At 44.0% G+C, this 144,179-nt stretch overlaps 1 protein-coding gene and 1 pseudogene across 1 annotated transcript; both read right to left on the bottom strand.

Annotated features, from left to right (window-relative positions):
* Window positions 39,426-127,560, bottom strand: LOC110433694 (annotated as a pseudogene).
* On the bottom strand, window positions 134,198-136,526 carry LOC110433693. Its single transcript, XM_021456206.1, has 2 exons — window positions 136,327-136,526; window positions 134,198-135,047 (listed from the first exon to the last, which is right to left on the bottom strand). Exons 1-2 carry the CDS (start codon window positions 136,524-136,526, stop codon window positions 134,198-134,200), a joined length of 1,050 nt encoding a protein of 349 aa, XP_021311881.1.

Below are 144,179 nucleotides of genomic sequence, written 5' to 3'. Positions count from 1 at the left end.
CGGTACCACCGGTCAAATCCCGGTACTACCGATAGTTCATTTTCTCGCAAAACTTAGGAGAAGGACTGGCACTGCCAGTACCACCGGCCTTGAGAGCCGGTACTACCGGCTCACCCTGGCAGAGAAGAAACTTCCTAGTTGTTCATGTGTGCAAGTGTGTCTCTCAAGCGCAAAAGCTAAGTTGACCTTAGCACCCTTATCCTCATCTTACCAACTCATTTTGCATCCCTCTTGATAGTGCGGCGTTTCCTATAACTCAAACAATAAATAAAACTAGGTAGCTTCTTGAGTTGAAACGTCGCTCAAATGATGAAATTTTGGGGGTGTTGTGATTCGCCAAATGTGTTTGTTTGATTCCATTAATGAACTAACACCTATAGATTATACTTGATAAACATGTTAGTTCCTAATTTGATTGTCATCAATTATCAAAACCCACGACGGGGGCGAATGAACTTCCAAACTCCGCCTTTTTGGTAATTGATGACAACCAATTTAGGCTTATAAAAGATTGAAAGAATTAGAGCTTTTGAATTCCAAAAAACAGGTTGGGCTCCCCCTTAATGTATGCATTGGATTTGGAATTTCAAATCTTGATTAATATCAAGATGACATACATTAAGATCAAGCTCCCCCTAAATTTTGCAGTTCGTGGGGTGCCTCAAAGAGTGTGTGTGTGTGTGTGTGTAACAAGAAATAAACCGCGATGCGTATGACAGGATATATCACAAAGAGTAAAAGAAGAATTTGAATGATTATGCAAGAACTAAAGGGCTCACCATAACCATTCAAAAACAACATTGCATCAGCAAAGGTCCAAATAAGCTAACACAAGCAAGATCTAATAAAGAAGTAAAAGTGTTTAGCTTACAATCAACCATTACACAAAAGTAGTTCTTGTTCACCACACATAGTTCACCACTTAGAAAGGATTATAAAAGGGACCAGCGACTAACTTATTACAGCAAAGGTAAGCCTAACACTCCCCCTTTGGCAGCAAGTGCCAAAAAGGGTAGGCTGCGAGAAGAGCTAGATAGACTACTCGTCATCATCATCAAAGTCGTCGTCGTCGTAGTCGATCAAGGTACGCAGCGGCCCCTTACCATGAGGATCAGAGGAAGTAGACTGCTCGTGAGGGGGTGCAGTAGAGGCAGAGGCCCTAGTGACATCATCCGTGGGACCAAAGATGTCCTGATAAGCAAAGCAGGCCTCGGTGTCCTCCATGGAGAAACCAGCAGGGATCCCACCACCATAGGATGGATCAAAAGCAGAGGGTGGGGGAGGATATTGCTGCTCCTCATCCTCATCAACAGAAGTCCTATGCATGTTGTCATATTCATCATAGGGGTCCTGGAACTCACGAAGAGGAGAGGACGGAGGAAGAGCTCCCTTCTCTTCAAGACGACGGAGACGCTGATCGGTCTTCTTCTAACAATAGCAAAAATAAGAGAAGAACCGCTCTAGCGCATGACGGGTAGGGCTGCGGCATCGACGACCGCTGTCCGGAGGAGGGACAGCTTCTTCTTGAGCATCATCAGCACCAGCAACAGGAACATCACCAGCGGGAGGAGCACAACCAGCAGGACTGAGAGGTGGAGCTTGAGGAGCACCCAAGTGCTTGGCACGAACCAGAGCATGAACACAAGGGTGCGAGAACTGCACTCCAGTAACTTGCTCAATGATATGAATCAGATAGGGAGCATAGGGCAAATACTTGTGAGGATCAATGGACACATCCACAATCTTATTCCACATGAAGTCGGAGACACCAAAGCGGCCACCATTAGCACCAAAGCGAGCCAAGATCTTGGGAGCATCAAGACGGAGGTGAATAGAATCTCCAAACTTGGGGTCAATGGTGTAACGAATCAAGTTGTTCAGCACATAAAAGAACGGCTACAACTGAGTGGTCTTGAAATCTAGATGAGCTCCAGGCTTGTACATTTCAGCAGCATCAAGATCAGCCTCAGAAATGCCCTCAGCGAAGATGTTAGACAGCCGGGGTGCATAACGATCCGCATGATCAAAACCAAGCAAGTGAGAGAAGGTGATGAAGTCAAGGCGATAATGAACACCTTGAGTCATCTAATGCAGCACCCTAGAAGCTTGATCCACCCACAAGGTTGCCCAAAACTAAAAGATGATTTCTTCATTCCAATTCTTCTCAAAGGTCATAAGGGGAAGGATGCGCCATTCTTCAAGCTTGTGAATTAAAGCAGTGACCTCAGGATGATTGAATTCTTGCAGGGACTTGAGGACCACATACTTGTGCTGAAAAAGTGGACCATTTTTGGTGACTTTGCTGACCTTGTAGAGGACGGACTCATAGAAGTCATTGTGAAACTGTGACCAAAAACGCTCCTCAACTCCATCAAACTTGATAAACTTGTATGGTTTCTCGCTGCGCTGATTTCTTAAGTCCGCAAGGCGCTTCTTGTAATCAATACCAAGCCGGGGTTGGGTGCCAGAGGGAATAGAGGGCCTCCGGACATGGGCATTAAACTGAGGATGCCATGAGAGAGTCCGACGAGAACCAACCTCACTGAGATGCAGGGGCGCTCGACGAAGGACATTGGGGTCCATGGCCCGTCCTTCCTCTTGCACAGGATCAGGAACGGCTTGACTGCGAACTCGGTCATGGTGAGAGGGAGGCGGACACGGAATAGTGTGGGTGTGAAGAGGAGCAGGAATGCCCTCATCACTGATGGAAGCACCAGTAGCACCCGGACCACGGGAATGAGTCCCACGGCCACGCACTGCCCGTTCCGCGGACCGACTTCCGGCATCACTGGATCTAGGGCGAGCACCACGGGGAGGGTTCTTGCGCTTCTCGGAATCCATGCTGCAACACCGCAAAGAGGGGCAGTAAAAGATATTGTAAGAATGCACTAGAATGCAGCAACGAATCGATCAAGGCGATGGGAGGAATTGCCTTGCTCACAGGGGCCGGTACCACCGGCGGCACCGATGAGTAAGGGAATCACCTCCAATTGACCGAATCGACCATGGGAAAGGTGCATAAGGCATTCTAGAAGCAAGAATACACTAAGGGAAGGAAATGAGTGCGAGGAAACAGCCTAAAATAAGGTACATTGCTAGATCGGGCGATTTCAACGAGTACCTTGCGTCACGGAGAAGACGGGCCGAATCCAAGCAACCCCAACGGTCTTGGAGTCAACCAAGACTCTCCACGCATCCCTCACGGCCGGGGCTAGGACCTCCTCGAAGATCGGGCGAAGAAAATGAAGAAGCCGAGAGATCGGGGCAAGAAAGTCGCTCCTGCCGCCGAGAGAAGAGAAGAGAAGAAGGGTCGGGTGGGTGGGAAGAGATAAGGCAGAGAAAATAACCGTGGGTGGCTTAAATACCATAGTAAAAATTAACTACCGGTACTACCGGCCGAAGAGCCGGTACCACCGGCGAGCCAGAGAGGGCAGGTAGAGGTTTTGTGGATTTTTGGCCTACCGGTGCTACCGGGCTTTGGCCGGTACCGCCGGCTGGAGCCGCTACCACCGGGGCAGGGTGTCGGTACCACCGGCAGGACAGGGAACAACGCAGAGAGACCAAGAGTGGAGAATTAGTGTGGAAAACATAGAACCAAATCAAACATGGCCAGATTTCATCAAATCATTACAAAACAATGGCCATGCTTGAGATGTGAAAAATAGATTTTGAAACAACACTCAATTTTTCATAAAGTTTTGACCTTTCTAATCAATCAAGTATGTGCAAGACATCAAGCCATGTTACGAGAATCAACAATATTTAGTTCACGCCTCAAAGGACAAAATCTTGACTCATCTAGAGGTTTAGTGAAGATATCGGCTAACTGAAATTCGGTTCTCACATGTTGCACAACGATATCTCCTTTGGATTGGTGGTCTCTCAGGAAGTGATGGCGAATGTCTATGTGCTTTGTTCTAGAGTGGTTTACAGGGTTATCAGCTAGATTGATTGCTCCCTCATTGTCACACATGATGGGAATCTTGCTTTGCTCACAACCAAAGTCTCTCAAGGTTTGCTTCATCCAAAGCAGTTGGGCACAGCAGGCGCCGGCCGCCACATACTCGGCTTCAGCGTGGAAAGGGCAATGGAATTGTGTTTCTTAGAACTCCATGACACCAAAGACCTACCAAGATGTACTCTTTCGCTCTACCCTGCAACCTGCACAGTCCGAATCAGAATAGCCAAGTAGAGTGAAAGTGGAGCCCTTTCGGTACCATAAGCCAAGATTATGAGTGAACACAAGATACGAAAAAATTCTCTTAACACCCATGAGATGGCATTCATTCGGATGAGCTTGAAATCTTGCACACATGCACACACTAAGCATAATATCAGGCCTAGATGCACAAAGGTAAATCAAAGATCCAATCATGGAGCGATATACCTTTTGATCGAAGGCCTTGCCGTCTCCATCAAGGTCAAGGTGTCCCGTTGTTGGCATTGGTGTCTTTATGGGTTTGGCCTTGTCCATGTCAGACTTCTTTAGCATGTCGGTGGTATACTTGGTTTGACTTATGAACGTGCCGTCCTTGAGTTGCTTGATTTGAAATCCAAGGAAGTAAGTCAACTCCCCATCATTGACATCTCAAACCTTTTGGTCATGGTCCTACTAAATTCCTCACTGAAGTCCGCATTACTACTACCAAATATTATGTCATCGACATATATTTGGCATATAAAAGTATCATTATTGACTTTGCGAGTAAATAAAGTGGGATTGGCTTTTCCAATCTCAAACCCTTGTTTGAGTAGGAAATCCTTGAGACAATCTGTTACACTCCTAGTGTTAGCTTGCATGTTAACCATGAGCATTGCATCAACATAAGCATCATCATGATCACTCATGAGCATCATACCATGATCACATGCCATTTGCTACATGTACTATGTGATTAAGTTGCTATATGACTTGCTATGGTTGATTGTAATGGGTGACTAAGGCATACAAGTGTACATTGTCTTCCAAAATACTTTAATCATGTTTAGAACATCATTTTGAACAAAGTTCATGTTGAAGGTTTTGGCCAAAAATGTCTCTAAGTCATGGTTAACCCTAGGTTGACCTAATTGTCCCCCTAGACCTTCTTTAAAAGATGTTTTATGAAAATAATATTAGAAACCTTGCATGTCTATGACACCTGAAACAAAGTTGTAGTAAATTTGATAAGCTACAAAAGTTATGTTAATGACTTTTTTTTTGAAAAAGCATAGAACACATCCAAAATTTACTCACAAGCCAAAACTCAGGGCTGATTTCACACGTAGCCGAATTTGGCTAAGTCTTGAATCAGCCACATTCGACATAGGGTGATTGGGAGCGTTGTAGTTTGAAATCCAGACCGATATAGACTGTGCTCGTGTAATCAAACTTGTAGAAGTTGAGAGTAAATCGCCGGTGAACTTTCGGTTTCAGACACGGTCGACGACGACTGAATCGCGCGATTCAGTTTCGTCAGTCGCCGGCCGGCCGACGCGTGGACGACCCGTGGCAGCCGTACGTTGACGGTGACCCCGCCTGTCAGCCCCGACGCCTTCACTTGGACGCCACGACGCCACCACGTGCCTCAGACGTGACATCCACTCCACCAGAGCCTCCCATTTCACTCCGCCATCGCCTCGGTGAGCTCCGTCGCGTCTCGGCGAGCTTTTCCGGCCGCTCCACCGCGCCTCCGGCCAAGCCAGCCCCGCAAAAGCTCCACCAAAGCTTCCTCTACCCCGGCGTCACCTCCTTGGCCACTATTGAGCACAGGTGAGGCGGCATTGCCGAGCTCCGAGCCGTTCTCCCTCGCCGGAGTTCCGCCCGAGCTCACCGGCGACGTGGCCAGGCCTCTCTGCTCCACCATTTCCCTCCATTCTTGTTCCTACCGCTTTCCCTTGGCTCACTGATGCTCGGCGTGAAGCTCTACTGCGTCGCCATTGCCTAGATCCACCGGCGTAACGCCGCGCAGCACCGCCGCTCTGCCATTCCCGACGGCGAGCACCCTAGGGTCCAGTAGAGCGCGGGTAAAGTAGGTCAACAGAGTCGCCTTGATGAGAGGAACACGTATATGCCCTTGGATCCAACCGAGACCTCGCCGTCGTCGAGTTTCGCCGGCGACGAGCGACTCCCCTGTCTCTGTCTCTCTGTCGCGTGGGTCCCGGGTGTCAGTCTCTCCCTCTCACATCCCTGGTCACTGTGTAGCAGATTCTTTGCTGTTTTTGTAAAATTCATATCTCGAGTTTTATAGATCCAAATGACATTGTTCCAATTTTGCTAAGTTCTGGTAGTAATCTAGTTTTCAATAAAAATATGAAACATGCCATGTTTTTGTGGAAATAAATAGATATAATTTAATCTTGGTTTATTATGAGGTAATTATATCTCGAGATCTGTTGATCTGTTGGCCATGCAAATTTAGGGTGTTGTTACTAATGATATGAATAGGCTCTGATAAATTTATCATGATTTTTGGATGCCTGATTGTGAAGTTATAAATATTTCTTGTTCAAATGGGAGTTTCTTGTGGTATTTTTAATAAATAAATTATGACTCGTTTGGTGGTGAAACTTGCTGAGTGTTGTACTCATGTGTAAACAAAGCTAGGAAAAATCTAAAATCTGTTGTTTGACACTTTTTGATATGGTTTCAAATTTATGCTTTTCATGCCTTTGTTAGCTTGTTATTTTTGTATCTCACAATCTGTATGTGCAAGTGCCATGAAAATATTATAGTTAACTTGTGTTAGCATAAGTAGCTAGCCGTAATTTTCTTAGAATTTTTGGAGCACTTGGGACGCATGTTCATTAAATCACCTTAATAACTGAATAAATGAAAAAGGTGATGGTAGCAATAAGTTTGGACCTTGCCATGATGTTTTCTAGTGTTTTTTAGACATGTTCTACCTGCTGGTGCAATTGGATTAACCCTTTGATACATTCTTGTTATGTGCAAAATATTATTTTTGCTATTTATGCCTTTCCTAGAGCAATTCTTTGTAGCTGATAGCAATTGCTTAAGAACTAATTGAAGATGAGGTTTTCTGGGAAACTTGTCTATAACAAACTTGTAGCTCACTTGCTTATCTACTTTGTGTCCAAATTTTATGACACTTGGTGGAGCTGTTTAAAAGTTATGAATGTTACAAGTAGCTGCTGCAAAGTGCTTGCTCTCTGGATTTTCCAGGACAGCCAGCCAACTTTGTATGTTTTAGCTTATTTCGGTTGGGAATCATTCTGGGACGTCTAAAAAGGAATTGTAGATAATTTGCTAAGCTTTCCAGAAAGTATTTACTTGCTTAGTTTGGCCAAATGATGCTTGAGTTATAGCTGAAACTTGTAACAAGTTGGTTTGTCTATGAAACCAGTGACTGAGTAGGAGTAGCTAGGATTGTTTAACTTGTCTAGTTAGCCTCTCTACTAGAGAAGAAGTATGCACTTACTTGTTATTACATGATTCACTTAAGCTTAGGAGTTATGCTCATGTTATACCTTGTTTACGCTCCTGTCGAGGGTATCAGCAAGGGGTATCCTAACTGATGTACATAACGAGATTACCCATACGCAGGTCGAGGCCCTCAATTTGACGCTCTATTCAGCCACACGTATAGTCATCGACGACCGCAGCCTCGAAGACGGAAAAGACGGAAAAGGCGCCAACTACCGTCGAATACGGAAACAGGCTCGAGCGAACCAGGAGGCGTCGAGCGCAAGGACGCCGCCCGCCGCCTGATGCGCGCACGGGAACCAGGGCATTTAATGCGCCTGTCGTGTTCTCACCTAACAAGCCAGTCACGGGAAGCGTGATAGGGAACAGGCACCCGTCCCGTCATTGTTTTTGTAGCCTTCCCCACCAAACAACCCAGAGCATGTCAGGACGCAGGAAGCAGGAATGTAACGTCTATTCAAGACCCCCTCGAGACATCCAAGGTCAACGCTCAGGATAGCAAGGCGCTACACGGCGTCCGACCCTCGACCCGACATGTTTCCTTCCTGGGGAAGGGTTGGGCGTCGAATAACAACACTGCAACCACTCCGACGTATCTGCCGCCATGACGTACAGGCGTGCAACTGACAAACCAGACCACGACGGCGCACAGAGCGGGATACAGGGGCACGCGTAATCATCATCAAGCTACCGAGATAGGACGGCTCGAGATCACGCCGGTACGGAGGCCTCGAGTAGGTCCGCGCGCCATACCTCTATCAACCCCTACTCTGACGCCTATACCTGTACCCTGGGCTTCTCCTTGGAACTATAAAAGGGGAAGACCGGGAGCGAACTCAGGCATCAATCATGCTAGACAACACTCGTACGCAGTAGAGCTTCCACACTCCATCTCATTCCATACCACGCTTGTATTCACCCCTGTACAAGCACTTAGGTGCAAAATAATACAAACTCCCCTCCCCCGCTGGACATAGGGCCTTCTCTTGCCCGAACCAGGATAAATCTTTGTGTCTCTTTGCATCAGCATCTGCAAAGGGGAGCACGCATACAAATTCACTCGTTGGTGTGACCCCCCATGGGGAAAACACCGACAGTTGGTGCGCTAGGTAGGGGCCCTGCGTGTTTTTTCATCGATTTCCCATGCTTTTCCAGATGGCCACTCTTTCTTCACCGATTCCGCGCTCCACGGTGATTTGGTTTGGGAGTCTCGAGTTCATGTCTACTAGCTCCGGCTATGACATGATCTTGCTCTCGATCAAAGGACCGGGAGGAGCCCGCATTGCGCCACCACGGTTGAGGGCCCCGAGGTGCCCTCGCCACCACGCCTCTCCGCCCAAGAAGAGGCGTGGACAGCGCCGCCATCGCCAATCCACCCCGCCACGACCGACAGTTCGTGCCAGGCGGGAGACGGCATAGGAGCCGACAGCCCCGCGCCGAATCCGTATGCATGGCGGCTCAACGCCACGTGGATCGCACGACGATGGGAGGTGACGCGCCCCGCGTGCTCTCCCCCACCACCAGGCTACTTTCACATGGGTTGTTCGCCCCAAGAAGAGCATTACCGTTTGGTCTGGACAACGTCACGGCGTCGCTCGCCAGGGCAATCTGCCCAAACGCCCAGACGTATATGGAAAGACCAATGGTCCTCCCACGCGACCCCGGAGCACAGCAACCGACGTCCAGGCTGCCGGATTTCTCCCAGGTACAAGGCCTCCGTCGCCTAGTCCTTGGGCGGTACACGATTACCTCGCTCAGGCAACGGCTGCTGGAGGAGGGACGTGGATGTTTCTACGCCGCAGAGCCAGACTCCGACTCCGAGACCGATAGCTACGACCCTACCAGGGAATGCTATCATATCGACGGGGCGGTAGAAACTACCAACGAGACGCAGGATGCTGTCGCTGGTGGTCGAGCCCCTGTAGCAAGAGAAGATCCCAGGACGCCTGGGAACGACGGACAGATCGACCCACCACCGCAAGAAGACAGAGCTGTGCAACTTGCGCAGCTGCGAGAGCTCAAGACAAAACTTGATGAGGATCGCGAGCGCCTCGTTCTGCTCGAGCAGATCCTTGAGTAGGACTTGCCTTACCCGCCTGGCGGAAGTGTCCGCAGAAGGGCTCGAGAGGTGCACTGACAGATCGTCGGAGACGCAGAGCCTGAGCAGCCCATCAACTGTTTCCCTCTAGCAGGGCAGAATGTTGTGGCGGCAACAATGCTGCTGCGGAACATGCCAGAGCCGTCGAACTCCCAAGTGCGGCGCATCCGAGATGAGGTGCAGACTCTGCTCCAGGTGGCGGCAGTTCAGCAGGCCGAAAGCTCGGCTTCTCGACGTTGAGGAGCGGCCACTGAAAAGCGCGATGAGCCAGCCCAAAACGAAAAGGAGGTGTCGGTCCATCAGCAGCCACCCCCTCGAGGGAAAAAGACCACGCTCGTCCTCCCCGTCGACAACCAACGTCGACACGACGCACGACGTGACAATGAGGAGAATCGTCGCCGTCGGTACGGGGACGCGGAAGAGCGCGGTTACAGTGCCCATCGCGGCAGGAGGTACGACAGCGATGAGGACCGGATGGCCCCAGAACCGTCAGGCCCACGGGTGTTCAGCAGGGCAATCCGTAGCACGCCGCTGCCCAGTCCGTTCCGACCCCCGACCAGCATCGCAAAGTACAACGGCGAAACCAAACCAGAGCTGTGGTTGGCAGACTTGAGGCTGGCCTGTCAGCTGGGAGGTGCTTGAGGAGACGATCGAGCCATCATCAGACAGCTACCGCTTTTCCTCTCCGACACCGCCCGCAGGTGGCTCGAGGAGCTCCCAGCCGACCAGATCCACGATTGGGTCGATTTGGTTAGGGTGTTTGAGGGCAACTTCAAAGGAACCTACACCAGACCCGGCAACTCATGGGACCTCAGCAAATGCAAACGTAGGTTGGGAGAAACCCTCCGAGAGTACCCTCGACGCTTCTCGAAGCAACGCACCGAGCTGCCACACATCCCCGACCACGACGGCATACTAGCCTTTGTCTGTGGTACCACCAGTCGAGACTTGGTGCGGGAGTTGGGCCGGAATCGCCCTCAAACCGTCAACGAGTTGATGGACGTGGTGGCAAACTGCGCTGCAGGGGAAGAAGCGGTCGGCGCCTTCTTCAGCTGTGAAGGAAGGAAAGGCAAGCAGCTCGCCGATGATGACGAGGGCCCCAGTCGAGGGCCCAAGAAGAACAAGAAGAAGAAAACACACCCGTTCCAGCGGGAGGATCTCGGTGACGATCTCGTCGCCGCCATGGAGCGCAAAAGGCCTCGAGGCCCTCTAGAGGCGGGCATCTTCGATAAGATGCTAAAGGAGCCGTGCCCTTACCATAAGAGAGGTGCCAACCACAAGCTCGAAGACAGTCGTATGCTGAAAAAGCATTTCGACGGTCTAGGGTTCAAGAAGGACGCCCGCGACGATCAAAAAAAAGAGAAGGATGGCGACAAAGGGGACGACAAAGACGACGACGGTTTCCCTGCCATCCACGACTGCTACATGATCTACGGAGGTCCCTCAACCCAGCTGACCGCAAGACAACGCAAGAGGGAACGCCGTGAGGTTTTCGCGGCAAGGATGGCAGTGCCCCAGTACCTCAGCTGGTCGAGCACTCCCATCACCTTCGACCGAGACGACCACCCTGACAAGGTAGTCGCCCCTGGCGTCTACCCGCTTGTCGTCGACCCCATCATCGTCAACGTCCGGCTCTCAAAGGTGTTGATGGACAGCGGCAGCAGCCTCAACATCATCTACCTCGAGACCCTCGACCTCCTCGGCATCAACAGGACGCAGCTCCAGCCGAGCGCCGGTGGATTCCACGGCGTCGTACTAGGGAAGAAGGCGTTACCGGTAGGTCGAATCGACCTACCAGTCAGCTTTGGCACTGCGGCCAATTTCAGAAAGGAGACCCTCACCTTTGAGGTGGTGGGGTTCCAAGGCACGTACCACGCCATCATCGGACGCCCAGGCTATGCCAAATTCATGGCAATTCCTAACTACACGTACCTGAAGCTGAAGATGCCCGGGCCAAAGGGCGTCATCACCGTCAGCTCCTCCTACGAGCACGCGTACGAATGCGACGTCGAATGTGTCGAGTATGGGGAGGTGCTCGAGAGTTCCACCGAGCTCGTTTCAAAGCTCGAGGCCTTGGCCGGTGAGGCCCCAGAGCCCAAGCGCCACGCGGGCAGCTTCGAGCCGGTGGAAGGAACCAAGAAGATCCCGGTCGACCCCAACAACTCCGACGACAAGGCGCTGACGATCAGCGCCGACCTCGACCCCAAATAGGAAGCTGTGCTCGTCGACTTTCTCCGTGCAAACGCCGACATGTTTGCATGGAGTCCCTCGGACATGCCTGGCATACCAAGGGAAGTCGCCGAGCACTCGTTGGAAATTCGAGCTGGTTCCAAGCCAGTGAAGCAATGGTTGCGCCGATTCGACGAGGAGAAACGCAAGACCATTGGCGAAGAGATCCAAAAGCTTTTGACGGTCGGATTCATCAAGGAGGTTCACCATCCTGACTGGTTAGCAAATCCTGTACTAGTTAAGAAAAGGAATGGGAAAATGAGGATGTGTGTCGATTATACCAGTTTAAATAAAGCATGTCCGAAAGTTCCTTTTCCATTAGCACGTATTGATCAAATTGTTGATTCTACCGCGGGATGTGAAACCCTTTCTTTCCTTGATGCATATTCTGGTTATCACCAAATTAAAATGAAAGAGTCCGACCAGCTCGCGACATCTTTCATCACGCCTTTTGGGATGTATTGCTATGTAACCATGCCATTTGGGCTTCGAAACGCGGGAACCACATATCAGCGCTGCATGCTCCACGTGTTTGGCAAACACATAGGGACGACTGTCGAGGCCTATGTCGACGACATCGTCGTCAAATCAAAGCGGTGGGGAGACCTGATCCAGGACCTCGAAATCGCTTTCAGCTGCTTACGCGCCAACCAGATCAAGCTCAACCCCGAGAAGTGCGTTTTCGGCGTGCCTCGAGGCATGCTCCTGGGTTACATCGTTTCCCAGCACGGCATCGAGGCCAACCCCAAGAAAGTCTCGGCCATTACAAGAATGGGGCCGATCCGAGACGTCAAGGGCGTGCAGAGAGTTACGGGATGCTTAGCGGTGCTGAGTCGTTTTATCTCAAGGCTGGGAGAAAAGGCGTTGCCACTGTATCGACTTCTGAAGAAAGTCGAGCGTTTCTCTTGGACTCCAGAGGCCGAAGAAGCACTCGATAACTTGAAGAAAACTCTGACCTCTGCACCAGTGCTAGTCCCACCACAACCCGCAGAACCTCTGCTTCTATACGTCGCATCGACAACCCAGGTCGTCAGTGCAGCAGTAGTGGTCGAGAGATAGGAGGAGGGACATGCGCTGCCAGTCCAAGGCCGGTCTATTTCATCAGCGAAGTACTCTTAGAGACCAAGGCGCGTTACCCACAGATCCAGAAGCTAATCTACGCCGTAATCCTCGCCCGACGCAAGCTGCAACACTACTTCCTCGGCCACCCTGTCACGGTGGTCTCGTCTTTCCCCTTGGGCGAGATCATCCAAAGTCGGGAGGCCACGGGAAGAATTGCCAAGTGGTCGGTTGAGCTCATGAGTGAGACTCCCACTTACGCGCCCCGCAAAGCTATCAAATCACAGGCCTTGGTGGATTTCGTCACAGAATGGACAGACTCCCAGCTCCCCCCAGCTCAGGTTCAGGCAGAGCTGTGGACGATGTACTTTAACGGGTCTCTCATGAAGATAGGAGCTGGGGCGGGCCTGCTATTCATCTCGCCCCTCGGCGTTCATATGAGGTACATCATCAGGATACATTTTGCCGCATCCAATAATGTTGCAGAGTACGAGGCCCTTGTCAATGGACTGATGATTGCCATCGAGCTTGAAGTTCGAGCCTCGACATTCGAGGCGACTCCCAGCTCATCATCGACCAAGTAATGAAAGCCTCGAATTGCCACGACCCAAAAATGGAGGCATACTGCAAGGAGGTCCGTCGACTCGAGGACAAGTTCCTCAGCCTCGAGCTCATCCACGTCGCCCGACGCTACAACGAGGTGGTCGACGAACTCGCCAAGATCGCATCGACTCGAGGCACGGTGCCGCCTGACGCATTCTCAAGAGACCTACACGAGCCATCCGTCGACTTGGGCTCGGGGGCTGGTGTCGAAATCGCTCCTACCCAGCAGACCGACACCGTCGAAGCGCTACTAATGGCAGCCAAGGTAATGGAAGTGGAACAGCGGCCCAGTCGACCGTTTGATTAGCGCACACCGTTCCTTGACTGCCTAATCCGCTGCGAGCTACCAGAGGACCGATCCGAGGCCCGCCGTATTGCTCGACGGGCCAAGTCATATGTAATCTATGGCGAGGAGAATGAGCTATATCGACGAAGCCCGACGGGGGTCTTGCAGCGTTGCATCACCGTGGAAGAAAGCTGAAAACTCCTCGAGGATCTACACTCGGGGGCTTGTGGCCACCATGCTGCTCCTCGGACCCTCGTAGGGAATGCCTTCCGACAAGGCTTCTACTGGCCAACGGCCGTAGCTGATGCCATCGAGCTCGTACGCTCATGCCATGGGTGCCAATTCTACGCCAAACAAACGCACCTGCCTGCCCACGCTCTCCAGATGATCCCTATCACATGGTCGTTTGCGGTATGGGGGCTCGACTTAGTAGGGCCTCTACAAAAGGCAAAAGGGGGGTACACCCACTTGCTGGTGGCCATCGACAAATTCTCCAAATGGATCGAGGCTCGACCCATCACCAACAACCGCTCCGAGCAGGCTGTCCTTTTCTTCACCAACATCATCCATCGGTTTGGGATTCCCAACGTCATCATCACCGACAACGACACTCAGTTCACCGGCAAAAAGTTCTTGGACTTCTGCGATCAGCATCACATCCGTGTGAACTGGTCTATAGTGGCCCACCCTCGAACTAATGGCTAGGTCGAGCGTGACCACGGCATGATTTTGCAAGGGCTCAAACCGAGGATCTACAATCGCCTGAAGAAATTCGGCAAGAAATGTGTCGAGGAGCTTTCCTCGGTCCTCTGGAGCTTAAGGACAACGCCAAGTAGGGCCACAAAATACACCCCGTTCTTCATGGTCTATGGCTCTGAGGCTGTGCTCCCAACGAACCTCGAGTATGGATCCCCTCGACTCAAGGCATACAACGAGCAATCAAATAAAGAGACTCGAGAAAACGCGGTCGACCAACTCGAGGAAGCACGAGACATGGCCCTCCTCAACTCTGCCAGACACCAGCAGAAACTTCGACGCTACCACGACAAGCAAGTGCACAAGAGGGACTTGAACATGGGTGACCTCGTCCTACGACGGTGGTAAAGCAATCAAGGACGCCACAAGCTGACTCCACCTTGGGAGGGCCCATACATAGTGGCCGAGGTCTTGAAGTCGGGGTCATACAATCTCGCGGACGAAAAGGGGGTGATCTTCACCAACGCGTGGAACATCGAACAGCTACGTCGATTCGACCCCTAGAATTTCAAAGCTTTATGTTCCCATGTACATTCTGTACCAAGGCCTTGTAAACAAATACATGAATAAATAAGGTCTTTCCCTCGAGCAATTTACTTTTTCACGAGTCAAAATTTCGACGATAGAAGGGAGTACCAACTATGACCCATCATAGTCAATACCCGCTCGGGGGCTAGCAAGGGGGTGACTCCCCCCCAAGTGTCGAAAAAAACCAAATAGCCCTTTCGTTCCTATCAGTAATCTCGTATGATCGAGTAGTAGAGGCACCTCGAGCCCCTTAAGGGCCGAGAGATGACGAGCCTGAGAACTCCTATGCCCCCGGGCTACGGAAACTCTACTCGCTTCCTCACCCTTGAGGCAATCGAGATCGCCTTAAACAAAAGATCAAACGAGGAATACAAACATAGGCGCAAGGGGAAATGAAGGAGCCTCGAGCGGAAAGATAGATAAACATTTTACAACCACTTAAAGACATTGTATTACTTAAAGACAAATTAACAGAGTACTATACAAGGGGCCCCAAGCACCCAAAGCAGGCTCACAGGCCTTAGTCCGCATCACAGTCCTCACCACCCTCGCCTGCGCCTGAGCTAGTCTCAGGGGGAAGTACCTCGGGCTCAAATAGCTTGGCCAGCTTCTCCCCAGGGACCTCTACTGTCACGGAACCGTCCAAATTATAAGAGCACAAGTACAAAAACAATCGCCGAAGTGATCAATTTATCATACTTGAGCCCATATAATTCCGGTAGTCCATCAAAATCACGAGGGATTTCAAACCAACCAACATACAAGCCAAGATCGTAGTGATTCAACATAACAAGTCACACGTTACATGCATTTCACGAGTAGTTCAAGTATATCGGAGTTCGATAAGATTATTACAACTCAAGTTTACAAATAGCGGAAGCAAAGTAATTTGAAACCAATATCACTTTTATTTCAAATACATGCCAGTACCATGGTCCATTCTAACAAAAGCATCATAGATGAGGTAAGTAGGAAGGATCATGCCCATGATCTTACTCCTTCCCTAAAGCAGGAGTCATCCAAATCTTGCAGTAGCTATGATACATCACAACCTGCAACAAGTGGGAATAAACCCTGAGTACGAGAATGTACTCAGCTAGACTTACCCGTCATAAACCAGAAATAAATGACACCAAGGAGTATGCAAGGCTGATATATAAGTGGAGCTTGTTGGACAACATTTTGCATAAAAAGCTTAAGTATAAAGAGTTAAACCTTTCTTATTTAGCATCCATTTAATTCTCATTAACCTATCAACTAGATTAGCACCTGTACTATAGCAATCACTTGATTAATATCAATCAATAATAACCATATCAGGTTTGTCAAGGCCATCATCATCATCATCATCATCATAGAACCAGTAAGTTATTTAGTGAATGCTACGTTTGCCGCTGCTCTGTCAAGTTCTCACTATCCGGGAGAGACGGCGATTCGAATCGATTCCTATCCAGCTGGAGGGGTATTCCTAGCACTCACCCAAGCATCCCCCGTCGGAGAGCCAACGGGTCACCTTTGGTACGACTCAGGAATCGCGGTTCCGATCAGCGCCGCACTCCTAGGGCTACCACTCTGCCAGGGAGGTCAGGAAATTTAACTCACCTGCCTTTGGACTTACGCCAATGGTCCCCCGCACACCGCACTTCCGCCGGTAGTGCGCACTTTATACTTGCCGGTCTTCCGACCTGAGTCATACTACTAGGCTTCGCGGTCGGAACGACTTATCCGGCCAACTAAGTGTTAGGCATGCGTTCAACATGACAAGAGGACGTACAACGATCGGTCCTTAATCGACACAGATGGGGATAGATCCACACCCAAGACCTCCATGTCTTGTTGCGTCACTATCATCATCCCGCCCGGTCTCCTTTCATATTATTAACACATGGTTCTTTTCCACGATAGCAAATATAGCCAACCGTGATCTGGAATCCACCTATATCCTGCACGTGACAGGAAATCACCTGGCTTCTACCGAGCTAAGCATGGCTAAGCATAGACGTGATCCTGACTAATTAGGATTCAGGTTATATATATACTGGACAAGGAAGGGTATATATATGCAGCAAGGGTTTCATCCAACTCCTATACTTAATGCAACAATACATATATAACATATATATACTCATTCACTTTCAAAAAGTAGGAGGCTTATAATGCTCCGGGGCTTGCCTGGAATGTGACACCGAGTCAGATTAGTTAGCTTGCTCCGTCTTGGTGACATCTAAGATCATAACACTTGCTTAATCATTCCATCTACGGGATGATCCACCATCACGTCCTTCACGTGGTTCATCTAGCGTACCTAGATGACATGCAAGATGCAAGTGCATGAACACATGTTTCATAGGATCACATAACACTAATTAACGCCACCAAGACATGAGTCACTTAAAACCACACACAATGTAAGTTAATCAAGCATTCATGCATTTTTAGCAATTCTGGACATACATGCAACAGTTGAGTAAATAAATCATAACCAGAGTTCTACAGACCCAAAATCCATGCAACAAGACATTATGGAAAGCTTATAAAATTATATACAATTCATATTTAATCATCTTAGCATGATTAGAAAGTTACCTAAGTCAAACATACATATTTACAGAATCTGGTCCAGGAATTCCAGAGAACAAGCATTTTGACAGATAAACTTTATACCCTTATAACTCACAAACCATTTATCCAAATGATATGAAACTCTAACACAAGCGAGATGAAAGAGTTATCTACAACTTTTGTATAGACAAGTTTCACAGCAAACATAATTTATACAATGGAATTAATTGCACAATCAGGACTGCGCATGTTGCCCCAAACAGTAGGGTACAATTATAGGCAGGAAAACTGATAGGAACTTCAAACAAGCATAACTGGAGTTGTAGCCCTCCAACAAACATGATTTTTAACTTCACAGAAAGCTTATAAAGTTACCTACAACTTTCTTATTCTCATATAATGATGATTTCATAGTTAACAAGATCAATTAACCCCATGAAGACATCTCTGTTCAAAGCATAGACAGGACATACCATGCCACATTAAACAGATATAACATCATTTTCACATGTCCACAAATTATGATTATGGACTCTCTAGAAATCTTACTAAATTATGAACAACTTTGTTATAAACATCAAGAGCACATTCCATCACTAAAAATATCACACATAGCAATATACCAAGCAAACAACTATAAAAGCAATCTATCATTTTTAGGACAGCCCACAACAGCTTCTTGTTTAAATCATAACTGGAGTTACATAACTCCAAAAGACATACAAGAAGACATTCTGGAAAGCTTAAGAAATTATCTACATTTGATATTTAGACATCAAAGCATGATTCTCAACTTAAGCTGGTCGAAATACTAGGATTACTGAATCGGGTCCTAACAGGACAGAGAGCAACCATTTCTGAAATTCAACTTTGCACAGACATAACTCACAAACCAAAAGGCCAAATACTACCAAAGTTTAACAGAAGCTAGATAAATGAATTATCTACAACTTTTCTATAAACAAGACTCCCAGAAAACATCATTTACGTATTGTAATCCAAATAGTTCCAAAAACTGTTTAGAAACAACAATTGCAAGCAATTAATTATTAACTTATGTTTCAAACATGCATTTGAGCAAAACCATTGTTACCAACAGTTTGCACATATCTAAAGAACACCAGAAAACATAGTGGTCATTACCAAATAAATTTATTTAATGCATTTCTTAATTTATTTGGATAATAAGGTGAATTAAAGAACATATAACAAAATTGCTCAATAACTTCCACCAAAATTACAGTAGCTTCTAAACACTATCCATAGCCCACTGTATAAATTTCACTGCATTTGAATAAAGATATCAACATCTATGAAAAAGACAAATTGCTATTGCAATTAACCATGTGAGAACAAGATAAATCTAAAACTCACATTTTCTTCGAACACATGACCATAATATATATCAACATGATACAACAATATCACAGAATGGTAGTGGAACAACATTTTCTATTTTTACATTTTAATTTATAATTATAAACTATTTATCAAGCCCTAAGAAAGTTAAATTAATAACTCATTTATACTGCACTCAAAAATCCTAAAACTTTTACCAGACATCAATCATCACATGAATACCAAGCCACAAAAGTTTCACTTCAATTGGAGCTCTACAGCAGCAGTTATACAAATAGACAAACTCAACTAGTATTAAAAACCTAGCTGCAAAAATCATTTTCCACAGCTAAAAATTTAACCTAAAACATGGCATATTATAGATCAACTGCAAAGAGAATTTCATAAGGATTCCAAAAAGTCTACATTTGCTAATTTACGATTTTTCTATGATTTTATATTGATTTTCAAAGTTCCAGCATTTCTCTAAAACAAATAGGTCCTCGAAGCACTATTCATCTGAGTCATGAGTTCTGCAGAAAACCCCCTGGATTCTGTCGAATTTGCCCTCGTGGTCCTTGGTCGCGAGGAAAACAGAGGACCTCGCCGGAGCTCCCTGTTCCGGCCGGCTGAGGCCTCGTCGGCGGCGATGGAGGGGTGGGGAAGCACCAGGAGGTCACCGCACACCCGCTGGTCGCCTTGGATGGCTGGGAGAGGGCCCGTGGCGGCTTGGCCATGTGCACACGTCGGCGACGGCGGCGGTGGCCGGTGATCGGCTGCTCCAGCGGTCTTCCACCTCGGCCGAGGGGCGCTGGATGTAGAGGAGGAAGAGGCGGATGCGGTGGTGATGCTGGCTGAGCGTGGGAGCGCTTGGATGAGAAGGAACAGCGGCGGCCATGGAGCTCCAGGAGCTCAGCCATGGCCATGGCCGACATGGTCCCGTCCCTGCGGTGGAGAGCGAAGGAAGGGGCGAGGAAGTGGATGGGGATGTTCGCCAGCGACCCAGCAGTCCAAAACACGACGAGGAGACGGCAGGGGCGCGTGGCATGGAGGTGGGACGTGCTGCCCTTGAATGACGACCACGTCGGCATTCTGTCGAATACGTGGCGCGCGCCGGAGTACACAGAGTGGGACGCGAATTTGGACCCTTTCTGCGCCGAATTTGGACATGGGCCGAAAACGAAGTTTGCCAAGCTCGGCCTGCTCTCCAACTTTGATTAAGAGTGCAAAGCCATTAGAGTTATAGATTAGTAGATAATTTAATGCCAACCTTTGAGTGTCAATGATTGATAGTGATTAGCAAAACTCGAAATTGATGACCAAAACGAAATCAAACTGGTGTCACCTTTTGGCATGTTCTAGCCCACAATATGTTCTCCAACTTTTATTTTGGTACCCAAGCAAGTTGTTTATAAGAATTAGGAGAACGCGGGATGCAAACATGACGAACTGAAATTCCAGACTTAGAAATCCGAAATGCTGGAATTTACAGCAGATTCGATCTTGTGACTATTATTTGACAGGCTTAGAAGATGATTCAGACTTGGGCACTTTAACAAAGTTTGTAGCATACAAACTATACTACAACTTTTATTAAAGGACCTTATACTGTTCCTGCCTGGTTAGTAAGATACAAGGCTCCCAACTAGGGTACCCGAACCTGAGCACCTTGAGCACAGCCAAATTTTCTGAGATCCAAAACAACACTGCATTGAATATTGTGAGCTTAATTTCACTAGGATAGGTACCAAACTGGCTCTTGATCTTTAAATAAAGTTTGTTCCACAGAAGCAAAACTACAACTTTTTTTTAAGGTCCAACCTCATAACTGGTACCGAAGTCAAACTTTCACTTTGGTCAAAGTATCAACTTGATAAAGCTCAAACTAGGATTTTAGAGCAAATAAAGCATTTTCTTGGCACAAGCTCAACATGAACCCTTCATGACTTTTGTTGTAGAGTTCATCTAGAGTCATTTGGTCAAGATTGCAAGGTTAGGTTAGTAACCTAAGGTTCCGTTCACTTGATAAGGTCATTCCAACAAGCATGTAACTTATCCTTTCATTTGACCTTTTGAATCCAAACTTCATAAAACTTTTTGAGTGATCAACCTAGGTAGAGATGGAGATGATACACATGAAAGAAGCACCATCAGCACCCACAAGCTTTATTATGCAGGATCATCAAGCATTCACTTGTCGCCACATCAAAGTATGTTTCATACTATCATGTATGGACAAATGATGCTTATGCTCATGAAATGTAAGTGCCAAAACGCAAGACAAACACCTGGGGTGTTACAGCCCTCCCCCCTTAAAAAGAATCTCGTCCCGAGATTCGGTGCGAAAGACTTTCAAGGGAAGAGAAACAATGTCATCCATTTCCGAACCTCAACGATAGCATTTGAACATCAGAGAAGCTAAGTTGGACCAAAAGTTTTCTGATACTTACTTTTCATAGTAAACTTTGGTCTGAAGATGAAGCATTGTTACTTTGGGAGGAATCCAAGAAAGCACTGTCCTGTGCACTTTGTGCTCAAAGTATGAAGGGTGGTTCAGAGCATAAGAAGCTACCTATATCATCAATATCTTTAGTGAAACTAATACAAACCATAAGAACCTTGCACCAAGTCACAAGCTTCTAAGGGTTTCTCATTATATTGGTTCCAGGCTCATTCACAACATTTGAAAAGTAGTCTTCTACCAAAATGGTTGGAGTACAACTTTCCAAGCATGCAGTTCTCTTTCTCTGATGACAAAATTGTACTTACCAACCTGGTTGAGGGAACGATGAATGTGATAGCTGACTTTGTGGGTTCAACACATTCCATGATCATTTACTTCAAGGGGATCCTCGTATGCAAACAACAAAAGTTATTTGGGTGGAATCAGGTGCAACTTCTTAGGTAACACATAGAAGGTATCCAAGACATGTAGGAATTGGATAACCACTACTGAAGAAGGATGATTGTGTGACCCAGAGGTCTCCAACAGTTGCAAGTATTCAACCAATTACCACTCAATTCTACATGAAGCTTGATAAAATTCAGATCCATGCGTCTTCTCACCTCTGACCAAAATTCAGCTCAAACAGGCAACATTTGCATAAGCAGAACATGTACATACTAAACTTGTTTGGTGCTGCAATGGCAGTGTTCTGGACTGGCAAGACATCTCTCAACTCCATGTTTAATTCACTTTCTCATAAAACATATCCCTTGTGGCTATCACTCCATCATTACTTTCCTTAAGATTAGCCTTGCTACTAGCAACCAATCAATTGCCTCTCAGCCCAATATTTTCCAAAGCTTCACTCTTAACCACAACAATTACGGCTGATGCTCAACAATTGGTAACCTCCAAAGCTAGGAGATAAGGATTCATGCCTCTTGGTTGACTTTAGCTGTCACCATGATGCATATAAAGATAAAGACATAGGAAAACTTGGTCATAAGCACAATGGTGATGATCGATGCTTGTTTAACAGATAACTTGTCCAACATTAAGTGTTGGGTGTCCTTTTGGTTCGATGAGGATGACTCATGGTGTTCACTTAATGCTCATCGTCATTGTAGGGATAGTGAAATACTGCCACTTGTCCACCATCTCTTACAGTCAGTTAGTTTTTATGTCAGTGACTTGTTCTTCAAAGGTTAACCTCTAGTTGACTTCAGAAGAATGGCCTATGAGGTCTGGTTGGATATAGGGAAATTTCGATATGATATGGTGAGATTTTCAAGGGAAAAGTCACAAGAAGACATTTCATTGGTATAGTTCCATAATGGATCACAACTAGAAACCTCGATACCAGCGCGTGCCGAGCAGCACATCCTTGTGTCGGCCGCCCACAAGAGGCTCTCGGTTTCGTCGCGGCACCGTTAGCTACTGCTCATGACACCATTATTGATCATATACTCAATGAAAATTTTCATGTGGCACAAAAGTTGGTTGTATGAACAAGCATTGTGCTTAGGAGGGATAGCAAAGCAAAGGTAGTCACAAGGTTGGGAGTCAACATGGAAGTGACCTGAAGATCCAAAACACAACACAGGAGAACATATCTTACTTGTCGAAGACAACTGATCATGGATCTTGCTTTAATTTCCACAAAATCATTGTGTTAACCAAGATAGTTACCAGATAAATGATTAACATGAGATCATGACTGATAATATTTAAGATTAGGGAGAATTGGAGGTTCAATAAACGAGATTCAAGAGACCAAGCTGATACTTAGATTAGGGCTTCATCAACACAGCAGCAACATGATCTGTCATGAAAAGATTATGAGGCTCATGCAACAACAGATAAGCATTGCACTAGATCCACTATAGGACAGGGAACCAAGTGGTCTGAGAGGATTCTTGGGGTAAGGTTTTCGCACATAGAAGGAAGACACCCAAGACATAAGCAAGCATGTGAGAACATAGATGAAATTATCTCCAGCAACCATTACTAAAAGCAAAGGTTGTAGATAGTAAACAGAACATGATGGGAATGTGTTGTTATCCTTTATTGAGTAGGTGCATACTCTTCTTAGGTCGAGAAGATAAATCTCACTAATGTCCAAAAAGGCCAGCCATCTCAAACATATGCATCATGTTGACAGATGGCACAGATTGACCAAAACATAAGCAAGCCATTGAGATAGATAAAAGGGTAACCCAGTTAAATGGGTAGCAAGCACAAGAGCTGAAGAATGTTCTTTAGAAAGATACTCACTAAGATGATTGCAGTTAGGATACAACATGAATATGGTGTACCCCACTAACTGTGAGCATACCTCCTTCTACATGCACGTGTGCATGTGGTTCAAGGATTTAGGGAATTATGACATTGATGCATAACCAATCCAGTAAGTTGCATGATTAAGAATGATTGGCATCATGATATGAGATTCATGATTTGACAAATAACCATTATGCAACCCAACATCTGGTTCTTAGGACAAGGATCATGATACGAGATTGTACCACAAAGTTGGTAGATATGATCATGTCTTTAGGAACAGGATGATTTTTTTTTAGTAGCAAAGTGTCCAAAAGAATTTGGGTAAAGCTCAAACCAGGACATATCATGGGCAAAAGTTGATATTCAAGAAAACCCAACGAGGTTTGGTTAGGTACAGATGCATAAGCTCATGTGTTCTAAGCAAGAAGGTGTACTTGAGGCAACTTATGAGATAAGCACAATGATAAGGCTTGATGACAACTCTTGGTCTCACCGAGGACAAGAGGTTAGACAACTTGTGCTGCAACCACACCTAGAAAGCAAGGCAACCACACATAAAAAGAACTACTGTGTAGGTAACAAAAAGGAAGAACCTAACACCAAGCATAGCTACTCAAGCAACATACAACAAGGCATTTTATCTAACTTTACACAAGCAAAGTGACATCATATTAATTCACAAGTTACTTATTGTTAGAACAAGGGTGACAAGAGCAAAGTTATGCATAGGGCAATCAATCATGATGATGCATGCTTCGTCCTATTCGTCCTCACAAAATTACCAGCCTAAGGTGGTAATCACGTTCTATATCGGTGGCATGATACGCACACTCTCGACATATAGCTAGTCGTTAGCTACAAACAATCTATGCATTCGTGGTTAGCGTACCTGCAGAAAATTTCATTTCAGCCCAACCCAACAATGATATAAGTGCATGAAATGAAATACTAGACTATAGGTTGAAAGCTAGATGCTTCCATATATATATATCCCAATATATATATTTCAGCATCAAACTACCCGAAATGAGATATGCCTATACATACATAGCGACATGTATATATGGCCGTACCACTAACCCACAATTAAGTACCTTCATATATACATGCGTGTAACATGTAAATATTCCAGTAACCAAAGCTAGCTCTCCCCTAGACCGACGGTTGGACGATCATGCTCTCACAACTCACACTTACCTGAGCGTAGGTGCGACGTTGCAAAATTTGAATCTATCAACATATATGGCTAATTCATATATGACGGCTACCTCTACCATTTGACCACAGGGTAGCATAGTGCGATCATCATACATACATACCTTGGCCTGGGCGTCGATGTAAATTGATCCATACATTACCACTCAAGTGAATGGCATCCATACAATAGCACGCCGTATGGACGACGAAATAAAAATTGCAGTATGTAAATCCCCCCATAGTTAGTACTTAACTAAGCCACCTAAAGGTCCTTAGTTGGGCATAGAGGAATGACCACTGGCATACTTAGATTAAAAGTTTAGATTGGAACACACCTATATATAGCTATATGTTGCCAAAACTGATTTTTTTTATAAAGAAAAGTTTTGTTTCAAATATGTTGACGGTCCTTAAGTATCAAATTTAATTATCAAATAAATAAAGAAAAGGATCCAAATGAAATAAAGATCTAGACTTAGGGTTTTATCTGACAGAATTCCACGAGTTTTGGTGTTTGTCTATTTCTGCAGGGGGTTATCAGGAAATATGGAAGAAAGGCCCACATGTCAGGATTACGTAAAGATATTAACGTGCTGCGCAATTATCTTACATCTAGAAGACTCCAGAAGCCACGAGACCGAAGCGGAGGCGAATCGGGGCCAGAGACAGGGCGCCCGCCCTGTCCAACTGGGCGCCCGCCCTGCCCCTAAGTCCAATCAGGACTCTGCTTTGCGGGAAGTCTCCACCGACCTAAAGGATGAATCTAAACCATACAATCTATGTCGGTTTGATCCAAGGGCCCATATTCACTTGAAGGGACTATAAAACCAGACCCCCTGGCCCCTGGAGGAGAGAGCCTCTCAACCCTAATTCATTGTTCAATCAAGGGAGAAGAAGCCTCTGATCAAGATTAGAGCCACCACATCAATTAGATATCTAGATTAGCATAGCTACATAGGATTAGAACTAGAAGGAGTCAATCTTCGATTGGTTTCCGGATCTGTCAGGAGGATTCTTGGTAATTCTCTAATTGTGCTTCTAATTGCTTTCTAATTATCTTTGTTCTTCAATATTATGAATATGACTTTGTTCTACTTCAATATATTGCTTATGACTTTGCTCTATTTGCTTATATTCAAGATTATATTGTTCTTAGTTTATCATAGTTATGTACTTTGCTTAGTTAGATACGATCTATATACATGCTTAGGATCGTATAGCGTTTATCCATCGGATCCATGGGTAAATGATAGATATTGTGTAGGCGTGGTGCTTATACCGTATTTATCTGCGATTGCACCCAATATGCCAGATCGTGGGGTAGTTCGTGATAGTGACAGCTTCATTGATTCTTATATAGTCCCCCTCTCGTGTATTGGGCTGGCAGAGCAACATTATTATAGGGGAGTGATTGCTATGTTTCTCATATTCCTTGCTAATATCACTATGCATGGGGGTAGTCTTGTCTCGCAATGATTGCTAAGTATGCTTGCACTAACTATGATATGCTAGACTATATAGTTAAGAATAACTTAGGGAATATTCTTGTAGTTCGTTCTAATACCATGCTAATGACTTTCTAGAGTATCTAATTGAGGTGCTTATCATATTTATTATGTGGCTAGATCAGATTAGTTATCCTTGTCACTATTATCATTTCATATATCTATTATGTGACACTTATCCCTGTATGAAGAGTTAGATATAATGTTCTCAATTATACATGCAATGATAGATGCTCAATCTCATATTCTATTCTGTAATCAATAGTGATGATTGACTAATCCCTTCCTAGTGGTAAAAATATAAATAACGATACCTGGAATACTTCCCAGTTAAAATGCTACATCGGTATTAATCTGTGCGCTTGCAGATCCCATTCATTATTTATTTAGAAGAGCAATTGCATATTTCAATACCGCGTCTCTCATGTCATGCTGGGGATGACAACTTAGCTTAAGTGGTATGAGGGATAGGTTTGGCATTTTTGGCACCGTTGCTAGATTTAGAACTTAGTCTACTTTTGATAATGATGTTAAGAATACCCAACAAGCATTTTTGGCGCCGTTGCCGGGGAAGGTTGATTACCAATCAGGAATGGAATAAAAGATTTTGAGTTATCATTCGCATCACTAATATGATTGAGCTTATCTATTCTCTCATATAGTTTTACCCCGATATTTTTCTATTTTATCTTATGCAGGGGAATGTATGAATAGAAGACATCTTCCAGGAAATTTTGTTGACAATCCTGAAGCATTATTCAAGAAGACGAGGGCCAAGCTAAAGAAATCATCAACACTTCATGAAGAAGCTTCATCCAATCAAGAAGATCACCGGAACTTGTTTTCAGAGTTCGAAGCCATGGCGAACAAATCGATCCGCGAGTTCTCAGCTCCCACTACGGACAACATCCGCACTGGACCTGCTGCAGAGATCGATGGCAACTTTGAGCTCAAGCCTGGACTTATCAACATGGTGCAATCCAACCAGTTCTGTGGGAAGGCACACGAAGATGCTAGTGCTCATTTACAACACTTCCTGGAGATTTGCAACACATTCACCATAGCAGGAGTTTCCAAAGACGCTATACTACTTCGCCTCTTCCCATTCTCACTGTTAGGAAGAGCGAAGCAGTGGTTCTACGCTACAAAGGAGAAGAATACTACGTGGGCACTCTGCTCAACAAACTTCCTGGCAAAGTTCTTTCCCATGGGCAAGACCAATGCTCTCCGTGGGAAGATTACAAGTTTTCAGCAACAAAATGATGAATCTGTTCCAGAAGCATGGGAGCGCTTTCAAGACTACATCCTAGAATGTCCCCATCATGGAATGGAGAGTTGGCTATTGATGCAGACATTCTATCATGGGCTCAGCAACAGTGCCCGAGAGACCATGGATGCTGCAGCTGGAGGAGCATTCTTATCACTTACTATACCACAAGCCACAGCTCTTGTGGAGAAGATGGCGTCCAATCAAAGCTGGAATGAAGAGAGGACCCAGACACGCAAGAGAGGTGGAGGTATGCATCAGCTGAAGGAGGTAGACATGCTGTCTGCAAAGCTAGACCTGCTCATGAAGAAGCTCGATGATAAAGCTGGAGACAAGAAAGAAGTTATGCACATCTACGACTCTCACATGACTCGTGAGGAGTGTGGAGACACTGGACACTCAGGCAACCACTGCCCTGAGATACTTGAGGATGTGAACTACATCAACAACAACAACAACTACTACAACCGTCCTCAACAAAATCAAGGTTGGAATCAACAGAGGCCTAACTACTCAGGTAATTATCAAGGTAATAATTCTTACAAGAATAATAATAATTTTCCACCTTTGAGAGAGTTAGTGTCTAATCAAGGAAAGCTAATGGATAACCTATCTAAGAAATTGGCATCTAATGATAAAATGCTAGAAAATATAAATAATAGAATGGATAATTTCTCTACTGCCATCAAGAATCAAATTAGCTTTAATAAAATGATTGAATCTCAGTTAAATCAGATAGCTGCTGCTGTTCCTACTACTAACCCCGGTATACCATCACAACTGGAAGGATTAGAATCTGCAAATCTTGTAGACGTGTTTGATGCAGGTAATTGGAGTAACCCCGCCAATGAATTTTCTACTGACCGTCTGCCGGTCAAGAGATGCGATCCAGGACGCCCCGTCATCCCGATCTCCATCGGCATGGTGGACTTCCCAGAAGCACTCTGCGACTTTGGCTCCAGTGTCAACATTATACCCAGGGTACTCTATGAGAAATTCTTTACATATCCTTTATTAGAGACAACCATGTGTTTGCAGTTTGCAGATCAGACGATAACTTTTCCAAAAAGAATAGTGAGGAACCTTTGTGTCCGAGTTGGTACCTTGTATGCACCAGCAGACTTCGTAGTGGTAGAGACCGGAAATGATGAGAGAGCACCTATCATCCTAGGGAGGCCATTTTTGAACACCACGGGAGCTATCATCTATGCCAGTGCTGCTAAGATCAGTTTCTATGTCAAAGCGAAGAAGGAAACATTTTTCTTCAAAAACAAGACTACACAAATTCCAAATCAATCCAGACGTCAATCAAGGAAGAGGACCAACAGGAGGAACAGGAACAAGCAAGTGTGGACCGAGTCAGCTCAGATGGTCACTGTAGTCCATGGAGGCCAAGATCACCAACTTAAGTCACCGTGCTTGACCAAGAAGGACGACCCAGGAATGCCAAGCATTTACTGCTCCATAAATGAATACAACTTCTACAAGACAATTTGTGACACCGGATCGGGCGTCAACATAATGGCCGCAGTCACCTATCGGCTCTTGTTCGGGACCATGCCACTAAGACCAACATACATTCAGCTCCAGATGGCAGATCAGACATTTCGAGAAGTTCAAGGAATAGTATCTGATGTCCCAGTCAAAATAGACGATCATTTTGTCTACACAGACTTTCAAGTTGTTGACATGGGAGAAGACGAGTATGATCCACCCATCATCCTTGGAAGACCGTTCCTCAGCACCGTTAAAGCCATTATCTACATTGGAACCGGAGAAGTCCATATGCACTTCCCCTCAGAGAAGGTACGCTGTTATTTTACTGACCCTAACTATATCATTGAAGAATCTAAGCAGGTAAGAAAACGACGCAACCGCAACCAGAGGAGGCAGATCATTAAGGACGGATGGGCAGACTATGAAGGAGAAGTTGTAAGGTCAGAAGACGTAGAGTTTAAACAGAATTATCCAGAGGAGATTGAAGCACCGAGTCAGGTGTGGAAAATGAAGATAACTATACAAGAAGAGGAGGTGCTGTCGGAAGTACCGACTACGCCACCCAACGAACCTCAGGACGATTAAGAAATTGGAGAGTCCCGTTCGGAGGACTTAAAAACACCGAACGCCTTGCCAAGAGGTAAACTTGGTAGTTACCCTTTCCCTTTCAGTTATTTTAAATAGTTTACTTAGTTAAACATGCTCATACTGTCTTAAAAAGAAAATAAAAATGTGAAAAATAGTAAGCCCCATGTGAATAGACGAGTGGCATAAAACCCATACATACATTCACTGTGGTGGCATAAAAATAAAATAAATATTTTTCTGCTTTATAAAATAAAAATATAAAAACAGGGAGTAATAATTATTAAGGAGTCTCAAGATGATAAAGGCTACATATTTATGCTAACACTTAATCAGTTCCACAAGCTTTGTTGTCTATTTGAGCTCCACAGAATTTAAGAATCAAGAAGACTAGCAGACGGAGGACATTCTAATCGCTGTCAGAATGCTGCTTTCAAATACACCTATGCCACCTGCTAGCTACATCAAGAGAAATTACGTTAAAATTCAGCTTGGGGGAGAGCACCCCCATTTATCTCGATAAGTATTTCTATCTATCTATCTTTATATTTATATTATTTTAGAATATTAATACACATAAGCTATGGGAAAACCAAATAAAGATTTTATGCTTATATATATATTACTTAGTGTGTTTAATTAATAAATAAAGTGGCTATGCTAATCTGTATCTAATAAAACTTAAGCATGGATATGATAAATAGTTGCTCTGCCTAATTTGCACATTTTAAGTTCTCTCTCAAGTTTAGACATAACTGTTATAATTTAAAGCTTGCCCTAGACCTAAACTTGTGGGATGAAAACTTGATCTGAAGTCTAAGTTGTTAACGGATACGATATAGGAAGGTTGAGCTGCTGTTTATCTGTTCCTAGAGATGCTAGAATTCTGGAGAATTTATCTTTGAAAATCTTTAAAATGTTGCATGATGAGTTCCTGTATGATGAGAGCTTAAATTCCTACCACAGCCATATATACATGCTTGCTAGACTTTGAGCCACACATTTACTATTTACTGCTTATGAGCATTGAGTATGGTCAAGCTGTGTAGACCCTTAGGAGCTTGTCATGTGGTTAAATCAAGATTTCACTTGCACGTTCACTCATATATGCTACTTCTACTCCGGAAGTACCATCCACATACATCCACTCATTTCCATCTCCAGAACCACCTAAAAATATTCTACTCCTAATCCGGGAGAGAATAACCAAAAATATTTCTGTTTTCCCCTTGTGAAATAAATGCTCAAGTTATCTTGTTACTACCACTTGCTATATTATCTCAAGAGATGAATGCTCTAAAAAAAAGAGAGAGAGAAGAATAATACGAGGAAATAAAAAGGAGCAAGTGCTCGGAACCTCGAAAGAAAAGAAAAAGTGAGACGAGAGGTAAAAATGGACAAGTGTCCGACAGTAGAATTAGGGGTGCAAGATACCCACCTGAGAGAAAAGAAAAAGAAGAGCATCTCATTCTCCTCATAAAGTTTCAAAAGCAAGGAAGGTATGTATCCCCTCAGAAGAGCAAAGTAGAATTAGACTTTCACCACCATTGTTTTCACCATTGTTTTCACCATTGTTATCACCATCATCACCATATACCATTCATTCGCCACACATGCACATCTTGGTTAAACTTATTGACTTGTTACTTTGGATCCATGGTTTGACTATGCAATACATGTCTTGTAAGTATGTATACTTTATCTCCCACCTATGAGCTCTAGATATTAAAGCCTTATTAGAGTAGGATGAGAGAGAAGGCAATGTTACTATGCCTCATACCACAAATACCACATATCTTGAGAGAAGGCATATACCATCAATGCCTTGGTAAGGATCCAAAAATACCACAAAAGAGAGACCTGAGAGAATCATACAAGGAATTCTGAGTTTTATTTGAAAATCTGCAAAAATCCTAGAGCTATAGCTGATCAAGAATAAGAGACATGGCACTTGGCTAGACTGTTCTATCTTTTAACCACTCAAGACAGAAGTGACAGTTACAAGTCCCATAGTGAAGGTAAAGTAAGTACGTTTTAAGTCTTGACAGTTTACTCTAACTCAAAGATGAGATCTTATTTAAGAGCATGTGTACCGTCAAATTTTTAAAGATATTGCAGCAACTTCTGATCCATAGCTGAGTCTATCCTTGCTCAGGGACGAGCAAGAGGTAAGCTTGGGGGAGTTTGTTGACGGTCCTTAAGTATCAAATTTAATTATCAAATAAATAAAGAAAAGGATCCAAATGAAATAAAGATCTAGACTTAGGGTTTTATCTGACAGAATTCCACGAGTTTTGGTGTTTGTCTATTTCTGCAGGGGGTTATCAGGAAATATGGAAGAAAGGCCCACATGTTAGGATTACGTAAAGATATTAACGTGCTGCGTAATTATCTTACATCTAGAAGACTCCAGAAGCCACGAGACCGAAGCGGAGGCGAATCGGGGCCAGAGACAGGGCGCCCGCCCTGTCCAACTGGGCGCCCGCCCTGCCCCTAAGTCCAATCAGGACTCTGCTTTGCGGGAAGTCTCCACCGACCTAAAGGATGAATCTAAACCATACAATCTATGTCGGTTTGATCCAAGGGCCCATATTCACTTGAAGGGACTATAAAACCAGACCCCCTGGCCCCTGGAGGAGAGAGCCTCTCAACCCTAATTCATTGTTCAATCAAGGGAGAAGAAGCCTCTGATCAAGATTAGAGCCACCACATCAATTAGATATCTAGATTAGCATAGCTACATAGGATTAGAACTAGAAGGAGTCAATCTTCGATTGGTTTCCGGATCTGTCAGGAGGATTCTTGGTAATTCTCTAATTGTGCTTCTAATTGCTTTCTAATTATCTTTGTTCTTCAATATTATGAATATGACTTTGTTCTACTTCAATATATTGCTTATGACTTTGCTCTATTTGCTTATATTCAAGATTATATTGTTCTTAGTTTATCATAGTTATGTACTTGGCTTAGTTAGATACGATCTATATACATGCTTAGGATCGTATAGCGTTTATCCATCGGATCCATGGGTAAATGATAGATATTGTGTAGGCGTGGTGCTTATACCGTATTTATCTGCGATTGTACCCAATATGCCAGATCGTGGGGTAGTTCGTGATAGTGACAGCTTCATTGATTCTTATATAGTCCCCCTCTCGTGTATTGGGCTGGCAGAGCAACATTATTACAGGGGAGTGATTGCTATGTTTCTCATATTCCTTGCTAATATCACTATGCATGGGCGTAGTCTTGTCTCGCAATGATTGCTAAGTATGTTTGCACTAACTATGATATGCTAGACTATATAGTTAAGAATAACTTAGGGAATATTCTTGTAGTTCGTTCTAATACCATGCTAATGACTTTCTAGAGTATCTAATTGAGGTGCTTATCATATTTATTATGTGGCTAGATCAGATTAGTTATCCTTGTCACTATTATCATTTCATATATCTATTATGTGACACTTATCCCTGTATGAAGAGTTAGATATAATGTTCTCAATTATACATGCAATGATAGATGCTCAATCTCATATTTTATTCTGTAATCAATAGTGATGATTGACTGATCCCTTCCCAGTGGTAAAAATATAAATAACGATACCTGGAATACTTCCCAGTTAAATTGCTACATCGGTATTAATCTGTGCGCTTGCAGATCCCATTCATTATTTATTTAGAAGAGCAATTGCATATTTCAATACCGCGTCTCTCATGTCATGCTGGGGATGACAACTTGGCTTAAGTGGTATGAGGGATAGGTTTGGCATTTTTGGCACCGTTGCTAGATTTAGAACTTAGTCTACTTTTGGTAATGATGTTAAGAATACCCAACAAAATACACATGTGACATGTTTACTGTTGAACCTTGCTCCGATGCTAGCTGTCACGGAACCGTCCAAATTATAAGAGCACAAGTACAAAAACAATCGCCGAAGTGATCAATTTATCATACTTGAGCCCATATAATTCCGGTAGTCCATCAAAATCACGAGGGATTTCAAACCAACCAACATACAAGCCAAGATCGTAGTGATTCAACATAACAAGTCACACGTTACATGCATTTCACGAGTAGTTCAAGTATATCGGAGTTCGATAAGATTATTACAACTCAAGTTTACAAATAGCGGAAGCAAAGTAATTTGAAACCAATATCACTTTTATTTCAAATACATGCCAGTACCATGGTCCATTCCAACAAAAGCATCATAGATGAGGTAAGTAGGAAGGATCATGCCCATGATCTTACTCCTTCCCTAAAGCAGGAGTCATCCAAATCTTGCAGTAGCTATGATACATCACAACCTGCAACAAGTGGGAATAAACCCTGAGTACGAGAATGTACTCAGCTAGACTTACCCGTCATAAACCAGAAATAAATGACACCAAGGAGTATGCAAGGCTGATATATAAGTGGAGCTTGTTGGACAACATTTTGCATAAAAAGCTTAAGTATAAAGAGTTAAACCTTTCTTATTTAGCATCCATTTAATTCTCATTAACCTATCAACTAGATTAGCACCTGTACTATAGCAATCACTTGATTAATATCAATCAATAATAACCATATCAGGTTTGTCAAGGCCATCATCATCATCATCATCATCATAGAACCAGTAAGTTATTTAGTGAATGCTACGTTTGCCGCTGCTCTGTCAAGTTCTCACTATCCGGGAGAGACGGCGATTCGAATCGATTCCTATCCAGCTGGAGGGGTATTCCTAGCACTCACCCAAGCATCCCCCGTCGGAGAGCCAACGGGTCACCTTTGGTACGACTCAGGAATCGCGGTTCCGATCAGCGCCGCACTCCCAGGGCTACCACTCTGCCAGGGAGGTCAGGAAATTTAACTCACCTGCCTTTGGACTTACGCCAATGGTCCCCCGCACACCGCACTTCCGCCGGTAGTGCGCACTTTATACTTGCCGGTCTTCCGACCTGAGTCATACTACTAGGCTTCGCGGTCGGAACGACTTATCCGGCCAACTAAGTGTTAGGCATGCGTTCAACATGACAAGAGGACGTACAACGATCGGTCCTTAATCGACACAGATGGGGATAGATCCACACCCAAGACCTCCATGTCTTGTTGCGTCACTATCATCATCCCGCCCGGTCTCCTTTCATATTATTAACACATGGTTCTTTTCCACGATAGCAAATATAGCCAACCGTGATCTGGAATCCACCTATATCCTGCACGTGACAGGAAATCACCTGGCTTCTACCGAGCTAAGCATGGCTAAGCATAGACGTGATCCTGACTAATTAGGATTCAGGTTATATATATACTGGACAAGGAAGGGTATATATATGCAGCAAGGGTTTCATCCAACTCCTATACTTAATGCAACAATACATATATAACATATATATACTCATTCACTTTCAAAAAGTAGGAGGCTTATAATGCTCCGGGGCTTGCCTGGAATGTGACACCGAGTCAGATTAGTTAGCTTGCTCCGTCTTGGTGACATCTAAGATCATAACACTTGCTTAATCATTCCATCTACGGGATGATCCACCATCACGTCCTTCACGTGGTTCATCTAGCGTACCTAGATGACATGCAAGATGCAAGTGCATGAACACATGTTTCATAGGATCACATAACACTAATTAACGCCACCAAGACATGAGTCACTTAAAACCACACACAATGTAAGTTAATCAAGCATTCATGCATTTTTAGCAATTCTGGACATACATGCAACAGTTGAGTAAATAAATCATAACCAGAGTTCTACAGACCCAAAATCCATGCAACAAGACATTATGGAAAGCTTATAAAATTATATACAATTCATATTTAATCATCTTAGCATGATTAGAAAGTTACCTAAGTCAAACATACATATTTACAGAATCTGGTCCAGGAATTCCAGAGAACAAGCATTTTGACAGATAAACTTTATACCCTTATAACTCACAAACCATTTATCCAAATGATATGAAACTCTAACACAAGCGAGATGAAAGAGTTATCTACAACTTTTGTATAGACAAGTTTCACAGCAAACATAATTTATACAATGGAATTAATTGCACAATCAGGACTGCGCATGTTGCCCCAAACAGTAGGGTACAATTATAGGCAGGAAAACTGATAGGAACTTCAAACAAGCATAACTGGAGTTGTAGCCCTCCAACAAACATGATTTTTAACTTCACAGAAAGCTTATAAAGTTACCTACAACTTTCTTATTCTCATATAAAGATGATTTCATAGTTAACAAGATCAATTAACCCCATGAAGACATCTCTGTTCAAAGCATAGACAGGACATACCATGCCACATTAAACAGATATAACATCATTTTCACATGTCCACAAATTATGATTATGGACTCTCTAGAAATCTTACTAAATTGTGAACAACTTTGTTATAAACATCAAGAGCACATTCTATCACTAAAAATATCACACATAGCAATATACCAAGCAAACAACTATAAAAGCAATCTATCATTTTTAGGACAGCCCACAACAGCTTCTTGTTTAAATCATAACAGGAGTTACATAACTCCAAAAGACATGAAAGAAGACATTCTGGAAAGCTTAAGAAATTATTTACATTTGATATTTAGACATCAAAGCATGATTCTCAACTTAAGCTGGCCGAAATATTAGGATTACTGAATCAGGTCCTAACAGGACAGAGAGCAACCATTTCTGAAATTCAACTTTGAACAGACATAACTCACAAACCACAAGGCCAAATACTACCAAATTTTAACAGAAGCTATATAAATGAATTATCTACAACTTTTCTATATACAAGACTCCCAGAAAACATCATTTACGTATTGTAATCCAAATAGTTGCAAAAACTGTTTAGAAACAACAATTGCAAGCAATTAATTATTAACTTATGTTTCAAACATGCATTTGAGCAAAACCATTGTTACCAACAGTTTGCACATATCTAAAGAACACCAGAAAACATAGTGGTCATTACCAAATAAATTTATTTAATGCATTTCTTAATTTATTTGGATAATAAGGTGAATTAAAGAACATATAACAAAAGTGCTCAATAACTTCCACCAACATTACAGTAGCTTCTAAACACTATCCATAGCCCACTGTATAAATTTCACTGCATTTGAATAAAGATATCAACATCTATGAAAATGACAAATTTCTATTGCAATTAACCATGTGAGAACAAGATAAATCTAAAACTCACATTTTCTTTAAACACATGACCATAATATATATCAACATGATACAACAATATCACATAATGGTAGTGGAACAACATTTTCTATTTTTACATTTTAATTTATAATTATAAACTATTTATCAAGCCCTAAGAAAGTTAAATTAATAACTCATTTATACTGCACTCAAAAATCCTAAAACTTTTACCAGACATCAATCATCACATGAATACCAAGCCACAAAAGGTTCACTTCAATTGGAGCTCTACAGCAGCAGTTATACAAATAAACAAACTCAACTAGTATTAAAAACCTAGCTGCAAAAATCATTTTCCACAGCTAAAACTTTAACCTAAAACATGGCATATTATAGATCAACTGCAAAAAGAATTTCATAAGGATTCCAAAAAGTCTACATTTGCTAATTTACGATTTTTCTATGATTTTATATTGATTTTCAAAGTTCCAGCATTTCTCCAAAACAAATAGGTCCTCGAAGCACTATTCATCTGAGTCATGAGTTCTACAGAAAACCCCCTGGATTTTGTCCAATTTGCCCCCGTGGTCCTTGGTCGCGAGGAAAACAGAGGACCTCGCCGGAGCTCCCTGTTCCGGCCGGCTGAGGCCTCGTCGGCGGCGATGGAGGGGTGGGGAAGCACCAGGAGGTCACCGCACACCCGCTGGTCGCCTTGGATGGCCGGGAGAGGGCCCGTGGCGGCTTGGCCACGTGCACACGTCGGCGACGGCGGCGGTGGCCGGTGATCGGCTGCTCCGGCGGTCTTCCACCTCGGCCGAGGGGCGCTGGTTATAGAGGAGGAAGAGGCGGAGGCGGTGGTGATGCTGGCTGAGCGTGGGAGCGCTTGGATGAGAAGGAACAGCGGCGGCCATGGAGCTCCAGGAGCTCAGCCATGGCCATGGCCGACATGCTCCCGTCCCTGCGGTGGAGAGCGAAGGAAGGGGCGAGGAAGTGGATGGGGATGTCCGCCAGCGACCCAGCAGTCCAAAACACGACGAGGAGACGGCAGGGGCGCGTGGCATGGAGGTGGGACGTGCTGCCCTTGCATGACGACCACGTCGGCATTCTGTCGAATACGTGGCGCGCGTCGGAGTACACAGAGTGGGACGTGAATTTGGACCCTTTCTGGGCCGAATTTGGACATGGGCCGAAAATGAAGTTTGCCAAGCTCGGCCTGCTCTCCAACTTTGATTAAGAGTGCAAAGCCATTAGAGTTATAGATTAGTAGATAATTTGATGCCAACCTTTGAGTGTCAATGAATTGATAGTGATTAGCAAAACTCGAAATTGATGACCAAAACAAAATCAAACTGGTGTCACCTTTTGGCATGTTCTAGCCCACAATATGTACTCCAACTTTTATTTTGGTACCCAAGCAAGTTGTTCATAAGAATTAGGAGAACGCGGGATGCCAACATGACGAACTGAAATTCCAGACTTAGAAATCCGAAATGCTGGAATTTACAGCAGATTCGATCTTGTGACTATTATTTGACAGGCTTCGAAGATGATTCGGACTTGGACACTTTAACAAAGTTTGTAGCATACAAACTATACTACATATTTTATTAAAGGACCTTATACTGTTCCTGCCTGGTTAGTAAGATACAAGGCTCCCAACTAGGGTACCCGAACCTGAGCACCTTGAGGACTTAGCCAAATTTTCTGAGATCCAAAACAACACTGCATTGAATCTTGTGAGCTTAATTTCACTAGGATAGGTACCAAACTGGCTCTTGACCTTTAAATAAAGTTTGTTCTACAGAAGCAAAACTACAACTTTTATTTAAGGTCCAACCTCATAACTGGTACTGAAGTCAAACTTTCACTTTGGTCAATGTATCAACTTGATAAAGCTCAAACTAGGATTTTAGAGCAAATAAAGCATTTTCTTGGCACAAGCTCAACATGAACCCTTCATGACTTTTGTTGTAGAGTCGATATAGAGTCATTTGGTCAAGATTGCAAGGTTAGGTTAGTAACCTAAGGTTCCGTTTACTTGATAAGGTCATTCCAACAAGCATGTAACTTATCCTTTCATTTGACCTTTTGAATCCAAACTTCATAAAACTTTTTGAGTAATCAACCTAGGTAGAGATGGAGATGATACACATGAAAGAAGCACCATCAGCACCCACAAGCTTTATTATGCAGGATCATCAAGCATTCACTTGTCGCCACATCAAAGTATGTTTCATACTATCATATATGGACAAATGATGCTTATGCTCATGAAATGTAAGTGCCAAAACGCAAGACAAACACCTGGGGTGTTACATCTACGTCGTCGATCAAGGCGTGGAGCCTCTCCTCGTTCTCCGCGTCAGTCTTGGAGATGTCGGTGACAAAACCATGAGACACCACCTCCATATCATAGGAAAAGCCTGAGCAGACAACTGCCATTGCCCGCTTTACCCCGATATGGAGAGCGTCCCGCACCCGATCCCTCAGCGTCGCGCCTAAATAGCACAGCTGATCGACCAGCGCGTCGCCTCGAGCTTCCTCCTTCGACTCGTCCATGGGCTCGACCTCCCAAGAGGTCGAGAGATCGCTTATCACCGTCCGCAGTCGACGGTTCAAAGCAACCACCCCGTCAAGCTGGGCCTTGGCGGTACGAGCCTCGACTTGGGCGGCCAAGAGCTCGTCTTTAAACCCTGAAAAGGCCAACGCAAAAAACTTTAGATAAAATGAAACACACCTCGAAAAGAAAACCCGATAGTAGAAACGTACCGCGGATGCTCTCCTCCAAAGCCGTGTTTTCGCCAACCATGTTAGTGTTGGCCCTCTCAACCTCCCTGTTGGAGCGTGCCTGCTCGGTGTTGGCGACACGTAGATCCTCGATCGCCTTGCCGGCCTGTGCGACGACTCCTTCCTTCTCTAGCAGCGCCCTCTTTAGATGATCGACGTCGTCAGAGAGGCTGCGGGATCGAGCCCGCTCCGCCTCGAGGTCTTCGAGGGCCTTCTTCTTTGCTTCCTCCGTGACGCTCCTGGCAATCCCGCAGTTCACACACTCCACCTTCATCCTCTGGAAGGATTCTCGGATGGAGTCCAGGTCAGTCTTGAGGAGACCCTTCTCCTTGTCCAGGTCAGCAATGGCGTTATTGTAGGACAGGGCCTCCTCCCAGGCTTTGGACATGTTGGGTATTTTAAACGCAAACAGAAAAATCCGCAAGCGCACGGATACCGATGTAGCTTTCACCCGGGAGTATTCCAGAGTATCGATTTTCCACAGAGAACGTGAGTGTACTAATTAAGAATCAAGATCGCCCAAGGATAACTATATAATTATTTTTGGTGGGAAGAGAGGAAGTTTCCTGAGAGTTCTCTATTTGATCTAAGAATCAAGAATTACTTTAAGATTATCTATATCGGGACATCAGAGCACTAACCACAGAAAGAGATGAGAAGGGGGCTAGGAAGGTCTGACTACGGTCCTACAAACACCGACCCGAACGTGGTGGAATACGTCGACCGTTAGGGCTGTCACTACCCTAAGGCTACCACAACAATCCGCAGGATTGGGTGCAATTCCAGGTAATTGCAAGCTAAACACCACGTCTAATCTATTAATTACTACTCTAGCGTTATAAAGACTAGAGCACTTGATGCAAGCGGGAATCCAATAAATAACTTGAATGTAAATAAAAGTAATTAAAGAACTCAGAAATTATGAATTGAAGAACCTGGAGAACGATGAAGGACGAAGCAGTTGCTGCAAAAGTATAATGTTGAGGAAGATCCGACAAATCCGGCTCCTCCTCCGCTCTCCTCTTCTCTCTCCCTATTTTCTAGATTACAACTAGAACTAACTAGAACTAGAACTAGAGGAACTAGAACTAGAACTAGATGAACTAGAACTAGATCTAGATGAACTAGAGGTAGAACTAGAAGAATTAGAGGGATCCTCTCTACTTGGATGAAGAATTGAAACCCTAGCTTTGATTCTGTAGAAGAGGTATGATCTCCAGGGGCCAGGGGGGTCTGGTTTTATAGTCCCTTCAAGTGAATCTGGGCCGTCGGATCAAACCGACATTGATCGTGTGGTTTTCCTTGAAGTATTAGGTCGGTGCAGCATGATCCCCGAACTTCACCCTGATTGGTCCAGGGGGGAGGGCGGGCGCCCAGTAAGGGAGGGCGGGCGCCCAGTGCCCGGCTCCGTTACATCTCCCGTTCGTTCCCGTGGGTTCTGGAGTCTTCTAGATGGTAGAAAATTGCGCGGCACGTTAATATCTCTATGTAAACCCGACGTGTGGGCCTTTCTTCCTTATTTCCTGATAACCCCCTGCAGAAATAGACAAACACCAAAACTCTTGGAATTCTGTCAGATAAAACCCTAAGTCTAGGTGTTGATTGTATTTGGATCCTTTTCTATGATTAGTTGATGGTTAAATGTGAGCATTAAGGACCGTCAGCAGGACGCGGCCTCCTCGACCGTCAGAGCCCGCTCCCTCAGCAGCACAGCCTCTTCCACAGCCTTCCTTGAGGCCTCTCAAGCCTCGGCCAGGGCAGCCTCCATCTCCTTCTTCTCCTCATCGAGCGCCAAGAGCTCTTTATAAGCCTTGAGGAGTTTCTCCTGTGACTCCAGGAGTTGGTCCTTGAGGATGGGGAGCTGCTCCCAGCTGCCTCTCGTGGCGTGGATGAAGCTCGACTTGATACGGGAGCTCTCTTTTAGGTCCTGCGAGCCGATAGTCGAGCAGTTAGCACAAAAAACCAAATGCTCTATAAGGATTAAGGGCTAAAAAACACTTACAAAGTAAGCCAGTGTGAGCCCGTTGTTAACCACATCAGACAGGAGCCCCACCGTGTGCTTCATCCGTAGGCGAAGCTCCTCGACGTGCTCCCACTTCTCCGCCTCCTTCCGGTCGTCCAAAAAGATGTTGGGTTTGGACGGGTCGGTGGAAGCCTGGATGCGGATCCGGTCAGCACACCAGTTCTCCATCTCCTGGTCGGCGCGCGCCTTGACGCCTCGGATGAGCTCCTCGATGGTTTCGAGAGAACCCCCGTGGCGCAGGAACAGGTCGACGAGAGAGGGGAACCGCCCGTCGTCATCCACCGTCTTCCACGTCCTAGTCTTGCTCCCACCACTGCCTTCCGACGTCCCGATCTCATCTTCCTCGGAGGGGACGCGCTCCTCCCACGATCGACGCCCCCGGAGGAACCCCAGCGCGATCCCGTCGATACCGTAGATCGTCCTCCTGATCTCAGAATCAGAGTCAGTGGGAGTGCGCATCATGCAGGCGAGCGCCACTACACCGTCCGCCCGCCCTGACTCTGCTGGGATCGCGGTAGGGACCCCCGGACGGAGCCACGCCGGGGTCGGAGGACCAAAAGCCGGCAGGCCCTCCTCCTGGTTTCCAGGCTCCTGCGGCGCTACCGGCTCCGGTTGGGGCGGATCAAGCGGCTCCGCAAGCTGCGGGCCACCCTGCTGCTGCTGCTCTTGGAGCTCCTGTCGACGTTCCTGCTCCTGCGGCCCCTGTCGACGTTCCTGCTCGTGCTCCTCCTCTTTCTTCCTCTGCTCCTCAATAGAGCGAAGCCTGGCGGGCCAGGGCGTCCTTCTCGCGGTGGGAGAGGCCTCGACCTCCTCATCCATAGGGCGGGCATCCCTCGAAGACCCGTCGCCGCCATACCCGTCACTTATAGTGATCGGATCCGCCTCAACCCCCGATCGGGGAGGCTCGGGGGCTCCCTCCTGCACTTGGAGCTGAGGCGCCTCGGCTTGTTTTGGTGACGACGGGGCAGACTCACCCACCATGGGACGAGGCGGGGCACTCTCGGTACCAGTCAGTGGTTGAGGGTCGGAGGAGCCTATAAAACGCAAAACAAAGGTCAGCCATTATGGCTGTCGACGTAAGAACAACACGAATCCCATAAACAAGCTACTAACCCGAGTCCTTGGAGGCCGCTCCCACCTTAAGCCTTTTTGCCATTGAAGGCTGGGCCTGCTCAAGCGTCCGCTTCAACCTGAGGATAGGGAAACAGGCATAAGGGAGACCGTTATACGAGAAAACGCAATGAAACAGGAGAATGAGAATCACAGCGTCGAAGAACTTACCCCACAGGGAAAACAGCTCGCCTGCCGGTACCTTGACCGGTGGGCCTTGAGCCACCCCACGTCAAGGCCCGAGGCCCCTCACGGGCAGGCGCAGGTCTTGGCCCAGCGTCTCCCGCCTGGCGAGCGCCGGGGCTAGCGCTCCTGCGGCCAGTCTCTCCCTTCTCGGAGGCCGCGGCGCGGCCACGGGTCAACGGCCCCGTCGCCTGGGGCTTAGCCTGGCCATCCGCCTTTGGTGCAGGGGGAGGTTGGGGCGTGGGGCGGCCCGACTTGGCGTGGGCGCGGGAGGGGTGTCAGCACGGGGGCGGTGAGATCCGCCTGGCCCCTCCTTTGGCGTTCCCGTCCGCGGGGTGTCGACGTCGCCTCGAGGCGGACCCTCGAGGATCCGGTCGAGGCAAGACTCCATCCCCTCGGAATCGTCGCTGTCGTCATCGCCGTCCCCGCCATCATCCTCACTGGGGGATTCTTCTTCAGGCTCCCCCCTCTGCCTGGACTTGGCTCGACGCGCCTCCAGCGATTGGCGGTCGAGAATGTTCTTTTTCTTCTCTTTCATCTCTGAGTCCTTGACGGACTTCAGTTTCTCAGCGGACTGGCGCCTCTTGTCACGGTCGACCTCATCCTCCTTTACTGGAGGCCTCGAGGACCCGACATCAATCTGTCCCTGCCAGAACAAAGGCAAGCTTAAAAAGGGATCGAAAGAAATCCAAAATCAAAGCCATATACAATAAAGGAACGTACCAAGTCGATCGAACCCGCATCGGGCCTCATGGGGAAGCCATTGACGTGCTCCGGCTTGAACTCATCGGCAACAGCCGCCCTAACCCGGGCCGCGACTTCATCGTCCGCCAGAGCCTCGTTGGACATTCGGCACGCCTCGAGGTCCCGGGACGAAGCGCCGGGTCTCATCTCATCCATCCTAAGCGACCGAGACATCAGCGGGTGAACTCTCCGATGATAGACGGTCGAGAGGACGAGAGCGGCAGATAGGCCCTCCAAGCGTAGCTTCTTCAGGGCGTCGAGGAGGGGATCGAGCCACGACTGGTGGACTTGGACGACGCCGTACGTCCAGTTCTCCGGGCACTCCGTGATCAGGCGGCCGGTGTAGGCAGGGAGAAGACCGTCGTCGTTCCGCAGATAGAACCACTGGGAGTCCCATCCGGCGTGGTTCGACGATAACCCCACCGGGATATACTCGTGTGGCCTCTCCGTCTTCCCCGTCTTCAGCACCAGGTTCAGGCACCCGGCCCGCACGGGCTTCCTCACTCCGGCGGCTCCAGCGGGGGCGTTGAAAAGCTCGCCCCTGTAGAGGTGGAGCCACAGCTCCCAGTGGGGCATCATCCCCAAATAACCCTCACACACCGCGGCAAAGATCGCCGCGACGGTGATGGCATTTGGGGAGAAGTACTGAAGCTCCACCCCATAATGGTGGCAGAGCGCCCGCATGAAGCGGCTCGGAGGAGCGCCCAGGCTGTGGCGGTGGAACTTGGCGAACGAAACCACGTAGCCCTTGGGCGGTTTGGGCTCCCTATGGTTCGCTGGCGGTGCGATCCACTCCGGCGACGACAGCGATGTGCGGTGGCGCAGGAGACCCTCCCTCTCAAGCTCCAGCAATCGGCGTTCCGTCATCGATGACGGGCGCCAGTCGTCGGCGGCGACGAGTCTCACAGGCATCTTGGACGGAAGGAGGGCGGATTCGCTACTGTTGGGGGGGGGGCGTGCGCGCGTGAGATGGCAAGAGAGCTAAGATGGCGAGAGGGCTAAGGCAAGAATGAAGACAGAAGGCGGAAGGGGGAACGGCGGCGATGCCACGGGATATTTATAGGCAGCAAACCCACCAACGGACAGATTCGATAAATGAGGTAACTCCACCCATAAATGCGCCGCCTAACGGTCTTTTTCCTCCTCACAGACAGGGCGCTCCGAATTCTATGCCGGTACAGTGTCGCAACGGCTCCTGCTTGAAAAACGCGCCCAACGGGCAGAAAGGCGAACCGCCACGGCCTCTTCCTTCCCTTGAAAGCCAAGGTACGCACCCACGAAAGCCACGAGAGGTCGCAGGGTGACCCACCGAAAGGGTTCGACAGCCGATCTCGAGCACCAGATTCAGGGATGCCCAGCGAGTGGTCGAAAATCGAGGCCCACCTCGAGAACTCGCTAGGGATGTCCGAGGTAGGATCGAGACAGTCGAGAGGAATCCCCCCGACGGGAGGCATCGAGCCACTAGACTCTATCGAACGAGACCAGCATCCCCGACCACGTCGACCCCGCTTTATGAGAACGCCTCCGGGCTACAGCTGACCCCCTCGAAAGGGGCACATGTTCTCACTTGGACTACCCGTTGGGAGCTCAATCTGGGGTGAATGACGCTCGCTCTATCGAGAGTACGTCGAAACCCCGCGCAAAACGTGCGAATCAGAACCTTCCACCACTGGTGTCGACAGCGTTTCTATGAATTAGGCAATATAACCCTCGAAGGAGTCAAAAACTCCTCCAAGGGCTCGGGGGCAACCCCCGCGGGGTCGCTCGCGCGCCCCCACGGAGAGCGAACTCAGGCATCAATCACGCTAGACAACACTCGTACGCAGTAGAGCTTCCACACTCCATCTCATTCCATACCACGCTTGTATTCGCCTCTGTACAAGCACTTAGGTGCAAAATAATACAAACTCACCTCCCCCACTGGACGTAGGGCCTTCTCTTGCCCGAACCAGGATAAATCTTTGTGTCTCTTTGCATCACCATCTGGAAAGGGGAGCACGCATACAAATTCACTCGTTGGTGTGACCCCCCGTCGGGAAAACACCGACAGCTCCTTTGGCTCTTCATCATGACATCATGCATCATATGTGCATTCTCTATATTTATCTCCGATCCTTGTCATGCATATATAGGTGTACCCAAAGGCATGACAGTTTTGGAGTTCGAGCTGCCGGAACCGGAAGAACAGCAAGGAGAGCTACCTCAAGGAGCTGAGGAGGAGGACTTGCCGGAGTGCCCTGACCACCGTCCCTCTACTTACGTTGAAGGCAAGCTCCGGAGCATTATAAGCCTCCTACTATTTTTGATATCATATCCAGCTATCAATTGACTATGTTGATGTATTGTTGCACTAAGTGTTAGGCGTTGATATGACACCCTTGCTGCATAATGACTACCTTGTCCACCTCATACCTCACCTAAGTAGGTCCAGGATCGAAATAATGCTTAGCCATGCTTAGCTCGGTAGAAGCCGGGTGATTTCCCGTCACCTGCGAGAGTTAGGTGGATGATGATCACGGTTGGCTATAGTTGCTATCGTGGAAACAACCATGTGCTAATATTGAACTTGAGACCGGGCGGGATGACGATAGTGCAGCAACATGGCATGGAGGTCTTGGGTGTGAATCTATCCTCGTCTGTGTCGATTAAGGACTAATTGCTATAACGTCCTCGTGTCATGTTGAACGCATGCCTAACACTTAGCTGGCCGGATAAGTCGTTCCAACCGCGAAGCCTACGAGTGCATCTCCGGCCGGATATCCCGTTCGGTTTAAGTGCGCACCCCGGTTGGTAGTAAGGATGTGCGGGGAGTCAATGGCGTAAGACCAAGGTGTCAGGTTAGAGTCCTGACCCTAGCAGATTGGCGGTCCCTAGGGTTGCGGCGCTGTACGGACCCGTGAATTGGTCCGAAGTTGTGCTAAAGGTGATCCGAGCTGCCCTCATGAAGTATGCTTGGGTGAGTGCTAGGAATACCCCTCCAGCTGGATAGGAATCGATTCGAATCGCCGTCTCTCCCGGATAGTGAGAACTTGACACGGGTAGTCGCACGTAGAACTCACTAAATAAACTTAATGGTTATGATGAGAATATTGATAGCTAAGTGATAATCCGGATATGGTTACTATTGTGATGCTTAAATACTCAAGTTTATGCTTAGAACAGGTGCTAACCTAGTGGATAGTTGTTAAGTAATAAACCTGCTGCTGAAATATTTTAAATGGGTTACCTACAACAAAGGCTTTTTGTGCAAAAAGGTGAGTCAAACCAGTCCACAAAGACCAGCCTTGCATACTCCTTGGAGTCACATATTTTTGGTTTAAGACGGGTAAGTCTAGCTGAGTACATTCTCGTACTCAGGGTTTTATTTACCCTTGTTGCAGATGATGTTGTTTATCACGGCTACTGTGCTAACTGTCATCATCTAGCTGCGGACGATGAATAGATCATGGGCACGATCACCTTCTCTATCTTCAGTTATGCTTTTGTTGGGTTTGACCATGGAACTGGCTTGTATTATAAACTGAGGGTGCGATGTTTTAAAACTACTTTGTTTCCGCTACTACTCTAGTTTGTAATAACCTCTTTTAAACTCTGATGTGATGTAAACTTATGTTCTATGATGAAATGTGTGTAATCTATGATGGCGATGCTTGATCATGTACGATCTTGGTTGTATGTTGGTTGAATCGAGGTCTTTTGAAATTTCGTCGGACTAACGGGTTTATATGGGTTCAAGTCCATTGGCTTGACTGCCTCCGTGGTTGCTAATTCACTTGAATTCTTATAAATTGGACGGTTCTGTTACATAATCATACCAAGCTCTAGGGGCTTGCATAAGCCCATAGAGTGCCTTGTCAAGCTTATTGACATGATCGGGATGATGTGGATCTTCAAAACATGGTGGTTGCTCCACATACACGGTTTCGGAGAGGGGGCCATTGAGGAATGCACTTTTCACGTCCATTTGAAACAACTTGAAATCATGGTGAGCAGCAAAGGCAAGTAATATGCGAATAGATTCAAGCATGGCTACAGGTGCATAAGTCTCCCCAAAATCCAAACCTTCGATTTGAGTGAAACCTTTGGCAACCAACCGAGCCTTGTTTCTAGTGACCATGCCATACTCATCTTCTTTGTTGCGGAAGACCCATTTGGTTCCTATCACGTTTTGCTTGGGTCTTTCCACCAAGGACCAGACTTCATTCCTAGTGAAGTTGTTCAACTCCTCTTGCATAGCCATCACCCAATCTGGATCCTTCAAGGCATCTTCCACCCTATTTGGCAACATAGAGGAGACAAAAGAGTAATGTTCATAAAAACCAACTAAACGAGAGCGTGTTGTTACCCCTCGTTGTATGTCTCCCAAAATGCTGTCAACAGGATGATACCGTTGAATAGAGTGATGAACTCTTAGGTGAGGCACTGTTGTTTTTGTTTGAATAGGACCATCGTCTTCATCTTCATGGTCTTGGTTGATTGGATAACCTAGATCTTGAACATTTTGATCTCCATCTTGGTTTGGTTCTTGTGCTTGAGGTGGATCTTATCGAACTTGTTCTCTTAATTCATGACCTCTTCTTGATGTGGAAGCATCATCATGGGCATTGGTTGACCCATGATGCAAGTTTGGGTCACGAGAAATTTGCATGTGTGCATCATCTTCTTCTTCTTCAACGAGTTTCACTTCACCTGTGGCAAGCTTTTTGATTACTTGGCGAGATGGCTCTTCTTTACCTAGAATTTCAGCATTGACTTGCTCCTTTTGAGAGCCGTCCATTTCATCAAAAGTCACGTGTACCGCTATTTCAATTTGACCGGTGGTCTCATTGAAAACACGATAGCCATGTTGATTAGTAGCATAACCAAGCAAGAACCCTTCATCAACTTTTGGTGCGAACTTAGAGCTTTTGGATCTTTTATTAAGTATGAAACACTTGCATCCAAAAACTCTAAAGTAATCCTCCTTAGGCTTTTTACCGGTTAGGAGCTCGTAGGCAGTTTTCTTCTTCAACTCGTGGAGGTATAACCGGTTGATGGCGTGACATGCCGTGTTAACGGCTTCCGCCCAATAGTCCTTTTCGGAAATCTTGTATTCATCCAACATTACTCTTGCGGCTTCAATGAGTGTTCGGTTCTTCCTTTCCACCACACCGTTTTGTTTTGGAGTATATGCAACCGAGAACTCATGCTTGATGCCTTCTTCATCAAGGTATGCTTCAATGTTGGTGTTTCTAAATTTGGTCCCGTTGTCGCTTCTCACTTTCTTGATCTTTAATTCAAACTCATTTTGAGCCCTTCTTGCAAACTTCTTGAAGATCCCTTAGGTCTCACTCTTGTCCTTCAAAAAGAATACCCAAGTGAAGCGAGAAAAGTGATCAACAGTTACAAAACCATATTTGTTACCACCAATGCTTATGTAAGCATTGGGTCCGAACAAGTCCATGTGAAGTAGCTCAAGTGGTCTTGATGTAGTCACAATGTTCTTCACGGGATGCTTGGCTCCAATTTGCTTTCCCGCTTGACATGCACTGCAAATTGTATCTTTCTCAAAAGAAACATTCGTTAGTCCAAGGACGTGTTCACCTCTTTGAAGATCGGCCAAGTTCCTCATCCCAACATGGGCTAGACGGTGATGCCACAGCCAGCCCATGCTAGATTTTGCCACTAAACAAGTCTCGGTCCCCACTCTACTAGCTGAGAAGTCAACTAGATATAGCTTGCCCTTTAGTTGACCCGTAAAAGCAATAGAGGAATCCATCCTTCTAGAGACTTCCACACCCTTATCCGTAAAGAGACAATTGTAACCCTTCTCACAAAGTTGTGAGACGGATAACAAATTGTATCCCAACGAATCCTCAAGCAAAACATTTGAAATGGAATTATCATTTGAAATTGCAATTTTACCTAAACCAAGAATATCTCCTTTACTATTATCACCAAAGACAATCCTATCACTTGTGATTTGATTTGGTTGAAAGGAGGTGAACATGTTCTTCTCTCCGGTCATGTGATTTCTGCATCCACTATCAAGCACCCAACTTGGTCCACCGGAGGTATAAACCTACAAGAGATGATTAAGCCTTTGTTTTTGGTGCTGAGTTGGAACCTAGAGGGTTAGACACATGAGATTTGGGCACCCAAACACTCCTCAAGATTTGTCTCTTCTTGAGGGCGCCCACATAATTCACAATAATCTTGCCATCCTTATCCCAACAACACATGTAATCACAAATGTGATTACGTGAGATAGGCGCTTGTTGCATGGACACTTCCCTTGCTTCTTCTTGATGCTCTTGTTGCTTCCAAGTGGGATATAGGAGTGGCAACATTGTTCACCTTGTCAATAAGGTCAACAAGAGGCACACTCTTGTTGAACTTCACACAAGCCACCCCATTTATCATGTTTCTCCCATTGGCCTTACCATTGTACCGATTATATCTGAGGCCATCCTTGATTATGGGGTGCCTTGATGCCTTGAACACATTTACCGGTTGCTTATCCTTGCACTTGCAACCAATCTTGACAATAGTGTTCAGTCTTTGAATTTCTTTGTCCTTCTTGGCTAACTCATCATGGTTAGTGACACATGCATTTATATCAACATTTATGCATCTTTCATAGCTTTTACTTGTAGAAGCCTTTGAATCCTTAGATGCGGTAGAGGTGCTAGACCAAAGCTTTACATAGTTTAGTTCAAGCTCATGATATTAGTTGTCAAGCTTGTGAGGCTCTCTTGAGCCAAACTATGATCAATCTTTAGGCTAGCCAAAGAGCCATTGAGTGAGGAATGTTCCTTAGTCAATCGCTCATTGGAGTCTTTGACTAGAGACAATTCTACACCCAATTTCTCAACCCTCTCCTTTTCCTTGAAGAGACATACTTCGAGCCCTCGGTTCTTCTCCCTTTCCTCTAGGAGCAATTCGCCTTGCGACTCGATGCATGACTCAAGCTTGTCATTAGCGTATATTAGCTTTAGAATTTTAGTTGCAGCAGTTTTACCATATTTCTTCATGAGATTATTAGCATAGTTTTCATCATCTTCATTATCACTATCATAATCGCTAGTGGTTTGAGGAGAGGAGTCAGTTTGTACCTTGTCTCCTTTTGCCATAAGGCATGTAGGAGAGTCATCATCGTCATCGGAGAGATTAGCAAAGAGCCTAGGCGATGAGTGGGTGTCGGAGATGAGTGTTGTGGATGAGGCTTTGTTGGTGAAGATCTTGGTTGAGGAAGATCTTTCTTGTACGGCGATGGCAGCCATACTCTTCTTCTCATTATAATCATCATCATCACTGTCACTGTCCGATTGCCATTCTTGCCCGAGGTGAGCTTCCCCTTTCTTCTTGTCCTTGTACTTCTTGTCACTTTGTTTGTTGTACCTTGACTTCTTTCCTTTGTTGGGACAATCAGCTGCAAGATGGCCGGTGTCACCACACTCATAGCAAAACCTCTTTCTATATGGCTTGTTTCCTCCATATCTCCTCATATTATCTTTCTTCATTCTTAGATAGTTCTTATAGTTTCCCACTAGCATGGCTTGTTCTTCATCAAGATCATCGTCATCTTTGTGCTTATGGTCACAACATCCTTTGATGCAATGACTTGACTCACTTCCATGTGAAGCTGTGAGTGCTATGTTCTTTCTTTGATTTAGGGCTTCTTTGGCTTCATCATCCAAGACTTCATGGTGCATCAACTTTGCTAGCATTTCTTGAGGAGTCATAGTGTGATAGTTGTCTTTCTCCATGATGACGGATGCAAGCATGTTGTTCCTTTGTCTATACACTCTACAAATCTTTCTTGCTGCAGAGTTATCATCCCACGTTTTTGCTCCAAGTGCTCCAATTTGATTGATCAATGACATGAATCTATTAAACATCGCTTTTGTTGTTTCTTCCTCAAGTATGCAAAAGGTCTCAATCTTGCTTTGTAAGAGCTCAATGTTTCCTACTCTTACACTTTTGTCTCCCTCAAATGACATTTTCAAGATGTCCCAAATTTGCTTAGCATTCACCATACCATTGACTTTGTTGTTGTCCGCTGGGGTAAGACATGCAAGATCAAGGTGGCAGCTGTTGCATTGAGATGAAAGTCTCTCTCATCTTTGGGAGTCCACTCATTTGGATCTTGCGGTGGATTCACACCAATGTCCACTACTTCCCAACATCTTGCGCCAATGAGGTGTAACTTCATTCTATGTGCCCAATCGGTGTACCTTATACCATCAAATGGAGGTGGCTTTCTAGGGTTGATCATTGGCAATGTTGGATTCTTGCTTGAGCTGCTATAATCAAACCCAGTTTTGTTGTAGGTCTTTGACACTTTGCTAGCATCTTCATTTCCACCTTCACTATCCGACTGGTGATTCTTTTTACTTGGGAATTCTTTTATCTTGTCTAGCTCTTCTTGCATCTTATTCATTTGCTCTTTCTACTGCAACTGCAAGGATACTGTGATCTGTGCTGTGATTTGCTCAACGATTTGTTGTTGAGTTGTAGGATCCATCTTGTCCAAGGTTGCTCCTCACACGGTGAAGTGTTTGTACGAGGAACCTTGCTCTGATACCAATTGAAAAGATCTAATTGGCCTAGAGAGGGGGTGAATAGGCGTATCTAAAAACCTGAAACAAAAAACTCAGGTTGCGGAAGTCAAATGCTTGTCGGTACCACCGACAGTTTGGGCCGGTACTACTGGTGTAAGACAGCCAGTACTACCGACGCAAACTGCTGGTACTACCGACTCCCTAGAACAGCTACGAAATCAGAGTGTAATGAGCTTAGATTTCAGATCTGAGTGTTACCCCACTTTCCTAGATGTAGGAGAGGATGTTGTTGAAGATTCCTTAGCTTGGTTCTTCTCCACAACGTAGATCGACCCTTGTTTACCTATCAAAGAGTGGAAAGAGAAAGAACACAAAGAACACAAGACAATGGGTAGTTGAAGCTACCGCCACAGCAAGACAAGGTATTTTCCCGAGGTTCGGCAATCTCCAGTGAGGAGTTCCTACGTCCCCGTTGTTGAGGCGACCACGAAGGTCTGACCCCTTATGTCTCCTCCTCAAGCAACCACAAAGGTTAGCTTGATGTTTTCACTAAGAATCAAGGGGTAATACAAACACTTCAGGGTGCCCACACAACTGAATCAACACGGGCTACCACGAAGAACGCCTAGCTAGCTAGGGTTCCAAGAACCCAAGAGTAACAAATGCAAACCAAACCGGCAAGACGAGGAACCAAGTGCTCAAGTCACATATCAAAGCTCCCAACTCTCTAATCTCCCTTCTCTAGCTCGAATCTCTCAAGAAATGAAGTCTAGGAGCTAGAGGGAGAGAAAGTGGGTGAGACAAAGCTTGGAGAATGTTTTCTCAGATGTGGAATAGCTAGAATGAGCAAACCAACGGTTAGAAAAGAGGAGAGAGCTATTTATACTAGAGTTTAGAACACCTGCTGGTACTACCGGTGCAACCACCGGTGTCCTCAGATGTAAACGAGAGAGGGCTGTGGAAAATGCGAGAAAAAGATTTACCGGTACTACCGGCCTTGAGCCGATTCCACCGGCCAGCGCCGGTACCACCGGCAGTTCAAATTCCGTATTCAGCAGTTCTACGAAAATTTGGCCTGTCGTTACTACTGGCGTTTCAACGGTACCACCGGCGGTAGCCGGTACCACCGGTCAAATCCCGGTACTACCGGTAGTTCATTTTCTCGCAAAACTTAGGAGAAGGACTGGCACTGCCGGTACCACCGGCCCTGAGAGCTGGTACTACCGGCTCACCCTGGCAGAGAAGAAACTTCCTAGTTGTTCGTGTGTGCAAGTGTGTCTCTCAAGCGCAAAAGCTAAGTTGACATGAGCACCCTTATCCTCATCTTACCAACACAATTTGCATCCCTCTTAATAGTGCGGCGTTTCCTATGACTCAAACAAGAAATAAAACTAGGTAGCTTCTTGAGTTGAAACGTCGCTCAAATGATGAAATTTTGGGGGTGTTGTGATTCACCAAATGTGTTTGTTTGATTCCATTAATGAACTAACACCTGTAGATTATACTTGATAAACATGTTAGTTCCTAATTTGATTGTCATCAATTATCAAAACCCACAACGGGGGCGAATGCACTTACAGTTGGCTTCGCTCCGAGCTAAGAAGTTTTGGTCGTTCCTCTGCTCTAGAAAAACAGCCGACTGCTCTTTAGTAATCTTGTATTTGGTTGTTGGATCCATCCCTATCTTTGCATACTTTACATTCATCTCCGACCTCCAATTTCGTAAACTAACCGCACACTGCTTCATTGTATATGCCTTCACTAAATCTTCTGGCACATTCCTAGGAAACTGGAACCTCGTCTTAATCTTATCCCAAATTTTTATCTTGCCATTATTCGACACATTGGACCAGTTCTTAATTGTGATATCAAGAAAGTCCATCGTATAGAAACTAATTGTGTTTCTGTATTTGGGTAGGACCTCCTCTGGAGCTAGGGGCTGTCTAGTAGTGCTCACATCTGTGATGGCATATGTGTCATCTGGAAATTGGTTCAACCATATCTCGCCTCGTTTCAAACATAGCCACTTCCTTTTCCTGGACTAACATGGCCTCTCAGGGCTTGTTGTTGAGATCGTCACTTCCGGTGTGTCTTCGTGTGCCACTTCCCCCTAAGACATCATCTCTCTACACTCAGACATTGCCTCCTGAGTATAGATATGTGAACCATGGGCGTGTTTATATGTAGAAACTATGAATAGAAATCATTTAATTACATAAAATCATGAATATATCTAATTTACCTCATCGGCTTCTGGATTGTAATCGGAGTCATGTGCCAATTCACGACAAGTCTTCCTCACTTCTAGAGGCTCCATGTCATCGCTAGCTTCTTGTTCGTATGACGATCCTGATGCTTCGCCTGTTTCTACTTGCTTCGTGACCTCTAGATCTTGTTCCATAGGGTGGGATGACCCTTCTACTTGCTCCGTTGGTTGGGACTGCAGTGCTTCGTCCTTGTGCGGAGAACTCATTGTAGAAATCTATGTAATTTGTGTATAAAATTAAATTTATGTATCCTGGAGTATATACACTAATATATCATAAACTAACATATAAACTAATTCATATACAAAGAGATTAAATTTACATACACTAATACACTAACATATATTATAAAGCATGCACTAACATATATTATAAAGCATACACTAACATATATAGTAAAGCATAAAATTAAATTTACATATTCAATTTACATACACTAATACACTAACATATATTATAAACCATACACTATCATATATTATAAAGCATACACTAACATGGAGGAAGACGGAGGAAGATGGCGGCGTGGGAATTTTGGGCATCCTGCCGGCATAAAAAATAATATTTATAGATTCAATCACATGCGCAAAATCGACATCTTACAAAAAAGATAGGCACAAATTAATTAAATACATGCATATATTATTTACATATAAAGGATTAAAGACATAATAATTAATTAAATTATGTTAGCATTATATATAAAGGATAAGCACAAATTAATACATCTATATATATTATTTATATATAATGGATTAAAGACATAATACATATTATTTTCGAAATAGACATACACATATTTCAATACATCATACATAAATAATAATATTTATTGATTTCCATATATACATAAAAAATATTTATAGATTCAATCACATGCGCAAAGTTGAGATCTTACAAAAAAGATAGGCACAAATTAATACATCCATATATATTATTTATATATAAAGGATTAAAGACATAATACGTATTATTTTTGAAATAGACATACACATATTTCAATACATCATACATAAATAATAATATTTATTGATTTCCATACATACATAAATAATATTTATAGATTCAATCACGTGCGCAAAGTTGAGATCTTACAAAAAAGATAGGCACAAATTAATACATCCATATATATTATTTATATATAAAGGATTAAAGACATAATACATATATAAATAATTGAATAATTGAATAAATATATTGTTAAATAATTGAATATATATGTGAATAATTAAATTATGTTAGCATTATAACTATTAAATACATAAATGAATAATTGAAGTTAAAAAAACTCAAATCTCTCTTCTCTCTCACTGGGCCCGGCTCTGAGCCGGCCCACGGTGGCTCTGCCAGGTTGGGCCCACGGTCGGGTCGTCCCCTACCTCGGCCGGCCCTCTCTCCCCCCACACTCGCCGCCGAATCCACACTCGCCGGTGCCGCACCCGCACCCACCACCAGCCGCTGCCACAGCCGCACCCGCCGTCGCAGCCGCACCCGCCTCACACCTGCCGCCGCCGCAGCTGCACCCACCGTCGTAGCCGCACCCGCCTCGCACCGCCGCCGGCCGCCTCTCTCCCCCATTCGCCTCTCTCCTCGGCCGGCCAGCTAGAGCAGAGGAGCTTACCACGTGGGAAGGCGTCGAAGGGCTCCGAGGCGTCGCGACGGCAGGCAGAGCTAGCGTGCGGCGGCGGCGGAAAATACCGACAGCCTGACGGCGCGTGTGTTTGAAAAACTAACCCGCCTTGTGACTTAGAAAAATTTCAATCTCTTCCAATGTTATGTACCACGGTCATTTCTACAGGCGGGTGGTATTGACCCCGCCATTTCTACAGGCGGTTGGCATTGACCACCGCATATAGAAATGCATTTTTACAGGCGGGTGGCTATGTGAACCGCCTATAGAAATGCATTTCTACAGGAGGTTTGCTAGAAGAACCGTCAGTAGAAAGGATTTTGAATTAGTTTTTAAATTATTTTTCAGAATTATTTTAAAAGCTTCAAACATTCATATCTTATCAAATACTGGTCCAAATATAGTGAAAAAAGATTATTGTGTTTCTATTAAGTAGATGTACATGTTAATAATATCAAATGCCATGTTTGAGATACTTTTATATGTAGCTCTATTGCAAATGATTTAAATTGAATATTGACCCCATATCTTGTTTAATCATAAATAATTATAGGAATACCAAAAAAATTTGAAACTAATTTACATGTTGTGAATTACATGTTGTGAAAAGTATATTCCTTGATCCACCACATAAAGGGGAGTAACCCAAGTGTTAGGGCATGGTTTGGTGCAAGTGCTCTTCTACCTCTGTGAAGCATGTATGTTATGCCTATCTCCAAATGACTTCAATTTTTTTGCAAGTACCTAGATCTAAATGATGGCCCCACACAAGATCTCTTGAATTTCTAGCTATGTAAGCTATTATTATATTTTTCTCCGCTCTAAATGAGATGAAAAATGGTGGATTACATCCGGATCCCACTAGGGGTTTTCATAAACATCGACAAAATTTTGATTCCTAGGGTAGATGAGACCTTGTGGAGAAGTTTGGCACCATTTGGAGTCGTTTCGGTGGTAGACTCAGTTCAATCGCTAATTACTTAGAGACGTTACGCGGAAAGTCAATTAAACGAGATAAAGTACCAAACCACGTCAGAAAAATCCCAAACTTGGTGGATTGAACACCCATGACACTAATAAGACTCAGAAAAAGTTTGAGGAATAAAGTACAAACATAGCATAAGGTACATATTTTATCATAAATGGATTACATGGCAAATGACAAATAAAATCTAGGTAGGTATTGTTCTTCCTTGTCCATCGTGACGCACTTAGTGCAACGAGCTCTGTGGAATGCTTCGCTCAAAGTTCCTTATCTTCACTGGATGGTCATCTACAAAGAGAGACATGTCACTAAACTGGTTAAATTCATCCAGGTCAGATACACCATCAACTCCTATGGCTTGTTGCTTTCTAGGGAAAACTACATGCTTTGGATGGTCAGTAATTTTCTTCTTATCATTAGGAGAGAGGACCTGCTCAGCAAAGAAGATCTATGCAGCATGGTTAGCCATTATCCATAGATCATCTTTGTAGCCTACCTTGCTTAGATCTAGAACTCTGACTCCATAGTTGTCCACTGTGACATGTTTGCCTTCAACCCATTGACACCGAAATACAAGGATCTGAAATGTACCATAGTCTAGTTCCCAAATGTCCTCAACGTAGCCAAAGTAAGTCGTTTCCTCACCAGTTTCAGAGTCTAAGGCATCGAACACCACTGTTTTGTGCCATGCTCTTTTGGTCCTTGCACTTGGTACAGAACGTGAAGCCACTAATGTCATAGGTTCGCGAAGTTGTGACGAGGCATGATGGCCCATATGTCAAGACCTTGATGGTGTGATCCTCGAGTGTTTCCCCATCTAGAATGTCCTGCTCCCTTAGTGTAACATCCCCGATGTTACGGTTACTAAAACTGGATCATGTCATCATGAGCATTGCATCGCATATTGATTAAGCAACACTTGATGCATCAAATTAAAACAAGTTTATTTTGATTGCTTGTGCTTAGGGAATTAAAGTGTGCTTGCAAGGTGTGTTAAAGCTAGTATGGTTGTGAAATCCCTAGGGTGGAAGGTTTCTGAGAAAATAGGGGGGAAACCCTGATTTTAGAACCCTAGATTTGCCCCCTTTTGCACAATTTAAAAACTAAACAAAATTTGAGGTTGAGTTCAGAAGCAAATTTGTAGATTTTGTCAAGATGTACAACTTTGGTATTTTGAGTTTTTGAAGTTTTAATACAAAATTCAAAGTAATTTTGAAAATACAGATTTCTAGAAAATGTCCCCCTTTCCAATTTGAATCCCCAATTCAAAAATATTTGGAGTCTTGAAAAGTGGCCAACATAAAAGTTGTAGAGCTAAAAAAGTTGAACAACTTTCATGTTGGGAATTTTTCAAGTTGTTTTGGAAAATCAAAAGTAATTTTGGAATTTCTAATCTGCCCCAATTCAAAATTGGAATTTTTCCCAATTTGAGATTTGAAATTCAAACTGTTTTGTCAAATTCACAATCTTCCACTTAGAATCAGTTTTGGACACCAAAAGATGTTTTGTAGGTTGTAAAATTCTGTACAACTTTTGTTTTAACCAAATTTTGACTTCAGTTCAAAGTTTGGACGAATTTTGCAAAACAACAAAATAATGGGATATGGCTTGCAGGGGGGATGCACTGCCGCCGGGGCAGAGCTGCTGCGTCCAGCGCCGCCACGCGCCTCGCCACACAGCTGCTTGCTTGCTGGGCGTCGCCCTGGCATCCTCATCCGCAGCAAGCACTGCGTCGTGAGGATAAAACCCCGAGCCGCCGTGGAAAAACTTCCTTTCCCTCTGAACTCCGACGCCGACGAGCTCACTACGCCCACCAAATTCGCCCTCCTCGCTCCCTTCCAAGCCACCAGAGAACCCCAGCAGCTCCGCCAAGAACTCAGCAACCGATTGCGCCTCCGAGCGCAAGCTCTAACCCGCTGTAGTCCTCCACTGAGCCATTCCCCACCGACTCCGGCCGAAACACCGCCACAAGTGCTTCACCGTGGCCAGCTCCTCTCCGAGCCCCTCCACCGCTGCTCCTTGCTCCGTTGAAGTCGTGGTGAGCCCCTCATGCTCATGTGCCCTTTGGTTTGCGTTCTATCCGCTTGTAGTGGCCGGTGTTCGGGCCGTTAGCCTCGCAGTCTGCCATGGACGCGGGCAAGGGGAGTAGGAGGGAGTAGGGGTGTCCTGTGTGTCCCAGGGGTTGCGCGAGAGGCCAAAGATGCTAGCCCACCCTACCGCGGAGGCCGAGAGCTCACCGGTGATGATGTTAGCCTACCGAATGGCACCGAAAGAACTGGCCGAATTGAAAACCCAACTACAAGAGTTGTTGCAGAAAGGTTTTATTCAGCCCAGTTCCTCTCCATGGGGTTGCCCAGCCTTATTTGTGAAAAAAAAAAGATCAAACGTTAAGGCTGTGTGTTGATTATCGTTCGTTGAATGAAGTGACGATTAAAAACAAGTACCCATTGCCCCGTATTGACTTGCTGTTTGACCAGTTAGCCGGGGCTAAAGTGTTCTCAAAGATTGATTTGAGATCAGGGTACCACCAAATCAAAATCAAGCCAGAAGATGTACCCAAGACGTCTTTTACAACCCGTTGTGGGCTGTATGAATACTTGGTGATGTCCTTTGGGTTGACCAATGCACTGGCCCATTTCATGTATTTAATGAACTCTGTCTTCATGCCAGAGCTGGACAAATTCGTGGTCGTCTTCATTGACGACATCTTGATCTATTCCAAAACCAAGAAAGAGCATGCTGAACATCTAAGGATTGTGCTGACCCGTCTCAGGGAGCATCAACTATATGCCAAGTTCAGCAAATGTGAGTTCTGGCTAGACAAAGTCCCTTTCCTGGGTCATGTATTATTAGCGGAGGGAGTCGCTGTAGACCCAGGTAAAGAAGAAGATGTTTTGAATTGGAAGCCCCCGACTACGGTACATGAGGTCCGTAGTTTTCTGGGTATGGCGGGATATTACCACCGCTTCATCCCAGACTTTTCAAGAGTCGCTAAGCCAATCACGACCTTGCTCAAGAATCAAACAAAATTTGTTTGGTCATCTGAATGTGAGCAAGCCTTCCAAACTCTGAAAAGGTTATTAACAACTGCACCTGTCTTAGCCCAGCCAGACATTGAAAACCACTTTGATGTGTATTGTGACACATCATGAATAGGGATAGGCTGTGTGCTAATGCAGGAGGGTCGAGTAATTGCATATGCTTCTAGGCAGATTAAACCACATGAAGAGAATTACCCGACCCATGATCTTGAACTAGCCGCCGTAGTACTTGCATTGAAGATCTGGCGCCATTATCTGTTGGGGAACACTTCTCACCTATACACAGATCACAAGAGCTTGAAGTACATCTTCACTCAAGCTGAACTTAATATGCGCCAGCGAAGGTGGCTAGAATTGATCAAAGATTACGACCTTGAGGTGCATTATCACCCTGGCAAAGTGAATATAGTAGCTAATGCCCTCAGTCATAAGGCTCATTGTAATTGCTTGACAGTGATGCCTAAGGATATAACTTTGTGCCAAGAGCTAGAGAACTTGGGGATAGAAATGATTTCCCAAGGAAGCCTTGCCAGTCTAAAGATTGATTTCAATCTTGAAGCTCAAATCATAGAGGCACAAAAAGAAGACAAAGGCAAGAAATATTTTAAAGAGAAAATTTCTAACAGAGCACCCATAGACTTTAAGGTGGATGATGCAGGAGTAATCTGGTTCAAAAACCGGTTAGTAGTTCCAAAGGTACCGGAGCTACGTCAGCAAATCCTGGATGAAGCTCATACTACCAGATATTCTATTCATCCGGGGAGCAATAAAATGTATCAGGACCTGAAGCAAAGGTTTTTGTGGATGAAAATGAAGATAGAAATAGCCCACTATGTGGCCTAATGCGACACATGCCGAAAGGTCAAAGCTATTCATCTCAAATCCGCTGGAGAGTTGCAACCCTTGCCTATTCCAGCATGGAAATGGGATGATATTAGTATGGATTTCATAGTGGGATTACCCAAGACGGCAAAAGGTTTTGATTCTATTTGGGTCATTGTGGACCGTCTCACCAAAACAGCACACTTCTTACCCGTAAAGACATCATATTATACTTCCACCTATACCAAAATGTATTTTGATCGTACACTGAGTCTGCATGGGGTGCCAAGGACCATAGTATCAGATAGAGGCACACAATTTGTCTCCCAGTTTTGGAAATGCTTACATGAATCTTTGGGCACCAAGCTTTTGTACAGTACCGCCTACCACCCTCAAACAGGTGGGCAAACTAAAAGGGTGAATCAAACCCTAGAAGATCTATTAAGATCTTGTGCCCTAAATTTTCCAGATAAGTGGGATGACTGCTTGCCTCTAGCAGAGTTTTCCTATAACAATAGCTACCAGGAAAGTATTAAGATGGCTCCCTTCGAGGCATTATATGGCCGTCGATGTTGGACACCACTACACTGGTCGGAACCTAGAGAAAGATGGTTCTTTGGAGTTGACTTAGTGAAGGAAACTGAGAACAAAGTTAGACAAATCCAAAATAACTTGAAGATTGTTCAGTCCCAACAGAAAAGCTATGCCGATAAAAGACGTCGACCCTTAAGATTCGCCAAAGGTGACCTTGTGTATCTGAAAGTATCCCCAATGAAAGGAGTAAATCGTTTCAGCATTAAAGGCAAGTTAGCACCTCATTACATTGGTCCATTTCCAACCATTGACCGGTGTGGACAGGTAGCTTACCGCCTTAAACTGCCCGAACGATTATCCGGGATACACAATGTATTTCATGTATCTCAACTGAAAAAGTGTCTTCGGGTACCAGACCAAGTTCAATATATCGAAGATGTGGAACTTGAACCGGATCTGACTTATGTGGAATATCCTATCCGAGTATTGGACCAAAGGGATAGAGTTACCCGAAGAACAACTACCAAATGGTACAAGCTGCAATGGAGCCAGCACTCTGAAGAAGAAGCCACGTGGGAATCTGAGGATTATCTAATGGAGAATTTTCCTGAGTTCCACGCTTCTCATCAAGACAACATCCGATAAAAAGGAAGTGTACTCTAGTGAAGGAAAAGGGTAGCCAAAGTTATGTACTTAATGTACAAATATGCTTAGAATGAATGAAGTATTCCTCCTAAACTCCTTGTCTGATGAGAAGGTTAAAAACGAAATAGTTTGACAAATTCCTTTTCCATTACGTACCCTAAGGCTTTAAATCTCGGGGACGAGTTTTCTTTAAGGGGGAAGGGCTGTAACATCCCCGATGTTACGGTTACTAAAACTGGATCATGTCATCATGAGCATTGCATCGCATATTGATTAGGCACCACTTGATGCATCAAATTAAGACAAGTTTATTTTGATTGCTTGTGCTTAGGGAATTAAAGTGTGCTTGCAAGGTGTGTCAAAGCTAGTATGGTTGTGAAATCCCTAGGGTGGAAGGTTTCCGAGAAAATAGGGGGGAAACCCTGATTTTAGAACCCTAGATTTGCCCCCTTTTGCACAATTTAAAAACTAAGCAAAATTTGAGGTTGAGTTCAAAAGCAAAGTTGTAGATCTTGTCAAGATGTACAACTTTTGTGTTTTGAGTTTTTGAAGTTTTAATACAAAATTCAAAGTAATTTTGAAAATACAGATTTCTAGAAAATGTCCCCCTTTCCAATTTGAATACCCAATTCAAAATCTATTTGGAGTCCTGAAAGTGGCCAACGTAAAAGTTGTAGAGCTCAAAACGTTGAACAACTTTCATGTTGGGAATTTTTCAAGTTGTTTTGGAAAATCAAAAATAATTTTTGGAATTTCTAATCTACCCCAATTCAAAATTGGAATTTTCCTAATTTGAGATTTGAAATTCAAACTGTTTTGTCAAATTCACCATTTTCCACTTAGAATCAGTTTTGGACACCAAAAGATGTTTTGTAGCTTGTAAAATTATGCACAACTTTTGTTTTAACCAAATTTTGACTTCAGTTCAAAGTTTGGACGAATTTTGCAAAACAACAAAATTATGGGATATGGCTTGCTACAGTGCTCGAGCAGGGGGTGCACTGCTGCCGGGGCAGAGCTGCTGCGTCCAGCGCCGCCACGCGCCTGGCCACGCAGCTGCTTGCTTGCTGGGCGTCGCCCTGGCGTCCTCATTCGCAGCAAGCATTGCGTCACGAGGATAAAACCCCGAGCCGCCGTGGAAAAACTTTCTTTCCCTCTGAACTCCGACGCCGACGAGCTCACTTCCAAGCCACTAGAGAACCCCAGCAGCTCCGCCAAGAACTCAGCATCCGATTGTGCCCCCAAGCGCAAGCTCTAACCCGCCGTAGTCCTCCACCGAGCCATTCCCCTCCGACTCCGGCCGAAACACCGCCACAAGTGCTTCACCGTGGCCAGCTCCTCTCCGAGCCCCTCCACCGCCGCTCCTTGATCCGTTGAAGTCATGGTGACCCCTCATGCTCATGCGCCCTTTGGTTGGCGTTCTATCCGCTTGCAGTGGCCAGTGTTCGCGCCGTTATCCTCGCTGTCCGCCATGGACGCGGGCAAGGGGAGTAGGAGGGAGTAGGGGGTGTCCTGTGTGTCCCAGGGATTGCGCGAGAGGCCGAAGATGCTAGCCCACCCTACCGCGGAGGCCGAGAGCTCACCGGCGATGAGCTTGAGCTCGCCGGAACCGCGACAGGAGGTGGAAGAAGCATCTGACGGACGGGGCCCGCCCGTCAGTGGCCGCGTGAGAAAGGCAGCGCCCACGCGTGACGCGGGAAGGCTCTCGGGCCAACTTGGGTCGGGCGTAAGTAAGCCGGCCGCGTAGCATAGTGTGCTTTTTCTTTTTCCTTTTTGTTTAAAAATGCTTGATATGTGAAATTGTGTAGAAAATTGTATAGTGATCCAGAAATGATGAAACTTTTTGTGTAGGTTCTATGAAATGTGTAGAATACAGAAAACATATTAGATTCAGTTTTCTGGTAGTTTGCATGTAGCTCAAAATTGCACCCTTTAATTAATAAATAGAACTTCCATGAATTTTAGTAATTTTTGGGTATATCCAAAAATCACCAAAAATTGTCAGAAGCCTCTGAATATTGTTCCCCAGCTTCACACAAAATTTGGTGGCATTTGGATAATGTTTGAATAAAATATCATTAAACCTTAATTAGTAATTAAATATTAATCCTAGAATAATTAAATGATAATTAGTTAAATTCTCAAAATTAGGATTTGAGTGATTTTGGGATTGTGTGATGACCTAAGGTCATTAACCTTAATGACCTTGGGCACTTAATTATTGTTTGGTATTAATACTTAATTACTGCCATTAATACTTAATTAAGAATTAATTAAGGTAAAAAGGATTTAATAGTCAGTTAATTAAGGATAATTAGGAATTGAGAAAAGTCTTAATTTACTAATGCAACCTCTTGGGTAAAAACAATAAGTTGATAAACAACTTTAATTACTCTTTAGCCTGTTTTGCACCGAGAAGGAGAGTTGTACTTAGCTCGGTCCTTCTTAAATTGTGTCATACGCATATCATGAGCATTCATCATTTTGCGTATAGTGCACGTGACCGAAGGAGCGACCGTTGAACCGAACCCTGAGGTCGGTGCTCCGTTCGAGGAAATAGAATCCGAGACTTGGGAAGTCTCCGAGGGTCCCTCACAGCTCTGCAACCAAGGCAAGCCACGGATGCATTAACCCCTCCTTGAATGTTTTAAATATTTTAACACTTATGAATTGAAAATGCTGCATGAGGTAGTTGAGAGTTGGGTTAACCTACTTGCGGCATTTACTACCTTGATATTTGTTATCTTGTCCTTGGCATCCATTTTATTTTAAAACTGTGTAGTGATGCTTAGCCCTGCTACTAGATAGGTTTTCAAAGAAGAAAGTTTGAAGGGTTGTTGTGGAATACACTTATGGTCAATGATGTTTCAACTTGAGACTGGTCGGTGGACTTGCTTTAAGAATGGAGTCTTAAAGTAGTGTCTCCAACTGTGTTGGTTAAGGACCGTTCCGTTGATGGCCTGCTGGGTTGAGAATTTATAATACTAGCCACTTGCCCTCGGTAAGCCCAGTCTTGTGATCCCTCGACGCGAACGGCTACTCGCGCACTGGGCGTGGAGTGATGGCGAGAGTAGCATGTACCCTCCTGGCAAATGGGCTGGATGGTGGGGTACTGTGCTCTCGGGTGCCGCGAACCCGGTCAAATTTGGGGAGAGCTAGATTTGGGTTGATATATGCAAGATTTGGTTCTACATATGTCGGGTGGTTAGGAACTCCAGCTGGATTGCTAAGCGGTTCGAATCGTCGTTGCTCCCCGATTGGGAGACTCAATCCACTGACCCTCATCCCACAGGTAGCGGTGGAATGAGCGTCCTGAGATGTCTCATGAGGGTCGGATCCCAATTCCTGGACTCAGAGTGACATGAAGCTATGGCCGTTGGATAGATAACACCTTGATTAAGGACTAGGAACTTACAGACTTGTCTATGGGAAGCAACTAGATAGACTGTCCTCGAACTCCTCGGCCTCTTGAGGAGAGGAATTTGTGGGTAAAACTTGAAAGTAAGGATGCACTATTAGTAAGCTTTTTGGCAAAATAATTTGGCTGCTTGCTCAGCCACTCCTTGTCTACCCCAAGCCTGCATTCCTAAGTTCTCCTCTTTTTCCGCCGGGTAAGTCTTGTTGAGTACTCCCGTACTCAGGGTTTTATAACCCCTGTTGCAGGTGAAGCTCAGGAGCCGACATGTTTCGGACCCTGCTGTGTGACTGTCGTCGAAGTTGACAACGAGGAAGAGTGAGCGTGATCCATGGGCATGGTCTGTAAATTTGTAATCTGTGTACTAAAGTTTAAGTTGCTCCGCTGGACCTGTCTTCTAATAACACTCTACTACTTGGAAGAACTACTTTTGTAAATTAAGTTATGTAATGCTTCCGCTGTTTTACTCTAAAATATTATTTTGGTCATATGTCGTCTATGATACTGCAATGTCTTCGCAACGAATGATCCTGGTTTTAAGGTGGCCACTCGCTATCCTGTAAGGGCGAGAAGAAGAAGTTCTCGTTAAGTGACCATCACGAGTGGTCAGGACGAGCTTGGGTGATACGCCACAGGTAGCGGTGGAATGAGCGTCCTGAGATGCTCATCGGACTTCTAGAGTGGGAGGATCCCCGGCATCACCGTCAGAGGTCCTTAGGACAATGCCAGGTGTCGGTGGACCCAAACACTTAGGAGGTTCTGCCACACTTAGCCATGAGGTGAACTGATTCCTATGTTCCTTCATTATCCATTCATCTGTGTGCCCATGATTATGTTTTTGAAGCTCTTCAATGTGTATATTGATCAAAGTCTCCATTATCGAGAGCTAATGCAGGACATTGTGCTGTGCTTTGAGGATTGAATTGTAATCTTTTGGGACGTATGATTTCTTTCCCATCCTACCTCTTCCATTCGGCCTACCCTTGTGTCATGATGGAGGCAAACCTATTGCAATATGGTCTTTTAGGACCCTATTGCATAATGGACCTCCGGACTCAATGGCCTCTTTGATTAAGTTCCCCTCTACCATAGACGTGTCTGGACGAGCACGAGTTGATAAATAGCCATTTAGTATTAACATGAAACACTCATACATCCACATCTCATGCAAATACATGGGACCCAATGCCTCTATTTGTGAAAACAAGTGCACCACAAGGTGAACCATCACATCGAAGAATGCTTGGGGGAAACACATCTCAAATAGTGACACTGTCTCCACTGCGAATTCCTTAAGAGACGCCAACTCATCTCGTTCAATCACCTTCTGTGAGATCCTGTTGTAGAAGTAGCACAACTGTGTAACTGCAACCTTTATCCACACCGGGTTTATAGCCCTAATGGCAATAGGGAGGAAAGTAGTTAGTATGACATGACAATCATGTGAGTTGTAGTTGGTGAGTGTAAGGTCTTTCATTGACACAATACTACGTATGCTAGAGCAGAATGCAGATGGGACTTTCAATTTCTTCAACCACACACACATCGCATGTTTCTCTTCATTGTTGAGGTTGTAGCTTGCTACCGGGAGGTCGTACTTCCCATTTTCTAGCCTAACAGGGTGAAGTTCTTTTTTATGCCTAACTATACCATGTCCAAGCGTGAATTTAATCCTTCCTTTGTCTTGCCCTTCATGTCCATCAAGGTGCCAATTATGCTTTCAAATACATTCTTCTAAACGTGCACACCATCGATCATGTGGCATACGTATAACTCTGGCCAGTATTCCAAATACTCGAAGAAAATCGACTTCTTCTTGAATGTAGCCCCTAGAGCTGGTTTGACATTCTTTCTTGGTTTTCCATCTTTTGTCTTCTTCCCAAAAACAAATTTGTGTTTGCTGACTATGCTGAAAACTCTTTTGCCTTTACTGTTACCTGATGGAGCAGTAGTCTGTAGTTAACTATTATTGTCAAAGTACTTATCTATCTTTTTCTGCCGGTACCTGTGTCCTTTTGATAAGAAACGCCTGTGCCTCATGTATACTATCTTCTTAGATGCAGTTAGGGACACATAAGCGGTGTCATCTATGCATGCCACACAACCTAGCTTTCCCTTGAACTGCCCTGATAATGTAAAGAGAGCTAATTGATCGTAACAAAGATAATTGCTCTCAGTGTGAATGATTCTTTGCGGTACTCGTCCAAGATTTGAACACCTATTTCCCATAGTATCTTCATGTCCTGCATTAAGGGCTCCAAGAAAACATCGATATCAACTCTAGGCTATGTAGGTCCAGAGATAAGGATGGTTAGTAAAAGGTACTTTTGCTTCTGCATCAACCATGGAGGGAGGTTGTAGATGGTGAGGATCACTGGCCATGTGTTGTGCTTACTGCTCGTCTCAGCAAATGGATTCATTCTGTCAGTACTCAGTGCGAACCTAACATTCCTTGGTTCATTAGCAAAGTCCTTGTGGTTTTCATTGAAATCTTCCCACTGCTGGCCATCAACTAGGTGCCGAAGCTTGCCATCGTCTTTGTGCTCATCAGAAGCATGCCAATTCATAAGTTGGGCATCATCTGGGTTAGCAAACAAACACCTCAATCGATCGACCACAGGAAGGTACCACATCACCAAAGCAGAAATCTTTTTCTGCACATAATAGTCTACTTCTTCCTTTTCTTTGCCGGTGGGTTTGGAACTACTCTTCTGGGTCTTTTGTTGGGTCGTCTTCCATTTTTTTTCCCTTAGGCACAGAGGCAACACACTCTTTCTCTATGTAGTCTTTATTTGTCTTGTACCTACTTGCACCACACTTGGGATAGCTGTCCAAGTCCCTATAATCATCACCTCGTTATAGGATACAATGATTTGTACAAGTGTGGATCTTCTCAACACCCATTGTGAGTGGGCTGATTAGCTTCTTTACATATTACATGTTAGCAGGCACTTTTTTATCCTTAGGAAGCATGTCTATGATAATGCTCAAGAACGCATCAAAGCCAGCATGAGAAAGATCATATCTAGCTTTGCACACCAACAACTTTAGCACAGACTACAGCGTCGTGAACTCTTTGGTGCAACCCTTGGACTCATCATACAAAGGCTCTTCTGCTACCTTCATTAGGGCCTCCATACATTTCACAAAGAACACTGATGGACCTTCCGCATGATGATGCAACATTGCCTCTAGAAATTCTGCATCTTCCGTAGCCATGTTAGTTTCGGTGCCATCTTCATTTCCTCTAGCAAAACCATGATCAGGAACATTTGGCACAACATGTTCAGTGGCTAGACCATCAGTATCAGGTTGTTGTGTCTCGTGTACGAACTCAAACCCGTAAACAATTCCAGTTGTATAAGGCGCAAAGCTACTCTCTCCATGCTTTGTCCAAATCAAGTAATCATTCATAAATCCTCGACGGACTAGATGATTAAGGATTTGTTGAATGTCATTAGATACAACAAGATTTCTACAATCCATGCATGGACAATGTATGTGCGTCTTTCTTGTTCTTGAAGTATGGTTTTGAGCAACATCAATAAACCTCTGGACCTCAGTTATGTATGATGGATCTGGTCTTGATAAATTATACATACAAAATGGCCTCTCCATCAGTACCCATAAAACACCATTCATGATCTAAATGCTCATGACTAAATGTAGGAAAAGTAAACATCATAAAGTAAATCTATGCAGGAAAGTAAATATGAGGATAACTACTGATGTAACCTCTCGGCGAAGGTTTGGAAATTTAGGTCCATCAAACTGGACCTTCAGACTCAATCAAGTATTTGAGGAGGCAGAGTCCTCCCTTGATTTCTCCTCTTTCGTATGTAAGTATTTGGTGAGTTGGGAGATAGCGATTCCTCTTCTTGTGAGTGAGTGCTTGGTGGTGTTGTTGTTGACGGTAGATAAGTACTCTTTTTAACCGTCAACATAGCATGAGAAAGGATTAAAATCAGAATATTATTTAGCTATAGGGGTTATCACTAACAGAATTCCATATGTTTTGGTGTTTATCTATTTCTACAGGGGATTATTGGGCTAAGAACAAAAGGAGGTCCACATGTTTGATTTACATAGAGAAAACACAAGAAAAGTCAACTCAGGAATACTCCAGAAGACTCGAGAAGACTCCACCTAAAAAGGTAGGGCCAACCTGCCATAGGCAGGGGGGCGCCACAACCTATACACACTACTAACTTTTAACCCTATTGCAACAATGTTTTGGTGCAACGGCAAGGTTTTGGTTACAAAAGGAGGTGGTCTCGCAACCATCATTAGTTTTGGTTGCGACAGATAGCAATATTGCAACCAAAATTATCTCATGGCAAAAAGTGTTAAGATCATCGCGATAGGAAATTGTTATCGCAATGAAATGTCGAATGGTTGCAAGATGTTATCCCTATTGCCATGAAGTGATTGGTGTTGCAGCGAGTTAAATTGGCATTGCAATAGTAGACTCATATTGCAACGATTTTAATTGGTGGTTGCAAGATTAGGCTGATATTGCCACGGTTGGCTTGGCGTTGCGGATATTTATATGGGCGTTGCAATACTAAAATGATGTTGTAACACTTCAATTGTTGGTTGCAAGAATTGTATACTGTTGTCACGATTTAAATTACGTTGCAGAGTGGTTGATACTATTGCCACAATTTAAATTGCGTTGCGGAGTGTTTTATTGGCGTTGCATTGCCTATAAATTTTATCATACAAGGTTAAAGTAAAAAAACAAAAATACGCTATTTATAGGATTTGAACTCAAGACCTCAAAGACAACACTAACATGCTCTAACCAGTAGAGTCTCTTTGTATTTTTATTATTTGTATGCAGATGATGCAATATTAACAAAATACATATGTATAATATAAACAGATCTAATTAATTAATTAATTAAGTCAGCAGCATCGTACCCGGCCCTGTTGTACACACATAGCCAGGCGCCGTGCAAAGCCATCGCCCCTCTAGACGCCGTCGCCTCTCCCTGCACTCGTGTACGGCATCGTCGCCCCTTGTGCACGTTGCGCTTGATCTCCATCATATGCTTCGCGCGGCCAGCCATTGAATCAGGTGCGTGCCCCTGTCTTCCTCATTCCCGATGTCGTGAACGGTGAACCTGTGCAGCGCTGCAGCGGCCATGGCGTTGGTGTGCCCTAGCTTGATTCGCCCCCTGTCCTGCAGATAATAGGCGCCCTACAAAATGGTGGCCAGGCTGGTGCACTAGTTTCACAGACGTCCTTCATCGAAGCAATAGCGTTAGGATCAGCAGCCATCATCGTCAAGCACGACATCGATCATCAAGTAGTATATCTATATATGCATGCTTTATGCGTTAGGATCAACAGCCATCTATATATATATATATATATATTCTAGTTCAACAAATATTAATTCTAGTGTCATGATTGTCCCACCAATTATCCTGTTGCAGGAAATTTGATCTATTAAATTTGTACTATTGAATTAATGGCGGCACACGATGATGATCGGCGGTGGATGTTGTTGCCTCGGACTTCCTATGAGTGGCATGCAGGTCTCGACAAATTTATTGATTCTATTTTTGACGGCACCTATGCGTCAGAAACTGCACCGTTTCCATGTTCATAGTGTCGCAACATCGTGTACAAAACAAAAAGTCAGGTTCATATGGATTTGGTAACTAAAGGGTTTGATGCTGATTTTGTCAAAGAGAAATGTACTATCGTTGAAACTAGTTGGGATGATGATAGGGATGTAGTAGGCACAGGCAAAGATGCATCATGTGCCAACAATCTGTTATCATCATTAATTAGGTGTGCGACCAGTGGGGATAGCAATGAAGAGCCAAATGAGAGTGCAAAGAAATTTTTTGATTTGTTAAAAGATGCACAGCAAGAGTTGTGGTCTGGTTGCTCCAAACTGACCAAGATATCATTCATGGTCAGACTGTTTCAGCTCAAGTGCATGAGAGGATGTAGTAACGGGAACGCTAAGCAAACACTACGCTTAATCACAGATGCACTGAACGCAGGACACTGTTTCCCAGATACTATCAAGAAAGCACAGAAGACTATTCTCGACCTTGGCCTCTCATATGTAAAGATTGATGCTTGTGTGAATGACTGTGTGTCATTTCATGGACCATTGGCTGATAGCAACACATGTCCAATATGTGAGGAGAGTAGGTGGAAGAATGATGATGGAAATATTATTGATGAGGATGGCGAGTATAGCGAAAGTGGTGGATCGAAGAAGCGCACACCTTGCAAAGTTCTAAGGTATTTTCCACTTATTTCTAGATTGCAAAGATTATATATGTCAGAGGAAACATCATCATTGATGCGGTGGTACAAGGAGGAATTGGTGAATGATGGGAAAATGTGGCACCCGGCAGACTCTTTGGCAGGGAAACACGTTGATGAAAGGTATAACAAATTTGCTTTTGGTCCACGTAATGTTAGATTGGGACTTGCATCGGATGGCTTCAATCCATTTGGTATGTTCAATGTTAATTACAATTGCTGGCCTGTGATATTGATTCCTTATAACCTGCCACCTTGGTTGTGTTTGAAACAACCCTAATGGATGATGTCGATGTTGATACCTGGACCTAGATCTCCTAGACAGAACATTGATGTATATTTGCAACCTCTGATTGATTAGCTATACTAGTTGTGGGTTAAAGGAGTCTTAACATGGGATGAGAAGGAGAAGAAGAATTTTAATCTACATGCACTTCTGCTATGGACAATTAATGATTTCCCTACATATGCGATGTTATCTGGTTGGAGCACAAAAGGAAAGTTCGCTTGTCCTTATTGTCATAGGGATACTAATTACTTGTGGTTAAAATATGGTTCAAAACATTGCTACATGGGACATCATCGTTTTTTGCCAAAGAACCACAAGTGGCAAAGGAACAAGAGAAGCTTCAATAACCAGGCTAAAACCAGGGATGCTCCTATGCAGCTCACTAGTGAGTAGGTGCTGCAGGACTTTGAGAGTTTCGAGCAAGTGAAGTTTGGGAAGGATACAAAGAAAAGAAAGCAACGGGACGAAGAAAATAGGTGGCATAACTGGAGAAAGAAGAGTGTTTTCTTTCAGCTCCCTTACTGGAAATCATTACTTGTGCGACATAATTTAGATGTCATGCATATTGAGAAGAACATTTGTGAGAGCTTATTGGGGACTTTGTGGAGTTACAAGGAAAAGATAAGGACAGTGAGAAGGCTCGACTTGGTATGCAATATTTGGGTATAAGAAAAGATCAACATCCAGTGCTAGAAAAGGGTAAGTACACTTTACCACCAACATTATACTCCCTAAGTAAGTATGACAAGGAAATTTTGTGCAAATTTTTACATGAAGTCAAGTTTCCTGATGGTTATGCTGCAAATATTAGAAGATGTGTGGACGTTAGTGGTTGCAAGCTTTCTGGACATAAATCTCATGACCTCCATGTAATCCTGCAAAAACTTTTGGCCCTAGTGGTGTGAAACATATTGCCTAAAGATGTGGTCATCCCATTGATCGAGCTAAGTAGGTTCTTTAACTCACTATGTTCAAAGGAGTTGGAGGTTTTAGAAATTGAAAAACTAAGCAGTTCGATTAGGGAGAACCTTTGTCGGCTAGAGATGATTTTTCCACCGGCTCTATTTGATATTATGAAGCACTTACTAGTTCATCTTGCTGATGAAGGTAGACTTGGAGGCCCGGTTTGTTATAGATGAATGTATCCAGTTGAGAGGTTCCTTCATACTCTTAAAGGCTTTGTGAGGAACAAAGCTCGCCCTGAAGGTTCAATTGCAGAGGGGTATATATCAGAGGAGTGCCTCACATTTTGCTCTCGCTTATTTGAACATATTAGTACAAAGCTTAATCATGTAGAGCGTCATGAAAACGCCGCTGGTAGTGAACCACCATCTGGGCTATGTATATTTGGGAGCATTGACTACAGTAGGAAAGGAAGTAGTATCGAGATTCTTTCTGATATTGACATGCACACGATGAGATTTTACATATTAACCAACTATGATGAGGTCACTCCATGGGTGAAGTAAGATATATTTGAAATTTTATTTTTTCAGAGGGATCATGAATATTTTCAGTATTTATATTAGCATGAGAAAGGATTAAAATCAGAATATTATTTAGCTATAAGGGTAGATAAGTTTTGGTATTTATCTATTTCTATAGGTTGTTATCGGAATAAGAACAAAAGGAGGTCCACATGTTAGATTTACATAAAGAGAACATGTGAAAAGTCAACTTAGGAATACTCCAGAAGACTCTGGTAGACACTACCCGAAAGGTGGGGCCCACCTGCCATAGGGTTGGGGCGGGCGCCCCACAGTGTCTGGGGCGGCCGCCCTGGGGCAGAAGCCAATCAGCTTCAACCTCGCGATCCTGCCTCCACCGACTTTGAGGATTAATCTTAAGCGCACGTTTAAGTTGGTTTGATCCAAGGGCTGTGGTGATTCATAGGGGGCTATAAATAAAGACCCTGACCCCCCTGGAGGAGGAGTTCATTATTCACTGAGAAGATCAAGAGAAGAAGAATTAGATAGAGAGGGGTCCCTCGAATGGATCTGTCTCTATAGGATTCTTAGCCACCATCTCAATGAGATCTCTATAGTTCTTTAGCATAGCTACATAGGATTGGATGTAGAAGGAGTTTATTCTATTTGCTATATTTATATTAGTTCTTGGTAAACTCTTATTCTCTTTGTTATATTTATATTAGTTCTTGCTACTATGAATATGACTTTGATATATTTGATTATATCGGAATTGACTTTATTCTATTTTCTTGTCTTCTTAGTTATATTGTTCTTAGTCTATTTTTATTATATGCTTAGTTTAGTTAGATTAGAATTATGTTTATGCATAGGATCGTATAGCGCTTACTCATTAGGCCGATGGGTAAGTGATAGATATTGTGTAGGAGAGGTGCCTAGACCGTATTTATCTATGATAACCCCTTATAGTCCGGAGCTTGAGGTAGATCGCAGGAGTGACAGTCCTGTTGAGTCCTTTGTGTTCCTTCTCCTAATTATAAGGATTGTAGAGTGTTGATATTTGGTAACGCAATCAGGAATTAATCCGCAAGCGCACAGATATCGGTGAGCACTTCACCCGGGATGTTATCCAGAGTATCGTATTTATATTTTTACCACTAGGAGAAAGCGTGCATCTGACTAACCAGGTATATTACTACTAACCTTTAGGCTACAAATAATGTGATTTGATGTGAGCGATGTATACAGAAGACTACAACCGCACTCTCATTCTAACCTTGGTAAGGATGATCTACTGTTCTGTTGGGGAGGCTCACGGAATCTAGACACCACAGAGGATGTTCGACCTGCACCTATAAACCCTATCGATCCTGCTAACGGGATTATGGGCTACAAAGGTAACTCAGAAATGTCACGTTCCTCGCTGCTACCACGGTCCGGCTAGACAGGGGATATCTATGAGTATCCTAGCCCAAACACCATGTTTACGCTAGAGATGATTACTCTAAACTCTATGTGAAGAGATCAAAATAAACTCATAAACCAAAGAACAATAAAACAAAGAACTTACTAGAACTTAGAAGTCGAAATACTAAAAAATCCTAGGAGCAAGCATCGGGTTAGGAGACTTGATCCCGCAGGTACAACCTCGTACTAGACACCGACAGGTCGGCTTCCTCCGATCTACACCTTCACTCTATCTCTCTCAATCTAGTAGAACTAGTTCTACTCTCACATTGGAAGCTAAGCCCTATGAGGTGGGAACCCTAAGGAACCTATCCCTCTCAAAATCCTCTCTGGAAAATATGCTAATGAATAATGGGATGCTATTTCTCCAGGGGCTAGGTGCCTTGCTTATATAGCCCTCTCAAGTGAATCTGGGCCGTCAGATTAAACCGACATTGATTCAATGGTTCTCCTTGATCCTCAAAGGCGGTGGAGCATTATCCGCGTGATTCACCGTGATTAGCCACCACAGGTGGGTGGGCGCCTAGGAAGATAGGGCGGGCGCCCTGCCTATGGGCCCGCTCGGCCTCCCGTTCGTTCGTGTGGCTTCTAGAATCTTCTAGACCGAGGAAAATTGGCGCACAAATTAATATCTCTATGTAAACCCGACGTGTGGGCCTTTCTTCCATATTTCCTGATAACCCCCTGCAGAAATAGATAAACAGCAAAACTCGTGGAATTCTATCAGATCAAACCCTAATTCTAGGTGTTGTTTGTATATTGGTCCTTTCCCTTATTTATTTCATAGTTAAAATTGATACTTAAGAGCCGTCAGCAAACACCCCCATACTTCGGCTTTTACTCGTCCTCGAGCAAAGGATGGTTTAGAAAAAATATCTGGAGTTAAAACATTGTAAAGCATTCTCTTCATACCTGCAGGGTGTTGTAAAAATCCACTGTGTACCGTAGTCAGGGAAATATATGGTTAACAGTAGAGGTCCTTTCTTCTCAATCCTGTTACCTGGAGTTTTTGTATATTTTTGAAAAGAAATTTAGCATACCTTTATCCTCATAGGATCTCTTAGGTCGCTCATTTATCTTTTATATATCTCACTGAGGCTGTTTTAATTTGCATAAATTCTCAAGCATTCTTACCGTGCATTTATTGCCTAATCAAAACAGGATCCGAGGAGAGGAATGCCATACTCTTAGATCAAAGACTTTGGAAATTAAAAACTTGTCAACTCTTACTGGCATATTGCTTATTAGAGGGACCATGGGCTATCAATTTCTTCTCTCTCTTTTTTTCACGTGGATACCGAGGTACCCCTAATTCTACTGCTGGACACTTGTCCATTTTTTCTGCGAGGTTGTCGAGAACTTGCTCCTTTTTATTTCCTCAAAATATTCATATTTTTGCATAGCCCATGCCTCTAACAGAATAATACTTCGGAAGAGTGAATCTTTCTGAATAAATGTCTTGATCTTAGGAGCATGATAAATCTCTCAACAAGGGTCTAACTCGTTTTGAACAAACTCAATACAAAGCAGATAGCTTTTATAATTATCATTAATATTTTCAGGTTTAGCAGGCATATAAAACACTGAGGATGGTAGCTAGAATTTTTGAAGATTTTGAAATAAATTCTCTAAGCAACAACGATATCAAGAATAAGGTACTCATACTCTACCATCTCACATTCCACAGTGACTTAAGTAACACAAGGTTTTTAAATTATTTTTAATAATTGCAAGATTTCAGGAAATATCATAGAGTGAGATTGATCATGATTAAAAATATTTTAATCTTGTTAATTTATCATGTCGGAGGCAATATTATGCATGAACCAAGATATATGTAAAGTGTGCAGAGTATATACCTGAATCGTGGAGTGGTGTAGTCGAAGTGCGTTTGGCATGTCGGGGGATCTCCCCCATACTTGTTTTCTGCTTACTTGCATAAAAATAAAGTATAGACACACAAGACATAATAATAATAATAATCTTTATTAATCTTGAGGTATTTATTACACTGACTAATGACGAACTGAAGCTAATAATAGATCTAAGCCGAATTTAAAGATGAATAATTAAGATATACTGCCTCAAGAACTAATCTAGATAACTTAGTGGCGCTCTAACTCCTTAATATTCTTATTGGCACTAGCAAGATCATGCTTAAGACTTAGTATAACGGTGTTCTGGTTAGAGAGCTGCCTATTGATAGAGTTAACCAAGGACTGGAGCTCTATGATGACCTTGTCTAGCCTATGAACGTCCTCATCTACATCTGCAATAGTCTTGCGACGGTTAGGAGGTGTCTCAAGAACGTTGAGGGCGTGCTTCGGGGCTGCCTTTGGGGGGATGAAACATACTTTGGCTGCTCTACCCCCCTCGAAGTAAGGCCACTCCTCCTCCGTAGTGTAGCGGATGCTGCTGATCTCGCTACTCCGGTTGGTCTTGACTCCGACGACCCGCTCATTGGGCCTAGGTGGCAGGATCCTCATGCCGGCTGGCACCTTGACGGTAGCCTCGTTCTTGGCTAACGGTCCCTTGAGAAGTAGGGGTGTTGACGGTCCTTAAGTACTAAATTTAACCATCAACTAAACATGGAAAAGGATCAATATGCACCAAACATATAGAATTAGGGTTTTAACTGACAGAATTCCACGAGCTTTGGTGTTTATCTATTTCTACAGGGGGTTATTAGAAAATATGGAGAGAAGGCCCACATGTCATGTTTACAATGAGATAATTACGTGCGCCTGCCCTGGCCTCGGTGCCAATCATAATCAACTTCACGGATTATGCTCCACCGACCTAAAGGATCAAGGAAAACCGTGCGATCAATGTCGATTTGATACTACGACCCAAATTCACTTGAAAGGAGTATATAATCAAGGCCTCTCCACCCCATGGGGAGAGAGGAGAAATCATTATCAGAGGTAGCCATCAAAGTTAGGGTTTAGAACTTCTCTCCCTTAGAGAATTAGAATTAGCTACTCCCTAATCCTTCAAGTTTAGAGGATTGATTAGATAGAATTAGAGAAGTAGGGCACTACGCTCTAGATTCGGATCTTTGTTAATAAAGATTGGTATTATTTCATATCTTTCTCTACTACTTTGTTCTAATTGCATTATGTCTCTATTTATTATGCTCTTAGTTTGCTCTAGTTCTATATTTGATATAGTTATGATTGATAATGAGTTTATGTATAAGTTTGCAAAGCGCTTAGTTCTTGACACGTGGGAGTTAAGTGGTAGATCACATGTGGGCGTGGTGCTTACATGTTATTTACCTGCAAATGTATCCTATTGGCCGGGTTGTGTGGTAGTTCGCGATATTGACAGCTTCGTTGATTCTTATATAGTCCACCCTCCGTTGATAGGATAGGCAGAATTTGTATTGCGGAGTAAGTCTTGCGATGCTCTGGTTTACTTTAGCAATCTTCCTTATACACGAATGAAGAGTCTTTTATGCTAAATATGATCTTGTAGATAACTAGAGTAGATTGTGACTTAGTAGATAGTAGATAACTTAGAATCCATTCTCTAGCTAATCCGACGTCACCTTACATATATGAGGAGTAGTCTATTTTCTAATCGCTGTGTTATTTACCCATAAGCTTATATTTCGTTATCATTATTATTATGGCTTACCCCCTGCTGAAGTAAGTGACTGTGTGACGAGTTCCTCATTAGTAATCATGTTCTTCCAAGTTTATCTCTAGTCTATGCCTTGATAGATTTAATCCTTATCTTAATTTCACCCCTGTTCTCTTAAGCAAAATTATAAATAACGATACCTGGAATACTTACATGGTGAAATGCTACAATGAGGTATTTTATCTGTGCACTTGTAGATAGAATAGATTATTTTCTAGAGAGCCTCCATATTTATAAATACCTTTGTACACTCTGGCACCATGCTGGGGATGACAACCTAGTATCTAAGTGGTGTTAGTAAGTGTCAACAAGCATTTCTGGCGCTGTTGCTGGGGAGACGGTAAGGAAAGTGAGGAAATCAGTCAAGGTTATTCATATAAAATATTAGACTAGACCATAGAGAAATAATTGCATGAAACAGCTACTAAGTGAGAAATCATAACAAGGCACCTCTGCTTTGGCAGGTTCACCCTATTGTTTTTCTATGTTTGTATTTTTATACAGGATATATCAGGATTGACTTTGGTACATTCAACTCTTCATCATCAGAACAAAGCAATCAAGCAAGAAAGAAGAAGCTAGCTACCAATTGCTGAAGCTATGGCACAGAAGACCCTACGAGAATTCTCTGCTCCAAGCCTTGAGAACATTCCAACTGGTCCAAGATTTGCAGTAGAAGAAGGAGCACCCGAGTTTGAGCTCAAGTCAAGCCTCATCAATTTGATACAAGCTACACAATTCAGTGGAAAGGCACATGAAGATGCTAGTGCACACTTGCAGAATTTCTTAGAGATTGGAAGCACAATCCACATCAACGGAGTCGACAAAGACGTCATACTGCTTCACCTTTTTCCATTCTCACTAGAAGGAAAAGCGAGGAAATGGTTTTACACTCATCAAGATAACATCAACAACTTGACGAACTTGTCAGATGCCTTTCTATCAAAGTTTTTCCCTATAGGCAAAACAACTGCCTTAAGAGGAAATATTGTCAATTTCCAACAGGAGAAGACATAATCCATACCAGAAGCATGGGAGCGTTTTCAAGGATATATATCAGATTGTCCTCACCATGGAATGGCCAAATGGTTACTTTCTACCTTGGATTAACCAGAAGGCTCATGAGTGCCTAGATGCATCTGCTAAGGGATCATTCTTGGATCTTACAATTGGAAAAGCAGAGATACTTTTGGATAAGATTGCAGAAAACCAAAGCTGGTTCCAAGATAAAGCTCAACAATGTCATCAAACTGAAGAAATGTCAGAAGGAGTAAATGCATTATCAACCAAGATGGAAAATTTGCTCCATTGGATTGACCAGAGGGCCAAGTACAATGAAGATCAAAGGGCCATTGAGACAGCAAACAAATATCAACCTACCTCGAGTCAACCCAATAGCAAAGGTATGAATTCAGGTAATACTGTCAAGCAACTTTCATTAAAAGAGATAATTGCTCAACAAACAAAAACTAATGATGTAGCTAAACAAAGGCTAGACACAAATGAATCATCTCTAAAAGATATACAGAAAAAAATGGATTTTCTATTAACTGCCTTTGACGAGCAAAACATTCTTAATAAAAGGGTAGAGCTTAAATTAGTAAAGCTAGCTGCTGCACTGCCTGTTGCCACTAACATTAAGCAGGTAAAGAACATAACTACTAGAGGAGGCAAAACCACCAGGGATCCCCCATACCCAAAAGAAAAATAAAGAACATCAGCACCAGTTCAACCAGCAGTGATAGAAGAAGAAATCCCAGTTGAAGCAGAAGATCTGCTACAACCACCAAGAACTGTAGTAATGAGGAAAGATTTTTACAACACCAACTATTTGCCATTTCCTAGAAGAAACAGAGGACTGCAGTCGGATGAGCAGTTTGGTAAGTTTGTAGAGGTCATTCAGAAATTATATGTCAACATACCTCTACTTGATGCCATACAGGTACCCACATATGCAAAGTACATCAGAGATATTCTTAACAAGAAGAGACCACTACCCACCACTGAGGTTATCAAGCTGACAAAAGAATGTAGTGCGGCCATCCTCAATAAACCACCAAGGAAGAAAAAGGATCCAGGATGCCCCACTATTGTTTGCTCGATCGAAAACCAACACTTCAACAATGCACTTTGTGATCTCGGAGCAAGTGTCAGTGTGATGCCAGCATCAGTCTATGAGAAGCTTGAGCACACGACCCTAGAACCAACATCAATTTGCCTACAACTAGCAGATCAATCAGTTCGACACCCATTGGGCATCGCCGAAAACATTCCAGTCAAGATAAGAGACTTCCTTGTGCCAGTAGACTTCGTGGTACTGGACATGAGTCCCGACTCAAAAGTGTCCATTATCCTTGGAAGGCCATTTCTGAGCACTACCAATGCCCACATTGATGTCGGGAAGGGAGAAATCAAGTTCAACATAAACGGAAAAGAAGAACACTTCACATTCAAGCCTAGACCAGAGAGAGACTCTACAGTGAAGGAAGTTCATGAAGAATTACCACTGGAGACACCATCTTCAGAGGAAGGTAATTCACAAGATTAAAAGATTTGATGGTCCAGCTTGGGGGACCTAAAAATCCCAAACCCTCGCCGGGATGTCAATCGGTATTTATCCATATTGTTTAAATTATTGCATAATTAATTCTTGCATTAGTCATATTTATTCATAGCATTATTATAATAATAAAAAGCCCCATATAAATAATATTTATGGTGTGTAACAACCCATATTTATTAATTATTGTAGAGGCACAAAAACATTTTTCCATTATCATTTTAATAAGTTTCAATTCTCATAGATTTTCTTGCATTATATTTAATTATAGCAACCTTCTAGAAGCATGACCCACACTCCTGGGTCCCACATGTCATACACCACACCTCACACACATCCCATCACATTATTTGATCCACCAACATAACTCCACTCATCAGCACTTTTCCACCGACCAACCACCACCCATGAACTATTATTCTGTGTAAGAGCCAAGCAAAGGAGGGAATGGAGAATAGGCAGCCAGGATGGCCACCAAAGGTGGGCGCCCGCCCACCTATAGAGGGCGCCCGCCCACCTATAGAGGGCACCCAGCCTCCCCCCTTTCCTCCTATAAATTGCCACTTCCTGCCTCCAACTTCTTCACACAAGCATTCCAGAAAACCATGCAAGTTTCACTTTCCAGAGAAGGAGCACTTGTAGTGAAGTAAGAAGAGAGTAGAGAGGAAGAAAAAGAGTGGAAGAGAGGTTTGTAGTCTCTGAGTGAGAGAGTAAGGTTCACCTAGTAAGTAGTGATCCCGCTGTCCAGAGCGAAAGTAAAAGTTGTTTACGGGGAGGTGCTGCCAAAATAAAAACTTGTCTTGAACGACTAACCCCTGGACTACTGACATTTCGGACAGTTGACAACTAACGTTTTCTCTCACATTTTCCACTAGTTGTGTGTGTCAACTTTTGTCTACAGGATGTTCAAGAAGGTGAAGAACGCAGGGAAGGCCCTCAAGAACATAGGTACAAGGAGTTCATTCCGACACTCCTCAGAGATGAGCGTCGACCCGACACCCTTGCAAGCTCCATCATCTTCATCTGATCAGCAAGTCAAGGTCCTTCTCAAGCTAGGAGACCTTGGACTGAAGACCCGCAGGGAAAAGGAAGTTTACCAGCAGCTAAAGAACAAAGATTTCATTCACACCCCCACTCTTGATCCTATCTTGCTACAAGAAACAGGTATGGATACTAAATTCAATTTGATATTCTAGATGGTGGGATGGACAAATTTTTGGAACATAACTGAGCTGGGTTCCCATCTTCTCACCCTTGAATTTCTTTGCACTTTACAATATTATGAGGGGGGAATCGCATTTCGGATGTTCAAACAGGACATTATGTTGTCTTGGAGAGAATTGAGCGACCATCTTGGTTTCTCTTCAAGATGCATCTTGAACATTGATTCCGACTTACCCAATTTTGAGAGACACCAGTTCTGGAGAGAGATATCTAGAGATGAGTTTTATAGCCAAGCCCGAACCAGTGACATGGAACACTCCACTCTTAGGATGTTCCACAAATAGCTTGGGTACAATCTTTTCCATCGTGATGATATTAGAAAAGTAAGAGTAGGAGATTTACAACTTCTATATGCTGCTATAAATAAAGTACCCACTTCACCTGTTACACTTTTGGTTTCTCATTGGCTTAGTATACCTAGTCTTCAGGGACCTGTAGGATGTATTTCACTTATCACTCGTCTAGCCTCTAGTCTTCATTTGCTAGAAAACTCGTCATTGGAATTCATAGATGAGTTACAAATTTATCATGGCTATGACACATTTAGGCATGCTCGGATGTTGAAAAAAGAGGGGAACATAATGTATATGTTATACGATAATAAAGGCAAGATTCGGTTACCTAACCCAAACATTGGCCTCTATGTTGTTCAAAATTATTTGATTGAGATTGCAGTGACACCGGTGAACCAGAGAGCTCCACAATGAGTGGCATCTGAAAGGATGACCACCCATCAAGGACGCACCTGGTATGGAGCTGATCTCGAACCGGAACAAGCAGCGCACCTGCATTATTGTGACTACAACCCCTGAGTCCTTCGGGACCCATGGGTTCGACATGCTCAACCACAAGAGCCAACACAGGAGACATGGCCGGAGAGTCAAGGTCACCAGTGGACAAACCCGCCTTTCCATACCGGTAGGTACTCCACTGATCCATATGGAGCTTCAGGGTCCAGACCTCCACCCCAATTCGATGCAGCACGGTACTCCGACGCCTCTTATGCTTTCACGAACGACTACTACCAAGAGGCCGGCGCCTTCTTCATCCGTACCGACAACACCCTCCTCGACATCCAGAATACGCAAGCGGAACATGGATGTTGGTGCAAAACCTGATCTGCAAACACAAAGGGCTAATACCCGATTCGAACGTTAAGGCGTGCCAGCCGATTTGACCTTACTATCGGCAAAGGTGATAACTCGAATACTTTAGTCCTGACAACAGCGATGCGCCCGGATGTCACGGCTAAGAGGTACTCACGCGGAACTCGAGAACATGCCGAGCTTAAGTCGACGAATTCCTAAGAACTCGTAATAAAAGTAAAAAGTATGACGAAGTCGTCGAAAAGTAGATGCTGGAATATGAGTAAAAACGTGTGTTTGATTGATTGATAGATGTCTCATTACAAGGTCCTAGGGTCTATATTTATACCCTGCTCAAAGAGCTACAGCCAGACACGATTAGAATTCGAATTCCAAATTACACGGAATCCGTATACAAAACGATTTAAATAATTAAGGAAATAACAAAACTATCCCCCGTGACAAACTGAAACTCTGCTACAAACCATCGGCGGCTCCCGAACTCTCCCTTCGTATCATCGGCAGACTCCCTTGCCATAGTCATCGGCAGACTTCATCATCATAGCAATCAGCACAGACACATCACCGCCTGTAGACTTAGTCACGTTCAACCTCTCCTTCATCGGCAACCATCCTCATCGGCAACTCATCCTGTAAACAAAACACTGCCGTCTTATTCTGCCGGCCTGGACACGTGCCCAAAAACGGTGTCAACAATGGACGACTCCTGGAACAACAATAAAAATGGAACCAAGACCACGCCACTGTAGTACAAGAACTGAGACAAGACACCACGACAATGAACGACAACATCACCACCATGATGCGATTCTAGAATATCGGGTAAGACCGACAACCACATCCAGCTCGGGAGAGTTCCTCCCCGTTTTATCAAGTAAGTTTTTATTTTGCACTTCTTATTTATTCTTTCTGTTTTAGTGTTTTATTTATCTTAAAGAGAAAAACTTAGAAAACCCAATAAATATTTTCTCGCCTTAATTTACTACATTTTATAAACATGAAAACAAAATAAAAAGAGTGTGTAGATAAGTGTGCTTTATTTTTCCTGCTAAGTGTTAATCTCTAGAAAAATAAAAGACCAAAAAGATGCACGATGGAAATGATGAACAATTGCTTTGTTTGCTTACTTTCAAGTACCTAGCTTTTTTATTAGAGTTCTTCCAGGAATTACTAAAACTGAAATTACTATCTATGGGAAGCATAAAACTAAAGTCTAGGTAAGAGAAAGGCATGATACAAAGTTGGAGCTACTGTTTATCTTGTTCCTATTACACTAAGTTCTGGAGATTTGTCTTGAAAACTTACAAATCACATGATGGGTTCCTAGCATAACAAAATTCCTACCACAGCCATACTTGCTATAACATCTTTTACTATATTTACATTGAGTTTGATCGAGCTGTGTAGACCCTTAGGAGCTTTTCATGTGGTTGAATTAAGATATTCACTTGCACACATCCACTACACCATCCACCACCATTCATTAAAATTGCTAAAAGTATTATCACTCACTGTCCCAAATGTTATTATTCTCTCTCTCCAAAAAGATTCAATGCAGAAGAGGCATGGGTTATGCAAAAATATGCGAGGAAATAAAAAGGGGCAAGTGCCCGGAATCTCGAAAAAGAAAGAAAAAGAGTGAGACGAGAGGTAAAAGTGGACAAGTGTCCGGAGTAGAATTAGGGGTACAAAGATGCCCACTTGAGCGGAAAAAATGGACAAGTGTCCGACAGTAGAATTAGGGGTGTCTACTACCCACCTGAAAAAAAGAAAAAAAAGAAAAGAGAGATAGCCCATGATCTCCCAGAGCAAAGATCATAGAAGAGGAGAGATAGCAATATGAGGAGCAATGAGAAGTAAGTTTTATCATCACTTATACATTTTGACCATCACTACCATTTACTCTACCACACATGCACATTTAATTATATGCTGAGTTCCTTTGGATCCATGGCTCGATTAGACAATATATGTATGAGCTATTTTCCACTCCTATGAGCTCCACTTAAATATTCCATTAGCTATAGGTAAGTGACATTTTTGGTAAGGATCCACAAATACGACATATAGAGAGACTTGAGAGAATTATTGCTGGGAACTTTGAGTTTTATTTTGAAAACTTATGCAAAACTCCGGAACAAAGGTGAAGTATATACAGGAGGAATAGTGCTTGACTTAATTATTTTGTCTTTCGATTACTTAAGACTCAAGTGCAGGTACCAAGCTTCATGACACTTCACTCTAATCTGGAAGAATTTTATATGAAAGCATGTGTGCCTGTCAGGAAAGAAAACGTCGAAGCAACTCCTGATCCATCTGAGTTTATCTATTTGCTCAGAGACGAGCAAAGGGTAAGCTTGGGGGAGTTTGTTGACGGTCCTTATTTACTAAATTTAACCATCAACTAAACATGGAAAAGGATCAATATGCACCAAACATCTAGAATTAGGGTTTTAACTGACAGAATTCCACGAGCTTTGGTGTTTATCTATTTCTACAGGGGGTTATTAGAAAATATGGAGAGAAGGCCCACATGTCATGTTTACAACGAGATAATTATGTGCCGCGCAATTTTCCTTAATCTAGAAGAGTCCAGAAGCCACGGGAACGAACAGGAGACCGGACGGGCTCGGGGGCAGGGCGCCCGCCCTCCCCCCTTGGGCGCCCGCCCTGGCCTCGGGGCCAATCACAATCAACTTTGCGGATTATGCTCCACCGACCTAAAGGATCAAGGAAAACCGTGCGATCAATGTCGGTTTGATCCGACGGCCCAAATTCACTTGAAAGGACTATATAATCAAGGCCTCTCCACCCTAGGGGGAGAGGGGAGAAATCATTATCATAGGTAGCCATCAAAGTTAGGGTTTAGAACTTCTCTCCCACAGAGAATTAGAATTAGCTACTCCCTAATCCTTAAAGTTTAGAGGATTGATTAGATAGAATTGGAGAAGTAGAGCACTACGCTCTGGACTCGGATCTTCGTTAATAGAGATTGGTATTATTTCATATCTTTCTCTACTACATTGTTCTAATTGCATAATGTCTCTATTTATTATCCTCTTAGTTTGCTCTAGTTCTATATTTGATATAGTTATGATTGATAATGAGTTTATGTATAAGTTTGCAAAGCGCTTAGCTCTTGACACGTGGGAGTTAAGTGGTAGATAACATGTGGGCGTGGTGCTTAGATGTTATTTACCTGCAAATGTATCATATTGGCTGGGTTGTGTGGTAGTTCGCGATAGTGACAGCTTCGTTGATTCTTATATAGTCCACCCTCTGTTGATAGGACAGGCAGAATTTGTATTGCGGAGTAAGTCTTGTGATGCTCTCATTTACTTTAGCAATGTTCCTTATACATGAATGAAGAGTCCTTTATACTATATATGATCTTGTAGATAACTAGAGTAGATTGTGACTTAGTAGATAGTAGATAACTTAGAATCCATTCTCTAGGTAATCCGACGTCACCTTACATATATGAGGAATAGTCTATTTTCTAATCGTTGTGTTATTTACCCATAAGCTTATATTTCATTATTATTATTATTATGGCTTACCCCCTGCTGAAGTAAGTGACTGTGTGACGAGTTCCTCATTAGTAATCATGTTCTTACAAGTTTATCTCTAGTCTATGCCTTGCTAGATTTAATCCTTATCTTAATTTCACCCCTGTTCTCTTAAGCAAAATTATAAATAACGATACCTAGAATACTTAACTGGTGAAATGCTACAATGAGGTATTTTATCTGTGCGCTTGCGGATAGAATAGATTATTTTCTTGAGAGCCTCCATATTTATAAATACCTTTGTACACTCTAGCACCATGCTGGGGATGACAACCTAGTATCTAAGTGGTGTTAGTAACTGTCAATAAGGGGCTACGGTGGTGCGGTGAGAACTGGTTGAGCATGGTAGGATTGGGTGGAGCTGTGCTGCCGTGATGGCATGGCTGCTAGCTGTTGCTTTGTGTTGGCCGAGACGAGAGCGTAGGCGTCGGGGTCTTCCTTGGGCTTTTTGTTGAGGTCGAAGGGGACGACTTCCCAATCATCGTGGAACTCGTCGGCCATTGGAGCAGCGAGGGACTAAGCAAGCTCTAATTGAAGAAGGAGAGAAGGCTTGAATGAATTGGTGTTGAAAACTGACGTCAGGGGTCTGTTTATATAGGAGTCAAAAAGTGCCTCTAGGTTTTGCTCGGGCTACTCCCACCGCGATGCGTGCGAAACAATCCATCCGCGTGATTATTTAGTTTACCATAAATGGGTTTATTGCGAAGGAGGAAACCGGGACTGAGGGGAGACAGGGGCTGGGCGCCCGCCCTCATCATCAGGGCGCCTGCCCTGTGCCTGGATCCATTGTGGGCCCTCCTCCTCGAGCATGCTTCTAGATGCAAAATTTATTTGAAAAATATATATGTGGTCGAAAAATGTCAGATTAAAAAGGTCGGGCTCTAATTCTCCATAGGAAGGTAAAAATGGATCACGTCTATTTCTTCTAATTCTTTATTGGGCTCAAAAAATAATTTAAGACGTTGACCATTTACCTTGAATAACGTACCTTCGTTATTTTGAAGTGTGATAGCTCCATGAGATGATGAATTAATTACCTTGAATGGTCCTTCCCATATACACCGGAGTTTTCCATGCCCGAAAAGCCTCACCCTAGAATTAAAAAGTAATACCTTATCTCCGGGTGCAAACTCCTTCTTGATCCTCTTGTCATGCCACCTTTTGACTCTTTCTTTGTAGATCTTCGAATTGTGATATGCTTTCTCTCGCCATTCTTCCAATTCTGATAGTTGCATTCTTCTATGATCTCCAGCGACATCTAGGTCCATATTCCATCTACTTATGGCCCAGTGTGCTTTGAATTCTAGTTCAACAGGTAGGTGGCAAGTCTTCCCGTACACCAATTGGTATGGGGACATTCCAATTGGGGTCTTGTGTGATGTCCGGTATGCCCAAAGTGCATCGGGTAACTTGTCCTTCCAAGCCCTTCCCATCTCATTGACTGTTTTCTGAAGAATATTCTTGATTTGCTTGTTGGAAGTCTCTGCTTGGCCACTTGTCTGAGGATGGTAGGGAGTAGCGACGTTGTGACGGATTCCATGTTTCGATAGATAGTGCTTGAAGCGTTTGTCGATGAAGTTTGCTCCTCCATCACTTATCACTACTCTGTGGACTCCAAACCTAGGAAATATAACTTCTTCAAACATCCTCTTTGAACTGATGTTGTCGGCATGTTTGCAAGGTAGTGCCTCCACCCACTAGGAGACGTAGTCAACTGCCACCAAGATGAACCCACACTTCTTTGATGGGGGAAATGGACCCATGTAATCTATTCCCCAAACATCAAAGAGCTCAATTTGAAGGTTGTTGGTGAGTGGCATGGCATCTCTTGTGTTTATGTTTCCGTGCCTTTGACATGGCCCACATCTTCTGATATATTGCTTCATGTCTTCGTACATTGTAGGCCAGTAGAATCCACACTGCCAGATCTTTGAATGTGTACGGAATGCTCCATAATGACCTCCATATGGTGATGAATCACATCTATCAATGATCTTCCATCCTTCCTTGGTGGTCACACATCTCCTGAGTAAGCCATCAGAGCATACTCGGAAGAGGTATGGCTCATCCCATATATGTGAACGACTTTCTTGAATAAGCTTCTTCTTGTTCGCTCCTGGTCGTACATGCCCTGAAACCATAAAATTAACAATATCTACATACCAGGGGTCAGACCTGTTAATCCCATAGAGCATGTCGTCCCGGAGTGAATCATTGATGGGGGGTTCCTGTGGGTTCTTATAATACATTCTAGACAAGTGATCAACAACAGAATTTTCTACTCCCTTTTTATCTTTTATTTCCAAGTCAAATTCTTGAAGTAATAAGATCCATCTAATTAGGTGAGGCTTAGCATCTTTTTTAGTGAGCAGATATTTTAGCGCAGCATGATCAGTGTAAACAATTATTTTAGCTCCAACTAAATAAGATCTAAATTTATCAATGGCAAAGACAACAGCCAGAAGCTCTTTTTTAGTGGTTGCATAATTAAGTTGAGCTCCTGTCAAAGTTTTATTGGCATAAGCAATTGCATGATGCTTCTTATTTTTAGTTTGTTCCAAAACTGCCCCCACAACATAATCACTAGCATCACACATAATTTCAAAAGGCAACGACCAATCAGCGGGTTGAATGATTGGTGCAGAGATGAGTGCATTCTTTAATAGATTGAAAGATGTTAGGCATGCATCATCAAATTCGAAAGGAGCATCCTTGGCTAGCAAAAGAGTAAGGTGTCTAGCAATAAATGAAAAATCTATTATGAATCTGTGATAAAAACCAGCATGGCCAAGAAAGCTTCGAATTCCTTTTATATTCACAGGTGGAGGTAGTTGTTCAATTACTTCAATTTTAGCTTTGTCTACCTCAATTCCTCTTTCAGACACTAGGTGTCCCAGCACTATTCCTTCCCTAACCATAAAATGACATTTTTCCTAATTAAGGACTAAGTGCTTTTCTTCACATCTTTGCAAAACCTTGTCTAAGTTTTCAAGACAACTATCGAAAGTTTTTCCATATACAGAGAAATCATCAATGAAAACTTCCATAATCTCTTCAATCATATCAGAAAATATAGACATCATGCATCTTTGAAAAGAAGCTGGTGCATTACATAACCCAAAAGACATTCTACGGTAAGCATAAGTTCCGTGTGGGCATGTAAAAGTGGTTTAGCTTTGATCATCGGGATGGATCAGGATCTTGTGATACCCTTAATATCCATCTAAGAAACTGAAGAACGAATAGTTTGCTAATCGCTCTAGCATCACATATATGAAAGGTAAAGGAAAATGATCCTTTTCGTGGCTTTGTTTAGTTTTCTATAGTCTATGCACATCCGCCACCCTGTGATGGTGCATTACGGAATTAGCTCGTTCTTTTCATTCGTAACGACAGTCATGCCTCCCTTTTTAGGCACAACTTGAACTGGGCTCACCCACTCACTGTGCGGCATAGGATATATAATCCCTGCATGCAGCAACTTTATAACTTCCTTTTTAACTACCTCTCTCATCGTGTTGTTAAGTCTACGTTGGGGCTCTCGAGAAGGTGAAACAGAAGGACTTGTCGGAATATGATGGGTACAAATCATAGCACTGATTCCTGTAAGATATTGGAGTGAGTAGCCAAAAACTGAGTGATGTTTCTCAAGAATGGTCATCAATCGCAGAGTTTGCTCCTGAGTGAGTTTGTCACTAATGATCACAGAAAACTCTGGATTATTGTTTAGGAAAGCATAGATAAGACCGGGTGGTAAAGTTTTAAGCTCTATGGGAGGTCTAGGTGTTTCTACAAACTCGTCTAATGGTTCAGATTCAAAAGGTTCGGCCTCTTCTTCTATGAAGAAAGGAGCTTCTTCTTCTAAATCTGGTTCATCTAAAAGCTCTAGAGATGCAGCCTTTATCTCTTCCATAGGATCAGGCAAAAGATATGACTCGGTCTTATTATTTATGGAGTGAGAAATCGTTATTGGAAATTTAAAATCTTTTCCAAAAGAAATGTGTAGCTTTCCAGTTTGACCTTCATGAAGGAGTCTTCTAAAAGGTTGTCCTATCAACAGGTCGTAGTCCCATGTATTAAAGATATAAAAGTTCAAATGAACCATGGAGCCTTCTACCATAAAGGGTAGGACATTAATAATTCCAAGATTGGGGACTAATCTCCCGAAGATTCCTTTATGACCTTTGTTGTGGGGGTTAAGACCAAATTTTTAAATAATTTAAGTGCAAAAGATTCAGACATGATGTTGATCCCCACAACAGGATTATAGAGAGCATCAAATTAATCAGAATCATAAGCATAGCGTATAGTGTGTCCTAACGGATCACATCAGAGGAAAGCTCTGACTCCTCCAACCATTCGCTACTCATGACTGAGATAAGCTCTCTCAATTGATGTTCATTTGGCAAACAAATGCTAAAATGGCCGTTTTGGGTTCTGTCTTTAGAATGGTAGTTTGAAATGTTCCCAAAATCAGCAAAAAGATCGGATTATATATCCAGCATGAAACCAGGTGGTGGAATTTCTTCCTTTGTAGCTCAGAACTTGGGATAGCTATAGTAGACGGAGAATTTGGCAGAGTGTCTACTTCGGCTTCGTGGGTTTCATCATGGAGGGTATTATCCATCTCAGTTTCTAGGATTCTATCTAGGATTGCTCTAGCGTCATCAGTAGGGATGTGAAATAAAGAACCTCTAGACATTGTATGTAGCATTTGTTTATGATCTTTCTGAAGACCTCAAAAAAGTGAAATAAAAGAACAGGGTCTTCAAGATTAAGGTTTGGACCAGATTCTAAAAGATCAAAAAAATGTTTCCAGGTTTTTCCCAAAGTTTCATTATCTTTTTGTTTAAAAGATTGGACTTCGAGTCTAAGGTCGCGGATATGGTCGAGGGAATAAAAATCTAGACAAAAGTTGGCTCGTAAGACTCCCCATTCACCTCATTGTTGACTTACCTTCTAACTATACCAATGTCTAGCTTCTCCCCTTAAAGAAAAAGGAAAAAGCTTCCAACGTAAAATATTATCAGAAATGCCTTCAATGCGAAGGCAATCACATGTTTGCTCAAAATCTCTAATATGAAGGTAAGGGTTTTCGTCTTCCTTTCCTAAAAAGATAGGTTTTGAATCATGGCAATCAACCTGGAACTTAACCTATACTGGGATGTTTGGATTGGCTGTGATGACTCCCATGGTAAAAGGTCAGTTTCCGAAGGTGTCGCAAATTGATAGATCGATTTAGAATCTTGGTTTTCCATAAGGTAAGAGGAAGAAAAATAAAGAATATGAAAAGATAAGAAAAGATAAAAGTATGAATACAAACTAGTAGTAAGACTTAAGGTTATCTCAGCAAACCGTCTTTCTCCCCGGCAATGGCACCAGAAATGCTTGTTGATATTTGGTAACGCAATCAGGAATTAATCTGCAAGCGCACGGATATCGGTGAGCACTTGACCAGGGATGCTATCCAGAGTATCGTATTTATATTTTTACCACTAGGAGAAAGCGTGCATCTGACTAACCAGGTCTATTACTACTAACCTTTAGGGTACAAACAATGTGATTCAATGTGAGCGATGTATAGAGAAGACTACAACTGCACTCTCGTTCTAACCTTTGTAAGGATGATCTACTGTTCTATTGGGGAGGCTCGCAGAATCTAGACACCACAGAGGATGTTTGACCCGCACTTATAAAACCTATCGATCCTGCTAACGGGATTATGGGCCACAAAGGTAAGTCAGAAATGTCACGTTCCTCGCTACTACCACGGTCCGGCTAGACAAGGGATATCTATGAGTATCCTAGCCCAAACACCACGTTTACGCTAGAGATGATTACTCTAAACTCTACGTGAAGAGATCAAAGTAAACTCATAAACCAAAGAACAATAAAACAAAGAACTTACTAGAATTTAGAAGTCGAAATACTGAAGAATCCTAGGAGCAAGCCTTGGGTTAGGAGACTTGATCCCGCAGGTAGAACCTTGGAGTAGACACTGATAGGCCGGGCTTCCTCCGATCTACACCTCTACTCTATCTCTCTCAATCTAGTAGAACTAGTTCTACTCTCACATTGGATGCTAAGCCCTATGAGGTGGGAACCCTAAGGAACCTCTCTCTCTCTCTGAATTCTCTCTGGAAAATATGCTAATGAATATTGGGATTCTATTTCTCCAGGGACCAGGGGCCTTGCTTATATAGCCCTCTCAAGTGAATCGGGCCGTCAGAAACAACCGACATTGATTGAACGGTTCTCCTTGATCCTGAAAGGCGGTGGAGCATAATCCGAGTAATTCACCGTGATTGGCGACCATAGGTGGGTGGCGCCCAGGAGGATAGGTCGGGCGCCCTACCTGTGGGCCCGCTCGGCCTCCCGTTCGTTCGTGTGGCTTCTAGAATCTTCTAGACCAAGGAAAATTGGCGCACAAGTTAATATCTCTATATAAACCCGACGTGTGGGTGTTGACACTTACTAACACCACTTGGATACTAGGTTGTCATCCCCAGCATGGTGCCAGAGTGTACAAAGGTATTTATGAATATGGAGGCTCTCTAGAAAATAATCTATTCTATCCGCAAGCACACAGATAAAATACCTCATTGTAGCATTTCACCAGGAAAAATATTCTAGGTATCGTTATTTATATTTTGCTTAAGAGAACGGCGAAAGTGAAAACAGGGGTAAAATCTATCAAGGCATAGACTAGAGATAAACTTGTAAGAACATGATTACTAGTGAGGAACTCGTCACACAGTCACTTGCTCTGGCAGGGGGTAAGCCATAATAATAAAGATAATGAAATATAAGCTCATGGGTAAATAACACAGCGATTAGAAATATACTACTCCATATAAATGTAAGGTGACGTCGGATTAGCTAGAGAATGGATTCTGAGTATCTGTAATACCCGATTTTAAGGACAAAACCAGATTTGCACCATATGTGAGTTTTAGAAAACAAATCTCACATATAGCTACAAATAAGGGCTAATATCAAAAGACAATGCATAAATTATATAACGTACTTAGTATAAAAGAAATAACCTTTGATAGCAAACAGCGGATAGACAACTCCAAACATCGGGTATGAACTCCTCTCCACAGGATCAAACTTACTGGTTGATCACAAGCCTAAAGCATCTCCTGAAGTGTGGGGCAAATTGCAAAAGTGAGCACATATCATACTCAACAAGTATAACCAGAGGTTCATGAGGCTCAAATAGCTGACACTGGTTTGACTGCATTTAGCTTTTATTTGTAGAGAGCATATTTAGTCATTGGATAGCAAATATCAAGGTAGCATATTAAATCCCATAACCACATGATCAGTGTATACAAGAATTATCAATAACACATATAAACAACATAAAAAACCATCATTTATCATCATTAATCATGTTCATCGGTGTCCGTCTATTCCGTCAGTTTTCCAGGCCGCCCGTATCCGTGGGCATGGCTAGTATACCAGATTTAACACTCTGCGGAGGTTGTACATCTTTAGCCATGAGTCATGATTTACCCTTTCGCCCGAGGCCCGTCGACCTCTTAGCTCACTTCCAAAGAAAGCCGGCAGGGTTCACTATGAAGTCTTTCAAAGGTTCGTCTAACAAGTTAGGGCCACATGGTTTCCTTCGCGCGCAGATATAGAGCCCCCCTTCCGATGGCACAATGACTCGCAGCCTATACACATACAGACAGAGGCCACACTATACCCAAAACGGTTCAGCCCCTCCGCCCTTTTGGGTAACCTCTAACAAGCTAGAAAAGCTTACTCATACTTGACTAAAGCCAGAGCCATGTAGCCCTCATGGTTGTATGAGTTGTCCCAGCTTTTGCCAAGGGATAAGTCCTTATGGAGGGTCAAGATCAATCCAGCAAAAGCCAGAGTTCTTTCCACCCTTTATGTTCAAGTTGCTAGAAAGCTTATTTTATTGTTTATTGTATATCCAAACATTCATGTTACATGATCATGGATTGTATTCAAGCACTAGCAAGAACTACCAAATGCATATCCAAAATAGGTAACAAGGAATCTAGAATAACAATCATCTATGATTTTGCTAAGGTCATCAAGGTGGACACATTCATATGATCAATATTGTATTAATTATGTATAGGTAAGAAGGATAGTCCCAAGTTATACTTTCCTTTATCAAAGCTCTCCTGAGCCTGTTGGTCTTCAAAGGCTTGGTCTTGCTCACCAACGTACGGCTCACCGTCTAATCCCAATCATCAATCAACAACACGCAACCAATGTAGACAATCATACACAAAACAAACAAGCTATAATTAGAACAATACACCAAACAGTGGTAAAACAAATATAAAAGTTTATCAAAATATTCTACGTAGCGCTACGATCACACAAACGTAAAGTTCACGAAAATTGGAGCTAAAACGAAAGAGTTATTAATTTTCTAGGATTTTATATAGAAAAGTAATTAATTAAATAATATTATGAAAATAAAAAGTTTCAAACTGAGTGAACAATATTACTTAGATGTAGAGCTCATGATTACGAAACCAACGCAATTTGAATGGGTCAATTCGGAGTTCAAATGAATATTTTATAGCCAAAACAATTTCAGTGGCATTCTAGTAAATACTGGAATACATATTTTCTTTCAAACCGATAAGAGCACGCTTTCAAAATTCAAAAGCGCGAATAAGAGAATACGTCTTGGACCGCGGGTTCTATTTTAAATAAGTGTAGGGACTCTTCAACAAAATCTCCACGTGAAGGGGTACGGTTGGATCTATACCTTTGTATCGTGATTGAATGGCTCAGATTAAAACGCAGATGATAGAGAGAGAGAGAGAGCGGGGGATTTCCAGCCGGCTACAGGGCAACGGCGGTGGCGCCATTGCCGGAGCGCTTGAAACCTCGCCGGAGTTGGAGGTTCCCACGATTTAATACACAAATCGATAAAATAAAAACATGGGGAGAACGAGGAGCTCAAGGGGATCTCACGTAGGGGGATTTTAAGGTCGCGGAAAGCTCGCGGACGGCCCGACAGCGAGAACCGCGGCGATGAAACTCCTGTTCCACTTCGGCGGTGACTGGAACTCCGAAGAGGCCGGTAGAAAACAAGGGAAAGGGCTCTGCAGCTTCGGCACCACATTGCGAAGGTCGGCTCGTGGTTGCGGGCGAGAATTGGGCATCCCAGAGCGAAAACCACGGCGGCGGCTATTGAAACACCTCGGCGAGATCCGAGACACGGTAGACAAGGGGCTAGGGCTCAAGTGAAGGCACGAAGATGGGAAAACGAAGGCGTGAAGAGATCCTATGGCTTTATAGGGGCTCGATTGACGTGCCGAGAAGGAAATCCCGAAAAATCGTGATCTGGCGGCGTTGGCCTGAGTCCTGCTCAAACACGTCTCAAGGTAGAAGAAGGAAAGGAGCTGGTGACGCTGACGTGTGGGCCTAGGGTGGTAGTGAGAGAAAAGAGGGCCGGCTGCTGGGCCGGTTGCGCGTGCGCTGGGCCAAGCTGAGTGGGCCGAAAGGAGAGGGAAGGGAGGGGCCAGGCCTTTGGGCCAAAGACGGAGATGGGGAAGGTTTTTTTCCATTTTCTGTTGTTTGTTTTCTTTTTATTTCCTTTTTTTCAATGTCTTTTCAAAGCAGTTTCAAATCAATTCTAAAATATTTTTTTTACTTTGCTCAAAATCACACAATATAATGAAAATAAATGCTCCAAAATGAATGCACAAACAAGTTGCTAAATCCTATAATAAATTTTAATTTACTGAAAAAATATTATTTCTCTATATTCTATGAACACAAAAATACAAAATTAAATCATTTCACCTATTTCAAAAACGAGTACATTTTAGGATGTTACAAATCTACCGCCTTAAAATGAATCTCGTCCTCGAGATTCGGAAGAGGCACGGATTCTGAAAGAGAAACAGGAACAAGATATTGACAACTTCACAACTGGTATTCCAAAGGCATTCTCAAATTTTCCATAGAGTGTCTATTATTCTTAATTGTTCAAGGTCCATCTTGACTACTAACTTTTGACTTACAACTCCGAGACATGGTAGCATAGCATGGATTTGCCTCCTCGGGTAGTAGTGGACCACCTTGATACTCAATTCTTTTCCCAGATGGTATGGTTAAGAAAATTTTCCACTAGATAGCATAGATCACTCCTTTGTGTGCACATAACCATCCACTGCCAAGAACCAAAGGAATATCGAGTGACTCTAGCACAATGAGGTTTACAGTGAAGTTTTTCTTGCTTATGACAAGACTGATATTTGAGCAAACCTGACCTGCCTGTATTTCTCCCATTGGGGTTTGAACTAACAAAGGCTTCCTCGTCGTGGATTCTGATTTGATTCAATGTCAACTTGCTCTTCTGTATTATTATTTTGGATAATCACTCAGCTTTGTCAAACTTATAACATCTTTCCTTAAAGACAAGATGATCATACTCTTCCCACCTATCCATGAGAGGCGTCATGTTGGGCTCCTGATCCATGGGACACTACACTCCCTGTCATCGAGTGACCAACGTGAGTAACACAGCATCGGATAGTTGATCATAACCATAGAATATCTCGGGACGACAATTATCACATTAAGATAGTTTAAAAATGCATCATCCGTGATATCAAGATGCTACCCCCCTTAAAATGAGATTGATTGGGGGACAGGGACTGGTTCTCCTATCCTTTTTTTTGGATGCTACACATCATAGTCTTTTATATTCGTTGTACCGATTCTCTTGATCCAAGGTTAGTTTCATCACTCAATTCCAATTATCGGTACCTTTATCACAGTTAAGTTGCTTCACTCTCATATTGTATATATAACTTCGTCAACTTTGGTGTCATCTGATCCTCACAACATAACTCTCAATCCAGGGGTATCAGCAATGACATATATCTCCATTAGTATTCTCTCAATGGGATGATATTTTGAATCAAAACCAAATTTATCGAGCACTTGTGATCCTTACATATGATCCAACATTAGCCAATCCTTCTCCTTGTAACTCCTTTAACTAGGCTACCCCCCTTATGAAAAGTCAATTAGGGGCACAAGAAAGGTAGCTTGCTTGTCTTCCAGACAAGTTAACTAACATTAAGAACTTCTGACATCCCGAGACAGTTATGTGTAAGAGAGGAACAAATATCCTGAAACCTTCTCACGATATGAAAAACGCCAGCGTAGTTAAATAGACATAACTCTTATTCTGTGAATCCAATAGAGTTGTAGCTTGTACCGTTAGAAAGCTTATGAAATCCACCACAACTTTCCTGTAGAAGACCTCCTTAGATTCTGTCTTTAAGCTTAGGTGAAACAACCAAACTTAATATCCATCCTGAAAATGTCTCAGCAAAGGTGCAGTAGCTTCCAGAAGATATATCTTGAGCTACTTAACTCATCTGGCGATGACCCTTACATTTTTGAAAAGCTTAGGACATCCTCTACAACCTTTGTATAACACATTTTCCCATATTCTGTATTTAACTTGGCTAAAAAAAAGAAATACTAGGACTGTCCAGATTTTGAAATAGAACAGAAACATCCAAGTGTAAATGTCATATCTCGGGTTCTACTTATCCAAATGAGTTCCAGCTTATACTGTTGGAAAGATTAGAAAATATTCTATAACTTTTCTATAGAACACTTTTCCAAATTCTATAGTTATATTTGTCTCAAACAGCAAGTTCCCGAAACTGGTCCAGATTCTGGACAGCACATCTGTATCATCTTGTGATTTTTGTAACATCCAAACCATAATAGCTATGAGGGTGATTCTTGCGGTCAGAGAAAGATCTTGAAGTCTAGTTGTTCCCAGAAATATTTGGTAAACTTTTCACGATCAGATCTTGAGATACACCAGAACTATCACAGACTGCCCCAGAATTCAGCAAGGGACAGATACAAGAGATATCCAAACCCAACTACTTATTTAATTAATCCTTATGCCTTAGGCCTATGAACTAATGAAATTGTGAGGAATTCCCACAAGATCATTGCACTCATTACAAAGATCCAAATCAAGCATAGTCATAATGACAAACCAACAAGGCATTAAAGTTTCATACTTCAAACATTGACTCAACTTGCGATACTATCGTTCTCTTCCTGTTAAGGGTAAAGATCGTAAAACTTATATTTCAAAGACGCTGGAAGGTGGTAAGAAAAGGTTCTAAAAGCATACCAAATCAAGGAGTGAAGGTGAGAACAAGTACTTTTAAAACAAGCAACAAGGTTGAGACAAATAGCAAGGATAGGGATATAGTATGGATGAAAATACCAAGGTTTATAGAGCAAGGATTTTATGACAATTCCAAAACCTTAAGACGACCAGTTTCTAACTAGGCTTGCGTCCTACAGTCAGCATTGCTTTGATACCACTTTGTAATACTCGATTTTAAGGATAAAACCAGATATGCACCATATGTGAGTTTTAGAAAACAAATATCACATATAGCTACAAATAAGGGGTAATATCAAAAGACAATGCATAAATTATATAACGTGCTTAGTATAAAAGAAATAACCTTTGATAGCAAACAGCAGATAGACAACTCCAAACACCGGGTATTAACTCCTCTCCACAGGATCAAACTGACTGGTTGATCATAAGCCTAAAGCATCTCCTGAAGTGTGGGGGAAATTGCAAGAGTTAGCACATATCGTACTCAACAAGTATAACCAGGGGTTCATGAGGCTCAAATAGCTGACACTGGTTTGACTGCATTTAGCTTTTATATATAGATAGCATATTTAGTCATTGGATAGCAAATATCAAGGTAGCATATTAAATCCCATAACCACATGATTAGTGTATACAAGAATTATGAATAACACATATAAACAACATAATAAACCATCATTTATCATCATTAATCATGTTCATCGGTGTCCATCTATTCCGTCAGTTTTCTGGGCGGCCCGTATACATGGGCACGGCTAGTATACCAGATTTAACACTCTGCAGAGGTTGTACATCTTTAACCATGAGTCATGATTTACCCTTTCGCCCGAGGCCCGTCGACCTCTTAGCTCACTTCCAAGGAAAACCGGCAGGGTTCACTATGAAGTCTTTCAAATGTTCGTCTAACAAGTTAGGGCCTCAAGGTTTCCTTCGCGCGCAGATATAGAGCCCCCCTTCCGATGGCACAATGACTCGCAGCCTATACACATACAGACAGAGGCCATACTATACCCAAAACGGTTCAGCCCCTCCACCCTTTCGGGTAACCTCTAACAAGCTAGAAAAGCTTACTCATACTTGACTAAAGCCTGAGCCATATAGCCCTCGTGGTTGTACGAGTTGTCCCAGCTTTTGCCAAGGGATAGGTCCTTATGGAGGGTCAAGATCAATCTAGCAAAAGCCAGAGTTCTTTCCACCCTTTTATGTTCAAGTTGCTAGAAAGCATATTTTATTGTTTATTGTATATCCAAATATTCATGTTACATGATCATGGATTGTATTCAAGCACTAGCAAGAACTACCAAATGCATATCCAAAATAGGTAACAAGGAATCCAGGATAACAATCATCTATGATTTTGCTAAGGTCATCAAGGTGGACACATGCATATGATCAATATTGTATTAATTGTGTATAGGTAACAAGGATAGTCCCAAGTTATACTTGCCTTGATCAAAGCTCTCCTGAGCCTGCTGGTCTTCAAAGGCTTGGTCTTGCTCACCAACGTACGGCTCACCGTCTAATCCCAATCATCAATCAACAACACGCAATCCAATGTAGACAATCATACACGAAACAAACAATCTATAATTAGAACAATACACCAAACAGTGGTAAAACAAATATAAAAGTTTATCAAAATATTCTACGCAGCGCTACGATCACACAAACGTAAAGTTCACGAAAATCGGAGCTAAAACGGAAGAGTTATGAATTTTCTAGGATTTTATATAGAAAAGTAATTAATTAAATAATATTATGAAAATAAAAAGTTTCAAACTGAGTGAACAATATTACTAAGGTGTAGAGCTCGTGATTATGAAACCAACACAATTTTAATGGGTCAATTCGGAGTTCAAATGAATATTTTATAGCCAAAACAATTTCAGTGGCATTCTAGTAAATACTGGAATACGTATTTTCTTTCAAACCGATAAGAGTACGCTTTCAAAATTGAAAAGCGTGAATCAGAGAATACGTCTTGGACCGCAGGTTCTATTTTAAAGAAGTGCAGGGACTCTTTAACAAAATCTCCAGGTGAAGGGGTACGGTTGGATCTAGACCTTTGGATCGTAATTGAATTGCTCAGATTAAAACGCAGATGAAAGAGAGAGAGAGAGGGGGGATTTCCGGCAGGCTACAGGGCAACGACAGTGGCGCCATTGCCGGAGCACTTGAAACCTCGCCGGAGTTGGCGGTTCCCACGATTTAATACACAAATCGATAAAATAAAAACATGGGGAGAACGAGGAGCTGATGGGGATCTCACGTAGGGGGATTTTAGGGTCGGGGAAAGCTCGCGGACAGCCCGACAGCGAGAATCGCGGCGATGAAACTCCTGTTCCACTTCGGCGGTGACTGGAACTTCGAAGAGGCCGGTAGAAAACAAGGGAAAGGGCTTTGCAGCTTTGGCACCACGTTGCGAAGGTCGGCACATGGTTGCGGGCCAGAATTGGGCATCCCAGAGCGAAAACCACGGCGGCGGCTATTGAAGCACCTCGGCGAGATCCGAGATGTGGTAGACAAGGGGCTAGGGCTCAAGTGAAGGCACGAGTATGGGAAAACGAGGGCGTGAAGAGATCCTGGGGCTTTATAGGGGCTCAATTGACGTGCCGAGAAGGAAATCCCGGAAAATCGTGATCTGGCGACGTTGGCCTGAGTCCTGCTCAAACACGTCTCAAGATAGAAGAAGAAGGAAAGGAGCTGGTGACGTTGACGTGCGGGCCTAGGGTGGCAGTGAGAGAAAAGAGGGGAAGGGAAAGATGCGGGCCGGCTGCTGGGCCGGTTGCGCGCGCGCTGGGCCAAGCTGAGTGGGCCGAAAGGAGAGGGAAGGGAGGGACCAGGCCTATGGGCCAAAGACGGAGATGGGGAAGGTTTTTTTTCCTTTTTCTGTTGTTTGTTTTCTTTTTATTTCCTTTGTTCAAAGTCTTTTCAAAGCAGTTTCAAATCAATTCTAAAATATTTTTTTTACTTTGCTCAAAATCACACAATATAATGAAAATAAATGCTCCAAAATGAATGCACAAACAAGTTGCTAAATCCTATAATAAATTTTAATTTACTGAAAAAATATTATTTCTCTATATTCTATGAACACAAAAATACAAAATTAAATCATTTCACCTATTTCAAAAAGGAGTACATTTTTGGGTGTTACGGTATCTACTATCTACTAAATCACAATCTACTCTAGTTTCTACAAGATCATATATAGCACAAAAGACTCTTTATTCATGTATAAGGAACATTGCTAAAGTAAATAAGAACATCGCAAGACTTACTCCGCAATACAAATTCTGCCTGTCCTATCAACGGAGGGTGGACTATATAAGAATCAACGAAGCTGTCACTATCGTGAACTACCACACGACCCGGCCAATAGGATACATTTGCAGGTAAAAAATATCTAAGCACCACGCTCACATATGGTCTACCACTTAACTCCCTCGAGTCAAGAGCTAAGCGCTTTGCAAACTTATACATAAACTCATTATCAATCATAACTATATCAAATATAGAACTAGAGCAAACTAGAACATAATAAATAGAGACATAATGCAATTAGAATAAAGTAGTAGAGAAAAATATGAAATAATACCAATCTTTATTGATGAAGATCCGAATCCAGAGCGCTAGGCTCTACTTCTCTAATTCTATCTAATCAATCCTATAGAACTTGAAAGAACTGGGAGTAGCTAGTTCTAATTCTCTATGGAAGAGAAGTTCTAAAACCCTAACTTTGATGGCTTCCTCTGATAATGATTTCTCCTCTCCCCCTGGGGTGGAGAGGCCTTGCTTATATAGCCCCCTTAGATGAATTTGGGCCGTCGGATCAAATCGACATAAATCGCACGGTTATTCTTGAAGATTAAAGGCGGTGGAGCACGATCTAGGAGACGGAGCCTGATTGGCTACTGCAGGTGGGTGGGCGCCCAAGAGGGTTGGGCAGGTGCCCTGCCCCCTGACCCGTTCGGCCTCCCGTTCGTTCTCGTGGCTTCTGGACTTTCTAGATTAAGGAAAATTGAGCGGCACGTAATTATCTCGTTGTAAACTTGACATGTGGGCCTTCTCTCCATATTTTCTGATAACCTCCTGCAGAAATAGACAAACACCAAAGCTCGTGGAATTTTGTCAGATAAAACCCTAATTCTAGGTGTTTGGTGCATATTGACCCTTTTCCATGTTTAGTTGATGGTTAAATTTAGTACTTAAGGACCGTCAACAAACTCCCCCAAGCTACCCTTTGCTCGTCCCAGAGCAAACAGCTAAACTCAGATGGATCAGGAGTTGTTTAGATGTTTTCTTTCCTGACAGGCACACATGCTTTCACATAAAATTCTCCCAGATTAGAGTGAAGTGTCATGGAGCTTAGTACCTGCACTTAAGTCTTAAGTAATTGAAATACAAAATAATTAAGTCAAGCACTATTCCTCCTGTCTATACTTCACCTTTGTTCTGGAGTTTTGCATACGTTTTCAAAAATAAAGCTCTGAGTTCCCAGCTATGATACTCTCAAATCTCTCCATATATGGTATTTGTGGATCCTTACCAAAAATGTCACTTACCTATAACTAAGGGAATGTTTACGTGGAGCTCATAGGTGTGAAAAACATATCATACATATGTTGTCTAATCAAGCCATGGATCCAAAGGAACTCAGCATATAATTAAATCAAGATGTGCATGTGTGGTGGAGGGAATGATAGTAATGGTGAAAATATAAGTAATGATAAAACTTACTTCTCATTGCTCCTCATATTGCTATCTCTCCTCCTCTTTGATCTTTGCTTTGGGAGAACATGGGCTATCTTTTTCTTTTCTCTAATTTTTTTCAGGTGGGTAGTAAATACCCCTAACTCTACTGTTGGACACTGGTCCATTTTTCCGCTCAAGTGGGCATCTTTGTACCCCTAATTCTACTCCGGACACTTGTCCATTTTTACCTCTTGTCTCACTCTTTTTCTTTCTTTTTCGAGGTTCCGGGCACTTGCCCCTTTTTATTTCCTCGCATATTTTTGCATAACCCATGCCTCTTCTACATTGAATCTTTTTGGAGAGAGACAATAACAACACTTGGGACAATGAGTGATAATATTTTTAGCAATTTTAATAAATGGTGGTGGATGGTGTAGTAGATGTGTGCAAGTGAATATCTTAATTTAATCACATGAAAAGCTCTAAGGGTCTACACAGCTCGATCAAACTCAATGTGAATATAAGTAGCAAAAGATGTAGAAACTATAACAAGTATGGCTGTGGTAGGAATTTTTCATGCTAGGAACTCATCATGTGATTTGCAAGTTTTCAAAATAAATCTCCAGAACTTAGTGTAGTAGGAACAAGATAAATAGTAGCTCAAACTTTATATCATGTCCTTCTCTTACCTAGACTTTGGTTTTAGGTTCATGCTTCCAATAGGTAATAAATTTTAGTTTTAGTAATTCTTGGAGAACTCTAATTTGAAAGGTAGGTACTTGCAAGTAAGCAAACAGAGCAACTGGTCATCATTTCCATCATGCATCTTTTTAGTCTTTTTATTTTTCTAGAGATTAACACTTAGCAGATAAATAAAGCACACTTATCTACACACTCCTTTTGTTTTATTTTCATGTTTATAGAATGCAGTAAATTAAAGCAAGAAAATATTTATTGGGTTTTCTAAGTTTATTTTTTTTGAAATAAAACACTAAAACAGAACAGAATAAATAAGAGGAGCAAATAAAAACTTACTTGATAAATCGGGGAGGAACTCCCCCAAGCTGGATGTTGTTGTGTTGATCCTATTAAATGTTCCAGAATCGTATCATGGTGGTGATGTTGTCGTTCATCGTCGTGGTGTCTTGCCTCAGTTCTTGTACTGCAGCGGCATGGTCCTAGTTCCACTTTTGTTGTTGTTCCAGGGGTCGTCTTTGCTCTACTTGCGTATTCTGGATGTTGAGGAGGGTGTTGTCAGTACGGGTGAAGAAGACGCCGGCCTCTTGGTAGTAGTCGTTCGTGAAAACATAAAAGGCGTCGGAGTACCGTCTTGCATCAAATTGGGGCTGGGGCCTAGATCCTAAAGCTCCACATGGATCAGTGGAATACCTGCCCGTATGGAAAGGCGGGTTTGTCCACTGGTGATCTTGACCCTTCGGCCATGTCTCCTGTGTTGGCTCCTGCGGCTGAGCATGTCGAACCCATGGGTCCCGAAGGACTCGGGGGTTGTAGTCACAGTAATGCAGGTGCGCTGCTTCTTCTGGCCCGGGATCAGCTCCATACCAGGTGCATTCTTGATGGGTGGTCATCCTTTCAGATGCCACTCGCTATGGAGATCTCTGATTTACCGGTGTCACTGCAATCTCAATCAAATAATTTTGAACGACATAGAGGCCAAGGTTCGGGTTAGGTAACCGAATCTTGCCTTTATTATCATATAACATATATTTTGTTTTCCCCTCTTTTTTCAGCATCCGAGATTGCCTAAATGTGTCATAGCCATGATAAATTCGTAACTCGTCAATGAATTCCAATGACGAGTTTTCTAGCAAGTTAAGACTAGAAGCTAAACGAGTGATGAGTGAAGTACAACCGACAAGTCCCTGAAGACTAGGTATACTAAGCCAATGAGAAACCAAAAGAGTAACATGTGAAGTGGGTATTTTATTTATAGCAGCATATAGAAGTTGTAAATCTCCTACTCTTGCTTTTCTAATATCATCGCGATGGAAAAGATTGTACCCGAGCCATTTGTGGAACATCCTAAGAGTGGGTGTTCCATGTCGCTGGTTCGGGCTTGACTATAAAACTCATCCCAAGATATTTCTCTCTTGAACTGGTGTCTCTCAAAATTAGGCAAATCGGAGTCAATGTCCAAGATGAATCTTGAAGAGAAACCGAGATGGTTGCTCAATTCTCTCCAAGACAACATAATGCCCTGTTTGAACATCCGAAAAGCGATTCCCCCCTCATAATATTGCAAAGTGCAAAGAAATTCAAGGGTGAGAAGACGGGAACCCAGCTCAGTTATGTCCCAAAATTTGTCCATCCCACCATCTGGAAAACCAAGTCAAATTCAATATCCATACCTGTTTCTTGTAGTAGGATAGGATCAAGAGTGGGGGTGTGAATGAAATCCTTGTCCTTTAGCTGATGGAAAACTTCCTTCTCCCTGCGGGTCTTTAATCCAATGTCTCATATCTTGAGGAGGACCTTGACTTGTGTACCTGACAAAGATGACGGAGCTTGCGGGGGCGTCGGGTCGAAGCTCATCTCTGACTGGTGTGAGGAGTGTCGGGATGAACTCCTTGTACCTATACTTTTGAGGGTCTTGCCTACGTTCTTTACCTTCTTGAACATCCTGTAGACAATGGTTGACACAAACACAACTAGTGGAAAATGTTAAAGGTCAGCTGTCCGAAATATCAGTTGTCTAGGAGTTAGTTGTCCGGAACAAGTTTTAATTTTGGCGGCACTTCCCCCCATACAACTTTTAATTTTGCTTTGGACAACAGGGTCACTACTTAATAATGAACCTTGCTCTCTTGCTCAAAAACTACCAACCTCTCTTCCACTCTTCTCTTCCCCTCTACTCTCCTTCTCACTTCACTACTAGAGCTTCTCTTCTAGAAACCGAAAACTGAAGAGTGCGTGGGTTTTCTGGAATGCTTGTGTGATGGAGATGGAGGTAGGAGGTTGCAATTTATAGGAGGAAGGGGGGACAGGGTGGGCGCCCTCTGCAGGTGGGTGGGCACACACTTCTAATGGCTATCCTGGCTACCCTTTCTCTATTCCCTCCTTTGCTTAGTCTTTACGCCAAAAATTGATTCATGGGTGGTGGTTGGACGGTGGAAGTTGTCTGGTGAGTGGAGATATGTTGGTGGAACAAATAATGTGATGGGATGTGTGTGAGGTGTGGTGTATGACATGTGGGACCCAAGGAGTGTGGGTCATGCTTCTAGAAGGTAAATATAATTTAATACAAAAAAAACTATGAAAATTTGAAACTTATTGAAAATGAACATGGAAAATTATTTTTGTGCCTCCACAATAATTAATAAATGTGGGTTGTCACACACCATAAATATTATTTATATGGGGCTTTTGATTATTATAATAATGCTATGAATAAATATGACTAATGCACGAATTAATTGTGCAAGAATTTAAACGATGTGGATAAATACCGATTTACCTCCCGGCGAGGATTTGGGATTTTTAGGTCCACCAAGCTGGACCTCCAACTCTTTTAATCTTCTAAATTACCTTCCTCCGGAGATGGTGTCTCTAGTGTTTCTTCTTCAAGAACTTCCTTCACTGAGAGTCTCTCTCTGGTCTGGGCTTGAATGTGAAGTGTTCTTCTTGTCCGTTTATGTTGAACTTGATTTGTCCCTTCCCGATATCAATGTGGGCATTGACAGTGCTCAAAAATGGTCTTCCAAGGATGATGGACACTTTTGAGTCGGGACTCATGTCCAGTACCACGAAGTCTACTGGCACAATGAAATCTCTGATCTTGACTGGAATGTTTTCAGCGATGCCAATCGGGTGTCAAACTGATTGATCTGCTAGTTGCAGGCACATCGATGTTGGTTATAGGGTCGTATGCTCAAGCTTCTCACAGACTGATGCTGGCATCACACTGACACTTGCTCCGAGATCACAAAGTGCATTGTTGAAGTGTTGGTTTCCGATCGAGCAATCAGTGGTGGGACGTCCTAGATCCTTCTTCTTCCTTGGTGGTTTGTTGAGGATGTCCGCACTACATTCTTCTGTCACTTGATAACCTCAGTGGTGGGTAGTGGTCTCTTCTTGTTAAGAATATCTCTGATGTACTTTGCATATGTGGGTACCTGAATGGCATCAACTAGAGGTATGTTGACATATAATTTCTGAATGACCTCTACAAACTTACCAAACTGCTCATCCGACTGCAGTCCTCTATTTCTTCTGGGAAATGGCAAATAGTTGGTGTCGTAAAAATCTTTCCTCATTTCTGCAGTACTTGGTGGTTGTAGCAGATCTTCTGCTTCAACTAGGCTTTCTTCTTCTATCACTACTAGTTGCACTGGAGTTGATGTTCTCTGTTTCTCTTTTGGGTATGGGGGATCCCTGGTGGCTTTGCCTCCTCTAGCAGTTATGTTCTTTACCTGTTCAATGTTAGTGGCAACAGGCAATGCAACAGCTAGCTTTATTAATTTAAGCTCTACTCTTTTATTAAGAGTGTTTTGCTCATCAAAGGCGGTTAATAGAAAATCCATTTTATTGTGTATATCTTTTAGAGATGATTCATTTGTATCTAGCCTTTGTTTAACTTCATCATTAGTTTTAGTTTGTTGAGTAATTATCTCTTTTAATGAAAGTTGCTTGAAAGTGTTACCTGAATTCATACCTTTGCTATCGGGTTGACTTGAAGTGGGTTGATATTTATATGTTGTCTCAATGGCCCTTTGATCAATCCAATGGAGCAAAATTTCCATCTTGGTTGATAGTGCATTTACCTCTTCGGGTATTTCTTCAATTTGATGACAATGCTGAGCTTTATCTTAGAACTAGCTTTGGTTTTCTGCTATCTTGTCCAAAAGTATCTCTGCTTTTTCAATTGTAAGCTCCAAAAATGATCCTTTAGCAGATGCATCTAGGTACTCATGAGCCTTCTGGGTTAATCCATGGTAGAAGGTCTGCATGAGTAACCATTTGGCCATTCCATGATGAGGACAATCTGATATGTATCCTTGAAAACGCTCCCATGCTTCTGAAATAGTTTTTGTCTTCTGCTGTTAGAAACTGACAATATTTCCTCTTAAGGCAGCTGTTTTGCCTATAGAGAAAAACTTTGATAGAAAGGCATCTGACAAGTTCGTCCAGTTGTTAATGTTATCTTGATGGGTGTAGAACCACTTCCTTGCTTTCCCTTCTAGTGAGAATGGAAAGAGGCGAAGCAGTATGACGTCTTTGTCGACTCCGTTGATGCGGATTGTGCTTCCAATCTTTAAGAAATTCTGCAAGTGTGCACTAGCATCTTCATGTGCCTTTCCTCTGAATTGTATAGCTTGCACCAAATTGATGAGGCTTGACTTGAGCTCAAACTCGGGTGCTCCTTCTTCTACTTCAAATCTTAGACCAGTTGGAACGTTCTTAAGACTTGGAGTAGAAAATTCTTGCAAAGTCTTTTGTGCCATAGCTTCTGCAATTGGTAATTAGTTTCTTCTTTCTTTCTTGATTGCTTTGGTTCTGGTGATGAAGAGTTGAATGTACCAAAGTCAATCCTGATATACCCTGTATACAAATATAGACATAGAAAAACAATAGGGTGAACATGCCAAAGCAGAGGTGCCTTGTTATGATTTCTCACTTAGTAGCTATTTTATGCAATTATTTCTCCGTAGTCTACTCTAATATTTTTATGTGAATAACCTTGCCTGACTTCCTGACTTTCCTTACCGTTCTCCGGCAACGGCGCCAAAAATGCTTGTTGACACTTAGTCACACCACTTGGATACTAGGTTGTCATCCCTAGCATGGTGCCAGAGTGTACAAAGGTATTTATGAATATGGAGGCTCTCTAGAAAATAATCTATTCTATCCGCAAGCGCACAGATAAAATACATCATTGTAGCATTTCACCAGAAATAGTATTCCGGTATCGTTATTTTTATTTTGCTTAAGAGAACGGCGAAAGTGAAAACAAGGGTAAAATCTATCAAGGCATAGACTAGAGATAAACTTGCAAGAACATGATTACAAATGAGGAACTCATCACACAGTCACTTGCTCTAGCAGGGTGTAAGCCATAATAATAAAGATAATGAAATATAAGCTCATGGGTAAATAACACAGCGATTAGAAATAGACTACTCCATATAAATGTAAGGTGACGTCGGATTAGCTAGAGAATGGATTCTGAGTATCTACTATCTACTAAGTCACAATCTACACTAGTTATCTACAAGATCATATATAGCACAAAAGACTCTTTATTCATGTATAAGGAACATTGCTAAAGTAAATCAGAACATTGCAAGACTTACTCCGCAATACAAATTCTGCCTGTCCTATCAACGGAGGGTGGACTATGTAACACCCTAGGTGTTAAGCATGCACTTAGTCGTATCTCTTAATTCATAAGCATTCTCATCAAGCATGGCATAAGCATCACATCTCATGAGCACAATAATAATTCAAGTATGATTTTATGTGTTTTATTTTTATGTGAGTTAAATAGGTTAAAAATATTATGCTTGCTTCTAAATTTCTTGAAGTGCCCAAATTAGATTGAAATATGTGTTAGAAGAATTAAGAGTAATTTTGTGAAACTTTTGGAGCTATAGGAATTGAGAAATGGAATTTATACAAAAATCCCTAAAATGAATTTATTTAAAAACCAAGAACTAGTTTTAATCTGTGATTCAAATTCTATTTGGAATTTGACTTCACCTATTAAAGCAAAGTTGTAGGGAGTTTTATGAGGAGCAATTCTTCTTTTCACTCCAGCCTCCAAAAAAGATTTGTAAAAGCTTCAAAAGTCTTATTCAAACTTTTTGGAGAAAAGAAATTCAAAAAAAAGAAAAGGGGACAGGCGCTGCTGGGCCGACCCGCCTCCCTTTCGGCCCAGCCAGACAGCGCGGCCTGCTTCCCCTCCCCTCTCTCTCCTGCGCGCGGCACCCGCCTCGCTCCACCCGGCGCCGACCACGTGGCGGCCGTACGTCGGCGTCGTGGACGTGCCGCGGCCGATCGGCTTACCCCGGTCGGGACGGCACCCCGCGCCCCGACGTGCCATTCTGTCCCCCGCTCCTCTCTCTCTTCTTCCTCCCCGTGCGAGCAGCAGCAGCGGCCGCGGCGGCGCTCCGCCGCGCGCCATTGGCGCCGAAGCCCAGCTCCCAACTCTGGTCACCCACGCTCGATTAAACCCACCCCTAGCTCCGCCTCGACGAGCGCAATCTCGTGCGCACGCACTCGGCCGTCCGCGTCACGGTATTAGGTGAGATTTCACCGCCGCAACATGGTCGGAGCTCCGGCGAGGTCTCGGTCCACGCGAATCTTCCCTTTCCGACCCCCTTTCTATTCGTTTGTTTGCGCGTTGTGGTCGCCGTGCTCCCGCGAAACCTAAGCACCCCTCCGTTCGCGCTCTATTGGCCAGAGACGGCCGGACGCTGGTGAGCAGCGCCACCGAGCTCCTCCATACGCCATAGCTGTCGCTAGGGACCTCCTCCGTCGATGAGATCTAGCTCAACATGTTCGCCTCGAAGAGACGAAGCCGTAGGTGCCCTCCGCGCCACCGGAGACCTCACCGTCGGCGAGAGCCGGCCGGCCGAAGTCGGCCGGAGTGCTGCATGGCTGACCCGTGGGGACACAACCCCTAGGTCCCGCCTGTCAGCGCTTCTGCGGGTGTGGATCTGGGTAGATCTATCATTTTCCGTTGGTTTTCTTAAATAAAGGTTTTCCAGAAATTGATTTAAATGATGAAAAATCCATATCTTGAGATGCATGGCTCCAAAATTGATGAAATAAATTTTGATGTGTTCTATATTCTCAGATCTATAGTTTGGTGTGGTTGCATGTCATGTTTGAACAACGTTTCTGTACAAATATATTTGATCCATATTTTTGCTGAATTTGGAAAATACATAGTAATTAAAATATAGCTCAGAAAAATATGAAACTTGTTTTGTTGGCTATGCATGGGTGATTAGGCTCTGGGAAAAATATGGTACACATTATTTGCTGTATGAATTATTTTATGATGATTTAAATGCTTGCATGGCAGTGGTTTATGATTTTTAATAAATAATTGGTCATGCAATTAATCTGGAAATTTTTGTGGGTGTTTCTTATGATAATAAGTAAATTATAAAAATATGAAATCTTCTGTTTGACACTTACACAACAGTAGGATAATTATACTTAATTATATGGGTTAATCTTGTGATTTTTGTAGCTCAAAATAAATGTCCAAATTTTATGAGTATACTTTATGATTGATTAGTGGTCTTCTGTAATTTTTGCGGAATTTACTGATGAACATAAATGTATGCTACTTTTGTAGACCTAAAAGTGAATAAATAAATTATAAATTGTTATACATAGATTAAATGTAGAAAAAGGATGTTTGGTGTATCTTTGAAGCATCTTGTTAGCTTACTGGTTAACCATGAAGGTAACTTGTAGAGTAAAGTGCAATAGATGCTTAGTTGGATTGCTTGTTCTTGGATGATGTTGACTACCTTGTAAGAGTGACCACTTATATCATCTATGCATCATGACATGATCATCTGGTATCCACTTGCATAAGCATTTTCATCTCGGGCATCTCGCACTCCACTCATGAGCACACATGCATCATACAGGCTCGCAGGAGAAAGAGATGGGACCCGAGGAGCAAGAGGAGACCCAAGAGCAGGAACCTCTGGGAGGACCGGAGCCCGGAGAAGAGCTGCAAGAGTGCCCGGATCACAAGGCGAGCACGTTTGAGAAAGGCAAGCCCCAGAGCATTCTAAGTCTCCCTATTCTCGCTAACATAGATAATATATTATGCTTGTTCTACTATGTGCATTTAAGTGATAGGAATTGCTTGATACCGTTGATGCATAAGTACTCCTTGATATCACCACTTGTTTATCTGCCTTGTCCTATGTAGATAGGTACGGAGTCCGTGCTTAGTTTGCTTAGTCCGGTAGAAGTCGGGTGATTTCCTGTCACCTGCGAGATATAGGTGGATACCTGCTTGATTAAGCGGTGATTGCTTTGGGAAAGAATAACCATGTGTGGAAGGGAAATTGAGGCCGGGCAGGGTCTTATGGTGGGCTGACCGTAGTGCCCCTGCCTGTGTCGATTAAGGACCGATCGTTGACGGCCCTCTTGTCATGTTGAACGCATGCCCCACACTTAGCTGGAAGGATAAGTCGTTCCGACCGTGAAGCCGGAACACTATCCGGGCCGGGAGTCGAGCCGCCATGCGCTGTATTGGTGATGGTTGAGGAGAACGACGAGAGCGCGACGCGCAACCTTGGTATACCTTGGATACCTCGGTCGTCGGAACCGTCCTCGGGTACTAGCGGTGCCTGCCGAACCCGCGAATTGGTCCTGGATAGTGTAACACGGTGATCTGTAGCTCACTTGATCAGTGAGTGTGGTTTGTGTGGGGAATACCTCACCAGCTGGTTAGAAATCGATTCGAATCGCCATCGCTCCTGGATAGTGAGCACTTGACATGAGCCCTGTCCTCGTAGTAAGGACTATGAAACACTTGGGTTATAATGATAAATGATTTATGAATGCTATGATGAGGTACCATCATATTACTACATTTGTTTGTAATAGTGCAGGTGCAAACCTAGATAATAGGTAATGATACTTTGAACTTGAGCTAATTAAAAGAAGAAAGGTTTTCTTTAGGATATGTTTAGTGGAATAGTGCTTTTATGCAAAAGTCTCAGCTACCCCACTATATAGCCTTCATGATCCTTGAAGGGTCTTTATTTTTGGTTTAAGACGGGTAAGTCTAGCTGAGTATATTCTCGTACTCAGGGTTCTACTCCCATGTTGTTTTGCAGATGGTCAAATGTACTATGGTTATTGCATTCTCTGCTTGTACCCAGCCATGGGTGATGACTAGATCAAGGGCGATGGTCACTCTACCTCCTCTTTTGCTTTTGTGGGAATGACTGAACTATGGCACTGTATCAGACTAAGTATGTGTGTGTTATTTTCGAACTATGAAACTTCCGCTACTTGAGAACTTGGTTTGTAATAATTTTAAGAACTCCAATGTATTTTATGAATGTCGTAAACTGGATGTAAGTGTGAATGGTGACCGCTAAACTTATTACGATCTTGGCTGTATGTACGATATGTGGTTTGAAATCCTTCGAGGTTTCACAGACTACCGGGATTATATGGGCTTAAGCTCGATGGTTTGACTATGCAAATGGTCACTATTAGGCTTAATCTCTTATAATTTGGGCAGTTATGTTACAGCTGGCATCGGAGCAAGGATTAGCGAGTTACTGTTCATAAGTACGTTCTAAACTAAACTTAAACCGGTTTAATAAAAGATTATTATTAATTAATGATAATCAAGGTGTCAAACTAAGTTTTTGAAAAAAAATTATCTAGTGTGCCATGGTCATATCCTTTATGCCCAGTTAAGGACTTTAAGGTGGATAGTTAAGGGCTGACTTGGGGGTTAATGCATCATATTTCTATTTCGTCGCTCATACGGCATGCAATAGTATGAGTACCATTCATTTGAGTGGTAATGTATGGATTAATTCTTCCTCTACGCCTCGGTAAGTGGGAGCTGTGAGAGCATGATCGGATACACTGCCGACCTAGACAAGTGTGGTTATGGTGTTGTGTCATGCACACATGTTTGGTGTGCCTGGGAACAGTACCGCATGTTGGGAGATTCTGTTCTGTGAGGCGATGCCGTCACTAGGACGATGATGTGGGTAGTAACACGTCATATGCATGGACGGGGTGTCTATGTGTGTGGGGTGTATAGCTTTAACTTCTTGTTTTGCATAATCATACTGTGGTTGGGTTGAAATGAGTTTTCTGCAGGTACACTAACCACGTTCCAGCCTAGAACGTTAGTTACGTATGAGAGAACGTTGTGTGCCACCGCATATACCGATTAGTGTCAACTTTGTTTCTAAGTTTGTGAGATCCTAAGTCTGTGCATGCATCATATTCATTTCATATCATTGTTTACTTCACTCCCTTAAAGTAAATCTGTCCCAATTTTAATTAAGTTAATAAAAGGTACTCCTCAATCTTACCCAAGGTATTCCATTTGCAGCAGATGGCACGCACTAGGCTCACCGCTCGCAAGTCCACTGGTTGGCGGGCCCCTCGCCATCAGTTGGCAGCCAGGAGCTCGCGTCATAAGAGCAAGTTCTTGGAGGAGTTTGGGATGCCCACCTTGCTACGGAGGGTGCTCAGTTTTATGGGGTATCCCGAAGGAATGGAACCTCGCTACTATTGGAACAAGGAGCAGCTTGGTGACGGTACCCTGGTGGGGATCGAGGCAGTGGTCCCTACTAGTGGAGGTGACCCCGCCTGGGGCGGTTGGGTGTACGAGTCCCGAGGTACCACGCCTTTCCACGGTGCCAGTAGGGCAGCTTTCGCAGTTTTGAGGGACCTCATAGAGAGGTTTCCACAGGAGCTGGCGCACGCCTTCGCTAGGGTGTTTCCCCGGGGTGACCCCTACACTTCGGTGTGGGATCAATCCGAGGTGAATGCTTTAGAGAGGAGTGCGGATGAGGACCAGCACAGTGACAGCACAACTATGAGTGCTATGTACGCCTTGATGAAGACCTATGGGGGCCTGGAGCGTTGATTGGGGCGCTTGTCTGGGTCTCTTCTCATGGTTCAGGATGAGAAGCGTCAGCTGCAGCGTGAGTTTGACACTGAGGTTGAGAGGTTGCAGGCAAAGTTAGCCCACGTGACCCGAGAGAGGGATCAGGCGGTCTAGAAGAATAGTGAGCTAAGTCAGGACCTGCTTTCAGTGAGAGAGCAGAGGGACAGGGTGACTACTGCTAACAGGAACTGCGAGCGAATGCTAGTTCATGTGCTTGGTCAGAGGAATGAAGCCTGGCACGAGGAGGACACCCTGAGAGCCCGACAGCTAGAGCTTGAGCAGCAGCTAGCCAATGCCGAGGAGTACAATGAGAACCTGCATGAGGAGATCCACCAAATGCATAACCAGCTCCACCCTCACCACCTACCTGGAGCAGCCGAGTGAGACTCTAAGGATGAGATGGATGAGGGCCCAGAGATGGGGGCAGCTGCTAGTGGAGATGAGGACGAGGAGAGATGCTAGGGCTCTAGAGCTAGTCCTTCTTCTTTTGATGTTGTTGTTGCATGGCATGTCTTGTAATTTTGGATCCGGGCTGTGTAAAACTTCATGTGATGACGCTAAAAGTCCAGTGTATGTATGTCGGCAATTTTGGATGTATGTGAACCTTGTTGCTTGAATGTTATGTAATCTATAGTGATGTTGTGTGTGGATGATGAATTGTTGTGCCTCTTTTTATTGTGCGAATTTATTTCCTCGGTAAATTCAGTACAACATAATTCTACTCATGTCTATCGTTGGTGGCAAGTCCTAACGATTGTTATCATTGACGCATGCAGATGGTGCAAACACGTGGCGGGGGTAACAGCAACCCCGGTCTTGGAGCAGGTACTTCCGGAGGTGGGGCTCAATGGAATGAGGAAAGAGAACCATCACCGCCACCACCACCACCTCCTTCGTACACTACGGACGTGTTTTTCATGTAGTTTCTGGGGAGCCAGCGCAACATGGAACACATGCAGCGCAACATGGAAGAATCCCTGCGCAATATTGCTGACAATACCCGCCGTGGGGATAACCAGGGCGGCCGTGAAGCCAATCAGTACAGCTCTTTCAAGGACTTCATGGATACCAAACCACCAGTCTTCAAGGAGGCCTTAGAACCGCTCGAAGCAGATGAGTGGATCAACACCATGGAGCAAAAGTTCCGTCTTCTTCGGATGACTGAAGAACTTAAGGCTGAGTATGCGGCACATCAGTTGTAGGGACCTGCTGGGATTTGGTGGTCCCATCATCGTACCACCTACCCAGAGGGGACCCCAATCACCTGGAACCGCTTCACCACCGCTTTTTGGGGAAATTACATTCCTCCGGGTGTGGTGGAAATGAAGGTTGGGGGTTCATGAGGCTGTCGCAGGGAACAAAGTCTGTGAAGGAGTATCTACACACTTTCAACAATCTCGCTCGTTACGCCCCCGAGTATGTAAACACGGAAGCCAAGAAGATCGCTAGTTTCTAGAGAGGCTTGAGCCCGAAGATGTTGAAGACCATGGGTACAGGAGCCCGGGCTACCTTCAATGCTAACATCAGTGACTGTCTGACCTAGGAGAACAATAACAACAACTATAGTGCATCCAAGTCTCGTAAGAGGGCTTTTGAAGCCGGGTCATCTTAGTCTAGGGCACCGGTGGCAGGGCGACAGCAGTATCATCCTCCTGCCCCAAGTGCTAGGTTCCGACCGCCACAGAGAAGGAACACCGGGCCTCCCACACAGTAGAAGCCGTACAAGGTGGCAATAGCTCCTGCCAAGCCAAAAGCAGTTCAGGCTGCGGCACCTGCCGCCAACAACATGACCAAGGGGCCATGCTACAACTGCCACAAGATGGGGCACTTTGCTAAGGAATGTCCCTACCCCAAGAGGCAGCAGATGACCTACCTAGCTCGAGTGCACCATACCTCGATAGAGGAAATCCTGGAAGGAGAACCGGTAATAATTGGTATGTTTCCTGTCAACCAACACCTTGCAGTTGTTTTGTTTGATTCTGGATCATCGCATTCATTCATGAGCCAAGCATTTGCACAAAAGCATGACCAAACAGTTATATATCTGGGTTATGGCTATCGCATCAGCTTAGCAGGGGCAAATGTGTTGACAAATATAGTGGTCCAAGGGGTAACCTTGGATATAAGTGACCGGGTGTTTCGAGTAAAACTGGTAGTCATGCCTGGGTTAGTTTTGGATGTTATCATGGGCATGATCTGGATGAAAGAGTGGGATGCTGTCATAGATACTGGGAAGAGGGTGTTATCCCTCAGAGAACCTCAGGGCAGTGGATCTTTTCAAGTACCTCTGCCCCATCGCTTGGACTTTGCTAGCATCTCTTGTGCTACGCACATGGTTCCTCTACCACAGATCCCAATAGTCTGTGAGTTCCCTGATGTTTTTCTTGAGGAATTGCCAGGACTTCCCCTAGATAGGGAAGTAGAGTTCGCAATAGAGTTGATACCAGGTACCGCACCAATATCTAGAAGGCCGTACCGGATGCCGCCTAATGAACTCGCTGAGTTGAAGAATCAGCTGAAGGAGTTACTGGATAAAGGGTTTATCCGCCTAAGTTCATCGGAATGGGGTTGTCCGGTGTTGTTTGTGAAAAAGAAGTATCAATCGCTATGCATGTGCGTGGACTATCGTCCACTCAATGCGGTAACAATCAAGAATAAGTATCCATTGCCAAGGATTGATATCCTGTTTGATCAGTTGTCCAAAGCCAGAGTGTTTTCCAAGATAGATTTAAGGTCTGGGTATCACCAAATCAAGATCCGTCCGCAAGATATCCCGAAGACTGCTTTTTCCACCAGATATGGGTTCTACGAGTATCTTGTCATGTCCTTCGGGTTGACAAATGCTCCTGCATACTTCATGTATCTGATGAATTCGGTCTTTATGCCAGAGTTAGACAAGTTTGTTGTGGTGTTCATCAACGACATTCTGGTTTATTCTGAGAATGAGCAAGATCACGCCGAGCATCTAAGAGTCGTGCTAACACGACTACGAGAGCATCAGTTGTATGCAAAGTTTAGCAAGTGTGAGTTCTGGCTGAAGAGAGTTCCTTTCCTAGGGCATATTCTGTCTGAAGAAGGGATTGCTATGGATCCGTAAAAGGTACAGGAAGTTATGGACTGGAAGGCACCAACTTCTGTCTCGAAAGTTCGAAGCTTTCTTGGCCTAGCCGGGTATTACCGTCGTTTCATACCCGACTTTTCCAAGATTGCTAAGCCAATGACCAGTTTGCTGCAGAAGGATCATAAGTTTGTCTGGACGGAAGGGTGTGAGATAGCCTTCCGCACTTTGCAAAAGTTACTAACCACCGCTCCCGTTTTAGCGCAACCCAATATCGAGAAGCCTTTTGATGTGTTTTGCAACGCATCGAAAAGTGGCTTGGGATGTGTGCTGATGCAAGATGGCAGAGTAATAGCTTACGCTTCACGACAGTTAAGGAAGCACGAAGTCAATTACCCAACTAACGACCTCAAGTTAGCAGCAGTAGTGCACGCTTTGAAGATCTGGAGGCACTATTTACTAGGAAATAAGTGTCATATCTACACCGATCATAAAAGTCTGAAGTACATCTTCACTCAGTCTGAGCTGAATATGAGACAGCGAAGATGGTTGGAGCTGATCAAGGATTACGATCTGGAAGTCCATTATCATCCGGGCAAGGCTAATGTGGTAGCAGATGCTTTGAGTCGCAAACCGCACTATCAAGTGGTTCAACCGTTGTTTGAGGATGGGTTCAATCTCATGCATCCTGAAGTCTTATGTCACATAGAGCTCAGTTGTTCACTTGAAAGCCAAGTCATCGAGGGTCAGAAAACAGACAAGGATATTTTCCACATCAAAGAAAAGATCAAAAACGACCCAAAGACTCAATTCAGAGTTGATGAAAAAGGGGTATTGTGGTTTCAGCACCGGCTGGTAGTTCCGAGGAATCGAGAATTGAAGAACCGCATCATGGATGAAGCACATCTCTCCAAGCTTTCTATTCATCCTGGCAGTAGTAAGATGTATCAAGACCTAAGATCTCACTTTTGGTGGACTAAAATGAAGAAAGAAATAGCAGCATATGTGGCCCGTTGTGACACATGTTGCAGAGTCAAGGCTATACATATGAAACCTGCAGGTCTGTCGCAACCATTGTCAGTTCCAGAGTGGAAATGGGAAGAGGTCAGTATGGACATTATTACAGGTTTACCGACAACACGAAAGGGGAATGACTCGATTTGAGTAATCATAGATTGATTGACCAAGTCGGCTCATTTCATTCCTATTAAGACTCGCTACAGACCTCCCGAGTATGCTGACCTATATCTAGCTGAGATTGTTAAGTTGCATGGTATTCCCAAGACCATCATATCAGATAGAGGACCACAGTTCACCGCTCATTTCTGGGGGCGAATGCATAAGAGCTTGGGGACTAGTCTGATAAGAAGCACAGCGTATCATCCCCAAACCTCGGGTCAAACGGAAAGACTCAATAAAGTGCTCGAAGATATGTTGAGAGCATGCGTGTTATCATCCAAGGGATCATGGGAATCATGGTTACCCCTGGCTGAGTTCTCATACAATAATAGCCATCAAGAGAGTATCAAGATGGCCCCGTTCGAAGCGTTGTATGGTCGTAAGTGTAGGACTCCGTTAAACTAGGTCGAAACTGGTGAAAGGAGATACTATGGCATCGACTTCGTAAACGAGGCTGAGAAAAAGGTGCAAATCATACAACAACATATGCAGGCGGCACAATCGCGACAAAAGAGTTATGCCGATAAGAGGAGAAGGCCACTTGAATTCAATGTGGGTGACTATGTTTACCTCAAGGTTACGCCTGTAACAGAACCGTCCAATTTTTAAGAATTCAAGTGAATTAGCGACCACGGAGGCCGGTAGTCCGACAAAATCTCAAAAGACCTCAATTCATCCAACATACAACCAAGATCGTACATGATCAAGCATCACCATCACAGATTACAACATTCATCACAGAACATAGTTTTACATCACATCAGAGTTATATTGGTTATTACAAACCACAGCAGTAGCGGAAACAAAGTAGTTTTGAAACAACACCAACTCAGTTTATAATACATGCCAGTTCCATGGTCAAGTCCCAACAAAAGCACAACTGAAGATAAAGGAGGTGATCACGCCCATGATCTATTCATCATCCGCAGCCGGGTGATGACATTCAGCACAGTAGCCGTGGTAAACGACATCATCTGCAATAGGGGTAAATGAAACCCTGAGTACGAGAATGTACTCAGCTAGACTTACCCGTCATAAATCAAAATAAAGTGACACCAAGGAGTATGTAAGGCTGATCTTTGTGGACTGGTTTGACTCACCTTTTGCATAAAAGTCTTTGTTGTAAATAACTCATTTATCATATTTCAGCAGCAAGTTCATTACTTAGCAACTATCCACTAGGTTAGCACCTGTTCTAAGCATACACTTGTATATTTAAGCATTACAATAATAACCATATCCATATTTTCACATAGCTATCATCATTCTCATCATAACCATTATGTTTATTTAGTGAATTCTACATTGCCGCTGCCCAAGTCAAGTTCTCACTATCCGAGAGAGACGGTGATTCGAATCGATTCCTATCCAGCTGGAGGGGTATTCCTAACACTCACCCAAGCATACTTCATGACGGCAGCTCAGATCACCTTTAGCACAACTCCGGACCAATTCGCGGGTCCGTACGGCGCCGCACCCCCAGGGACCGCCAATCTGCCAGGGTCAGGACTCTAACCTGACACCTTGGTCTTACGCCATTGACTCCCCTCACTTCCTTACTACCAACCGGGGTGCGCACTTTAACCAGATCGGGGTATCCGGCCGGAGTTGCACTCGTAGGCTTCGCGGTCGGAACGACTTATCCGGCCAACTAAGTGATAGGCATGCGTTCAACATGACACGGGGACGTACAGCGATTCGGTCCTTAAACGACACAGATTCACACCCAAGACCTCCATGCCTTGTTGCTGCACTATCGTTATCCCGCCCGGTCTCAAGTTCATTGTTAATACATGGTTATTTTCACGATAGCAAATATAGCCAACCGTGATCATCATCCACCTAACTCTCGCAGGTGACAGGAAATCACCCGGCTTCTACCGAGCTAAGCATGGCTAAGCATTACTTCAATACTGGACCTACTTTGGTGAGGTATGAGGTGGACAAGGTAGTCATTATGCAGCAAAGGTGTCATATCAACGCCTACCACTTAATGCAAGAAATATATAACCATAGTCAATTGATAGCTGAACACAAATAATAAAATAGTAGGAGGCTTATAATGCTCCGGGGCTTGCCTTCGACGTAAGTAGAGGGACGATGGTCAGGGCACTCCGGCAAGTCCTCCTCCTCCTTAGCTCCTTGAGGTAGCTCCCCTTGCTGTCCTTCCGACTCCGGCAGCTCGAACTCCAACACTGTCACGCCCTTGGGTACACCTATGGATGCATGACAAGGAGATGAATATAGAGAATGCACATATGATGCATGATGTCATGATGAAGAGCCAAAGGGACATAAACAAGGTAAACATGAGCATAAACTGCTAAGAGTAAGTGAATCATAGAATAACAAGTAGATGCATACTTCTTCTCTGGTAGGGAGACTAACTAGACAAGTTAAACAAATCCTAGCTACTCCTACTCTGTCACTGGTTTGGAAGACAACCAAGCTGTCACAAGTTTCAGCTATAACTTAAGCATCGGTTGGCCAAACTAAGTAAGTAAATACTTTCTGGAAAGCTTAACAAATTGTATACAATTCACTTTTAGACATACTAGCCAGATTCCCAACTGAAATATGCTAAATCCTACAAAGTTGGCTGGCTGCTCTGGAAAATCCAGAGAGCAAGCACTTTGCAGCAGCTACTTGCAACATGCATAACATTCAAACTACTCAACCAAATGTCATGAAATTTGGACACGAAGTAGACCATTAAGTTAGCTACAAGTTTGTTGAAGACAAGCGTCCCAGAAAACATCATCTTCAAATAGTTCTTAATCATTTGCTATCAGCTGTACAGAAATGCTCTAGGAAAGGCATAAATAACAAAAATAATATTTTGCACATATTGAGAATGTATCAAAGGGATAATCCAATTGCACCAGTAGGTAGAGAATATCTAAGAAACACCAGAAAACATCATGGCAAGGTCTAAACTCATTTCTATCATCACCTTTTCCATTTATTTAATTATTAAAGTGATTTAATGAACATGCATTTCAAGTGTTCCAAAAATCCTAAGAAAATTACAGCAGGCTACTTATGCTAATATAAGATCACTGTAAAATTTTGAGGACACTTGCACATACATATTGTGAGGTATAAAAATAACAAGCTAGTATAGGCATGCAAGGCATAAATGTGAAACCTCATCAAAAAGTGTCAAACAACAGATTTCAGATTTTTCCTAGCTTTGCCTACACATAAGCACAACACTCAGCAAGTTTCATCACAAAAGGTGCTATAACTTATTTATTAAAAATATCACAAGAAACTCCTATTTAAGCAAGAATTATTTTTAACTCCTCAACCAGGCTTCCAAAACTCATGATCAATTTATCAGAGCTTATTCATAACATAAGTAACAACACCCTAAATTTGCATGGCCAGCTGATCAATAGATTTCAAGATATAATTACCCACTAAAAATCCAAGATTAAATTATATCTATTTATTTCTGCAAAAACATGGCATGTTTCATATTTTTATTAAAAACTAGACTCCTAATGGAACCTAGCAAAATTAGAATCACTTCATTTGGATCTATACAACTCAAGATATGAATTTTACAAAAACAGCATTGGCTCTGCAAAACAATGAACCAGAGGGGGCGTGAGACAGAGAGGCTGACACCCGGGACCCGCGCGTCAGTGAGACAGTGACAGGGGAGAAGCTCGTCGCCGGCGAAGCTCAACGACGATGAGGTCTCGGCCGGATCCAAGGGCATCTACGTGTTCCTCTCATCAAGGCGACTCTGTTGACCTACTTTACCCGCGCTCTACTGGACCCTAAGGTGCTCGCCGTCGGAAATGGCGGAGCGGCGGCGCTGCGCGGCGTTACGCCGGCGGATCCAGGCAATGGCGACGTGGTAGATGTTCACGCCGAGCATCAGTGAACCAAGGGGAAGCGATAGGAACAAGAATGAAGGAAAATGGTGGAGCAGAGAGGCCTGGCCACGTTGCCGGTGAGCTCGGGCGGAACTCCGGCGAGGGAGAACTGCTCGGAGCTCGGCAATGCCGCCTTACCCGTGCTCGACCGTGGCCAAGGAGGTGACGTCGAGGTAGAGGACGTCGAGGCGGAGCTCTGGGCGGGTTGGCTTGGCCGGAGGCGCGGTGAAACGGCCGGAGAAGCTCGCCGAAACGCGGCGGAGCTCACCGAGGCGATGGCGGAGCGAAATGGAAGGCGCTGAGCGAGTGGAGGGCGCGTCTGAGGCGTCCACTCGGTGCGTGGCGTCTTGTGGACGACGTCGGGGCTGACAGGCGGGATCGCCGTCGACGTACGGTCGACAGGTGGCCGGACACGCGGCGGTGGACGGTTTCTGTCCAAACTGAATCGGGCGATTCAGTCGCCATGGCCAGTGACTGAATCTCGAAGTTCGTCGACGTTTTACTCTCCGCTCACTCAGTGGTTTTGGCTAGGATTTGATCCTCTGGACAGAGCTACACGAGTTCTACAACTTTGATTACAAGATCAAAGCCTACTCGGTCTGGATTTCAAACTACAAAGCTCCCAATCACCCTATGTCAAAACTGTGTGATTCCAGACTTAGCGAAATTTGGCTAAGTGTGAAATCAGCCTTGATTTTTGGCTTGTGAGTGAATTTTGGAAGTGTTCCAAGCTTTTTCATAAAAAGTTATCAACATAACTTTTATAGCTTATAAAATTCTCTACAACTTTGTTTTAGGTGTCAAGGACATGCAAGGTTTCTAACACCAGTTTCATAAAACATCTTTGAAAAGAGGTCTAGGGGGTCAAAAGGTCATTCTAGGGTTAACCATGACTTAGGGGTGTTTTTGGACAAAACCTTCAACATGAACTTGGTTCAAAATGATGTTCTAAACATGATTAAAGTAATTTTGAAGACAATGTACAATTGTTTGCATTGGCTACCCCTTACAGTCACTCAATTCAAGTCACACAAGCAATCTACTCACACATGGTATACATGGGATGACATGTGATCATGATGGATGCTTATGAATGAGCATGATGATGCTTATGTTGATGCAATGATCATGGTTAACATGCAAGCTAACACTAGGAGTATTACAGCCCTCCCCCTTACAAAAATCTCGTCCTGAGATTTGAAAGACGTACCATTTTTCGTGGAATGAGGGATAAGTTACTTGTAAATAGTCTTCCCTTTCCCAAGTGGCATATCTCTCATTTTGACGGTTCCACAAAACTCTAAAAAGTTTGATCACTCTCCCACGAGTAACCCTTTCCTTGACATCAAGAACTTGCACAGGCTTTTCTTCATAAGATAGGTCGGACTGCAACTTGATATCTCTTGTTTCAACTCTCTCTTCGGGCACACGAAGACACTTCTTAAGTTCAGATACGTGGAACACGGGGAAAATAGCTCTCATTTCGGGAGGTAGTTGTACTTTGTAAGCTACCTTGCCACTCTTCTCGATGATTTGGTAGGGACCCACATACCTAGGGGCAAGATTTCTTTTAACACCAAAGCGATTTACCCCCTTCATGGGTGATACTTTTATGTACACAAAGTCACCTACTTCGAACTCGATTGGCTTTCTTCTTCGGTCAGCATAGCTTTTCTGTCTAGCCTGGGCAGCTCTCATGTGTTGCTGGATAATGAGAACTTGCTTTTCGGCTTCCTTAACAAAGTCAATTCCGTAGTACCTCCTTCACCAGGTTCAACCCAGTTTAGAGGAGTTCTACACTTGCGGCCATAAAAAGCTTCGAAAGGGGCCATTTGGATACTTTCTTGATAACTATTATTGTAAGAGAATTCAGCTAACGGTAGCCATTTCTCCCTTGAACCCTTGGAAGATATAACACATGCCCTCAACATATCCTCTAGGATTTGATTCACGCGCTCAATCTGACCGGAGGTTTGAGGGTGGTAGGCTGAACTGCGAACTAATTTTATACCAAGGAGTGAATGCAGATGCTCCCAAAAGCGAGCAGTGAACTGAGGACCTCTATCAAAAATAATAGTGCGAGGCAATCCGTGCAATTTAACTATCTGAGAGAAGTACAACTTAGCATAGTCGGATGGTCGGTATGTAGAGTGTACAGGAATAAAATGAGCTGACTTGGTCAAACGGTCAACAATCACCCATATGGAATTGTGTCCTTTTTAGTAAGGGGAAGTCCAACAATGAAATCCATGCTGATTTCTTCCCACTTCCAACCTGGAATCGACAAAGGTTGCAATAAACCTGCAGGTTTGAGGTGAACTGCCTTTACTCTGCAGCAAGTATCACACCTAGCAACATAAGGTGCTATCTCTTTCTTCATTTTGGTCCACCAGAAACGAGGTCTCAAATCTTGGTACATTTTGCTACTACCTGGATGAATGGACAACTTGGAAGAATGAGCTTCTTCTAGAATTTTGTTGCGTAGGTCACGGTCTTTGGGTACAACTAGTCGATTGTCAAACCACAGTACACCCTTCTCATCTACCCTGAAATGCTTGGTGTCTTGCTCTTGCATTTTTCTTTTGATATGAAAAATACCAGGATCAGATTTTTGGAGCTCTATGATTTGACTTTCTAACGAGCAACTGACTATGATGTTGTGCAGGACCACAGGATGCAATAAATTGAAGCCTTCCTCTAGGAGAGGTCTAACATGTTGTTTCCGACTGAGAGCATCAGCTACAACATTGGCTTTGCCTGGATGATAGTGCACTTCTAAATTGTAGTCTTTTATCAATTCCAGCCACCTTCTTTGTCTCATATTCAGCTCGGGTTGTGTGAAGATATATTTGAGGCTCTTATGGTCAGTATAAATGTGACAAAGATTACCCAACAGATAATGTCTTCAGAGTTTCAATGCATGTACAACTGCTGCTAACTCTAGATCATGAGTAGGGTAGTTGGCTTCATGTTTCCTCAGCTGCCGAGAAGCATAGGCAATAACTCGGCCTTCTTGCATAAGCACACAACCTAGGCCAGTGCCTGATGCATCACAAAAGACATCAAATGGCTTTTCAATGTCAGGCTGTGCCAGAACAGGAGCTGTGGTCAGCAAATGGCGTAAAGTGGTGAAAGCAACTTCACACTCCTCGGACCACACAAACTTCACATCTTTTTGCAATAGCTTGGTCATAGGCTTAGCTATTTTAGAAAAGTCTGGAATAAAGCGCCGATAATATCTAGCTAGACCGAGAAAACTCCGGATTTCGTGCACTGAAGTCGGGGCCTTCCAGTCTAGAACCTCCTGCACCTTTGACGGGTCAACAGAAATACCCTCTTCGGATAAAATATGGCCTAAGAAAGGCACTTTCTTCAGCCAAAACTCACACTTGCTGAACTTGGCATAGAGCTGATGTTCTCGCAATCTAGTGAGTACAATCCGAAGGTGCTTCTCATGTTCTTGTGCATTTTTAGAATACACCAATATATCATCGATGAACACCACCACAAACTTATCCAGTTCAGGCATGAACACTGAATTCATCAGGTACATGAAATGAGCAGGGGCATTAGTCAGACCAAAGGACATGACTAAATACTCATACAACCCATACCTGGTAGAGAAAGCCGTTTTAGGAATGTCTTCAGGTCAGATCTTGATTTGATGATATCCAGATCTCAGATCAATTTTGGAGAATACTTTGGCCTTGGGTAATTGATCGAACAGGATATCAATACGAGGCAAGGGATAATTGTTCTGATGATATCCAGATCTCAGATCAAAAGACCTCGATTCATCCAACATACAACCAAGATCGTACATGATCAAGCATCACCATCACAGATTACAACATTCATCACAGAACATAGTTTTACATCACATCAGAGTTATATTGGTTATTACAAACCATAGCAGTAGCGGAAACAAAGTAGTTTTGAAACAACACCAACTCAGTTTATAATACATGCCAGTTCCATGGTCAAGTCCCAACAAAAGCACAACTGAAGATAAAGGAGGTGATCACGCCCATGATCTATTCATCATCCGCAGCCGGGTGATGACATTTAGCACAGTAGCCGTGGTAAACGACATCATCTGCAACAGGGGTAAATGAAACCCTGAGTACGAGAATGTACTCAGCTAGACTTACCCGTCATAAATCAAAATAAAGTGACACCAAGGAGTATGCAAGGCTGATCTTTGTGGACTGGTTTGACTCACCTTTTGCATAAAAGTCTTTGTTGTAAATAACTCATTTATCATATTTCAGCAGCAAGTTCATTACTTAGCAACTATCCACTAGGTTAGCACCTGTTCTAAGCATACACTTGTATATTTAAGCATTACAACAATAACCATATCCAGATTTTCACATAGCTATCATCATTCTCATCATAACCATTATGTTTATTTAGTGAATTCTACGTTGCCGCTGCCCAAGTCAAGTTCTCACTATCCGAGAGAGACGGTGATTCAAATCGATTCCTATCCAGCTGGAGGGGTATTCCTAACACTCACCCAAGCATACTTCATGACGGCAGCTCGGATCACCTTTAGCACAACTCCGGACCAATTCGCGGGTCCGTACGGCGCCGCACCCCCAGGGACCGCCAATCTGCCAGGGTCAGGACTCTAACCTGACACCTCGGTCTTACGCCATTGACTCCCCGCACATCCTTACTACCAACCAGGGTGCGCACTTTAACCAGATCGGGGTATCCGGCCGGAGTTGCACTCGTAGGCTTCGCGGTCGGAACGACTTATCCGGCCAACTAAGTGATAGGCATGCGTTCAACATGACACGGGGACGTACAGCGATTCGGTCCTTAAACGACACAGACGGGGATAGATTCACACCCAAGACCTCCATGCCTTGTTGCTGCACTATTGTCATCCTGCCCGGTCTCAAGTTCATTGTTAATACATGGTTATTTCCACGATAGCAAATATAACCAACCGTGATCATCATCCACCTAACTCTCGCAGGTGACACGAAATCACCCGGCTTCTACCGAGCTAAGCATGGCTAAGCATTACTTCGATCCTGGACCTACTTTGGTGAGGTATGAGGTGGACAAGGTAGTCATTATACAGCAAAGGTGTCATATCAACGCCTACCACTTAATGCAAGAAATATATAACCATAGTCAATTGATAGCTGAACACAAATAATAAAATAGTAGGAGGCTTATAATGCTCCGGGGCTTGCCTTCGACGTAAGTAGAGGGACGATGGTCAGGGCACTCCGGCAAGTCCTCCTCCTCCTCAGCTCCTTGAGGTAGCTACCCTGCTGTCCTTCCGACTCCGGCAGCTCGAACTCCAACACTGTCACGCCCTTGGGTACACCTATGGATGCATGACAAGGAGATGAATATAGAGAATGCACATATGATGCATGATGTCATGATGAAGAGCCGAAGGGACATAAACAAGGTAAACATGAGCATAAACTGCTAAGAGTAAGTGAATCATAGAATAACAAGTAAATGCATACTTTTTCTCTGGTAGGGAGACTAACTAGACAAGTTAAACAAATCCTAGCTACTCCCACTCTGTCACTGGTTTGGTAGACAACCAACCTGTCACAAGTTTCAGCTATAACTTAAGTATCGTTGGCCAAACTAAGTAAGTAAACACTTTCTGGAAAGCTTAACAAATTTTCTACAATTCACCTTTAGACATCCTAGACAGATTCCCAACCGAAATATGATAAATCCTACAAAGTTGGCTGGCTGCTCTGGAAAATCCAGAGAGCAAGCACTTTGCAGCAGCTAATTGCAACATGCATACCTTTCAAACTACTCAACCAAATGTCATGAAATTTGGACAGGAAGTAGATCATTAAGTTAGCTACAAGTTTCTTGTATACAAGTGTCCCAGAAAACATCATCTTCAAATAGTTCTTAATCATTTGCTAGCAGCTGTACAGAAATGCTCTAGGAAAGGCATAAATAGCAAAAATAATATTTTGCACATATTGAGAATGTATGAAAGGGACAATCCAATTGCACCAGTAGGTAGAGCATATCTAAGAAACACCAGAAAACATCATGGCAAGGTCTAAACTCATTTCTATCATCACCTTTTCCATTTATTTAATTATTAAGGTTATTTAATGAACATGCATTTCAACTGTTCCAAAAATCCTATGAAAATTATAGAAAGCTACTTATGCTAATATAAGATCACTATAAAATTTTCAGGACACTTGCACATACATATTGTGAGGTATAAAAATAACAAGTTAGTATAGGCATGCAAGGCATAAATGTGAAACCTCATCAAAAAGTGTCAAACAACAGATTTCAGATTTTTCCTAGCTTTGTCTACACATAAGCACAACACTCAGCAAGTTTCATCACAAAAGGAGCTATAACTTATTTATTAAAAATATCACAAGAAACTCCTATTTAAGCAAGAATTATTTTTAACTCCTCAACCAGGCTTCCAAAAATCATGTTAAATTTTTCACAGCCTATTCATAACATAAGTAACAGCACCCTAAATTTGCATGGCCAGCAGATCAATAGATTTCAAGATATAATTACCCACTAAAAATCCAAGATTAAATTATATCTATTTATTTCTGCAACAACATGGCATGTTTCATATTTTTATTAAAAACTAGACTCCTAATGGAACCTAGCAAAATTGAAATCACTTCATTTGGATCTACACAACTCAAGATATGAATTTTACAAAAATAGCATTGGCTCTGCAAAACAGTGAACCAGAGGGGGGGTGAGATAGAGGTTGACACCCGGGACCCGCGCGTCAGTGAGACAGTGACAAGGGAGAAGCTCGTCGCCGGCGAAGCTCAACGACGATGAGGTCTCAGCCGGATCTAAGGGCATCTACGTGTTCCTCTCATCAAGGCAACTCTGTTGACCTACTTTACCCGCGCTCTACTAGACCCTAAGGTGCTCGCCGTCGGAAATAGCGGAGCGGTGGCGCTGCGCGGCGTTACGCCGGCGGATCCAGGCAATGGCGACGCGGTAGAGGTTCACGCCGAGCATCAGTGAACCAAGGGGAAGCGATAGGAACAAGAATGAAGGAAAATGGTGGAGCAGAGAGGCCTGGCCACGTTGCCGGTGAGCTCGGGCGGAACTCCGGCGAGGGAGAACTGCTCGGAGCTCGGCAATGCCGCCTTACCCGTGCTCGACCGTGGCCAAGGAGGTGACGTCGAGGTAGAGGACGTCGAGGCGGAGCTCTGGGTGGGTTGGCTTGGCCGGAGGCGCGGTGAAACGGCCGGAGAAGCTCGCCGAAACGCGGCGGAGCTCACCGAGGCGACGGCGGAGCGAAATGGAAGGCGCTGAGCGAGTGGAGGGCGCGTCTGAGGCGTCCACTCGGTGCGTGGCGTCTTGTGGACGACGTCGGGGCTGACAGGCGGGGTCGCCGTCGACGTACGGTCGACAGGTGGCCGGACACGCGGCCGTGGACGGTTTCTGTCCAAACTGAATCGGGCGATTCAGTCACCATGGCCAGTGACTGAATCCCGAAGTTCATCGACGTTTTACTCTCAGCTCACTCGATGGTTTTGGCTGGGATTTGATCCTCTGGACAGAGCTACACGAGTTCTACAACTTTGATTACAAGATCAAAGCCTACTCGGTCTGGATTTCAAACTACAAAGCTCCCAATCACCCTATCGAAACTGTGTGATTCCAGACTTAGCCAAATTTTGCTAAGTGTGAAATCAGCCTTGATTTTTGGCTTGTGAGTGAATTTTGGAAGTGTTCCAAGCTTTTTCATAAAAAGTCATCAACATAACTTTTGTAGCTTATGAAATTCTCTACAACTTTGTTTCAGGTGTCAAGGACATGCAAGGTTTCTAACACCAGTTTCATAAAACATCTTTGAAAAGAGGTCTAGGGGGTCAAAAGGTCATTCTAAGGTTAACCATGACTTAGGGGTGTTTTTGGACAAAACCATCAACATGAACTTGGTTCAAAATGATGTTCTAAACATGATTAAAGTAATTTGGAAGACAATGTACAATTGTTTGCATTGGCTACCCCTTACAGTCACTCAATTCAAGTCACACAAGCAATCTACTCACACATGGTATACATGGGATTGCATGTGATCATGATGGATGCTTATGAATGAGCATGATGATGCTTATGTTGATGCAATGCTCATGGTTAACATGCAAGCTAAAACTAGGAGTGTTACAACGCCAATGAAGAGAGTTCAGCGTTTCCGGGTTCGAACCAAGCTTGCACCCAGATATGTGGGACCGTACCAGATACTAGAAAGAAAGGCCCCATGGCCTACAAGATTCAATTACCTGAAGAGTTGAGTTCAATCTTTCTAGTATTCCATGTGTCCCAACTACGGAAGTGTTTGAATGTACCGAAGCAGAGGATCGAACCCCGAGGAATCAAGATAAAGGCAGACTTAGAGTATAAGGAGCAACCAGTGGGTATCGTGGATGCCAAGGAGCGGGTAACCCGGAACAGAGTTGTCAAAACATATAAGGTGGTGTGGAGTCATCATGATGATAGGGATGCCACCTGGGAAACCGAGGATTACCTAAAAACAGTTTATCCAAAATTTCATAAGAAATGGTTAGTAACCCAAATCTCGGGACGAGATTTCCCTAAGGGGGAAGTGTTGTAACACCCTAGGTGTTAAGCATGCACTTAGTCTCATAAACTCATTCATAAGCATTCTCATCAAGCATGGCATAAGCATCACATCTCATGAGCACAATAATAATTCAAGTATGATTTTATGTGCTTTATTTTTATGTGAGTCAAATAGGTTAAAAATATTATGCTTGCTTCTAAATTTCTTGAAGTGCCCAAATTAGATTGAAATATGTGTTAGAAGAATTAAGAGTAATTTTGTGAAATTTTTGGAGCTATAGGAATTGAGAAATGGAATTTATACAAAAATCCCTAAAATGAATTTATTTGAAAACCTAGAACTAGTTTTAATCTGTGATTCAATTTATATTTGAAATTTGACTTCACCTATTAAAGCAAAGTTGTAGGGAGTTTTATGAGGAGCAATTCTTCTTTTCACTCCAACCCCTAAAAAGATTTGTAAAAGCATCAAAAGTCTTATTCAAACTTTTTGGAGAAAAGAAATTCAAAAAAAAGAAAAGGGGACATGCGCTGCTGGGCCGACCCGCCTCCCTTTCGGCCCAACCAGACAGCGCGGCCCGCTTCCCCTCCCCTCTCTCTCCCGCGCGCGGCGCCCGCCTCGCTCCACCCGGCGCCGGCCACGTGGCGGCCGTACGCCGGCGCCGTGGACGCGCCGCGGCCGACCGGCTTAGCCCGGTCGGGACGGCACCCCGCGCCCCGATGCGCCATTCTGTCCCCCGCTCCTCTCTCTCTTCTTCCTCCCCGTGCGATCAGCAGCAGCGGCCGCGGCGGCGCTCCGCCGTGCGCCATTGGCGCCGAAGCCTAGCTCCCAACTCCGGTCACCCGCGCTCGATTAAACCCACCCCTCGTGCACACGCTCTTGGCCGTCCGCGTCAAGGTATTAGGTGAGATTTGACCGCCGCGACATGGCCAGAGCTCCGGCGAGCTCTCGGTCCGCGCGAATCTTCCCTTTCCGACCCCCTTTCTCTTCGTTTGTTTGCGCGTTGTGGTCGCCGTGCTCCCGCGAAACCTAAGCACCCCTCCATTCGTGCTCTATCGGCCGGAGACGGCCGGACGCCGGTGAGCAGCACCACTGTAATAACCCTAGAATTTCCCAACACAAAAATCCCAGCTACAAATTTTTTTCTAAAAATGCCCCATGTTTGATGAGTGACATGTAGCAAGCCTCACCACATTGCATTTATTTTTGTTATATTGTTCACCCTAGGTTTGTCATTGCATGCATATTTACTTATTGCATTATATCTCATATTGGTGATTTGGATTTTTATTTGGACTTTTTATTGTTGTTCAATTATTATTAAATTGCTTAAACAACTAATTGTTTAATATAATGATACATGGCTTAATAGTAATCATACTTAACACTAAAATTATTAAACCTACCTAAGGTTTGATTAAGTAAAAAGGAATATAGATTAGGAAGGGCAAATAGGAATAATAATGAAAGAGTAATAATAAATGAATACTTGACAACTAACAAATAAATATTAAATCTGAAATGATTCCTAATTACATACCTAAACTTAATTAGGTAAAAGAAGGAAGAGAAAATAAAATAGAAAAGCAAATAGAATAGAGGAGAGGAGAAGGAAATAAATAGAAAGAAGGAGAAGCTCTGCTGATTCCCATTTCGGCCCAGCCGACGGCCTGCTCTGCCTCCCCCTCACTCTTCCCTCTCTTTCTCCTTGAAGCCCAGCCGCGGCAATGGCCGGCCCAACTCCCCTCCATCCTTTTCCCTGCTGAGCCGGCCCACATTCCCAGCCGAGCGGCCCAGCTCACCCTTCTCTCTCTCTCTCACTCACTGCACGTGGGCCCCGGCTGTCAGCTCAATCCCCCTCCTCCACCTCCTCTGCTTCGACCGAATCGGTCGCAGCGCAGCGCGCCCCTGCCAGCGATCCCACGTGCTCCTCCACACACGCACGCCCGGCCGCCTCCCCCGAGCAACGCGCATCGCCGCGCAAGCCCCGCTTCCCGCTCCCCACGACGCCGCGCAGCGCGCACCATGCGCCCGCCGCAAGACCGCGTCCGCCACGCGCTCTGCTCGGCCGAGTCGTCCGCACGCACGCGCTCGCGCCGCGTGACCCGCTCGCACGCCGCGCAGCGCGCACGCCCGCGCACGCCTGCGCACCGCCAAACTCCGCGACGCGCGCGACCCGCACACGCGCGAAGCCCGCACGCCTCGCTCCCCCACGCGACCCGTTCCGCTGCTGCAAACCAAGGCCACCCACGGGAGTGCATCCCCGAGCCCCATAAAGAGTTCCCACGATGCCACACCTCGCACCTGCGTCACCACTCTCTGCCACCGCAACTCGTCGATGAGGGCCGTGCGCGCCGCCGTCCGACGAGCCACGCACCGCGACGCCCCTCCACTCTGGCCTCCCCGTCAACCGTACGCCGCACCGGAGGCCTACGTCAACGACGCGACACACGGTGAGCACTCCAGTCGCCCCTTCATCTTCTCCTAGACCGCCGCCGGCGAGCCTCGCGCACGCACCGCCTCTGCGCACGCCGCGCCGCGTCGTGTCTTGCCGCCGCGCGCCACCGCCGCGCCCCCACGCGTGCCGCGCCACCACGCGCACCCCACGCGCCACGCCGCACGCGCCGGACGCCGCCGTCGTTGCGCACCGCCGCGCAACGCCGGCGCACACGCGCACCGAGCGCCCGCGTCGCCGCGTCCTACCTCGCCCCGCACGGCCGCCAGCAAGGGAAAAGGGCAAGCGGGCCTTGCCCCCCCCCCCCCGATTCGGCCCAGCTCGCGCGCGCTGGAAAAGGGAAAATGGCCACTTGGGCCGAGCCTGTCCGGCCCATCCGGGCACTCACCCGCTGCGCAGAGAAAAAAAAGGGCCAGCGGGCCTTGTTCCAATTCGGCCCACGCGCTCGGGGAGGAAAGGAAAATGTTTTTCTTTTATTTAAATTAAGAAAACTTTGTTAAATCATAACTCTCTCATTTTTAAGTCCGAATTGAGTGATCCAAATTACGTTGGGTTCGTCTCGACAAGATCTACGCAATAGAATAATAGCCCACCAACTTCTCAGTAGTTAATTTTGAGGTTTTGATTAATATACTAAATCATTGCTTTTCATTTATGTAAATGAATTAAACTTTATAAATCCATAACTAATTCAATTTGACTCCAATTTGAGTGATCCAACTTGCGTTAAATTCGTCTCGATGAGACCTACACCTTAGCGCTATGACACACTGCCTTCGCAACAACTAATTTTCAGGGATTTATTTAATACATTAAATAATTGCTAAAATCATAAGAAAATTCATATTCCGATCTTTCGAACTCCGAAAATTACACAAAAAAATATTGAAATTTATATGAAATAAATTTCCACTTAATGATATACTGATTGTGTGCATTTCGATCTTTTCACTGTTATTCGTTCTTTGTGCTCATCTATAGGGGTCGCTTCCGCGACCAATAATTGCGCTGCAGAGTCGGAGGACGATCGGACTGACGAGGACCGTGAGTATCGGGAGGAGTTAGGCAATGACTACTCCGAAGGTGCCACATCCCACCCATTTTCGTAGATCCCATTACGCATTGCAAATATTAGACTTGCTAGTGCTTTATATTTCTGTTGAATATAACTGCTGTTATAGGGTGCATAGTAGATTTACTATTCTTGTACCCTACCTTGTTTTACCCTGCTCACCCGCTGATAGATTAGACACGCGCCTTTATTATATTTCTACTATATTTATATTCTCGGCTTTATATCGATGATGTGACGCCGATGGTGAACCTAAGGGGATGGTTGGGCTTGGGAAGTCGAGCCGAGTGATCGTGTTGGATCTGAGGCTTATGGTGAGGATGTGCGGTGGTCGTGGCGTGTGTCTTGGGTGTGTGAAGGGTGAGGGTTGAGTCGACCAGGCTGGGATCTACGACGAGCCAGTGGGGCGAGTCATGCCGTGGAATGAACTGGACATTCCTGTTGGATATACCTGTGGCGGGTAATTATGTGGGGAGATGTATGTGAGGTGAACCCGGTATAAGTCTCCGGCGGGAGGTGCTTCGGGTGGAGGTGCTGTGGTGGCACGTTAAATGGAAACCCTGATGAAGATATTCTAGCTTGGTCAAACTTAAGGACTGGCAGTGCTAGTAACCGGATCAAGGGAATCCTTACTTTCCACTCGCTTCCCATGGGGGGGAGACAGCCGAACCACCGAGTAGGGTGATGCCACTACTACTAGGCGAGGATGTGTTAGGGAGGTACGGGCAGGGTTGGTCTCACACCCTCCCGAGACGATCATGGCTCCCAGTTCGGGACAGGGGACATGACTTCACAGTTTCAGCCACTCCACGCGGGGTGTTCCAGGGTTGAGAGGTAGAGTGGCATTGTCCTAGGCTGGCAGGCGCCCGAAATCAGCCTAGTTGGTGACGGCCAGCAATGAAGGAAGATCTTGTGGATTAGTAAAACCTCTGCAGACTGTATGGTTGATCGATCGATACATATGCTGTCTTTTCGGCTATGGACCTTTCCTGTGTTCTGCTTCTCTAGACTAGAAAGAGGAGTGTTCTACCTTCCCCGAGAGATACTTCCGGCCTGAGTGTGGGTTATGTTGGTGTTGGTGATGGAGATGGATATGGGATGGTTTGGGATGGTATGGAATGGAGGGTGATGGATGCTGTATGGGTTTGGGTTGTGTTAAAACTGGACTATTACTATATTTAAAAATTGATTACTATTGCATAGGAAAACTAGAGCCCCATTTAGGCCTCTTCAATTTACCTTATTTGCATCCAATTCCACAAAGCAAGCGCATAGGGTGGGAGTGGCCAGTACAAATCGTACTGATACTTTGGCATACAGGTTCTTATGATTTCGAGGGATATAGCGACTAGGGGATTCGTGCCTTCGCTCAAGTCGATGGAGTTTCTGCCTTCCGCATCTATCGAGCTGTTCCGGCTGATAATTTAGATTTTGCTTCCGCCATGTGGCAATGTAATAATGTAATACTCTCTATTCTTAATGCTTTTGTACGATGTATGGATGATGTATCAACTGGAATTGGGTAATTTGATTTAAATGGTCATTTTACACTTCGACTATGTGGATTTTCCCCTTCGTGGAAAATCAAGTCGTTTCAGTTGGTATCAAAGCCGTACTTGACCCGAGGACGAAGCCCTTAGGATTGGACGTTAGAACAGGACAAGCCAACTCTCTCTTCGGTTATATTACCGACCCTGCACAACTTGTGCATGGCTTACCCCTTCCACTGACCTGCTGATCATGTTCTTGGGCCCTGGAGTAATTTCAAGAACATGTCCCGATCACGAGCACCACAGTGGACAAAATGGAAAATAGCAAGCCTACCATTACTACATACCTACGCATAGAACGCTTCTCGCGATTCTCCTAGTGTAGCTACAGGAGAAGTCGCCCTGTAATAAAACCAATGTAATGAGTGCTTGGGTCTTACCAAAATTTTATTGGATTTTATTGCTTCTTATTTATATGAGTGTAGGATAGATTAATTAACTTATTTAATTTGTTGAAATCATTTATTAATTATTGAATCTTAAGCAATTAACTCAGTTATAAGTTTTATGACCTATGCCTCACACATTAACCCCCCCTGTTTGCCATGTCACAGATGTCGATGCGTCGTTCTCACCGCCTGCAGCGCCGCTCCCCGACCCCTACGCCTAGTCTTGGGCGTGTTGACAACTGCCGTGCTCGTCAGCGCAGTGGTGGTCACGGTGGTCGAGATGACAACCGCAGTGGCTGCAATGAGGGAGATGGCCACGAGCAGACTCCCCCAGTTGAGGTTGCTCAAAATGGCGGGAACGAGGCTCCTGATGGCGCACACGGTGGCAACGACAACAACGACCGCAACGACCCTCCACTGCCGCCTCCACCTAATCTGGCTGAGGTGATGGCTCAGCAGACGCAGCTGATGGCCGCCCTGGTCGACAGCATGAACCGCCGCAATGGTGGTGGTGGACGACCTGATGATTTCCAGCGCAAGCTGGAGGGATTTCTGAAGCTCAGGCCGCCCACCTTCGACGGCACCGACCTGGAGCCCCTGGCAGCACATGACTGGCTGAGAGAGATCGAGAAGAAGCTGGACCTCACCACCTGCACCGACGAGGAGTGCGTCGGGATTGCAGCCCACCAGCTCACTAGAGCAGCTCGCTCTTGGTGGGACAGCTACTCAGATGCACACGAGGACCCCGAGCATATCACTTGGGATGAGTTTGTTGAGGCCTTCACCGAGTATCACATTCCAGAGGGAGTCCTGTACAGCAAGGAGGATGAGTTCCGCAACCTCCGGTAGAAGGATGACACTGTACACGAGAACACTACTCGCTTCACCACCCTCCTTCGCTATGCACCCCCTGCTGTGGTGGCCTCCGAGAAAGAGAAGACCCATCATTATAGAAAAGGACTGAACCCCAAGATCAAGGTTGCATTGGGAGGAGCCAAGAGCCGCAGCATCCGCGATCTGATCGACCGCAGCATACAGATTGAGAAGGATCAGATTGAAGCTAATGAGGAAAGCAGAAGGGAGAAGCGCAGATTTGAGTTCTCTCACCGTGGCAGAGATCAGAAGAGGTTCCACCGTGATGGGTCGTCATCTGGACACCCCCGCTACTCCAAGGATGATGCCTCCGGATCTGGGAGGAGAGGCAGGACACACTCTTTAGATTACTCCCGATCTTCACGTGATCGCTACTCCCGCGACTGTTCACGTGACCGTCACCCCCGTGACCGTTCACGTGACCGCTACTCCGGAGATCACTCCAGGGACCGCTACTCTCTTGACCGCTCAGAGCAGCCTCGCTGCAAGACTGATGACTCTACTCCTGCCTGTGCTGCACTAAGTACGAGCAACTGGAAGGCCCCCGCACCAGCCTCAGCAGGCGGCGCGCCTTTCACCTGCTTCAACTGTGGCCAGCCTGGTCACAAGGTTGCTCAGTGTCCTCCGAAGGCCACTGCCTCTACTGCACAGAAGACTCCATACAGAGGGTCTGCTTCTCGTGGTCGCCTCAACCACATCACAGCTGAGGAGGCCCATGCTGCACTGGATGTGGTGTACGATACGTTCCTGGTTAATGGCATTACAGCATCTGTTCTTTTTGATACTGGAGCTACAAGTTCATACATATCATCCAAATTTGCACGAGAGCATAACATACCTTTTACCCCTCGCCTAGAACCCATAATTACCACATCACCCCTAGGAGAGATGAGAAGCACCCACATATGTAAGGGAGTGAAACTTAGCATTGAGGGAGTAACCTTTGAAGCCGATCATACCCTGCCACCCTCCGATGGTTTAGATGTTATCCTAGGCATGGATTGGCTAACCAAACACAAAGGAGTGATATCATGTTCCCCTAGATGTGTCCAAGTGCACCACCCCACCAACCCACAAAAAGCCGAGTGTAGACCCAGTCAAGAAAAGTCTGTCACACTCCTGTGCGCCCTCAAGGCTCAGGAAGAATCCCAGCCCAAGGAGAAAACTATTGATGATGTACCGGTGGTTAGAGACTATGCTAAGGTATTTACAGAGGAGTTACCTGGTATGCCACTGTTGACGGTCTTTAAGTATCAAATTTAATTATCAAATAAACAAAGAAAAGGATCTAAATGAAATCAACATCTAGACTTAGGGTTTTGTCTGACAGAATTCCACGAGTTTTGGTGTTTGTCTATTTCTGCAGGGGGTTATCGGGAAATACGGAAGAAAGGCCCACATGTCGGGATTACGTAGAGATATTAACGTGCCGCGCAATTATCTTACATCTAGAAGACTCCAGAAGCCACGGGAAGGAAGCGGAGGCCGAGAGGGGCCAGAGGCAGGGCGCCCGCCCTCCTGCCCTGGGCGCCCGCCCTCTGTCGGAGTCCAATCAGGACTCTGTTTCTCGGGAGATCTCCACCGACCTAAAGGATCAAGGATAACCGTTCAATCAATGTCGGTTTGATCCAACGGCCCATATCCACTTGAAGGGACTATAAAACCAGACCCCCTGGCCCCTGGAGGAGAGAGCCACTCAACCCTAATTCATTATTCCTCAAGGGAGAAGAAGCCCCTGATCAAGATTAGAGCCACCACATCAATTAGACATCTAGATTAGCATAGCTACATAGGATTAGAACTAGAAGGAGTCAATCTTCGATTGGTTTCTGGATCTGTCAAGAGGATTCTTGGTAATTCTCTAATTGTGCTTCTAATTGCTTTCTAATTATCTTTGTTCTTCAATATTATGAATATGACTTTGTTCTACTTCAATATATTGCTTATGACTTTGCTCTACTTGTTTATATTCAAGATTATATTGTTCTTAGTTTATCATAGTTATGTACTTGGCTTAGTTAGATTGGATCTATATACATGCTTAGGATCGTATAACGTTTATCCATCGGATCCATGGGTAAATGATAGATATTGTGTAGGCGTGGTGCTTATACCGTATTTATCTGGGATTGTACCCTATATGCCAGATCGTGGGGTAGTTCGTGATAGTGACAGCTTCATTGATTCTTATATAGTCCCCCTATCGTGTATTGGGCTGGCAGAGCAATATTATTACAGGGGAGTGATTGCTATGTTTCTCATTTACCTTGCTAATATCACTATGCATGGGCGTAGTCTTGTCTCACAATAATTGCTAAGTATGCTTGCACTAATTATGATAATGCTAGACTATATAGTTGAGAATAACTTAGGAAATATTCTTGTAGTTCGTTCTAATACCATGCTAATGACTTTCTAGAATATCTAATTGAGGTGCTTATCATATTTATTATGTGGCTAAGTTATGATCAGACTAATTATCTTTGTCACTATTCATTACTTCATATATCTTTTATGTGACACTTACCCCTGTATGAAAGAGTTAGATAAATGTTCTCAATTATACATGCAATGATAGATACTCAATCTCATATTCTATTCTATAATCAATATTGATGATTGTTAATCCCTTCCCAGTGGTAAAAATATAAATAACGATACCTGGAATACTTCCCGGTTAAAATGCTACATCGGTATTAATCTGTGCGCTTGCAGATCCCATTCATTATTTATTTAGAAGAGCAATTGCATATTTCAATACCGCGTCTCTCATGTCATGCTAGGGATGACAACTTGGCTTAAGTGGTATGAGGGATAGGTTTGGCATTTTTGGCACCGTTACTAGAATTAGAAAACTGTCTACTTTTGGTAATGATGTTAAGAATACCCAACAGCCACCTAACCGTGATGTGGAGTTCATTATCGACCTTATGCCTGGTACGGGTCCCATTGCAAAGCGGCCGTATCGCATGTCAGTCGATGAACTAGCAGAGCTGAAGAAGCAAATTGATGAGCTGCTAGAGAAGGGATTCATTTGGCCAAGTGCCTCACCCTGGGGATCTCCTGTCCTATTTGTCAAGAAAAAGGATGGTTCGATGAGAATGTGCATTGATTACCGCAACTTGAATTCTGTCACCATCAAGAATAAGTACCCCCTGTCGAGGATTGATGATCTACTAGATCAGCTGGTGCCAAGTACTTCTCCAAGATCGATCTTCGATCTGGCTATTATCAGATGAGGATTCGGGAGGAAGATATTCCAAAGACAGCATTTGTCACCCGCATGGGCAGTTTGAGTACACCGTTGTATCCTTCGGTCTCACTAATGCTCCTGCCTATTTCATGAATATGATGAACAAGGTGTTTCATGATGTGCTAGACCAGTTCGTGGTGGTATTCATTGATGATATTCTGATATACTCCGCCACTGCTGAGGAACATGGACAACACCTGAGATTAGTTCTGGAAAGGCTAGCCGAAAAATCACTATATGCCAAGTTCACCAAATGTGAGTTCTGGCTCAATGAGGTTGCCTTCCTTGGTCATGTACTCTCTACGGATGGTGTTGCAGTTGACCCCGCAAAGATTGAAGCTGTCAAAGAATGGGACCAGCCTCGCATTGTGACGGAAGTCAGGAGTTTTCTGGGATTGGCTGGATATTATCGCCGATTCCTTGAGAATTTCTCCAAGATCGCTCGCCCGATGACCAATCTCACAAAGAAGGCGAAAGATTTTGAATGGACGCCTGAGTGCGAGAATAGTTTCCAGACCTTGAAGGAGAAGCTCACTACCACACCTGTCCTAGCATTGCCTGATATCACTAAGGATTTCGTCGTCTATTGTGATGCCTCTCGCTAAGGACTTGGATGTGTATTGATGCAGAATGGGAGAGTCATTGCTTATGCTTCCCGACAGCTGAAGGAGCATGAACAGCGATACCCCACCCATGATCTCGAGTTAGCTGCTGTTGTACACGCTCTCAAGATCTGGAGGCACTACCTCATTGGCAACAAATGTGACATCTACACTGATCACAAGAGCCTGAAGTACTTCTTCACTCAGGAAGACTTGAACATGAGGCAAAGCCGATGGCTAGAGCTAATCAAGGACTATGACCTAGAGATACACTATCTTCCGAGGAAGGCTAATGTGGTCGCTGATGCTCTCAGCCGCAAAAGCTACTGCCACACTCTGATCACCGAGTCTATGCCACCAGAGTTGAGGCAAGAGATCTATGATTCCTAGCTTGAGATACTACCACATGGCTTGTTGCATGAGCTCCGTGTTGGATATGATCTCACTGATCGAATTCATGAGGCCCAGAAGGACTGTGAGGAGATAGAGTACATCCGAGGGCTGATGAAGCTAGGCTATAGCCCCAAGTATAGAGAAGATGAGAAAGGAGTTGTCTGGTTCAAGAACAGAATTTGTGTACCTGCCAACTCTGCCCTGCGAAAGGAGATCTTGTCGGAAGCTCATGATTCCAAATATTGTCTTCACCCTAGAGGCTCAAAGATGTACCAGGACTTGAAGAAGCATTTTTGGTGGAAGAATATGAAGGCAGATATTGCAAGACACGTGGCTGAATGTGACATCTGCAATAGAGTCAAAGCTGAGCACCAAAGACCCGCAGGATTGCTCAAGCCACTTGATGTCCCTGAATGGAAGTGGGGAAGCATATCCATGGATTTCATAGTGGGACTTCCTCGATCCCAAGGAGGCCATGACTCTATATGGGTGGTAGTTGACCGCCTGACCAAGGTAGCTCATTTTGTACCTTTTGGGTCGAAGATTCGCGCTGAGCAGCTAGCAGGTCTCTATGTGAAGCACATCCTCAGACTTCATGGTGCCCCGACAAACATCATATCTAATCGAGGGGCCATATTCATGTCCCGACTCTAGCAGTCACTTCATGAGTCCATTGGGACCAAGCTTGATTACAGCACAGCGTATCACCCGCAGACTGACGGACAAACAGAGAGGGTGAATCAGATTCTGGAGGACATGCTCCGTGCTAGTGTTCTAAAATATGGCACAGATTGGGAGAAGTGCTTGCCTTATGCTGAGTTCTCATACAACAATAGCTACCAGGCGAGCATCAAGATGTCTCCTTTTGAAGCTCTATATGGCCGAAAGTGCACAATCCCGCTGATGTGGGACCATCCTGGTGAGAGGGCAATCTTTGGCCCCGCCAAGATCAAAGAAGCTGAGGAAGGAGTTGCTCAGGTGAAGGAAAATTTGAAGATCGCTCAGAGCCGATATAAGAGCTATGCTGACAAGAGACGTAGAGACCTCGAATTCACAATCGGAGACTATGTCTATCTCAAGGTGTCCCCACTCCGTGGCTCTGTCAGATTCCATGTGAAAGGGAAGCTTGCTCCGAGATATGTTGGCCCATACAGAATTTGCAGAAAAGTTGGGAAGCTTGCCTACAAGCTTGAGCTACCTCCGGAGTTGACTAGGGTACATCCCGTGTTCCAAGTGTCGCAACT

This window comes from Sorghum bicolor, chromosome 3 (genome assembly GCF_000003195.3).
Source record: "Sorghum bicolor cultivar BTx623 chromosome 3, Sorghum_bicolor_NCBIv3, whole genome shotgun sequence".
NCBI lineage: Eukaryota > Viridiplantae > Streptophyta > Magnoliopsida > Poales > Poaceae > Sorghum > Sorghum bicolor.
This window is presented reverse-complemented; position numbering and strand designations above follow the sequence as displayed.

Excerpts from the sequence above, each read along its gene's own strand:
- LOC110433693 (XM_021456206.1), bottom strand. The coding sequence starts at position 136,526 with ATGGGAAGCGAGTGGAAAGTAAGGATTCCCTTGATCCGGTTACTAGCA. Across the intron at positions 135,048-136,326 it reads CACATAATTACCCGCCACAG|GACGCGGCGACGCGGGCGCT; the intron begins GTATATCCAACA and ends GGGGCGAGGTAG.